Genomic DNA, 144,179 nt, shown 5'->3' with positions numbered 1-144,179 from the left:
ATTAACTCATTCTGCTTCATAAAGTCGAATGAAACCTGCTGAATAATCTTACATTAACATATTGAATTACTTACAGCTTTGTAGTTTTCCATATACTTGATCAAAATCAAACATGAAATACTGTACTACTGTTAGGGCTTCCGGTAGACTTTTGCAACATGATTTTGTAGTTTCTTTGATGACATGATGTTAAATAAAAGATCTAAATTATGTTCCTATCGTTGTTTTTGTTTTTTTAAATGATGTCTCAATTCTAAAATTGCTAATATGCAAAACTTGTGGTCATAGCTGTACACCGGAAAAACTAAAAACAAAGGTTTGCTAACAGTAGTGTTTTCTTTTAGTGTCTGTGTCGAGTGTCATGGTTGACTCGACTTCTATCCAGGTGGTCTTTGGGAGGGATCAGTGATGGAAACTATAACATAAACCACTTCCATATATATATATATATATATATATATATATATATATATATATATATATATATATATATATATATATATCATATCCTGTATATATTGATATAAATGGTTTATATGGTAAGTAAAGCACCATCAGGTGACTGAATGAATGCAGCAGGGGCGGATCAGAGGCAATAGAGTGACAGAAGCTCATTACAGTCCTGTGATATTCTCATCAGACCTTTTGAATTTGGCTTCTGAGCTGAGACCTTTTAGGTTTTATGGCTTTGGCCAGGTCACTCGCAAATGACTGCCGAGCTGTAAAGTTAGTCAACTCCGTTTTACTGAGCACAGGCAGGAGCACAGCTCTAACCAATTAAAATGACCTGGCTAATGAACAGTTTGTATTCTGAATAAACACTTTCAGGTTGTATTCATGGAATTCCTATTATATCGTCTTCGGATTCAGAACTAATTGTCACTTGAAGTTTCCCAGCAATAAGAGCTTGGCTCTGTTTACAACTGCATTTGCCCTCAGTGCTGTGTTAGGGAATAGGCCCTTTAAATCTGCATCATAAAAACAGCCAAGCGTAGATTACTGCACTTGCAACGCTCACTGTTGTTTGGTTATACAAACAGTTTCCACTAGATCTAGGTTGACTGTGAGGTCATTATGAAGAATACTGTGTTAATGGTTTTCCTTAAAAAAGATGTACAGCTGTAGCAATAAGTAAATAAAACAATAACAATGAAACAAAATACCTTTGAATCTAATCTAACATGATCATAATAAAAAGGCGTGCTTGTTTAGCACACGGGAACATTTTGTGAAGATTGCCCTGTGTGCTTTAAGCCTGTGTCAGACTTTTAAGAGCCTTATTTATGGGATGTGTTTCTTTCTTGCAAGCAGTCAGTGCTTTTAGTCGCTGACTGTAGGCAGACCCTAAAGCTGTTATTCATCATTTAATGCCAGGGTTTTGTAGCTTTAAGAACTGATCTCAATTCTGTCTTTAATGGAGAAATCAAATGTACAGCTATGGAGTTTAAGCGGCACTTCACAGAAAAGCTTGAATCGGCTGTGTTTTGGCTTAATGTAATGCTAACACATGACGGATTTACCTGTAAGGGCACATAATGAAGGATGTTACTGAGGTGGCGCATGTAGTCTTTTGTTATGCTTGGGAATAACATCTGATGCCAATTTTACTCGTTACCTGCAGGTGTGATGTTTCTCCCTGTACCATTGTTCCTTTTGGTTTAATGAAACACAACCGCTCAGTACAGAGCTGGTAAAGGTGATGTAAGTGAAGAATAAGCACAGCTGGGTTTCAACCCTCTACTCTAGGGTAATAACTTTGTTTTTCTTTCAGAACGTTTCATTTATTGTACATCTTGTAGAGCAGTAGAGATTATCAGGGTACAGTTTTCTGTACTTAACCAATTACACCACAATTTATTCAAGAAGGAAGAGTTAGCTGAGTAGGATTTATTGGTTTAATAATAGAGCCAACCCCATGGTCACGTCCCACTGCCTGAACCCCAAAGCCAGAGAGGAATATCTTGTTCCTTTTTAATTAGAAGAGCATTTTTCTGCTGTTGTATTTGTCGTTTTCTAAAATAACAACCAACGTGTTGTATTAATCAGTTTGGAATTCCACTCGTGTATGTGAAAGTTCTGAGAAATCAGGGAGAATAGAGACAGACGGCAATAACATGTTTCTTCCTAAGCTGCAAATCCTCCTAATATGATCTTTAATCACTGCCAGTTCTGAAGGAAATTGGCGAGAGGATTTGGGTGCTCCAGTTTCATGGCCGTAAACCTCCACTCTTTTGAATAATAGGTATCGGTTTTCAAGAAATCTAAGATTCCAATTCATGAATCTTAAACAACTCCCAAAGCCTTTCAGACAAAAGCCAGATTATACAGAGGAGATCTCTCTAATTAAAGAATATGTACCAATGCCAAGTGAAACAAACAAACAACCCCCCCCCGCCCCCCGCCCCCCCCAAAAAAACAGTTTCTCTTTGAATACTTTGGTAACAATGCCGGTAATTCATGGTCTTGTCCGACTAGTAAATGAAAATAACCGATGTTAAATAACGACACAGAGAGAAATCCACTGCTGAAGAAATAAAAAGGGGTTAAGATAGTAACTGAAGATATAATGACAAGTAATTGCAGCAGTTATCTGCAAGGTATGATGAACAGCTCACAATGTCTGCTCGAGTACAGTACCAACATGTCTGTGAGGGGGCGGGGGGAGGCAATAGAAAACCATGAAGCACAAGAAACACAGACTGCAAGACGCTGGTCTACATGCATTCCTTCCTCAATATTGTCTTTCTCTGACAGCTAATGACAGTGGGCAAGACAACGCACAACATAGACCACCCTTGACTAGTAAGATTAGGCGTCTCTATATAGCAATGCTAGCACATTGTGTAAAACCCAAAAGATCATTTGCAACATAAATCACAATGTAAAATAATGCAATGCACACATGCCAATGTGTTTGCCAAACTTTTTTTTTTTTTTTTTACCAGCTTTGGCATTGTGAAGCCGTTCAAACACAAGAATTACAGTGAGCTCAGGTGAAGTTCCAAGCTGTTTTCAATTGAGTTTGACCTGCATTCATAAGGTTACAGGACTAAATCGCAAGGCTGTAAACTGAGCTTGGAGATCAGGCGGATTAAAGCTTGGCAGGTATGCGATATCACCGGTGTTATTTATATGTATGTTAACTAGAGCTAGCAAGAGACGCATAAACAATCTACTGTAGTTTGCACACTCCCATGGCTCAGGTGCTGTGGAGAGCACAAGTCAATGGCAGTCACACCATTCTGATCAAAGACACAATTCAAAGCAAGCAAACTCAGTAGTGGCTTTAACTTTGCATTTCTTCCAGCAGGTAAACGTACGGTCACCCTTCATTCATACTTGCTATATATGTCATGGAGTTGCTGGTGATTTCCGGTCCATTAAAGAGCAGCTCAGCTTCCACTAGGTGAAGAGGTAAGGGAATCAAATTGTACTTAATAGTAATGGTAACAGTAACTCATGTAATAATAATAGTGACATAACAGAACTTGAGCTCACAGACAAGGGGATATACAAAATCTACATGGGACATTAAGAGAGACACTGACATTATCTTATTAAATGAGAGGATCATTCCAATGGCACCGAGCGATTCCACTCAAGGTAAACAATAAAACCTTAAAAGGAGAAAAGATTCTGAGAAATAATATTCATGTAATTCAGGGTGTGTCTTGCGCTGGGCTAGCTACACACGCCTGTATATTTACATTCACCATTAAAAGCACTTGTCTTGCATTTATACAGCAGGTGAATTGGGGAACCATCAACCCCCACCCTATATGGAAGGTTACGGTAACTTCATCCAAAAAGCCATTTCCAAACTGTGATAGAAGCTGTGTCAGATTTTTCTGACGAGGTCACACACAGACAGAATCTCAGGTAGCACTGTTATTGTAACCTTGACCCCTGCACACAAAGGGAAACGGGATACCTTTGATAGCAAATAGAATTGTGTAAGGGTAAAGGGTAAAGAAACTCCTAAAAGGATAGCTGCGTGTAAAAGGGTTATTGTTTGAGAGCTTTGTCTGCAGTTAGTAGTCCTTGATGCTAATTCAATTTCCTAGTAATATCCCGACCCCCCAGTTTCTGTCAAAAAGTGTTGAATTTATCAGAAAGAAAAAAAAGTTCACAAATAAATCTGATGTGAAATAGCACATTTGAATTACCAAGCCTAATTTACAAAACCTGAAGGACTTTTTAAATCGTTGCTTCAAAGACTGATTTTTGAAGAGTGTTTATAAACATTCTCTTTAAGGCTAAATGGCACTTTTAAAAATGAGAATAAACTTATAAGCCTCTCTAAAACAGTTGAAAAAGATTTCATGACCTTCAAACTTGATTTAAGTTATCAAAACTCACCTTGAGAACAGTTCTGTGAATAGAATAGGAATGGTTGACACTAGTAACAAATCAACAAGTCATATTGTGTTTTATCTTAATGTTAGCAAGGCATTAATTACCAGTCATCCTTCTTGTTATTAGATAACCCATTTACTCTAATCAATGTTAACAAATCACTGTTGCTGGGCAAGTCTACCAAACAGTGTGCTGTTCAAAACTGAGAAGCATGAATGATATAGCCATAACTGACAAACAAAAAACAACATGTCAGTGATTTTTTCAAACAGAAAATGTAAGTAGTACAGTATAAGCAACATTTCATAAAGGTTTCCATTTGAACAGTCGAATTAGAGGTTCTACAGTGACAGAATTCATTCCAGCCATACAATTCTCAGGGGTTTGTGATACGCCAATTGCAGATAATTTGATTATTATTCCATTATAATTTCTGGTTAATAGAAAGTGTAGGTGTCTGAGGTTCAAAAGTAGCCCAAAGTTTATTAACATCTTGCCCAAAAGTAGCCCAACATTTTTCACTTACTCCAACCCAAAAGAAGCCAAATAATTTTTTTAAACGCACACACAAACTGCTTGACAATTAAAACAAAGGAAAGACTCTCAACAGGCACCAATGAAAATCCCACAGTTAGGTCGAGAACCGGTTGCCATGGAAAACAGAACACGACTTTGCTAAGAATTCCAGTAGAAATGATGAAAAGATCAACAACTGAACACATTAAACTTCTAACCACTGCCATTGCTGCGTGAATCAACATCATGTAAATACAGGCTCTCAAATAAAGTAAGACGCCCTTTTCCACAACATTGTTTCACATCGAGGAATGCGTCATTGTTATTTCAAAGGGGACTCCACCAGCAAGTGGTTCATAATTATTAACTTATTATGTTATTACACTTTAAAAAAACGTTTCAACAACACACCACAAATGATTTTGATTAACTGCATGTGTAATTATGCTGTTCAAAGTATGTTTCAAGAGCACGAGCAATTAATAAAATATGATTCACGAATGACTTCATAATAAAAACAATGCTGGCAGCTATGAAGTGGCTACAAACAAGCTTGTGACTACATTCATAACAGAAGCTGAAGCAACATCAACATTGCAGAACAAAAGGAAGCACGTAATAGCAAAAGGATACTGATTACAAACGATTTAGTTTATGTCTGTGCAATTAGCTAATGAGATGGATAACAAAGCGTGCAATGAAAGCAAGTGGCTTTTATGCAAGCCTCTTAGTCTGACTTGACACATGGCTTTGTTCAGCAAAACAACTAATTACAAAATATCACCTATTACTGTAGAACTGGCAGACGTTTCAAATGCCTGAGTTCAAACAGGCATACCAATGTGAGGTAGTGGCTCTATAGTCTGTTTCAGTGAAAGTTCCTTGTACTGAAGTCCCCATGTCTACGTGAATTACTGAAACTCATCACAGTGATACATTTGAACGGTAATTTTGCAGTTTAATGTGCTTTCCCCATGTTTTTATCATACTTTACCATAGTCACCCTTTTTTTTTTTTTCCATACCAATTCTTTACCATTCCTATATATGATTTATCCTGCTTCAAATTTCAAACCAGGAAAAGTTATCAAAGTTCTCATCCTACTACTATCAATTCACTGTTACGTTTTGTAGAAACACTGTTTATCTCATAAAAGTGATTAATATTACTTCATCGAACCGAACGTGCAGCCTTAGCCAAGAAGCTCGCTTCTGGAGTGTGTGGTGGCTGGTTCACGCCCACCCAGCTACCTAAAACATCCTGAGATTAGATGCATTGTTCCTCGTTACGCTGAGTATCATGTCCGAACACGGAGGTCTTGTATTCAAGGCATTATGAGATATTTATTTAACCTCAGTTAAAAACGGTGGCAACGTGGCCTCCACTCACAAAGCGTGTCAATTGAAATGGAAGCTGACTGTTTGCCTCAGTTATGAAGATGTCAAGGACCCTTCAATTATTGTGCAGAGTAAGACAACAAGCTGGGCTCATAAATCATCCTGCTAGCCCCATAATGACTTAGACACAATGTGCAACTTCAGCCACTAGATATCCTAGACACACTGAAGAGAAATACGTTGTTGTTTTTTCATTTTATTGTTAGGTGTTTTGCATGCTTGGAAGCCATCCCATGTCCAACATAGCAAGCTCACCTCTCAAAACTCAGCTCCAGGGATTTGGCGGGTGAAGACCATTTACGCTTGCTTTCAAGTTCAGTTGTCAAACTGACAGCTTCTGTTTTGTCTGCCGGTCAGGAAGACAAAGTTAAACCTTTGCGTTTTCCAAAGCATCCATGGAATGCGGTACTGGAATAGTGGAATAGAAGTCCTATGGGACAGCTATTAGGTGTGCTTCAGATTCACCTCAGACAGCAGCTTGAGCAATAAAGGAATGAAAGAATGGCTCTACAGTCAAAACAAAGGAAATGCTAACAGTGATACATGTGTTGGCATGTGTCATAATCATTTATTTTTGTAATATATTTAAATTATATTTAGTATAGATATACTGTATATACTGACCAGCCAGTACCAGATTTTTTTTTTTTTTTTTGTCAGCTGTATTTTCATATTGGAGTTGCATGAAGATTATAACAGTAATAGAGACCATGGGATAAACTATTCCGAGCAACACCCATTTCCTTGTGCTGTATCTATAACAGAGAGGTGCTTCCTCTTGCTCTTAGCTCCTCCTATATCTTTAGATGTCAAGGTGCAGCCAGCTGCCCTCCCTGAACTCAGTGACCAGATGCTTCCACTGTTTGTTTTTTTCCGTAACCTTTTCCATAATGTCTCATTGCTTCAACACCCTCTGCTGTTATCGTCCTGAGACGTGTCTCAGTCTCAGCCCGCTCTCTCATCATTCTTTCATTATGTGTTCCTCTGAGGCCGCTGTCAGAGGAGCTTCTTTTCTGAATTCCTTAAAGGGATCCTTTAGAAAAATCCACCTTCTTCTTACTATTCCCTTTCTCTCCCTGTTTAATATAATAGGATATTAGTCAGGTAAGAAATTTCTATTGGATGTAACTGTAGAAAAATGTAACACGTTGCATTAAGTGTATCTAATTACTGTGTATTTACAGAATAGTTACTTAGTAAATACATAAGTACTTACACAGAATGACAATGCTATTATGCATAGTTACACTGTACTTAATGTGTGAATATTTCTGCACTATATAACTCTATCCCTAACCCTAACACTGACTCTAACCCTAACTCTAACCCTAACCCACTAACCCTAACTCTTTTCTGATACAATTGTGTACTTACAAATATCATGCAAAAAGATTTACACATGCAGTACATTGTAACTATGCACAATAACATCATAATTATGTCTAAATACACAGAAATTAGAGACACTTAATGTAAAGTGTTACTGAAAAACCGAACATTCAGTAAACACTTACTCCAGTGCTGTGCTTCCAGAACAAACTACTACAGAGCTAGCAAAAATAAACAAAAACAATGAAGATGTAACATCGGGACCCTTAACCTAGTACCAGGGCACCCAGCTTTACACAACCATGCCAGTGTGCTTTCCATTTAGCAAAGCTGCAAGCACTTCATGAAATGAGTAATAATGGGTTTTCATATTTGTTAAGCTTACATGGAGAATCCTAAATCTCATTTCATTCAAATCAGGTGACAATATTGAACTCTGATGGCTCCGGTAGAGAGGATCTGGTAGAGAGGGGTTGTATTGAACTCTGATGGCTCTGGTAGAGAGGGGTTGTATTGAACTCTGATGGCTCTGGTAGAGAGGGGTTGTATTGAACTCTGGGCTCTGGTAGAGAGGGGTTGTATTGAACTCTGATGGCTCTGGTAGAGAGGGGTTGTATTGTCACATGATTTGAATGGAACTAGGAAGGCTGTTCAGTCCCGGAACATAGGATTCTCCAGACAAACTCAAAGCCCAGTAAGGGCAGATGTAGAGAAAAATGATGATAACTCAGTATTGGAGCTGAACCCCGAACCACTCGAAATACTGTCAAATATTAAGGGAAATGTAAAAAAAAAAAGAAAACAAGGAAGACTTATAATTTGCATAGTATTGCAAGGTATTACAATAAGAGAAATGACCACAAGTGTTTGGTAAAATGATTCCTCTAGGTGCATTTACAATGTGAAAAATAATAACCTTGCACTACCTTCCAAAAGTAACAAATATGTATTTATTGTGGCTTTGATCATACACTGAAGGGGTGGGTGATAAAAAGACCATGAATTTGTTCCATATTATCTGACACTAAAAGATATCTGGAGAAGAAAAGATGACGACACTGGTGTAGTGAAATGAAATGCTACATGTTCCAGTATTCAGTCAGACCAGCATTATTTTTGGCAAGGCCCACCAGTAAAGCACGCCGGGGCCCAAGCCATGTGGATTAGAGAGTGAGACCTGCAGGTGTCAGTTTAACTCCCCCAGTCGTACAAACCCATGAAACTGAATCCTGATCTGTCTGGATCCACATCTGAATCAAATTGAAATTTCCAGCATTGAATTCATTCTACATAATGCGTGGTATAGTCTCACATAAAAGCAAATGCAGACAAGCGCTTGGAATAATTGCATTTGGCTTTTCAATCAGTGGTTTTCGGTATTACACTACCATGTCCTCCCACTTCTTTAGAGTAATTATACACTGTATGGCAGTGCATGTGATGAAGTCTAGTCATAGCTGCAAATAGAGTTTAGAGTGAGGTAATGTGGGGTTTGACCTCCAGTTCAGTCAGTGACACAGTAGGGTTGTTCATTGAATCAGATATGTAGAATAGGATTTAGAGTGATGCTTTGTTCTGATTCTTCCTCCAGACCACTTCTTTGTTTAGTCAATGTTGAAGCAATTATTATTTTCTGTTAAAAAAAAAAAACTCTCCCAAGACATTAAACATTCTTCTGGTTTGGATTGAAACTCCAAATTAAGGATTCAGGTTCTGGCTCCATGGACATCCCATTCTGTGCTCAAGTCAAATTGCGTTGTATAATCCCATAATATGTATTTATTAAAACCGGTTATTAAAACTTTTCATTTCTCTAAGAAAAGGTCCATTGACAATTAAACGCCCTTTTCAAGTTTCAATCCCACATGGCAGAGTCATACGATCCATCACTTCATCATTATTACAAATTTGTTTAAAAACCTTTGCATCAATTTGATTGTCCAGAAACTAGAGAAAACCATGTATTAGAATTGTATAATAAGGATGGAAAAGGACGCAGAAAGGATTGATATGTGCATCAGTCAATGTAGACCCCCAATCCTTGGGTGATGTTGAGACTTTGTAGGGAATTGCATTGCCCCCAGACCTGGTAGGGGAGGGAGTTGCTGTTTTGTTTCCCAGCCCTTCTGTGCTGTAGTGTCGCCAGCACTGGGAAAAGGTGGGGATTTACTAGCGGATTAAGACACCATTTATGTCCCACAAGTTGGGGTTCTGTGACCCCAGGTCATTTTTTAATACCCCACTACTCCCAAGGTTCGAGGCCGAGTTTACTTTGAGATCTGCATTACAGTACATCAGAATGCATTTTAACTTCAATTACAGTATCTGCCGACCTGATATCTGTTGACATGAGACCGGGTGTATCTGATCTCCCGACATAAAGCAAGCCCCTGTGATGCTCACACACATCTCCACTGTTGCAGGCACCAGGAAGACCTTTGGTTGCACAGATGCAGTAGGAAAGTTAAGGTGCTGCTTCAGGAGCCCATACAAAGGCACCGAGCAGGGTTGCAGTAGCCGGCCGCGTTCTGGCGGTTGGCATGGGAACAGAGGAAAGGAGATAAGTTTCCAGCGACTCTGACTTGACAGAATTAAGTTTTCTACTAAAGACACCTTCTTGAGGATCAATCAAATCAATGAATGCAGGTCCAGACAGTGCTGTCTCCCCTAGAAGATTGAGTAGCTCTTCAATCTGAACTGACTCTCATAAATCAGTGAGGCTTGTGTTCAGGGTCAGAAATCCAGGGATGTGGTTTCCAATCCTAGTCTTCAGGGACCAATAGAGGTACAGCTTTTGTTTTCAAGCTGCTCTTCAAAGTGTAATTTATGTTCATGTGTTTTGCAGTCCTGGATAATTGCTTACCAGCACCAATATCAAGCATCATGGGCTGTATGTTCATTAAAGCAGCACAGATTTAAATACAAATATGTAGGTCCTGCTAATACAAAGACCTGGAGCTGGCATCCATTCAGTTTGGCACAAACTGAGGACTTGTACATTAAACTGTCTGCATGAGTGAGATTCAGATGTAAGCTGAGCCCGTAATACATGGGCTACACAGTGATAAAGCTTATAATGAAGGTTAAATAACAATTCAAATACTAATTTGATATAATATCCCATCCCTTTCCCAGTGATTACTCCAGTCTTTTATAATGAACATTGCATCTGCAGGCAGAATTGTAAACTAACTGCTTGATGATTGTACAAAAGCATGCTGTGTATAACTACTTCCATAACCTGCACGGTCCAGTGTGAGCAAGCTGTATTCTTTTCAATCTGCATGTGCTCATAATAAATGCTTGCCAGCAGAGATCTGGTATTATCATCAATATAATAATGGTGTTGCATAAATGTACTAGGCATTCCCTCCTTGTTTTGTGCATTCGCATGGTGTTTTATTGCCTCTGGTTCTTATCGCTGCACAGGGCACCATTAAGGTCCATACAGTGCAGTTACAGCTCTGCTATAAGCATCAAGGTAAAGATTTTGGTGTAACGTTTCCCCAGGTCTTTGCCTTGACGTTGTACAGCATGCTGGTGATTTCATGCAGGGGCGGTTGTTATAGGTGAAAGGGCTGCTGTTAAATATTCTTCCACTACCAACAGAGATCTGCTCTGATCATCAACAGGATTATTGTGATTGGTGCCCATGGGCTACAACTTTGAAGCCACACAATTACCAGTGTGTAAAACTATTTCAATTTTACATTTTTTTCTTTTCTTTTTAAGCGGTGCATGATTTATACAAAAGAAACGAGCCCGTAGATGAGAGAACCTAGATGAAACGTTTGTGATCCGTGGACCTTGTTAAAAGAGTGGCATTTACATTATCAGCAAAGAGGCACCTGCATTTTGCGTGCTTTAACAGAACAGTGCCATGCATTGGGCAGCTCGCTTGGTATAAAAAGAGTCCCTTTATCTTTCTACAAGGGACATTAATCATTAGATATGCTGCATGCGGGTGGAAGTTTAGGCAGGTTAACAGGTCAGATGGTAAAAGTTATTATTATATTATTATTAAATCATTTATCAGATGCTTTTATCCAAAGCAACTTACAGAGACTAGGGGGTGAACTATACAACAACTGCTGCAAAGTCACTTCCAATAAGACCTTGTTTGTTTTACGTCTCATCCAAAGGACAGAGCACAAGGAGGTTAAGTGACTCCCTCAGGATCACACACAGGGAGTCAGTGGCTGAGCTGGGAACCTCCTGGTATCAAACCCCTTTCTTTAACCACTGGACCACCAAGCCTCTTGAAGTATGCCAGTTGTAAGTTTTAAATAGACAATAAATCACATGCTGATCAACACAATACCCAATGACTAGGAATGAATGATAGCAGGTCAGTTGACAGGGCATGCGTACCCATGTGATTGCATTGCAATGACTCGATGGTTACTACACAGGGTCACTACTGTGTGATTACATGGAAAAGCCCTTGTGAACAATGTCTTTTCCATACGTGCAATTACAATGTAATAACATAGTTCTACACATCCTATAACATACAGGGCTACAGAATGCCTTGATATACAAACCTAGCTGGCCTGTAGCTGATTAATGCCTAATTTCACAAAATCTCAAATGGGAAAAGAACAAAACAAGTTTTCTTGAAACAGCCCTGACTCGTTCTCTGTTGCTGAACTCTGCATGTGGTTGCTGCCTGGCTGTGCAGTCAGATCTCAGCTGTGCACATTAGGACATAAGCCAAACCACTTAACACTTGAACGTAATCATTGATAAATTAAATAGCGTGCAGTATGATTAGCGTATACACAGCAGGGTGCAAACAGCTTTTATGATCCCTGCTTAAAGACACAGCTGTCCTCTGCTCTGTAGTGTATATAGTGCACTGTATGCTTATTGTGCCCTTGCGTTGTTTATATGTTAAGCTCCACACACCTGTGCATATTTTGGGTATGTCTTTAGCAGCCAGCTGGCTCAGCGGTTAGCATAGGCATCCCTGAGCTGATAAGATATGGATGTGAGTCTCATCTGATGTTGATTCAGTCAACCAAAAATAAACATTCTGTTTGTTTTGTGGGTACTAGATGTCTTCTGAAAGTAGGCATGTGAACTTGAGTTAGCCTCTCGGAAACTCAGCAATCCTAGTCCTACACAGGCAGACACAAGCTGAACAATGAGAAGCTCTTTCCTGAGGGAGGCAGCGGTGGCTCATCCTCTGATCAGATTGCTTTGGGCTCAGTTTTAGAATAGAACTCACAGCTTACTTTTTGTAAAATATGTAGGTGGCAGACATGGCAAATAATTTGTTGAAACACAAATAAATAATCATTAGAAAATGTAATTGTATGCAGATTTCACGTCTGTCACGGTACAGTAAGATAATGCTTTTTGTTTTTGTTTACATAAGGCTGATTTTTCAGAACCTGTCCGTTCTCATATCAGGCTGCATGGGAATGGCATCTTAAATTGTGTTTATTCTGGAGAAAAGTGTCAAGCTGCCCGAAGACAATCAATCCTACTTTGTTAAAAGCAAATGCTCAAATAGATGCTTCTGCTGAGAAAACGCAGTACTGCAAACCTGTGTGAGAAGACGCATTGCTGTTTTGAAAGACTTATCTGTCAGTGATTCAGAGGCTCACTATTAAAGCTGAAGAAATCCCTGCGATATTTTTCATTTTGAACCCTGTACCAAAGGACGCCTAAAACAAAACAAAAAAATCCTGAGTGTTATGAAAGCCAGCCTAGTATGTGTCTGCTAAATGAAATTAAAAAGGAACAGTCTGCCTTTTGTTCATGTCACACAGTATTTTTTTTCACACAGTGACAGCTAATTTAAGTTTCTATCTAATATTTTTTTTATTACAAAAACCTATATAAAAAAATACATAATTTAAACTGTCTGCTTTGAAAATGTTATCATTGCCTGCCTCAAAATGAATAAAATGGTAATGCTTATTCCTCATATTCTATTGCCCTGGGGCTGCGTGTACATTACCAGTACAGAAGACAATGAGGTTGTACTACGTGAGCCCTGATAGACACTGGAACACCACATCCCAGAACCACATGTTCATATCACATACTCAATAAAGACCAGCTAGATGGCTTTGGAACGCTTCTCCTTAATTTGACTTGCTTTCAGGTTTTCTTTGACTCTACCCTTGTAAAAGTTTACCAGTTCATTTTGCACAGTAGTGTTCCAGCTTCCCTATGATTGTCCTTACAGTCATACAATGAATTTAACATAGTTTACAGTGGTTTGCCAAGTTTGTTTAATATGCTTTATCAAACATCTCTGAGCTTTATTAGACTTTGCTGTGCTTTTACTTGGGGGAGCTTTTATAAGGGCAATTCTGACTTTAATTCTGTTCTGAAACATACCTTCTTTTTTTTTTTGTCAAGACATCTGCTGTTTTCCTGTTGAGCACGGCATTGAAATCGGACCTTATTGGAATATAATGTAACCAGCCAGGAGTGGGCTATTCTCTCTAATTCAGGAGAGAGCGTTTTCATTCTGGGAATTAAATTGTCCTCTCACAGCAGGGTGAAGAAAAAGGGACAGCGATCAGGTTCCATCAAGGAAGTAATCATTAAATTAATCCCTTTGTGCAAAACAGTCAGCAGGTGTTCAGCACTGGAAATGAAAAGGTGTGCTAAATTAATCCTGATTTTTTTTTTTCTTCTATTTTCAGAGGTGTTGCAAGACAAGGCTGATCCATCCTTCCTCTCCACTGAAATTTAAAACCTGAGTGGGTTTACTGCTTATTAGTTGCAAAAAAAAATAAATATTGGGGGCTATTTCTTTTCTTCTCTGGGGTGTAATATATGGGATAAACTATATTCTGTGATTTTATAATTTAAGCAAATAAAGACTACCTTTAGCAAAGGAAGATGTAATGGGTGTTCATTTTCTTATCATTAATAATAAGGCATCATTATTTTTGCTATCTGGTCCCTTATCCTGTACATTAGAAATATACAGCATGTACAAATTAACGTCAGCATGGACACACGGTGAATTAATTATCGGATCATGAGATATAGCTGGAGTGCTGTATCATAAAAACAATGCTACATCATCTTAAGCCACATCTCAATATAAATGCTACACAGTGTAATATGCAAAGAGTTGATTCTGTGGGGCCGACAACCCAGCAAAATCAGTTTAAATCCTCTTCCACACATCACAATGGAACAGCACCACCAAGCTGCTAGGACAGGGCAGACTACTCAGCCTGTCAGTGATGCTGTCTGTGAAAAATCCTGTTACTTTACTTTTTACAGGCGGAACCCGCCCTGTACAATAAGTCAGCAGCCTGCATGCTTTTTTCAGGGCTGATCAACAGGTTTGCCATATCGTTTCACCATGATGTACCATGTTTTACCACAGCAGCCCATTCTTCACCACGCTGTCACCATTGCTTACTACACTCTGCAGTGCTTTACATCACAGTAACCCTTTAGGGCTCTAAGACCCTGTTCACACTACTGTGCTGGCCCAGGGCCCGCCTCAGGGACGCCGCATATTTAGACCTGCAACCCCCTTCACATTTGCAGTTTAAGGCGCATTTACGCGTTCACATATGTGACTGAAAAGCAGGCTTAAAATGTGGCGAATTTTTTTTTTTTTTTTTTTATGGAAGGATAGCGTGCACTCAGAATAGAAGTGCTACCAGGATATACAGTAATCCTTGATTTGTAGATGTTTTGTATTCATTTTTTTTTTCTAATGCAGCACAGTAGCAATTTTATGGTATATATTTAAAAAAAACCATATATGTTATTGAATATTTTGACTTAATGTTATGGTGCATCAACAATCTTAATATTTGTGGATGAGAACAGTATTTTATGTGTGTGTAAAAGCAAGCAGCTAAAAGAAATGATCAGCATTTTAATGTAAAGACGCACACTTCTGTAGCTGTGTATATCGTTGCGTGCAAAATAAACAATGGTGGCTGAATATGCCAAGTCGCTGCATTATTGATCATTATTGAGATCCACAATCCTGCAGTTTTTATATTTAACACTTAGTTACTAAATAACAGGAAGAAAAGGTAATTGTGACAAATGAAGCTTAATTATGAATGCACTGCAGCTCGTATATTATGTGAAAGAAACAACCTGAACGTTAACCCGCTAGATCTTTTTAAATTTAATATATTTATAATTAAAGTTGTACGATGTAGAAATAATTACCATTCAATACTGATCCACTGTCGTCTTGGCTAGCAGAGCATTCACCTTTCTATTTACCTTTCGCGTGCGTGGGAGTACGGGAGTTCTGAGCGACGTAACCACATTGGTCATGTGAGATGAAAAGGCGGCCCTAAGTCTGCTTTGCGTTCATATATATGTAAAGGCCGGCCCTGGTCCTGCCTTTTCTTTTTTGGAGACGGCCCTGAGGCAGCCCTGGGACGTCTTAAATCTCAAGTGTGAATGCGGTCTAAGCAGCTGTCTAGCTGAGCCGAGACAGCCCGGGGTCAGTCAGTAGGTCTGTGGGTTGACTGTGATTTGGCCCCAGTATCTTGTGTCCCAGTGCTCCGCATCCACACAGATTATGCATTGGTTGCTGCTGTCATTAATAAGATGAGTATGAACTGTTTGGGTAAGGGTTGCTGATCAGCAAACATGTCTGTGTGGGACAAACTCACTGTACAGTAGTTGCACAAACACAGTATGGATGGATCCAGGAATATTTCAGCAGTTTTCAAAGCTTGATTTTTTGTTGTTTTTCTTTTCTCCATTCGTTACACTACAGGACTGCAACAAATCTGGAGCACAGTTCCGTCCTGTTAATTAGAGAATCACTTAATTGAGAATCACAAATCTGGAGCACAGTTCCGTCCTGTTAATTAGAGAATCACTTAATTGAGAATCACAAATCTGGAGCACAGTTCCGTCCTGTTAATTAGAGAATCACTTAATTGAGAATCACAAATCTGGAGCACAGTTCTGTCCTGTTAATTAGAGAATCACTTAATTGAGAATCACAAATCTGGAGCACAGTTCCGTCCTGTTAATTAGAGAATCACTTAATTGAGAATCACAAATCTGGAGCACAGTTCCGTCCTGTTAATTAGAGAATCACTTAATTGAGAATCACAAATCTGGAGCACAGTTCCGTCCTGTTAATTAGAGAATCACTTAATTGAGAATCACAAATCTGGAGCACAGTTCCGTCCTGTTAATTAGAGAATCACTTAATTGAGAATCACAAATCTGGAGCACAGTTCCGTCCTGTTAATTAGAGAATCACTTAATTGAGAATCACAAATCTGGAGCACAGTTCTGTCCTGTTAATTAGAGAGTCACTTAATTGAGAATCACAAATCTGGAGCACAGTTCTGTCCTGTTAATTAGAGAATCACTTAATTGAGAATCACCTGATTTTGCTTAATATCACCATTTAAAAAAAAAAAAAAGTTTTTCCAGACAGTTTAAAAAGATGGATAACCCACAAAATGTGTATTCGTTTTGGTAACATGGATAGCGAAAGAAAATTCAGTTGTGGGTTATCAAGTTATTTCAGGACACCCCTCTGCTGTTGCTTGATGTGAGAAGCACACAGCTGTCTTTAACCAGGGTCACCCAGAAGCTGCAACCTTTATGAAAGTACAGCTTGTTTAAGGAGTTTTCAATTTCTTTATTAAAAAAAAACATGTCAGATAACCCACATGAAGGTTTTCTGTGGGTTCCAGTCCATTAGAGCCCTCATCTTTTAGTCGCAACAGTAGGTGCATGTTCTGGTGAATGAACTGCATTAATTTACTTCAGACTAGAAGCGAATGCACGGAAGCAGAATGTATGCGAGCCCTGGGTCATGGCAAACGCTTCCTCAAAGGTGGTCCAAACCTCGGATGAGAAACAGCGTGGTTGAGATTCCTGGTGCGCTCTGAGTAATAGAGCTATTCCGATAACAGCAATGGTTTGGTACACTTTCCCACAAACAGCACTGCTGGTTCAGATGGGGATGTGGTTTGACATGCCATGGAGAAAGGCATTTTTTAGCAGGTTCCCAATAGCAATTCTACCCTTTCATTGAAAGCACCTGCGTGTTTGGTGTTGAAAGCATATGAGAGATCAATGTGTTTCCCATTTCAATACAGAGCAGTAGCAGACCTCTGGCGGCACACACAGCTGCTGACACACATCTGCTAACCCATAGCTTGCTCATGTTTCGAGGCATTTTTCTTGTCTTTCAAGGCTCTGGCAGTGGGCGCAGCGCTGGCTGAAAGTTGAGGGGCATTTGCAAGCTGGCTTGCGCTTCTCTGATCAAAATGTTTCTGCCATAGCTCCAGGGCTAGCTGCAGAATGAAGTCCCTCTGGGAGATTGTGTTCCCAGTGCACTCCTTGTACAAAACAAAAGCCAGGTCCAAAACATTATAAAAAACAGCCACAGGCCACCTGCAAGGACCACCTTTGACAGAATACTGCTGCGCGAAAAATTCACAAACTCAGAATCTTTTTTATTTTAATTGCTAAAATTGTTCAAAAGACTGTCATGGCAGTTCTAGTGTTAATTACCTATAAGCAGAAGTACAAGTACAGCTTCTGCCAACATCAAAACCAGATACCCAGCCTCCAATAATTCAGTGCTGTATCTGTTAAATCATAAACCAGATACCCACCCTCCAATAATTCAGTGCTGTATCTGTTAAATCATAAACCAGATACCCACCCTCCAATAATTCAATGCTGTATCTGTTAAATCATAAACCAGATGCCCACCCTCCAATAATTCAATGCTGTATCTGTTAAATCATAAACCAGATACCCACCCTCCAATAATTCAATGCTGTATCTGTTAAATCATAAACCAGATACCCACCCTCCAATAATTCAATGCTGTATCTGTTAAATCATAAACCAGATACCCACCCTCCAATAATTCAATGCTGTATCAGTTAAATCATAAACCAGATACCCACCCTCCAATAATTCAATGCTGTATCTGTTAAATCATAAACCAGATACCCACCCTCCAATAATTCAATGCTGTATCTGTTATATCATAAACCAGATACCCACCCTCCAATAATTCAATGCTGTATCTGTTAAATCATAAACCAGATACCCACCCTCCAATAATTCAATGCTGTATCTGTTAAATCATAAACCAGATACCCACCCTCCAATAATTCAATGCTGTATCTGTTATATCATAAACCAGATACCCAGCCTCCAATAATTCAATGCTGTATCTGTTCTATCATAAGGAAAAGGGTTTTAAATCTTCTCAACCTGTTTTTGATGTATGTTCCTTATGATTATTACCCTGGACCTCAGAATGTAAAGCATATAGGTCTGCTGTTATAAGGTGGGTTTTGACAATGACACACAGCCAAAGTAAAATGAGCAATTATTAAAAGCTGCAACATGCTGCACTGTGTATAATGTAAACAGAATAATAGGAGCTGCTATTCTGAAAATAAAACCCATGTTTCATGTGTCACAGCCCCCCTGGGGTGCTTGGATTATGCTGTCTGATGTGAAACACTCGGGTTGTTTTCCGGAATGCCTTACATATGCAGACATCTGCCTGGGACAGGAGGGGTGAGGAAGGTGTTGTCTGCAAATTCAGACACCAGTTGTTGTTTCTCTGGGATTCTTTGGGGGTGGGCTGTTACGAGAGGCCAGGAGATTTAAACAGTCTTCTTGATCATCAAAGCCTTTCTCTGAGTGCTCCTCGGAGAACATGTTTGAATAATTGGCCAGGCACTGAGAGATCTGCTTGCATATTAGCCCAGAGGCTGACTCCAGTAAATGAAGATCACCTGGGAATGAGACATGCCCGTGAAGTACACAGGATATTCCTCGCTTGATTAGATATAGCGACTGACAGCCCTGTAAACAACTTCCGTGGGGGATGATGAAGTACCCCCAGCAGCAGCATTAACTTCTTTCCCACACGACCTCAGCAAAGCCCTCCACCTTGACCTGGAGAGATTACCATTCTACTGGGAGAGATACAAATAACACAGGTTTCATTTGGCTTGTCGGTTGCAATTGCTGCAAAACATATGGTGCTTTCTCAGCATGACCACCAGGGACTTGCCTGAGACCATCACGCTCATTTTAAACAAGACCCCATGTCAGGCTTGAACTGCAGTCTCAAGGTGAAAGACCACAGCTTTATCCGCTAAGCCCCACAGCTTTATCCATTAAGATAGTCAGCCCAAACTCAAAAAAGCGTTGGACTATTTTTATTTTGTCAAAGTATTGCAATCGCTGTTGATTCTTTACTACTTACAACCAGCTGGTTATCAGTGCCAGACAATTTACAATTAGCTAGATTTTGACAATGTAGTTCCCATTTTTGACATCTGCACATAATACTGATAAACTACCAGACAAATACACTGGAGCAGCATCCTTAGCTTAGTATAAAAGCAGAGACCAAGAAAGACTAAGGTAGCACTCTCCAGTTTCAAAGACTATCCAGCTGCCCGCTATGCCAAAAGATCCAAGCTCTGTCTAGCAAAGCAGACAGACGTCTGGCAGAATCGCTCTCCTCAGCCAGCAACCAGAAAGAGTTCATTCCAAACTGAAGAGCCGTTCCTAAAGGAATGATTGACTCTGCTGTTATTCACATACTGGATAAACTCGCAGTCCTGATACAGTACAGGAACCTTGTCTACAGAGACCTCCTGTCAGGAACAGCAAACACACTGAAACTAAAGGACAAACAGCACCAAACAGCAAACACTCTGCAACTAAAGGACACACAGCACCAAACAGCAAACACTCTGCAACTAAAGGACACACAGCACCAAACAGCAAACACTCTGCAACTAAAGGACAAACAGCACCATACAGCAAACACTCTGCAACTAAAGGACACACAGCACCAAACAGCAAACACTCTGCAACTAAAGGACACACAGCACCAAACAGCAAACACTCTGCAACTAAAGGACAAACAGCACCATACAGCAAACACTCTGCAACTAAAGGACACACAGCACCAAACAGCAAACACTGCAACTAAAGGACAAACAGCACCATACAGCAAACACTCTGCAACTAAAGGACACACAGCACCAAACAGCAAACACTGCAACTAAAGGACAAACAGCACCAAACAGCAAAAACACTGAAACTAAAGGACAAACAGCACCAAACAGCAAACACAGTGAAACTAAAGGACACACAGCACCAAACAGCAAACACTCTGCAACTAAAGGAAAACAGCACCAAAGTCTTTTTTAATGAAAGCTCTTAATATTTGTGGTCAAAGTCAAGTAGGCAGTGAATGCTTGTGACTTAATTACAGCACATGGATGAAGGTATTGCCGGAACGCTTGTCCATGGATAAAGCAGTTCATCTACTTGACTTGACTGTACACCACTTCCCATGTTCCTGTTTCAACACAAAGAAACGTGACAATTTGCAAACCCGTCTGACAGCAAACAAAACAAACAAAAAACAAGCACTTGATGCAAGCAGAGGCCGATAAAAAAAACAAAAACAGGTTGTAATAAAAGGGGTAACAAGTCTGAGATATAAACAAACCTGTTTATCTAATAGAACATGAAATCTTTCAATATTATCTTGAGCCCTTACTTTCTGAAAATCCACTGGAAGGGTTGGTTTTCCCTCTCTGTTCTGTGATGACAGCAGCTTCTTACACTGGCAAGGAAGTCACATGTCCTCAGTCCTTGGGTCAGTCATCTCTTCTTTATAAATCTGCTAACAGTTCTCAATAAAGCTAAATCCCCAGTGACAGAACAGGAGCTCTCTTTGTACACGGTTCCCATCAGGAGATTTCCTTAAGATGCCACCCTCCACCCAAAAAAGAAGCCCCATCTGTAAATAACAATAATTAGAGTGTGCTTGAATCTGTTACTATATTTAACTGACTTAAAACATGACCTGTTTTTGTTTTTTGTTTTTTTTGCTGTTAGGTCAGCTTTGTAAGGAAGCATGGTTTTGGTGGTCTACACTGCCTGGCAGCTAGCATCTGATACCTTGCCTGAAGACAACTTCCCCTGCTACAGCAGCCTCATTACTGTCAACGATGGGCTGCCTGCAACCCCTTTTAATTATCCCTGTTTAGGAAAAGTGTGGTGTGGGGTTTTATACAGGCTGTACCAGGGGAACAAAAAAAATTGGCAACAAAAATACAAATATGATTTACTGCTGTATGTTGCTGGCAGCGCCCATGTTGCTTGATCTAAGGCATATTGTCTGCAGCTTTACCTGCTATATTTGGACCATGCAGCCACAATGTGCTGTTTTGATCACAGTGCAAGCTGAACAATATGTAATTTTCTCCATTCAGGGCTATATAAGCATTCTTGTGCAACGCTTGGGGAGGAAGGAGTCCTGGATGACGTGCTGACTTTGACGTCAGGTAGCGGTGGTTAGAATGATGCTTTAGCTAGGAGCGTGAAAGAGGATTGCTGTTATTCATTTCTTAGACGAGAATCCTTTGCAAATGTCACAGTCTTGAATGTTCAGTGAACTTTATTTAATGGTGAACTTTATTTAAAAACTTTGTAAAGAAAGATGCAAAATCTAGGGTGGCACGCAACATTATTAGTGTGTCAAAGTGTTTTTTGCTAAATGTTCTTTTTATAGGGTTCGATTGGGGAGGAGGGTTCAGGAGAAAGTGGTTGGAAGAATGGTATTTTGTTCATTCATGAATTTGTGGCCATTATTTTAAAGTGTTACCGGATTTATTTAGTTAGTTCAATATTTGAATGCTTGTGAATTAAGTGTGTGTGAAATGTGCTGGATAATGGGATCATGCACAGTGCTGACACACTCCATGCAAGCTTCACCTTACAGCTCTGCAAAAACACCTCAATCCCAACCTGAATGCGTCCTACCTCCAGGATCCTCTCTCAAGACTGCCAGTTGGGGCCCAGGTTGTATTGTGGGTTTGTAATGTGGACTGGGGCCTCCAGAGGTGAGAGAAATTGATACAGCCTACTTTACCACCTACTGTCACTCCCACTTGGCAGAACGTTCTGTTTGACAGGCTTTCAAAATCATTTATTCATTTATTTGATTGTTTTATTTTGTATTATTTCTACCTGTCACAAGTATCGAAACCCTAGTTGCATCACCCTATAGAATTAACTCATTTTAAAATGGAATGACACCTGCTGAACTGGTATGTTAACATATAGAATTACACACCGCTTTGTAGTTTTCCATATACTTAACAAACAACTGACAAAAAACGGAAAAATTTGACATTTTGAAATCTAACATGAAATAGTGTACTACTATTATGGCTTCCAGTAGACCTTTGCAGTGTAATTTTGTAGTTTATTTGATTAAATGTTGTTAAATAAAATATCTAAATTATGTTCATGTAGTTTTTTTTTTTTTTTTTAAATTATGTGTCAATCCTTAAATTCTAGGTGAAAACTTTTGGCAAGAGCTGTAGGTCTATTTTGCAACATAATATTTCCTGGCTCTCATAAAATTTCTTCTGGGAATCCCAGACTTTCAGCCATGACTAATTTGTAGAAGGTGTTTAGCAGTGTTTTTTTTATGTTATTTCTTTTTTATGAATACACCAAGAGAAATTTAACCCTTTAAGGACCGGGATCGTGTTAGCACTTTGATTTGATGACTTACAGAGTCAACTGTACTTTGCAGTACAGGAGAAACACATATCGAGACAAAAGCCGAAAACAAAACATCACAGGAACTTGTTTAGAGCTAATACAAAAAAGGGGAAACGCCGTAAACCTGATGTATTTGACTTCTAATTATATTAGAACATTTATTCTGTTTCAGGTGATGTGTTTTTACAACATTTATAAATATCGAGTTGATATAAGCAGATACTATTTCATGAACTAAATGTATCAGGTACGTTTGTTTTCCATATTACTGATAATAATGGAATGAATAGCTATTATTTTATTTATAAATATTTATTTTGAGAAAATAAATCAAGAGTAGTGCCCATTATTGCTTATAAAGATCACTCAGGTGAAATAATGTCTTGCAATTTGCACAAACATCAATATTGTAAGGTTGTTTTTATGTATCTCTAAGCAGAGTACATAATAAAAAATACTTAACTTAAAAAAAAACAAAAAAAGAAATATTGTGTTAAAAAAAAGCAAAAAGATATTATGGTTTCTGAAGTGCTATATAATGTTCCCCAGAGTGTTCTGAAAGAAAGAACACCATTTCCAAGATGATACTGTAAAAAATAGATTTTAAGTGAATTTTTATAGGAAGAGAGTCAACTACAGCCAAAAAATGCCTGGTCCTGGAGGAGCATCCCACTGAAAAATGCTTGGTCATGAAAGGGTTAAGCCTGAAAAAACCATCGCTTTTATTCATATTGTCAGCAGGTTAGAGGTAAGTGTTACTTGTTGAGACCACTGTGCACCATGGAGTAATGTGATCCCGTTATTCTTCAGAGACAAAAGAAGATAACAGCATTTCAGAAACAGGAGGACCAGCAATGCTTGTCCAGTTCCTTGTAGCTGACTGATCCCAGGTCTTCAAGTCAGGTCTTCAGCAATTCAGCATCAGCAACATAGCTAGATGACCTGTTCCATAGCCTCACCACTGTGTAAAGAAGCGTCTCCCACCATCTGTCCTACAGTATGTCTGTCTCCGTTTCCAGCTGTGTCCTCTAGTCCTGCGCTTAGAGTGTTGTCAGCTGCTTTTAAGATTTTGAAAGCCTCACGTTTCCCCTAATCTTTCTTTGTTCTAGCCTAAATGTACTCATAAACCTATCTAAAAGATAGCAAATCAATCAAAAACAATGTCTAAAAGTCTGTGTTCTAAAGCTGAAAACTGCTGATCTGCAGTTCTTCTTCAGTCTATGCATCAGCAGCTGATTTCAATAGAACAAGTCAGGGCTCCTGCTTAAAACGTCCAGATTAGTGAATCACGTGTCCAGTTGAATGATATAGCTAAAGTCAAAAAATCCATTTTAGGTTGTTAATAACCGCCCTGTTAATAACCAAGGATTTAGAGAAAAAAAATGTTCCTCTAGTTAGCTCATCTTTTTCATTGAGGCTGAAGTCCCATGTGCAGAATGTGGGGGATCGTTCTAGTACCTGCACTCTACAGGTGTGAGGTCGGAGGACAAGTCATAAACATCTCTCCACACACTGTAGATTGAAATGCACAAGCCTGTTCTACACAGGGGAGCTGTATCCATTCAGAATAGCTTAAGGAAGCACCAGCTGAGTGAGCAGACCTGCCCTGCAGTGCAATCCCATCCCTTTAAAAACCACACATTCATTGATAACTTATTTTAAAATAATAACAATAAGCAAAGCATGTCAAGCGCTGTTATAGTTAACAGAGGGCTTTGGCATTTTAGCATTGCCGTGGACAACTACATTTAAAATACAGCAGTACTTAAGGCTACATGAGCTCTTTGAAATCTTGACATAGTTAACGCAAACAAATATTTTAAGCGGCACAGAAACCAAGGGCTGAGTTGTGTGGTGGTTTTGTGATATAGACTGGTATTCACTGAGGGCTGAGTTGTGTGGTGGTTTTGTGATATAGACTGGTATTCACTGAGGGCTGAGTTGTGTGGTGGTTTTGTGATATAGACTGGTATTCACTGAGGGCTGAGTTGTGTGGTGGTTTTGTGATATAGACTGGTATTCACTGAGGGCTGAGTTGTGTGGTGGTTTTGTGATATAGACTGGTATTCACTGAGGGCTGAGTTGTGTGGTGGTTTTGTGATATAGACTGGTATTCACTGAGGGCTGAGTTGTGTGGTGGTTTTGTGATATAGACTGGTATTCACTGAGGGCTGAGTTGTGTGGTGGTTTTGTGATATAGACTAGTATTCACCAAACGTATTAGTCCAATTTGAACCTTGGCTTTCAGAGTTGAAAATCTAGGACATTAACCCACTGCAACAACCCCTGAAACAGCTTAAAACAAAAGTTGAGTATTTTTTAAAACATGGTTGCCCTTGTTAATTACCTGCAATTGAGAAAGGCTGTGTTATGCAAATTGTGGTGTATTTTGTCTATACAAGAAACGGTGTGTCCTTGAGAAACAGCTGACTCAGTGAGACATTTCAAATGACCATAGATACAGTATATAAATGATACAGCAGCTGCAGATCACTCGCTATTAATTACTGGCCAACACTTCATTTCAGTGGTAATTATTGCACTTCATAAACATTTAATTGCACAGTTAAGTGATCCTTTGTTTTGCAGTCTAGTATATGAGGAAGTAAACATTGTGAATTCTAATGAATCTATTTTAGATTTTGGAATGTTTGCGTCCCAGTTTACTCGCTGTTATACACCGTTGCGTTCTATAAAATATACCTTACATCGTGTTTGGTTCTCTTTCTTTTGCTTTTTCTTCTCAGATATTATTCTCGGATGGTTCACACAGACATGGAATGTGTTTTTGTTTTCAGCTTAAACTTGTTCCATTACATACACTACAGAAATCAAAAGCTGTAGTGTATCGTGACATATCCTACTGCAACACAGCAATCTGATTGGCTGTAAAGGTTGTGATGATGCATAATAAGTAGTAACCTGCAGCTTAATGTCAATAATAAATACAATGTCACAATAGCCCTCATTCTGAGCACATGACAGCCTGCTGCTGGATTTGGTTGCAGTCAGACTCAGTAAGAGCAGACACGGATAATAGCTGATTTTTTATTAAAACCGAAGACCTTGAAAAAGGAAAGTCCACAGCACTTGTTACGTAAGAGCTGTGACTAAAGGACACATTGAGTGGACTTGGAACAATCGTGGGATGTGCCACTGGAGAAAGACACACATCAAGTCAAGAGCAAAACTGCAAACAGGTTCCAGGACAGACTGATACAATCCCGGTGTGTATTGAGGTCCTAGAGCTGAACCCAGGTTTGAATCACAGCTCGGTACAGCCTTTGATGTACAGCAATAACAAGGGCAATCCAACGGTAACCTGTTATTTTTTAAACAGTTCAGTGTTAGAAGTGTCCTAACATTAAAATAAATATTTGGGTGGGTTGAGATTCTTCTGTTGTTATTGGAAGGGAGCTCTTGGCCAAAATAAAGCTACAGATATGTTTGGGCAAATACTTTCCGAACTTCAGAGGAACGATCAAAATATCTGTCTGCAGCGCTTAGTACCTGTGAAGAGCAAAGCAGAAGATAAGTCAGGATTAATTTGACTTAACGGGAAAACGCCTTCAGCTATTTTTAGTACATACTTGCAGCATGTTGTCATCATATTGCCATGGTGTTATCATGGCAAAAGCCTTGAGGACTGTCCCTGGAATGCAGAAACAGTCCTGTTCTCAGCTTGTGTTTTAAACTTGGGTACAGGTCTATTTAATCCTGGGTACAGGTCTGTTTAAACCTGGGTACAGGTCTGTTTAAACCTGGGTACAGGTCTAGTTCAACCTGGGTACAGGTCTATTTAAACCTGGGTACAGGTCCATTTAAACCTGGGTACAGGTCCATTTAAACCTGGGTACAGGTCTGTTTAAACCTGGGTACAGGTCCATTTAAACCTGGGTACAGGTCCGTTTAAACCTGGGTACAGGTCTGTTTAAACCTGGGTACAGGTCTAGTTCAACCTGGGTACAGGTCCATTCAAGATTTATACATTAAGTACATTAACCATGCATAATACCATTGTAATGATGTGTGTAAGCACACCTGTATTTACTAAGTGACTACTATGAAAATACACAGTAATTAGAGGCACCTCATGGAAAGTGTTACCAGTTTTTTATTATTATTATTATCCACCAAGGAAGTTTATTTTAAGGAGGAAAATGCCAAATGCTGCACAATATACAGTGTGATGTAGAAATGCCTTTATTGTAATAAAGAAACACAATAGATTTGTCTAATGTATCATTTCATTCCTTTCCTCTCCCATGTAATCGGTTTTCTTTCATGTACACTGTGTATGCAGTCAAAGCATTTTGATTTATTTATGTATACTTAGTGCTTTCTCCGGTTTACGGTTTTATGTTTGCATTCAAGCATTTAGTCTTGATTTGATGCTTGTAATCTATACAGGCGTTTTATGCCAGAGCTGCAGCCTGACACAATACCACAGTTTAAGTACACTGCTTAGCCTGTCTGTCTTTTTTTTATGAGAACATTTTTGACATTTATGAACCACCCTGAAATACCTGGAGCCTTCTATTGAAACTTGCGCTGCTTTGAGTTACTTGTCCAAACCCAAGTTTAGACAAAAATAAATACAAATTGTGGCCGATGTTTTGTCCTGCTTAAGAATATTAAAATGAGTGCCCTCGTAAGGGTAAAAGGATCCCGGGGGAAGTGAGTCTGGCTTCAGCTAATGCTGTCTGCTGACTCACTGCAGCATGTCACAAGCTTCTAGAATCGGAGAGAGTGAACCGATCCACTGTCTGGCACAGAGGAAGATGAGTCAGCAAGCAGCTTCTCAGGCAGGCACTCAGATGCAGCCACTGTCATCGACTTTCAACTCAAAGGCAGAGCTTGAATTAGCTTACAAAGGACACTTCAGAAGAACTCCTTGTGTCGCCTACCGTTATATTAATGAAAAGGGATCGGATAAGCCATTCTCCAGTTCAGATGACCATTTTGTTGCAGCTAACAATAAAAGTGTGCTAAACCACTGGACTCTGTTTCTTGTTTCTTTAGTTAGTGTGCAGGTTCCCTGCCTGTATTCCTGACCACTGATTGCCCTGTCACAGTGACCAATTCAATGGACCATTAATGTGGAGGGAATCGTTGAGGGAAATGCTCTTGCAATGAGAAAGTAGAATAGATATATATATCTATTCATGTAATAAAGCCATCACACAATGCTAGCTGATTCCAGAGTGCAAATCCTGTTGTTAATATTCACGCTACCTATATAATGCATTATCATCACGCATTAGAAAACCTGATTGTGAATGAAGGGAGTGTCAGTCACATGGCTGACTTGTGTGATGTCTGTGTGTTGTTTAGGTGCTGCGGATATTGTTTAGTTTTCAGGAAAGGCACTGCCCTTGTTACTCAGGCTATGCCAGTGGACTGTGAGCACCTGTAATTAGCAGAGAGTACTGTGTGCTAACCCGTACCCCAGTAAAGAAGCAGTCTGAATAATAACTGCTCAGCCTAAACACAGCCTCCTGAGGAGCTGAGAAAGGAAGCGGGGAATTAATCAGCTGTGAAAGGTGGCTCAACAGCATCCCCGGGCTGCCGGCTAATTTGGTGAGGCCAGGTAGAACAAACATTGTCTTGAAAGCCGACCCCCAAAATCAAAGAGTGCGACAAAAAAGAACAATGAGCAATGCAGGGCTGGATATAAAAAGATAAAGGTATTTAGAGGAGAAGACGATCTAACTGTAAGAACAATACTAATTAGAAGAGGCAAAATCTGCAAGCGGTTTCCTGATCGGATATCGAGCCTGTAATAATCGATTATGCATTGAGAACTGACCCACACACACATTGTTCACACAATCACAGTATCTATCATTCAGTTGGTTTTCCATTCTTCTAAGACGATTTTTCAGTTATGATCATCTCTATACTGGGGGGGAGGGCACTGAATCTAGTCATTGTTTTAAATGTGCCCATTGTTTTAGATCCTACTACATCACATGGTAGGCTATTCCATGCATTTATAACTCTCTGTGTGAAAAAGTGCTTCCTCCTTTCTGTTCTAAACATACTATTACTCAGCTTCCATTTTTGCCCCCTTGGTCTACTCTCTGTGCTAACTTTGAAGTAGTGTCTTGGGTTAACTTTATCTACACCATTTACAATTATATAAACTTTGATCAAGTCCAGTAGGGGAGAATGGTGCGCTTACAAGGGACGAGCCTTGATGGGCCCAATGGCCTTTTCTAGTTCCCAAACTTTTCTTCTGTTCTCATGTTCCCCTGTTCTCATGTTCTCATGTTCTTACACATGAAAATGAAAACAGAGGGAGGGGCTGTACTGCCTATCTTTCCATGTCCACCCAGGCGGATTATCGTTACAATAACAAGATCAGCCTTGTGTCCATCCTAGTACTTGTTGACAGTGGTAGTTTATAGTGCTTTACGTTTGCCAAAGCATTCTGTTATTTATTTGAACTGCAAAGGCTGAACAGGTTGCAATAAGGAAGCAGTAGTACATAGTCCATTCTCATGCCGTTTTGTTTGCATTTTATTAACACATTGTTAGACGGTTTGCTTTTTTTTTTACAGAATCATTTTTTCAACTACATTCGGAGGTACTCTATTAAGAAACAAACTACAATTAAAAAAAAAAAAAAAGAAAATCATTTGAAAGACATGCTTCTACTGAATCATGAGTGTCTGGAGAAAGATTAGGCAAATATAAAGTTTAACTGATAGGAGTTTTCTTTTCCTGCACTTTATCTGCGCTATGTGCTGGCTGTATTTACCCATTGGGCTTGCATTTCCGTAAGTGTCTGTACACACACTGAGAGAGCCAACCCACTTGGAATGGCTTTTTTTTTTTTTTACTGCTTGTCGGTATACATTCTTGCCTAATAGAAGTCATACTGAGACCTTCAGCATGCTTCTGGTTTTCAGCATAATTACCTAGTCATTTTGCTGTGATTGAGTTGTCTTGTAAAACATTGCAGCTCGAACCAGCTGCCCACATGTGATTTCAGACCCATATAGTCCTACCAGCTCGTTTAAGTGAGTCAGTTCTGCCAGCTGCAAATGTACGGCTGCATTGCACTGTCGTTTTTAATGCCATACCCAAGGCGGTGAGAGCAATATAACGAGGAGGGCTGGGCTGTGCAGTGATGTAGCACACTTCACCCTCATGGAGTCCACCTCACTAAAGCTGGACATAAAGTGGAGACACTTAGAGGGTCGGAGACACTTCTTAACACAGAGAGTGGTGAGGGCATGGAATGGGCTGTCTAGCCTCGGTGCGATACTGAATCATAGTGATCCTTTAAGATCCGACTTGACAGCGTTTTGAGATCAACCAGCTACTCTGTGTTAAGAAGTGTCTCCAACGCTCTATGGGGCAGCAGTGTGGAGTAGTGGTTAGGGCTCTGGACTCTTGACCGTAGGGTCATGGGTTCAATCCCTGGTTGGGGACACTGTTGCTGTACCCTTGAGCAAGGTACTTTACCTAGATTGCTCCAGTAAAAACCCAACTGTATAAATGGGCAATTGTATGTAAAAAATAATGTGTAAAAAAAATAAATAATGTAATTGTATGTAAAAATAATGTGATATCTTGTAACAATTGTAAGTCGCCCTGGATAAGGGTGTCTGCTAAGAAATAAATAATAATAATAATAATCAAGCACTGATGGGCTGACTGGCCCCCTCACTTCCGTAGATTTTCTTATGCTCTTAGGTTCCAAAAGCCACCACACAACTCCTAACGATTAGCAGTGCATGCTTGAGAGAGGCCCAGGTTTGGATAGCGCATGGTGGTCGTTCTGGTCAGGATTGTTGTGCCTCACATAGAGCCCACCCACACTGTACTCCTATATAGTCAGTCACTGCCCCTCGCCCTTCTCAGCATGAATGATAATACCGAGCTCGTCCTCCTTATTTCCCTGCCTGACTTGGGACAGTTTGCTGTCAACATGGTCAAACTGAAAATGCAGAGGATTTGCGAATGATCAGATCTTGCACTAACGAGGCAGACAGGCAGGCAGCACACCTAATAAGAACATGATGCTCACATTCTTTCATTCAAACGAATGTGTTTAGTCTTAGCCAGGTAGCTACTCCAGTCAGAATGACACCTTCAGGGGAGCGTTCTCCTGCAGCTAGCAGCGCTGGTATATGTCTGTTTTGTTCATGCAGTTTTACACGGGAAGATTGAACTTGTGGCTTTACTGTGATATGAAGGTCTACTTGTGTGGCTTGATCCCAGGGATGTTGATAACAAGCAGCAGCATTTAAATCACCTTGTGGGAATTCGTCCTGTGGGTATATCATGTTTTTGTCTTTAATGAAATGGTCGAAGGGAAATTGTCAATTCAGTACCTCTTTTTTTAAATACAATATGTGCTGCTAAATCACAAGGGGGGAGATTGCTACAATGCATTGAAGCCAATACGAAGCCTATCGATCCTGCCCTAAAGAAGTGCTTCCTGGCAGTGATAAGGCAAGGCTGTCTGGGAGGTTGCCAGCAATGACATCTCCCTCAGCACAGCAGGAAGAAAAGGTTGTTGGGTTCGTGACTCACTCTGAATGTGAAAAGACGCCGGGTGCAGAGCTGTTCTGCAATCGACACAGCAAGGTTATTCTAAAGGGGTTACCATGCAGTACTTGTTAAATTGGTTTGGTTAGAGGATTGAGATATACAGTATATATATATATATATATATATATATATATATATATATATATATATATATATATATATATAGTATGTATGTGTGAGTGTGTGTATATATATATATATATATATATATATATATATATATATATATAATCCAAAAGTGGCTCTTTGTCTAGAGCATAATGTGTCAACAATTGTCATATCACTGTAAAAGTCTCAAATATTGGTATTGTATTGTTTAGTTTTCCTCTTAGGAGAAAAGCCATTCAAAAAAGCCATTCAACATTCAACATAAAAAAACAATGAGGGACTTGTATGGATGTTGCCATGCTACTGAAAGGGAAGAATATGTTTGAAAAAGTTTGGTTATTATCACCCCTTACAGTGGTTCTGTCGTAAATCAAGTGCTTGCACTGCAAAGTATATAAGCATGTTGCTAGGTAATAAACTGTTGTTAAAGCACTTTCTTGGACTCCTGACTGTCGTTTAACAAACAGAATGACCATTTTAGTGGCATATAAATGGATGTGTAATGATACGTAATGATCAGGTAATCTCATTTTAGAGTCAAGCTTGTTATTATGTAATCAGATATGAATTGTTTTTACATGGTTACCATAATGATGTTTTTTAGTCAATACTCTCAGATAATAATTAACCTTGTATACCAATGCTCTGTGTGTGCATGGGTGTGTGTGTGTGGGGGGGGGGGGGGTTGTGTGTGTGTGTTTGGGGGGGGGGTGTGTGGGTGTGTGTGTGCGTGTGTGTGTGCGTGTGTGTGTGGGTGTGTGTCTATGGGTGGGTGGGTTTGTGTGTGTGTGTGTGTGTGTGTGTGTGTGTGTGTGTGTGTGTGTACTTTTTTACAGAGTTATAAGTCCATGGAACAGCCTACCAAGTGACATTGTAGGATCTAAAACACTGAGAACTGAGAAAAATAAAAAAAGAGGATTAGATTCTGTGCTTTTAAATTAGACCCCCCCCCCCCCCTCTTCTCCCCCCACAGTATAGAGATTGTTGATCATCACTGACATGTAGTCTTACAAGAGTAGAAACCAACTGAATGACAGATACTGTGCTTCTATGAAGAATATGATGGGCTGGATGGCTGGTTCTTATGCTCTTAGATAAAAGAGGATACTTATGCTAAGGATTTAAAACATGTCATCGCTGTAACAACTTTGTAGCAGGTTGGTTTACCACACACAGTAGTTTGTTTCTTCTCTGTACCAACCTGAGATATATTAAGAGGTAGGTATAAAACAAAGATTTGGACCTGGGTTTTCATACAAGAATCCAGACCATCAAACTGAACCCCGACCAATTATTAAACTTCATAGCAAGACCGAGCCCCTTCCAAAATGACTGTGATATTAAACTTCATAGCAAGACCGAACCCCTTCCAAAACGACTGTGATATTAAACTTCATAGCAAGACAGAACCACTTCCAAAACGACTGTGATATTAAACTTCATAGCAAGACTGATCTGTGTTTCATATCCACACTACATTTAAAAGCATTTATCACATCATTGTATCTTACGCATGTGGGTTATGCAGAATTGCTGAAGCTCAATTAGAAAGTCTGTTTTAAGGAGCCTATTTTCCTTCCCCACTCCCTTGTTGACGTTGCTTATATCCATGGGGTGCAGGTCCATCAAATGAACCCCTAAGCTATGCTGCCTCATAGCAAGATTGACTCCCATAGACATTACTTATTTAAATAATGTCCAAAGCAAATGTGATGGTGGCTCCCTCATATACGTTACCTCTATTGCACAGTTATGGCCACACGTTTTGCATCACCTAGAATTTTAGGATTGAGACATAATAAAAATAAAGAAACCAATATGAACATAATTTAGATCTTTTATTTAACATCATGTAATCAAAGAAACTACAAAATGATATCGCAAAAGTCTACTGGAAGCCATAATAGTAGTACAGTATTTCACGTTAGATTTCGAAATGTCACATTTTTCAATTTGTCCGTTTTTCTTAAAGCACATGGAAAACTACAAAACGGTATGTATTTCGATATGTTAATGTAACATTATTCAGCAGGTTTCATGCGACTTTATGAAGCAAAATGAGATAATTCTATAGGATGATGCAAAACCTTTGGCCATGGCTGTATATATGAACCCCTTTTATCTGTGACAGGCATAAATGATGAAAGACACGGAGTAAAGAAATGGTAAGACCCAGCTTTATCTTTAATCCTCTGGGGGAAAGCCATGTAACAAGCAGTCAGCAGAGTGAATTCTCAAGTGTCATGAGTGGTGAGCATATTATTACAATAATATGGGCAAAAAACAGATTGTCACCTTCAGTACAAGGGTCCCTAGAGTTTCTCGTGTGGGTGTGCGTCTTTGATTTCTTCCTTGCATGCACATACAGATTGTCACCTTCAGTACAAGGGTCCCTAGAGTTTCTCGTGTGGGTGCGTGTCTTTGATTTCTTCCTTGCATGCACATACAGATTGTCACCTTCAGTACAAGGGTCCCTAGAGTTTCTCGTGTGGGTGCGTGTCTTTGTTTTCTTCCTTGCATGCACATACAGATTGTCACCTTCAGTACAAGGGTCCCTAGAGTTTCTCGTGTGGGTGTGCGTCTTTGTTTTCTTCCTTGCATGGACATACAGATTGTCACCTTCAGTACAAGGGTCCCTAGAGTGGGTGGGTGCGTGTCTTTGATTTCTTCCTTGCATGGACATATAGATTGTCACCTTCAGTACAAGGGTCCCTAGAGTTTCTCGTGTGGGTGTGCGTCTTTGTTTTCTTCCTTGCATGGACATACAGTAACACAGGCTTCTAGTGTCCTCTGGCATCCAAAATGCTTACAGAACCTCAAGCTTTCCAGAAATGCCTTGATCTTGGTCTATACATATTTCATTAAAAATAAACTCTATATAATAAATAAATATATAAAATAAATATAATGTTGCCTTTGAAAGTTTTCTATAAATAAATGTAAGTTTGTTATTTTTTCTCGTTTTTTTCTTTTCTTTTTCTAAGAGGTCTTTGCTTTACGCTCCACGGTGAGCCATTATTAACTGAATGGCTCTTGCTTTATCTTTATTCTTTTAAGACTGCATCCTACATGCCAATATAATTACAGCATAGGTTTCAGTGGGCCACCAGCCCTGCATCCGGATGAATCAAAAGTTATGGCAGCTATGCTGATACAAGATGAAGTAGAACTGATAAAAAACAAAAATTTACAGCATATGCCCATCTCCCAGCATGCACCAGTCCCCTTCTCTCTCTCTCTCTCTCTCTCTCTCTCTCTCTCTCTCTCTCTCTCTCTATCTCTTTTTCTTCCTCTTTCTCTCATAACAAAATCAAGCAGGTGGGCGAGTTTGGTTCTCCTCTAACAGGACAGTCCGTTTGTTTAAGTGCAGAACAAATCCAGCATGTCTCTTGTAATCCTCCCTCGTACATTATGCATGCGAAAAAAGTTTGGCAACAGTGGAGCGGATGTGATGACGCAGCTAATCAATAGGAACCCAATAGGAACCCAATAGGAACCCAATAGGAACCCACCGCATGGAATCTCTATAGTGGTTTTGTTTGGTTTCTGGTTTGTTGTTGTTGTTGTTGTTTCTTCTTCTTTTTTTTCTCTAAACAGAAGGACCTCCTGTTATCAGCTTTGGTTTATAATATCTTTATATAGTTCAGGGACTTTGTCTGGGTCCACAGGCCTTGGTAAAAAATGTGTAAATCTTTGATGGCGTTTAGTCCTAGTCCCCTCTCTTGGAGTCCCGTCTTTATTTAGCCCCACGTAATACCGGCGTCCTGTGTCTGCGTGTTTGAACAGGTTCGAGGAGTAGGTGTTGTACCAGTTCTCTTCAAACTGCTCCCGGAATACACACTCCGGCGTGAGCTTTTCCTGCAAAAAAATAATAAAATAAAATGAATAAATAAATATACATATTATTTTTCTCAAATTCATAAGAGGAGTTATGAACGAGAGGAGGGCATTCGGCCCATTAATACTAGTCTGGTTCCTAGTAGCTGATTGATCTCAAAACTTTGTCAAGTCAGGGCTTAAATAACCCCAATGATTCAGCATCAACAGCATGACTAGGTAACCCATTCTATATCCTCGCCACTCTGTGTGTGAAGAAGTGTCTCCTTCAGCAACATGACTAGGTAACCCATTCCATCCCCTCACAACTCCCTCTGTGAAGAACTGTCTCCTATGGAACCCATTCCATCCCCCCACCACTCTGTGTGTGAAGAACTGTCTCCTTCAGCAACATGACTAGGTAGCCCATTCCATCCCCTCACCACTCTCTGTGTGAAGGACTGTCTTCTTCAGCAACATGACTAGGTAGCCCATTCCATCCCCTCACCACTCTCTGTGTGAAGAACTGTCTCCTTCAGCAACATGACTAGGTAACCCATTCCATCCCCTCACCACTCTCTGTGTGAAGAACTGTCTTCTTCAGCAACATGACTAGGTAGCCCATTCCATCCCCTCACTACTCTCTGTGTGAAGAACTGTCTCCTTCAGCAACATGACTAGGTAACCCATTCCGTCCCCTCACCACTCTCTGTGTGAAGAAGTGACTCCTTCAGCAACATGACTTGGTAACCCATTCCATCCCCTCACCACTCTCTGTGTGAAGAAGTGACTCCTTCAGCAACATGCCTAGGTAACCCATTCCATCCCCTCACCACTCTCTGTGTGAAGAACTGTCTCCTTCAGCAACATGACTAGGTAACCCATTCCATCCCCTCACCACTCTCTGTGTGAAGAACTGTCTCCTTCAACAACATGCCTAGGTAACCCATTCCATCCCCTCACCACTCTCTGTGTGAAGAACTGTCTCCCACCCCCTGTCCCGTTATGTCAACAGTTTGTCAACATTCACAGGATTTGTCCTGCATTTGTGAAAGTGTGATCAAACTATATGTATTTGTGTGTGTATGTGTGCATACGTATCACCGTTCATGCATTGCTGTGTATACGTAGAACCCTATGGTTTGTTTTCTCGTATTCTCATTTTTTCACACAATAATAAAATCAAATCAAATAATAACCCTATGAACTGGAATACACTGTAGTAAGGTTCCCTGTGGAGCAGGGGGTTATGGGAGAGCTTTATTTGTCTTGTTTTGTGTTTGATAGAAAGAAACAAAAAGAATGGAACATTATAAATGAACACAATTGATACTGATCCACAGAAGAGTGTGTAAAAACAAATGCAGGATGTTTTTAATACGCACAGGTAACTGAATGTGTACATGACTGTATGGGAGAAGAAGAATACTGCCTATGGCTTCACTCGCAGCTACAAACTGCACTGGGGAGAAATGTGATTGCCTGACTCTGCAGAAGTATTTCTGAACGCATGCACAAGCAAAATGACACAGCAGGTCACTTGAGGGGCTTGCAGTGTGAATAAACAGAGCAGTGTGAAGATGAGGAAGAAGAAAGATAGCAGAACGCACTTAAAAAAGAGGGGGGCGTAGTTAGAAACCCCATCAATACAATAATAATATCACCTCTATCACCTCTATCTGTCTTATGTATGTTGTTCTTTTTTGTATTTATTGTGTTGTTTGTGTTGTAATAGTTTTATTGTCTGACAGGACCCCCTTGTAAATGAGGCATCGGTCTCAATGGGTAGATCTTCTGTATAAATAAATAAATACATTGTAACAGTTTACCCATGCTTTTCCCATGTGTATACTATGCATTTATCAGAGTTTACCCTGGTTTGCCATGTTTACTAATGTGCTTTACCATAGCTTGCTATTCTTTACAATGCTTATCTATGCTGATCCATGATTTCAGTATGCTATATCACATTTTGCAATGCTTTTACTTTGATAAACTCTTATAAGGTAGTATACTGTAGCTGTATAAAACGTTTACCACACTACACCATGGTGAAAGCACAGAAAAGTGTAGTGAAGCACAGCGATGCACAGTGAGAGCCTGGTCAAGCACAAACAGGCATTGCAAAGCATTGCCAGAACCACAGTGTAAGCTATGGGATACGTACGTATGTGGTAAGTTTTTATAATGGTCATCCTTGGGTAACTGCCCACAGCATTGTAGGGGGAATGGTCTAGTGTCCATGCCTGAGTATAATGGAACCTGGTGGAATCTATACCTGCATGTAAATCAATGTTACACTGCACTGACACATTATACAGAATGGATGTGCCAGGCAGAAATGTTCCTGTAAACGATGACTGTAAAGACATGCAGCGAGAGGAAGGATTTATTGCACGTCTGCAGTCCTTTACAACTGCAAACACTAGGCATGTGATTACAGGCATTCAGTAATCAGAATGCTCCTTTCCTTTCTGGAAATGCCATTTAAAGAAACACAACATGCCTGTTATATTGCTTTGAGTCAGCCCAGTTACGACAACTCGTAACTGGGCACAATGTCAATTCATTACAAAATGTCAATTCATTACAAACTTGGACTATTGTAGGCTTTGGCAGAAGCCACTGCAAGACAATGATTTGTGTGCATTATTATTATTATTATTATTATTATTATTATTATTATTATTATTATTATTATTATTATTATTATTATTATTATTATTTCCAATGTAGGATCTATACAGTGTAAATCGTCTGTTGCAGGTGTCTACAAAATCACAGAACACTTCTGGATACCATTCTGCTTGTGAGAGGTCTTGCTCATTAAAATATGTCACTTATTTTTAAAGTGGAGACGATTATCTATTCAGAGATAAGTAAGAGGAGAAATAGGCAATACAATCCCCAGCCCGTCTTGCTGTAAATCATTTGTTGTTTCCATACTTTGTGCCAGTACTATGTGTGTGTGTGTGTGTGTGTGTGTGTGTGTGTGTGTGTGTGTGTGTGTGTGTGTGTGCATGTGCGTGTGCGTGTGCGTGTGTGTGTATATATATATACACTGTTGGTATATTTAAAGAGAAGCAGTTTGATGAATTTAAAACAATACTTGCAGCACAACTTTATCTTCAAGGACAGCGTTGAGGATCCAGGAGCTCTCATTTACAAAGACTGCAGCATTACATCACTGGATATGAGGATGACTAAGCATCCAGAGAAGCAACATTAACAGAAAGCTTCAGCACTTGAAAAGCCAGTCCCCAGCTTTCAGTGGCTTCTTTACACTTCCCTTCACCACTGCAGAGCTGGTTTTCACTATGTTTAAATGAACGCGTAGACTCTTCTAACCTGTGCATGGCTTTTTGCAATGATCTGAAATCTCTATAATAATCTCTATAATAAAACACCTTTATAATGGTGGGGAAGCAGCGTGTGCTAGTTGAAGATTGTGAATATTAATAGATCTATGATCAAATTCACTTGTGATTTACCGTGTCAGCAAACACCCTCCTACAGTAGTTAGCTGTCGTGTCACATGTCCTTGCCTTTATTTGTTTCTGTTATTGTGATCTATGTGTGTACTGTATGTGTCTAGCAACATACACAAAGCAGGGACAATTTTAATTATAAAATAAAGATCATTGATTTAATGCAACAGAAAACCCATCCACTGTCATTTTGGTGGCCGCCCTGTTTGCAGTGCTTAGCGCCTACGCACGAGAGGGACTGTATACATGTCAATGGAAACAAGTGGTCTTCAGGTCTTTCTATACGCTGGTACCCACTTGGCTGTTGTAAGGACTATGATAAAAAGAACTATGCAATTCCATTGTGTTTCCATTGAAACTGCAATACGATGCAGAGAGTCCATTTATACCATTCCATGCTGGGACCAGTTGGCCACCAGAGAACCCCCTATAACACGAGTTAGACCAGGTGCCTACAACACTGACATTGTATGAAAAAAAAAAGGTCATGGATTTGTTTTAAAAAAAAAAAATTCTGTTTAACATTTTATCTTTCCTCCAGCGTGGCTCCATGTATCAGGAATCTCCTGTATAACAATACAAACAGGGTGCTTTAAAAATGACCCGACACAAACAGTTCAGTCCAGTACACAGCTTGGTATCCGCAGCAGGCTGTGCACACTGATGCCCCCTGGTTCGGAGGTGAAAACACATTTAAAGCCTAATGTAATGTAATTTAAAGCTTAATGTAAAGCATTTTCTTCTGTCAAACATCACTTTCTGAGTTGTTGCTCTGTTGTTGCTCTAGGATGATGTTGTTTCCGTGTTTCATGCATGAATGAACACTTCTCACAATCCCCTGGTGGGCGAGTAAGAGGGTGTGAATGCATGCCTTATACATGTGATCAACATCATTTGTTACAAAGGAACATGGAATGAATACGGGTAATTCAATCCACATGAATTAACAGGGGGCTGAATTCAACATGAATGACTTCAGAACTCCGAGGAAGTGCAGAAGATATTCATGTGGTATTCCTGTGGGATTCAGACGGAATTCATTACGAATTTGCAGCCATTACTTTAAAAAGTGTTAGCGACTTTGCTATGCTTCTAAAGGTAGTTTGTTATTCACGAAACGGCTGCTGCTGTTTTCTTTAAGAAGGATCTAGAACAGTTTGATGAACAATATCAAACTTTTCTTTTCTTCTTAAACATAGAATTTGTGGGTTTAAACTTTGCAGATCGTGATTGTGCAAATGCTTTTGATTCTGCTTGCCACCCCAAATGAATATGCTCTACAGCAGTGGATTTCAACCAGAGGTATGCTTACCAGTACTGGTACGGGACGGGCTTGCCACTGGTATGCACCCGCAGGTGTTCTTTATGACGATATGATTCCTCAACCACAACACCACTCCCTCAATCACACCATCGTAATGTATCAATCTGTGTGCCCCCCTGAATCAGAGAGACATGAGATTCCTCAACCACAATACTCCCTCAATCACACCATCATAATGTATCAATCTGTGTGCCCCCCTGAATCAGAGAGACATGAGATTCCTCAACCACAATACTCCCTCAATCCCACCATCGTAATGTATCAATCTGCACCACTGGTGCTTATGTAAAGCAGAACGAAGGTATGCACACGTATGAACTGTATATGTGGTACACTGGTGCTTATGTAAGGTCTTGTTTTTCTGTTTTTATTCCAGTGTTTCTTAGGCTTGTAAAAAGTATACAGCTTTAACAGTGTGGGTCTGCTGCAACACCCCAATGGAAGAAAATCTACAACCACGGAAAAACCTTTTGATTTTTTGTGGGAAAAATCCAAAATTAGAACTTCAAACATTTCAAGGTCACCATTAAAGGAGAGGCCAATTTAATAAATCAGAAAGATCCCACAGTGACGGTTTAGCTCAATTATCTGAAACACATTCCTGCTGAGCTGCTAACTTTAAACTCGCTGGAAAAAAAGAAAAAAATGGCAAAACCCATATGGGCATTAATTCTGCACTGGCCATACTCACAGGGCTATCTTACAAGCAGTCCCTCTTTCAGTTTACCTAGTTACAGACAGTGGTTTGTGTCTTTTCTGTCCTGAACAGGATAATACATTTTCACTGGTGCTCCGGTACTCTGTGCTAACAGAGACAGTATGTTGCTATCCAACTCCCCTGAAAGGTTTTACTGATTAGCTTTGACTCTAACTGACAGCCCCATTGAAGGGTATGGCAGGTAGGATCTACCAAATGACCTTATCAGCTATCCAGTGTACAGTATATGCTACTCCATATATAACCCTAACCCTATACAGTGTACAGTATATCCTACTCCATATATAACCCTAACCCTAACCCTATCCAGTGTACAATATATCCTACTCCATATATAACCCTAACCCTAACCCTATCCAGTGTACAATATATCCTACTCCATATATAACCCTAACCCTATACAGTGTACAGTATATCCTACTCCATATATAACCCTAACCCTAACCCTATACAGTGTACAGTATAGCCTACTCCATATATAACCCTAACCCTAACCCTATACAGTGTACAGTATATCCTACTCCATATATAACCCTAACCCTATACAGTGTACAGTATATCCTACTCCATATATAACCCTAACCCTAACACTATCCAGTGTACAGTATATCCTACTCCATATATAACCCTAACCCTAACACTATCCAGTGTACAGTATAGCCTACTCCATATATAACCCTAACCCTAACCCTATACAGTGTACAGTATATCCTACTCCATATATAACCCTAACCTTATCCAGTGTACAGTATATCCTACTCCATATATAACCCTAACCCTAACCCTATACAGTGTACAGTATAGCCTACTCCGTATATAACCCTAACCCTAACCCTATACAGTGTACAGTATATCCTACTCCATATATAACCCTAACCCTATACAGTGTACAGTATATCCTACTCCATATATAACCCTAACCCTAACACTATCCAGTGTACAGTATATCCTACTCCATATATAACCCTAACCCTAACCCTATACAGTGTACAGTATATCCTACTCCATATATAACCCTAACACTAACCTTATCCAGTGTACAGTAACCTACAGGGTTTCTCTTTTTATTTTCAATTTGTATTTTGCTTTGAACCACAAAGCCTCCATCTACTACAGCAGATATAACTTAGACTGCCCATTATAATTAACCCTACGTTTTTTTTTTTCCTTTACAAATGATGATTCCTCCTCCAGAGTAGTTTAAAAAAAAAAAAAAAAGATTTACATTACATTGAGCTCTCTCTTGGACAAGGTACAATCCCAACGTCCCAACACACACTACGGGTCTTAACCTTTCCACAGCATGCCAGCTGACAGCGAGCGAGACTGTGAGGGTGAATGATGACATGTGGCTTCTGAACCTGTCACCCAACGCATAACACCAGCTGTATGGTATGTGAACTTCAGTCCACTAGAAACAGAAGTCACGCTTTTCTCTCATTTGAGACAGACCTTTATCTGCTTTGACACTGTACAGTAGCTAGACCTCCGTAAATTGGACTAGGAAGGTCATTCCAGCTCAAGTGGACCAAAACGAGATATTTCCTCCACTTGTGACTGATAAAAAAAGACAAGGATTCCAGGGTAGGTGTCGTGGACATGCGCAAGAAGAACTGTGGAACTCATGTCCTTGTGGTGACAATGTGTGTGAAGTTTAAATAGGAAATGCCTGTTTTGAGGGTCTTTGAACTATTTTGTATCCAGACATTTGGAAGCATGCAGTACAGTAGTCTACAGTAGCTTGTCCACCCTGTATATGGTAAAAAGGGAATGGGATAATGAAGACTGGCACACAACTGCAGCATTTGTATTGCAAAGTGAGAATGCACAGTAGAGCAGGGATGGAAATAAGACTCTCATTGCATAGCAGTTTGATCCATTCCTGGTTTTACTCTGTGTTTGCAGCAAACTCTTCGTTATTTTTACCTCTGCTGCTTAGATCAACATTATTGTTCTTGTGTAAACATTCCTCAGGTAAACTTAAAGCAGGCATGCTTTGTAAGATGAAGTACTAGGTGAATGTATAGCCTTAGTGCGCAATAGATATTGTGCCTTTAAGGACTAGTGTACAGCTCTGTAGACAGACATTATGGTTTATGATGGGGGCCTACTGAAGGAGCCAACACAGATGCTCGGACAGGATAAGCAGTTCACTGAAGCTGGGATGGCTCCTATAGCTAGACTTCTGACTACAGTGTCCCTTCCAGTTTGTATGGAGTGCTTCTGACTACAGTGTCCCTTCCATTTTGTATGGAGTGCTTCTGACTACAGTGTCCCTTCCAGTTTGTATGGAGTGCTTCTGACTACAGTGTCCCTTCCAGTTTGTATGGTGTGCTTCTGACTACAGTGTCCCTTCCAGTTTGTATGGAGTGCTTCTGACTACAGTGTCCCTTCCATTTTGTATGGAGTGCTTCTGACTACAGTGTCCCTTCCAGTTTGTATGGAGTGCTTCTGACTACAGTGTCCCTTCCAGTTTGTATGGAGTGCTTCTGTATGGTGTTCTGAGTGGCTCCGGGTTCTGCTGCTCCACTATTATGATGCTTTGCTCTGTCTGCCTTTACCTGCTTTGAGCTGCTTCCAGCTTGTCTGGAGAATCCTGAGTGCCGGAACTGAGCAGCCTTCCTCATCCTTTCAAATCATGTGACAATGTGACCTTTCAACTTACTAGCCCCGCATCTACTCTCTCTCTCTCTCTCTCTCTCTCTCTCTCTCTCTCTCTCTCTCTCTCTCTCTCTCTCTCTCTCTCTCTCTCTCTCTCTCTCTCTCTCTCTCTCTCTCTCTCTCTCTCTCTCTCTCTCTCTCTCTCTCTCTCTTATACATGTAGAGTAGGTAGGTCTTTGTGTCCTTACTAGATAAAATAACCCATGCCTTATCAATCCAAATAAATAAATACAAATAAATAGGTGCCGCTATATTATGATTGAGAGCTATGTTTAAACTACAACTGTCAGAGTTTAATATACAGAGAAATGGGAGAATTGGCTAAGCCCTACTTAAGTGACTGCATGGTGAAAACAGTGAGACATGCTCTAATATTATGAACTTACCGACCCATACAGCTCTCCCTTCTCATTCATGCCGAGGTAGAGTCCGCTGTCCACACCACGAATGCTGACAAGGCCCACTGCTATACTAATGAACTCCAGTATACCTGGGGAACGAAAGGAAACGCACGTTTATGAAGTGGAATACCAACATGACCTGGAGATTACATAGATACTGTATATATATATATATATATATATATATATACACACACACCATGTCCTCGCTGGTCTTTACAGTGCTTACCTATGCTTTACCATGCTTTCACTATGCTTTATTATACTTTGCTATGCTTTTACGATGGAAAACTTCTAAAACGGAAAGCTGTATAGTAACAATCACTGTTGCATTACAGCAATAATCTGCCTCTAATTACTGTACATGCGTCATTGCAGGTTACATGACAATATATAAGATATTTGTAGATTAATGATAGCTCCACTGTGAGGGATGTTCAGTCTCTATAGATCAGGGTTGCACTGGGGGTAGTTGTGTCATTGCAGGTTACATGACAATATATAAGATATTTGTAGATTAATGATAGCTCCACTGTGAGGGATGTTCAGTCTCTATTGATCGGGGTTGCACTGGGGGTAGTTGTTGTTCTTTTACCGGTTCATGGAATTTGGCCACTGGTATTCCACTCCAGATACTCTTTAAAAATAATGCCACGGGATCTTTACTGTTCACATAGTTGACAGAACAACCTTGGAACATCTGGTCCGAAGCTTGTAACAGGACAGGGTAGACCACTGATTAGAAACAGAATCTCAGCTCTGTCCCTGCCTCTCCGTGTGACTTTGAGCCAGTCATGTAACTGCGCTCAGCTGCCAGTCTGGCTAGAAGCAGAACTCTACACAGCATTGAGGATTCACCCCGACTGGGACTGTCTGTACACCCTGACATGCACAACACCACGCCCCTGTTGTCAAGCTATGTGAATCAGGATTTAACAGCACCCAAAATCAAATGAGACAGGTTAACAAGTGAACAGGAGAGGGTGGGTGGATGGATGACACAGAAAAAGGAGTCTGTCTGCCGCATGAAGCTTTCGGAATACACAGGTTTGTATTCATAAAGCAGAAGTGTGTCAATAAATGCAGTTCTCATAAATTAATTTATTACCATGCTAATGCTATATAGATTCTCTAAAGCAAGAGCTAAAAGACTGCACCTGCAAACCTAGCATTAACTAAGGAGGTCTGATTGTTCCTTTTCCTTCGATAGAAGTCTGCTCACACAGGCGGGTCCTTACTGGCAACTATGAGAGTCTCATATGCTAAGCAGGCTGAAATGATGCATTGCAGGACTAAACTGACTCAAACATAATGTACAGGACTGGCTGCAAGTGACCATTAGCACACACAGCTGGTGTATACGGAATGTTAACAGATGTAATGCATGCACAGCACAGATACATGTTATACACTCCAGAATCCCAGAACAGTGTTCTTCAGCAGTCAGAATGCATTGTCAGCCTGTGTTACTATTGTGACCTGAAACTATCTCAGCTGCAGTATCTGATTCATGCCATCTCACCTCACAGGGGCTGCAATTTTCAGTGCTGATAGAGAGAAACGCAGCTCGCACCTTTGATTTGGTATTTTTTTAACAGCGCAACTTGTTAAAACTGGAAACGCAGTGAAATGAAGACAATAACAGCTGCATTCGTCATGCTGCAGTGCAACAGTATCAATAAAACACTTTAAACTCAATTCTGGATAACTACATTCTATTTGTAACGCAAGCCAATAACATCAATAAACTGCATCGATTGGTCAGATTAAAGGGGGGTAGCCCTCTAGAGACCAAAGCTATAAACAACACATTGTTATTTATTAATGTATGAAAAAAAGCAGAAGCTTCCAGGATGTTATCTGAACACAATCAATCTTGCTGGACGGGCTGGCCATATATTATAATGCAATGAGATTAAACAATGTTATTCTCGTCTGTAGAATGTAGCGTTTAGAGAAATATTTACAATATAGTATTTTCAGTCATGCGACACAAATTCAATTAGTACTTCAGATGTGTCATTCATCCAATTCCCCAGGCAGGCAATGTAACGCACCAGATGGGGCTGTGTGCTTGGTCAGTACCCGGTACCTGCATTCTGCAGCACTGCTGCATGAATAGTCAGAGCTCCAGCAAGCATTGGAACAGGCAGGTGGCTGAACATTTCTCAAAGAAATACATACTGTATGCATACATGGAAAACATAAGGAACTCCATACATACCAGCAATGAACCTTCTTCAGATGCTATTTATTGTTCTGGGGAAATGATTGGCATGCCTCTGGGAGTATCTGGCTTGGGATTTTCTCCAGGGTGTGTTTTTAGCTGACCTCTAGGGCACATGACTGGATCTGAGATACTGTCTGCTAATGTCATACTGTTACCACACGTTAGGGTTTTTTTTTTTTTTTTAAATACACACTTTATACCCAGTGTTTGTTTTTAAAAACGCAATCCTGTTACCTTCGAAGTTTGCCCATTCACACAGAACCCCACACACGTTTCCCCAATGCTTTCTCTTCATACTGTCAAAGCACTTTATTTTCCCATGCACAGCGTCGGAATTGCATCCAAAGAACTGTGCATGTCACTGACCTTCTTATGAGGTGACTATGAATAAACGGAACTAAGTAAAACCAACATGGGTGTATTGCTTTATTCTTCTAATTTAAGAATATAACAACCTTAGTAGGTCTCCATACTAAAAGAAAAAAAAGAAACGTAAACCTGCTGAAAAACCTAATCGTATAGAGCTATATACGAACTTTCCATTGTCAGTCTGCCAAACAGAAAGTAGAGTATTTACTGGTCATAGTGTAACCTTATTTAACCCTGCCCATTTCTGTATCCCCAATGATACAATGCTTAGCCAGCCTCACAAGACATCATTTTTCATATGCAGGACATTAAGTGTTGCCAGACAGGGTTTTGCATAATAAATGGAATCTAGTTACATAAATTCAGTAGCTTTTCTCATTTTAAAACTGATTGTGCACTACATGGTTAATGTTCAATGCATTTCAGTGTGTTTCTGTATTGTTATTCACATTCAGTGTGCTGGATCTCATTGCTGTTCTTCACATTTGTATTGCTGTGGTGTTGTCTTGCAGCTCCTGCAGTTTCAATGCCATAACCTGCCTGCAGCACTGCTGTCGCTGCTGCAACAGACACGCCTCCCCTACCCCGAGTTATTGAATTTACAATGACACTTTGGTCTGGAAAGTCAAAAGAGACGCAGCGTTAATTCTGCAGCCACTAAAGCTAAGAGCAGGAGTGTTTAAATGAAGGGCAATGCATTACACTGTAAGGACATGTGTGGTGTTAGGCTTGTTTCTGTGTGTCTCTGAACAGAACATTAAAACAATTTGCTAATAGGAGGATCAGATGAAGGAAGTTTAGAGACCCGGTGCTCTTAATAAGGAATCGTACTTTGCTTTGTGCCCCGGTGTGTGCAGTCGCAGCACTTATTTTTGCACAGGTGCTTCTCAGCTTCACTTCAGTGAACTTGTGTTTCAAAACGTCTATGTTGCATTATATGACACTGAAATTACCACTGACTCCATCCTATTCTTTACCTTGTGGTGCAATGAAACCACCTACAGTACATGTAAAGAGACCAGGAACCACTATAACCATTTAAACACTGGTCTAGTTTCTACTATAATACACAAAACGTATGGGTTATTACAGAAAAAAAGGAATGGACAATTTAATATTATACATAAACATAAATATAACTCATTAATTATATATATATATATATATATATATATATATATATATATATATATATATATATATATATAGGTTGTGCATGCTTTGGGTCTGCGTCAATATTTAACCCATGGAGGTTAATTCGGCGCATTCTAGGACCCAGCGCGTTCTAAACGCACGCCCCTCGGGTCCGGTGCAAGTGAAGCAGTGCGGCCGCCGTACACCTGCGAGTGGAGCGAGCCCGCAGCGTACTGTACACAACCTGCGAGCTCTCATCATATCAGTGCCTCCTCATCTGATCTTTGGCGTAGTGTTGTTTCCTAATTTAACCCAAACGCTGTCAGCTAAGCTGTTTCCCACGCCTCATGCCGCAGCGCACCACTGATTCTGCAGCGCAGACATACTGCCGTTGTGCACAAGGAGACACAGCGTTGGCCATCACAGTAAGAACTGCCTATTCAGAGCACTCGGGGGCTTTGCAGACACGTGGTCCTCATATCCAGGTGGGATATTTAAGGTGAGGCATACAATATGCACAGGGTTTGATCGGAGTGGTCGCAACACAAAGCGGGCAGGCGTTGCCTGTGTACAGGTGGGTCTGCCCTTATAAAGAACCTTCTATCCTCAGCGCTCACCTTCCACGGAAGGAAGAACTTGACATGTCCTAAGTAATACCTTGTTATGCGTGATATACGTGCAGTATGACCTGTGCACCGATGTAAACTCACAGGTACATGTTTCTTACTGTATGGTACATGCCCGGCGCGCGCATGCATGCCAAGCTGAGTGTTTGCAGCACAGCTATTTATTGCACGTACAATATCTACGTTGCTTTCATTACAGGCTATTCTAATAAATAAAATATCGTCTATGTGCTGTTTGCATTATTTAATGCATTGTTTAAATAAACCACAAGGTCCTGTGCTCTTATTTTCTACCTTGCAGTGATGATGAGCTACAACGGCGTTAAAAAAAAAATACAGAACACATGTCTCCTGGTCGAACATCTGGCATTTAAACATGAAGAAGAAAAACCACCATAGGACTTCTTTTTTACGACCTAGTTAAAGTGCATTCAGGTGGGTGCAGGCAGCAGCCTGCAATTAACTATATGCAGCAATAGCAGAACTACAGTAGCCGAAGAGCTCATCTTTTTGCGCCTGCTGCTGTCCAAGCGTGAATTGCCACAGCACACGAGACAACCTCCTCGTACGACATCTCTGAAACGTAATGAAACATTCATTGTTAACTTTGACTCTATCACGTCGTGCGTTCTGCCGAGTACTGCTGGATGCTAAAATTAACCACAAGGATACTCTCCAGGGACCCCGGGATGCTGGCAAAGGATTGCTTCCTATTTGAGAGATACATGCCCGTTGGGTTTAATATTCCCACTAGACACGCCTTCCCTAACAAAACAATAAAACACCTCTTTAAATAAAAAGAATTCACGTGCAGCGCATAACATCACAGCATCAAACACATTACTCATCCGAAAACTGCAAAAGTAGCCAACGTCTTAACCTACATATGTTTATAGTGTCTTGCAAAATAAATTAATAGATATAATAAAAACAAACATAATACAGTAATAGATACAAATAAAAAGCATTTGGGGGTATACACTATTAAAATAAAATGTCCAAATACAGTCAGGTGCTATACAGAGTTAATGCAATGTTAGAAATGCGTGCCGCCCCTTTTTGAACACCTTCTGCAGTTGTAGCAGAAGCACCCAAATGAGAACCCTGTCCCGTCTCATGGGTAAAATACAGTACCACTGCAGTAGAACACATTGCCGTTAACACTCGCCCCCACTCCAAAAAGAACCCCAAAACGTTTTTACTTCATCGTGTTGACACTTACAGGGTTAATATACCTACCAAATCTGCTGTGGTCTTGCCTTGTTCCCTGGATGGTACCATTGGGGAAAATCTCTAAGTGATATCCAGTCCTACAGTAGAGCTGCCTCCTTCTCAGAATCCCCTTTAAATGATCCAAGTCCGTTACTGCAGCCCCCCTGGGTAGACCCCCAGCTTCCGACTGGCCCAGGTGATCGCTTAAGAAAACCGGATTATCCGCCGGTAAAACAGGCACATTCCCAAAAGGAACCGCATCCTGAACAGCGAAATAGTTCCCAACTTCACCTAAAGGAGCCATCAGAAGATTCTGCTTTTAGAGAACAAGAATAAACAACAATAATAATGGTGTCAACCCGAGAGATCTTATTACTAGGTATCTGCACCACTCCCTCCCTGCAGCAGCAGCAGCAGCTACTGGCGAAGCGGGGCTGCCTTTAATCCATTAAACACACACATTAGGAAAAGTAAGATTTTGTTTGGGCTGGTACACAGGTTCAAGGTCAAACCACAGTTAGTGTAAGAAACCACCACTCAATACTCACACACTAGCATAATGTATAATATACTGTATATCCCGCAGGTCTTAACTGGCAAGCTCGCCAACCCGTCCGGCTGTGATCACAATACAAATCCGTAGCTCCTCCATTTGGGTTAAGGTAGGAATGACCATGCCAACTTCAAATAAAAGCCGACGTTACACGATTTTTTTTAAAGATATACAGACTACGTCAGAATTATGGATCCTTACTCCAAAAAGGCATGCGCTGTCTCTTTACACTATTGGACTGCATGCATCAGCGTGTATCCTTGATGCAAATATATGTATATATATATATATATGTAGAATATACATATGTAGAATATATAGTAGGTTGGGTATATACACATGTATACATGTATATATATATACCGCACGTTGCCTGCAGAAGAAAACATACAAATCAAATCCCCGCATGAAACTTTGATCTTCTATATGATGATATGATGAGTAGATTTATTATCCAAAAGCTTTTTTTTTTTTTTTTTTTTTTTAATGATGAGCAGAGGTGTCCAGTGGGTTTGAATGGGAGGCGCTGACCCAGCAGACAAAATAATGTAGAAGTCTTGCCTTTTTTTATTTTTGCTTGGGTGGATTGAAACAGGTGTTCCTTCTGCAGAGCTGCTTGCAAAATGTTGTACTCCAGCAGTGATCCGCAGCCCTTGACTCTCTACACATCCAGCACGCAGTGGCGCAGGGAAAGCAACTAGGGCTGGGTTTAAGGTAGTCTCCGGGGGTAGTCATGACATCCAGGCGTCTCCATGGTCCTAGCGCGCACAATGTATGTGTCTGACACAGCTAGGTGCTCCAAGCGCTTCAGCTGCAAGGTGGTAAACGCGCAAGAGATGGTACACCTGCCGGTATTTCTTTTATATGTATATATATATATATATATATATATATATATATATATATATATATATATATATATATTGTTATTATTACGTTCGGGAATCCAGAGTAAGTATTGGTCAGAGTCTTGTATTTTAGAATTTAAAACTACACAAATAATAGTGTGTGTGTCTGTGTGTGTATATATATATATATATATATATATATATATATATATATATATATATATATATATATATATATATAATATGATGTATCATTTTCATTACTGTATCGGCGGTTCCTCGCTTAAGGTGCGTCTTTCAACCTCGACAGTATGATACATCCTTTTTACGTAGCTCACTATGATTCCTTTATTGAAATAAGTAATATTATTTTTTACTTTTGTATCGAAAATAAATATTTTGTTGGTTTTTTCCCCCTAAAAAGAAAATATAATGTATTAGCAATGTTAAAATAAAAATGTTACTAATTGCGATTCTATTTAGTTAGAAAACTCTGATAAAAATGGCCCTCCTGTAATTTTAACGCAGATGCAGTCCATTGTTCTGTCTATTATAAACTGTGCTGAAAGCACCACACAGGGTGCAGGCTTACGTTTACTAGGGCGACAGTCAGCCTTCAGTCCAATCCAGAGTTACCGTTTATTACAATGTACGTATTTTTCAACAGTGAACTCCTACGAACTTTTAAATTAGTAAAGTACAAATTATTGAAACGGTAATCATCGGGGGAATCTGTAAACTCAGTGACAGTGAGATTATCTGATGCAAGTGATAGCCACACGAACACAATCTTGAACCAGATTTTTTTTTTTTTTTTTTAAACTTTCAGTAGAAGTCGCTGTAGAGTTTACCTTCTTCAAAGTGTGACGCGGATTGGGATTCCTGCGTTGTGTATTGATAATAGACCTCTTTGTTAATAACCGTTTTCAGCCATGTTCAGAAACATGCTTACACTGTTTGATATCTAAGCAGTAAGAGTTTCACCGTTAGCAGATCATTTAACCATTAAAGGGCTTTAAATAAAGTATTTGATAACAACAGAATAATCCAGAACGATGCTAAGATGTGTACTAAAGTATACAAATAAAATAAAAAAAAACCCCTTAAAAACTAAAAGCCCTTCTCATGACCATGTTTTCAATGCAGTCTTTCCACTGACTGGTAGAAACGTTGGTGATGCTTTGGGATGCAGTACAGTGTGTCATTTGTATGACCATCCAATGTAAAAATAACTGTAATTACCCTCAGCCAAGGTAACTGCAGCAAAAGCACAGCACCAGACCCAATAACAGGGCTGCTGTCCTCCAGTGCACTTCAGCCACTCTGACATTGCATTGTACTGGACCTGCCACTGGAGATAACCATCATAACATTCGGACTGCAATTCAGTCTGCAATCAAGCGTGCACAACAGCAGCACTGGGTCTAATTGCACTCTGCTGGTGTTGCGTGTGCTCATTTAGTGTTACTTGCAGTTTGAACATGTGGACATACATAGGGGGTTGGGTACCATTTGTTTGCAATGGGTTTTCTGCTAAGCTTGATACAACCTTGACTGGTTTCTTATCAGTTCATCTGCTGTACTCAGTCTGTTCCATCAATGTGTCATCGATGTCTGGTGGTGAAAAAAGAAACGGAGTGGTGGCTTTATTAGTTAATAGCATGATTGATTATTGATTAGCAATACTACCCCACTCCCTCTCCTCAAACAGACTGGGACCCTACAGAGGGCCTCAGCTTCAATACTCATTTCAGTCCTCACAGCCAAGAGTTTTGTATGATAGAATAGGGGGTGCAAATAATCCTGCTGTATAGCAGTTTCACCCATTCCAGGTTTTACTACGAGCTTGATTAGCCACAGCGTATAGGTAACAAGCTGTGTCTGATCAAACTCCTAGTAAAACCAGGAATGATTCAAGCTGCTGTGTAATGGGAGTCTTATTCCCATCCCTGGAATACAAACAACAAGCATAATTCAACTAACACATATACTAAAGAAATATAAGAAATGCATCTCACCACACATATGAACGAGGATCTGGGTTTTTAAATGACAGGTTTCCAGAAAGGAAGACACAGCGCTCCTTGTGCTGTAGTTATTCACCCGTGGTATAAAAGCTGTATTTGCTGTAAAGGAAGAAATAGCTCCCACTCAAGTGTTTATACTGTATTTATCGTCCACACTATAATTTAAAGGGGCAGTGCCACCTTTGCAATGCTCATCAGCAGTGTCTCGCTAACATTGTTGGTGGTGCTGTTCAGCAAACTGTTCTTATACATGATGCTTGTGATTGTACTTGTTTTTATATATCACTGGGTTCAAACTTGAATCCCTTAAAGGGCTACTTTGTATAACCTACCCTGACCTTACCTGGTACATTTCCAAGGATGTGTGTGTGTGTGTGTGTGTTCTGTATAATTCTCAATTGTTATGTTTGTGTGGAGCTTATTATCTGCCATCACTTCCTAAAAAGACATTTCTAGGGCAGGTCTTTTTGAAGTGAGGTGTGGAAGCAGACCAGTGCTGGAGATGCCTTACCGATTAGCTTCAGCAGTGTGGAGTAGTGGTTAGGGCTCTGGACTCTTGACCGGAGGGTTGTGGGTTCAATCCCCGGTGGGGGACACTGCTGCTGTACCCTTGAGCAATTTATATATATATATAAATGGTTAATTGTATGTAAAAATAATGTGGTATCTTGTAAAAAAAAAATTGTAAGTCGCACTGGATAAGGGCGTCAGCTAAGAAATAAATAATAAATAAATAATAGCTTCAGTGCAAAGTGCAACGCTGCTGTAATATACTGAGCATTGCACTTCAGAAAATCAGATGCAATTTCTGAGAGAATAGTTAGTAAGCCTGGCAAATACCGATCGAAGGAGAAACAACGAGAGATAATCATACAGAGCACACACAGTAAGATATCAAACAGGTAAGAAATACATGTGATTGATATAATACTATATAAGTACCTCTATAACCTCTGACTGCTGTATTTCCCAGCCCTTTGCATCCACACACCTCGTTCTGTACACATGATGGATTGGTTACGGAGATGCATCCAGAGTGCCTGCATTATCGGAAGCAGGTCATTCCCTAAGCAGGGAGGGAGACGACTCCAGAGGTAGACGGGTTCAAATAAGCACAATAAAACACGTTGCTAATCTGTGGCTGCAACTGTCACCTGTTGAGCCCTTTGCAGAACATTGTAAGACACGACGTTTTATAAATTGCTGTGTAGCATCTGAGCAGCTGTCACTCAATTGATCCCTTGGTGTCCGTGGAAACAAATGAATACACAAGCCCATTAGCTGCCCGGTCTCTGTGGAAACATCACTCACAGGAAAGGGACACAGGGATTTGAAGTGCAAAGAAATACATGAATTAAAATGTGTTGCCTTGAGTCCCGCAGACTGGGTTATTAGAGGGAAATTACAATCAAATGCTTTGGTTGAGGGTTTGTTTTTATTATGGATCATTGTTTTGAGCTCGCAGCATACCCCATAGGGTTGAAGTGAAAAGGGGGCTGTTGTATTAAATAATCATAAGTTTATTTTTTCTTTTGTGTTATTACATAACTTCTCTCTTCACAGCTTTATAATCACCTCATCAAAATGTAATCTATTTGTGTTAAATCCAGTAGTTTCATTATCATATTCATAGTATCAAGTGTGTATATATATATATATATATATATATATGACCAGGTCAGAATTATGAGAATTACAATAAAAACAGCAAGGAAGGCCAAGGACAGCAGATGCTTGATTTGAAATCTCCCCTGATTCAAATATTCACTTGGCTGAAATAAACCTTTTTTAACAAACCACAGTGAAAGTGTATGAATGCAGTAGTACCGACCGCATCAGGCTGGATGTAACTGTAAATGATCAAGGGATATTGAAAGAGAAATGGATATGTGGTTGTGCAACTAATCCAGAACTCAAATCTAATCATGCAGTCAGTTCTGCAGCAAACCTGCAGTGCAGTTTAAATACTGACATGTGAATCAATTTAGTTATATTTAATATTCTCGTAAAAATATGATTCATATGTAAAGAAAATGGAATACTTTTTAATTTTTGTTCAAACTAGATTCAAAGCATGTCAGAAGTCTCCATTGACACACATATATATATATATATATATATATATATATATATATATATATATATATATATATTGTGTTAAATTCATAATAGCACAGAAAACTATATAAAAACTCACATAACAAAACATTTCTTAGAACAGTCCTTAAAAGGATGCAAGCTTATTCTTTGATACTTTCGTATTTCAGATTTCCAGCACTGACTGACTTCAGTGGTGAAATGATGTTGCAGAAGTTCTGAGATGCTCTTGGAATGTTCTGGCAGGAATTCTGAGAATCATTCCTGGAACAAACTCAACACTTATTCCACAGCCCCTTGCAATCCATGGAAGAAATCACCATCAAAGCACTGAGGTTATCTGGGCTAACACGTGTACACAGAATATCTAAACCTATTCCCCACAAAGAAAAAACAAGCCCCCAATATTTTAAGAGATGCCAAATGCACCACACCGAACAGTAGATATCAGCTTTTATTGGGCTGCTGATTTTGTTGGCATAGGCCAAGAATACTGCTAATAAATCAACTCTAACAATGATGGCAAGGTTCCACCCACTGTCATATATATATATATATATATATATATATATATATATATATATATATATATATATATATATATATATATATATATAAAATCTGGAACAGATTGAAACAATAAAACAATCTAAACACGCTGGTGGAAAAGGAGAGCAGTGAGCTCTAGCTGTCAGACATATTATGCAAGCTGACTGAAAACAGTTTGTAAAAGGCCAGTTATTGTACTTTATAAATCTCAAATGCATGCCCGTTTTCATTTTTCTGCAGTGTTAATGTTCACAGCACTAATTCAGCTTGGAAGAATGGCTTCAGTATAAACACCATGTACAATAAAATATTCCTGCCTAAAATTAAAGCTGTGATAATCTTTACAGATACTGTTCTAATGTTATTGGCACGCTCTCTCATTTATTGCTCTGGAACACACAGTGTTTTTGTAATGCCCCAGAATCATATTCTCCAATAAACATGTGTACAACTCGGTTTAACCCTTTCATGCACGGGGACAAACGGAATGCATGACAGCCTCATACAAAGATGCCGTTTTTCGTCATGTAAAGCAATGCAAAAAAAAAAAGGCTGTATTCATAGTGACAGATAGGGAAGAAGACGGCTGCAGAGGACTGTAAAATACCCCAGGCACTGAATGCAACTCATCTGTATCCCACAGATCGTATGCCGTACGGATTGTCGTAATGCTGTACAGTAAGACCTGTCAATGGAGTCGGAGGCATGTCTTTTCAATCTGAAACACACAATAATGAAATACATTGATAAATATATGCAGAAAAATAGTTTTAAGTACTTCAATATCTAAACTACATTCCTGTACATTGCAACAGTACGTTTTATTAGACCTGCTATGTGGATCGGTTCCATGCCAAATAAATCTAAGACCACTAGGATTAGTGCGCTGTATTAGCCTTATATTGAGACGTGAATTGGACTGCAAAAAAAAAAAAAAAATGCATCTAAATATGTAGCTGTAATGTGCAAAGTGTCTGTTATATCATACATGTACCTTGGCAAAGGTCAGAAATGTTCTACCCTACCTACTATCCTTAGACGCAAGTTCTGGGCCAAACCAACTCACGGAACGGGTGTTAATTTTTTTTTTCTTTCAAACTCACATTCTCGCGAGAAGACGGTTTGACACTTCCGCGAAGATGGCTACCTGGGGAAGAGTTTGCATGAGTTTGAGGAGAGGTTTTGGTAGATTTACAGGTTTTAAACGCGCTGGGGTCCGCCGAGCAGTCGGACCTGGGTTGCTGGGGTCTCTGGTGTTCGGGAGCGGCTTGGCATATTATCGGTACGGGTCATGGGCCGGTCCCAGCCACTACACCGTGCATGCTGCACAGGAGGAAAAGGTAGGACAACACATCTCCCAAACTATCTGTGGATTCTCGCTTACAAAACAACCACGTTGAGTATACTTTCTAGGTACTTTGGCTGTCAGATTGAACTATCTGTCATTGTTGGATGCTGCTCCCTGACCTGAGCTACCCGACCAGGTACCCGGTATGGTACCTTGGCATCAGTACAGACAGGAGCAAGCCTACACTGTGTTTGCCTGGCATAAATAATACTACTTTATTAAACTAGTGCTATCATTCAAAAGCTTTATAATTGTATTAATACGGTGCTGTGTATTTGTTGTGACGCTGCCAAGGTAGGAGAGAAAGTCGTACACAGGTGCTAGTGAAACCTCGTACTGTATTAATGATACATCATTATTTTAAGAGAACTTCTCGTTTGCAAAGACACACCTCGTCGACTGGTGGAACTTGCTGTTTCACTGTTGAGACAACAGCAACTGGATACTCGCACTGTTGAGAAACGTCAGCTTTCTTTAGCTAGCTCGGGACGCTGTAAAGAAAGGCTCCTCCCATTCCTGCAGTCGCCAGGGTGAGTAAACAGTCAATCAGACGTCGTGTTGGGTGTGGAGCTCTAACGTGTTTAGTGTTGTGACGTGGGAGCAGTCGTGTTTTGATAAACATTTAATCGCATTCATTTATCTGATATGCAAATCTGCAGTCTTTGTTATGTTATTTAGTTATTTATGCGGTTAGCTGTTTTCCAGTAAATAAGACAATGTGACAGTCGACTCGGTGTTCTAGCATATTCTGCCCTACTGTATGGTCAAACCGCATGCAAATTGACCCCCCCTCCACAGTGTTACACGGGATGATTGCCCACAGTGGGAAATCGAACCCAAAGGTACTGTAACCTCAGTGGCTGAAACATGTGTAACTAGAGCCTTCCCTAATGGGCTACCTGGACAGTTACCTTTCTGTTTAGTTGTCATACACACACTATTCTACATTTATTATTATTATTATTATTATTATTATTATTATTATTATTATTATTATTTATTAGCAGACGGCCTTATCCATGGCGACTTACAATTGTTACAAGATCTCACATTATTTTTACATACAATTACATTATTTTTTTTTACACATTATTTTTACATACAATTACTGGAGCAGTCTAGGTAAAGTACCTTGCTCAAGGGTAAAGCAGCAGTGTCCTCCATCTGGGATTGAACCCACAACCCATCGGTCAAGGTCATTTGAAGTAGGTGAGCAGTGGCATGTTACTGTTGTTCACAGTTGGCAGCTGTTTTGATAAGGTAATTTGCTCCAATTATCTGGTGCCAGGTTATCAAAGCAGATCTCCCATACTGCAGCCTCTTTGCTGCCTTGCTACCCCAGGGTTCAGAGTTCCAGAGGAGCAGAGTTCAAGTTACATTTTACACTTCTATACAAGCAGCGCTGGTTAAGCTGTGTTCTAAATATACACATTTATTATTATTATTATTATTATTATTATTATTATTATTATTATTATTATTATTATTATTATTATTATTATCAGTCATTTAGCAGATGCTTTTATCCAAAGCGACTTACAGAGACTAGGGGGTGAACTACAGTATGCATCACAACTGCTGCTGCAGAGTCACTTGCAATACCTTGATCTCATCCGATAAACACTTAGGTCTCCGTGTCACGATATGATATGTATCACAATAGGCTATGCTGATGGGAAAAGTATGTGTCCACCAATACAGAAAACATATTCTCTTTATCATTTAGGAACAATCAGGTTCACTGCAGGTAGGGCAGGCTGAATCATCAAGGATGCCTCCTCCTCACAGCACTACAGCAGACCCTAATGGCCAGGCACAAGTCAGCTCAAAGCGGACACCTGCAGGGCTAGCCTGGGTCTTCCAGGGGAGGCTAATGTGCCCACACCCACAAAATATAAAAAAAAAAGAAAAAAAAAAACACACCAGCAATGAAAAGCTTTGTCTGCAGTAGGAGCCCAGTAAAGTTTGACCACCAGCTCTAGGAATAGCATTTAACATAATAAAAATTACAAAAACCTTTAGACTGTTTTACACGTAATGGTTTAGCAATGTTATGCTACCTTCTCTGAATTCTGACTCGACTCTTCGCAGAGTACCCTCGGTCTCCCACTGAAACGCCCACAAAACAAAATGATTTCTCTTTATCCAATGGCCATATAGGAAACTAAAACGTATTCAACAAGCGTCATCGCTGTGCTTCTGGGTAATGTAGTTTAGAAAGCAATCCTTTAACCCATTCCACCTGTTTAGCATAACATGACCTTCAGGTACTGAAGGTTATTATCAATAACGTTTTCACTCTATGGTGAAATATACTCTACCATTTCTTAGTTTGAATGTAAAAAAGTATGTTTTAAAATGTACTCAAGTTCATTTTTCTTCAGAATTGTCTCCATAAGTGTAATTTAATGATCTCCTACCTAAAAGTCTGACGTAGTTTGAATCATTTTAGTTTAATTAATATTTTTGTTTGTGTCATGCACAAAAAGTAGATGGGCTCGGTTTTGTTTGGACTGAATTACGTTTTCTTTAATAGTCATTTTTCATTCAGGAAATCAAATAATCACTAATTGATTGTGTTCAATCTTTAATAAAAGCAAAATCCTCAAAGTGATTTTCTATTTGTGCGTGTGTTGTGTGTTGTGGGATGGTGAGGGAGCAAGTAGATTTTTCAGGGCAAGTGGATTTTGCTAGCATTTTGTCCCATGGACAATAATTCTTTATTTATTTATTTATTTTTTTTAAATAAATTGCACACCCCTGTTTATCGACTTCAAGTGAACTGTGTTTGGCCTACATATTTTAACTATCTTATTTTTTTGCAAGTCGTTTGTTCCCGAGTGCTGATGAGATTTTTCTCTGGATATGTGAATGTATCACTGAGTAGCAAGCTTTGTGATGATATCTATTATTCTTATATAGAGTACAAGCAGTCCACATGCAGTGGTAAACAGATGTAATCTAACTTGGGAAAGCATCGGCAGTTTGTTATTTATATATGACATGATTACTGGAAGCCATAAATAAAAAATAAGTTTGTCTTTTAAAATAGCTACAGAACCAGAGAGAGCTGCTGCTGCAGCGTTTCCTCAGAGAAAACAAAGTTAAAACATTCAACAGCTTTTAGTGGTTTGATGCTGATTTTACTGAGATATCACTGTAAGGTGCATGCCTATACAATATAGTATGCATAGCTGTCCAGCCTTTTCGACCAATCAAATAAAATGTGAGCATTTCAGTTTTTATCACTATGCACAGTACAACTTAAAAAAAAAAAAAAAAAAACTGTGTTTGTGCTGAACATGTTTTGTTGCATTTTGACTGTACCTTTTAACCTAACACCCAGCCCTTTGTCCTTGTATTCAGAGTTCATTGAAAGCTTGTGTGTGTGTGTGTGTATATAAATAAATAAAAAAATAAATAATAATACAAATAAGTATTTATTTTGTTTAGTTGTCTATGAGATGCCTTAGACCAGCTGGGCAGCTGTACCCACTCTGCTTTGGCTATTAAATGGGTCACAGCTATCATACTCAATGCTGTTGGCATTTTAAGACTGACACGCTGGAGGCCTAAAATAGGGTAGAGTAAAGCAACTATGGAATCCTTGATGCTATGTTGTTGGAATTAATATAGACATGCTGTCTCTTAAGGGGATACAAAACCATATAAAGAAAAAATATTATCTATCTATATATATATATATATATATATATATATATATGTATATATGTATGTGTGTGTGTGTGTGTGTGTGTGTGTGTATATATATATATGTATATGTGTGTATATATATATGTATATGTGTATATATATATATATTTTGGGTTGTTGCTGCAATGCTGTGCATCTCCACGTTTCTCTGTCATGAGAAGTACTTCTCATTGTTAATTATAAAATTATTTTATAATGGCGTTTGGTACAGTCAAATAAAAGGAGTCAACTTCAACATTGTTTCAACTTTTTAAATCTCTGGACCAGTACTGGGATGGAAATGAGACCCATTGCAGAGCAGTTTGATCCATTCCTGGTTTTACTATGAGTTTAATAAGACACATCCAAGCCTGTTACTATACACTGTGGCTAATCAAGCTTGCAGTAAAACCTGGAATGGGTGAACCTGCTATGCAATAGGAGTCTTATTTCCATCCTTGCACTAAGGATAACATAAGAATTTTCAGGTTTAATTAAAAACACGTCTGGTAAAAGTCTGAATAACCTTTTCATGTCAGTGCATCAGCACTTTAACCACATTCTCTTAACTCAGCTTTATTTGTGTTTCCATGAGCACTATGTATAATATTCTAAGAAAAAATCTCCAGGCTGGGAATAGAAATACAGCAGCTACTGTATGCCTCAAGAAGAATCACAAGGACTTGCACAGTTATTTATTTAGTGGGTGCTTCAGACTCGCCGCTTTCAAAATGCTGCAGTGTTACAGAGGGGTTTATATTTGAACCCTGTCTCATACAGCATGTTCTGGCTGATTCGTTCATTTGTATTGATTTATTTATGTATGTGTGTTTCTTTTTCTTTCGGGTGCATGTACTGTAAGAAGCTTGGATGTTTTTAGAATTCACAACGTCCATACTGGCACATGTGCTAGATGTGCTAAAAGAAACTATGAGAATGTTAATTATAAATTGTGTTCTCTTCACAAGCCAATTGCAATATAAAGAGGGAGAGTAAAGGGAACTAAACGAAATATTGCATGCAGAGCCAATTTAAATCTACATTCCACAACTACATGTTCACTCAACTAAAAATACAGAGATCACCACTGTAGATTATGAGATCTGTAATATATAGACCATGACTTTGTATAACCTTCCTAATATAGTGTCGAACGAAACTGGGTTAAGTGGGGCACGCTCTGTCAATAACCAAAGGTTTCCTGTAAATCTCCCTTCTATCGTTGTGGCTGGTCATTTTTTATTTTTATTTATTTTTTGCTTTCATTCAAACCCAGACCTACAGTTGATGTGGAAGCATCTGTCTTTCATTCGTAAATTGCTTTAATGGAATAAATAAGGACATGAAAAGGGAATCATCGTGATTAGACTCCTTAAGAAGTTTAGAGCTTGCTTAATTTTGATTGGAACCACATGCAGTTCAAATGAAGATACCTTCACTCTGAGCAGATGGAATGTTGTGCAATCTGGTCCTTTTGTAAATGAGGTTTATAAGACGACAAAAAGTAAGTTCTCCAGCCCTCTGCTGAGCCCCTGGAGAAACCTGATGCTCCCAACACAGGGAGATGAAAGACCTTGCTTACAGCCTTGCATCTGTGTGGTACTGTACCATGACAGGCAACTTCTTTTGATAGCACCACCCTCAGTGTAAGAATAGCTGCAACTGCATTTGCAGTGCTCATACTCTATGCAGTAAGCCTCCTACTCTATCAACATACAATTGTATTCAGCAATAAAATGTTCTTCTGCAAAGTGTGCATTTCATCAGAAAACCCAATGTCTTCCCAAGGTGTCTAGGCTATAAGCACAGGTGTTGAAAAGTGGAGGGGAAGAAAACATTTTGATTTTCATAAAATCTTAGAATAGCTAAGACTCTAATATGAGTATATTAGAGTATGATCCCAACATGTTTATTTTGTGTGGAAAATGTAAAACGAAAGTATTGTGCGATTCCACTTCAAACTGATTTTTAAGAAATATTATGAAAAAAAAATTGAGGTTAACGAGGTTCGTATGAAACCAGCTAATCTCGGGAAATCTAGTTCTCTAGGTGAGCTAGGTCCTGAGGTTTGACCTTGGAAAATTGGGGGTCAGCCTGCAAATTGTAGTTCAAGTATGTAGGAAACCTCTTTATGTGCAGAATCTGAAGAGCGCTCCACAGCATTTTCAATTACCCACATCTGGAGGGTAATATCAGATTAAAGTGGGGATGCACAGTACAGTAATCTTTGAATTGTGGAAACCATAAGCTTCACAAGTAACTGTTTAAAATGTGCATGTCTAATAGCGATAACTCGAGGCCCGAGGTCATCGTAATCAGAAAAGTACAGGTTTTTGTTCGGGTAGGGTTGATGGGAACAGGCTGTTAATACACACAGTAGGAATGCATTTTGGGAGGCCTATGGAAGACCCAAGCTGGTTTTTGTGTTCCAAGCTTATCTACTAAAAGAAACCAATATTTGACAAATCATAAACCCCCCCCAATGGAGATGATTAATTGTACATTTGTCAATGAATTCTACACTCCAAGAAGTTTCCAGTAACCTTGGTTTGAACTCGATGTGGTAGTTCCTGAGAGAGCCCTTTTGACCCACATTTTCACATGGTCGTATCTCAGGACATGATTGACCCAGAGACCTATCGTTTGAGATTAGAGAGCTTCTAATGTACCTCATTAATCAACACTTTGTTTTCTATATATAGACATAACAAATCATATCTTATTTACAGTACGATTCTAGGTGTTGTTTCTAGAGTAAAGCACCAGAATTGGAATCCATTCATTCTGATAGCTCAAAAGCTGTGTTTCATTTTAAAAACAAATCCATTACTGTGAAGAAAAAAAAAAGCAGCTCAAAGGTCACCACCAAGTTTGAGTTGTTTTGCTTCCACACATTTTGAAAACAAATGCTTTTCTTTCAGGTCTTGCGTAATTTTATTGTTTAGATTAGAACTATAAAACCTTTAGTTTCATTACTTTTTTTAGACTGCAAACTATAAAAACTATAAAAGTTTTATTTTTTCAGTTGGGTAATTTCAGATTCATATACAGTAATAGTTCTTACCATAATTGAAAAGTTTTGAGAACTATTTTCATTTATAATAGTACAGATAAAAATGTTGATGCATTTTGGGCAGCGTTATATATTTTGTAAGAAGAAAAATACATGTTCTTGTTACAGACAAACAAACCACTTGAGAGTGCTTAAGAGACAGTGGATCGTTTGGATCTTGCATTTTAACATTACCACGTATTTTTCTCCTTTTAAAAAAAAAAAGCAGGAGGTTATAAAAGACTGGAGTAAACAGTTTGAAACACAACCACACTGTTCCCTTTGACTGCTGTTTTTTCTTCTTCTTTTTTGTTAGTCTCTTCAGTGATTTAAACCCCGTTTGACATTCGCAAAGTGAATTGTTCTACTCTGATGCTGGTTTGTTTTTTTAACCATGTCATGCATATCAAACTTTATTAGGTTTTAATTCATTAAAAATAGTCATTAAATGGCTTAAAAAGCTTTGTGCTTCGGGCCACAGTGTTTCAAGTCCGCTGTTAAAAGTATGTGGGTTATTTGTGTCTGGGTGAACTAAGGGTTGGTGACACACAAACTAAATGAGCTCTTCATGATTTGCATTCACAAAGTGTATCGGTGCAATACCATGTAATGAAATAGCTGCCGCTTGGTATTCCAGTTACAACATGGACTTGACGTTTATATTAAACAACAAGGATTGCGTTTCACCGAATTCCCTTAAACTGCGGCACCATCGTACTAAACATAAGCAGTATTGTAAACTAAGTCAATCAGTACAATCTGGAAGTCTTATTAAAGTGTGCGTCTGGCATTGCTCTCGTATTAAACGATGCCTTATAGTTGTATCAGATGGTGCATGTTGAGCTTCAAGGTTAATTAACTTTGGCTCAGCAGGAATTGTGACTTGATCTTAGCAAGCGATATGATCCCCGAGTTCTAAACAAATTGTCACTTCTCTTCCAGCGTATCTGTGCGTGAAGTGGGATTGGTGTAGAATGCAGACTGATAGAGAGATCAGTTCTGGAAAGCTGTGGTGCAGATTCCAGCAATGTCAGTGTTCAGTTTTGCTCTAAAATATAAGCTTACGGCATTCTCCCATAGCTTTCAGACAGTCCTGATTGTTTACCTTTCCCAACATGCTCATGCTAGTGCTTTGGGCATTAATGGGGTTGTAAATGACATGATGCATATTACAGCTCTGAAACATTTCTCAGAAAACACCTAGAAAGCTAATATAATATGGGCCTGCTATATATGGTAGCAGTAACCACTTTCTTAAATAGGTCTCATTTTCACTGGTGTCCTGTGAATGTGCCCAGCCTAACTTTAATTATATGAACAAACAAACAAAAAAGATGACTAGGCATGACAGAACACTTTTCATGTATTGACCAATCAGTGGGGAAAAGGTCTGTATCATAATTATGAACTATTGTGAAACTTGGTAACAACAATTGTCTGATTTTAAACCTCTAGGCAGCCTGTGCGTTCTACTGTATACAGCACTATATGGTTCCCTGAGAATTTTTTTTCTAGAACCCTGGTTATGATAAGGTTCTGTATAGAGTCATTCTTATTGAGGGTTCTAAAAAGAACCGTTTGATCCAGTCCATCCCTATTTAGGTGTTCCAAATCCGATGATTACTATGTGGAACCCCTAAATCCAGGTTCCAAATATGAAGCATCTGATTATGGACCAACCCCCCCAATTGTTCTGTTTAGAACCCTTTGGTTTAATATTCAGCCCATGGCGTTCTTTTGCTTTTTGTAGAACCTAAACAAAACAAAGGGTTCCAAAAAAAGCCAGAACGCTATACAGATCTATACGGAACGACCACGGACCATTTTTTTCAGACTAACCTCAAAAACAGGCCGATTTCTTTTGGAAGGCAGGTGTCTCTCAGTCATGAGAAGAAAAGAGAGGGCTGTTGGCTGGACATCCCCATTGTGTTTGTAGGACCACCTTTTAGATTGCTTTGATCATCAGCTGAATCCTGCCATTATACAAATGTAATGTCTTCCACCTATCATTGGAACCGCTCGTACCAATCCAGCTTTAAATAAGAAATAAATGATTGCAGTGCAAGCTGTGGTTAGGTACGGTAATTCAGAAAGTAGATAAAAACACTATCGCACAAGCCTAAATTGTGTGGAGTCATGGCTAACTAAAATGTGTTGCTTTAGAGCTTGCAGAGTAAAAAGACCTTTTTAAGGAACAGTATTATCAATAGAACAAGCTGACACTTGCAAAATGCCAAGCCTATGCGTCCATTGCCTGACGACACCAACCTGCTCCAGATAAGCATGTGAGCGTCGGCATAAAAGCACTCTTTGTTCAAGATGTGTGTGCTAAAGCAAAAAATGTACCTACAGTACAGAAAGGTTTGCTACAGTAAGGTTTGCAATAAGTTCATTGTTCTCATTTGTCCAACATCCTGATACTAACCTCCATTTAAAAAGATTGCATTTAGCACCCTACTTTTTCTCCAATCATTTTGTGCCAGACGTTCGTAACCTTCTACTGCTGCAGTTTTGGGATTGCCAGCTTTCATGTTAAACTGTTAAGAAGTCCTGCTCACACACGACATTATCACTTGTTCATTTGTAACAAAAGTAAAAAGCGTTTATATCGGGCTGAGAACTTGCATTAAACTTTGGCTATACCCACCAATTGGACTCTCCTCACTTATCATCAGAGCCTTACATGGGGTCAGGGGTGACGAATCACACACAGCTTTGCAAGGAAAACATATATACTTACCCAAGTGAGCTCTGTCATTAGAGGAACGATTCTGCGCTAGAACAGGAGGTACAGCACATTGCCTCAGTGCAAGCTGATAATTACGAGCCAGCAGATGAAGGCTGATATTTACCAGCAGATCATCTCTTGGCCATCCTTAAAGGATATTTCAAAACTTTTAATACATAGTTTAAAGCCGGGTTGCTTGTGTTCTTTTAAAATAACAGACTGACTTGAGATTGAGGTCACTTCAAAGTTGCACATTCAGATAGCTTGCTTGTAAAAAGAAAAAAAAAAAGAAAAAAGTCTCAGGTGTGGTTTCAAAATGATTTACTGTATGAACCATTATTCAGTATGTTTCCTGTTGTAATGTTTTAATGTAATTTTAAAAGCTTTTGGTCACTGTGGTGAGGAGGTACATGTAAAGCAATGAAACGCAAGTACAGCTATAATCCTTGAATGGCTTAATAACCAAACACTGTCTAAATCACTGTCAATTACATCTTATTTCCATGCAACTTTTGGCAACCCCAAATCCCTATCCCTGGCTCAGTATTGTTGCCACTCTGATCTGGCTTTCTGGTTTGACTCCCAGCAGCTGACAAAGTGGTCCACTAATATGGCTACTGATGATTGTTTGCAGTCATAGCTGGACACAGCTGGCCTGTGTGTGTGTGTGTGTTTGACGGTGTGTTTTCGGTTCCAGTGGAAATGTCTGTGTGTGTCTTTGTCTGTATGTGTCTGTGTCTGTGTCTGATGGTGTGTTTTCAGTTCCAGTGGAAATGTCTGTGTGTGTCTTTGTCTGTATGTGTCTGTGTCTGTGTCTGACGGTGTGTTTTCAGTTCCAGTGGAAATGTCTGTGTGTGTCTTTGTCTGTTTGTGTCTGTGTCTGACGGTGTGTTTTCGGTTCCAGTGGAAAGTGGAAGGGATACAATCTAGAGATCACAATCTACTTTGCAAGGGGCAGTCGAAAGTCGTCACACAAGATTTGCGGTGTGCTGTGTTTTGATCTTATTTTTACCATTGGTTCCACCTGTGTTGAGATGATCAAACAGCAGGAATTAAACAAGCCTGGAAAGTGAAGTACAGACTTTAAAAAGATGGAGGTTTTTTCCCCCCAGTTGATGATTTTGCAGCTACATTTTTAGCTCGGTGCTATAGAGATTTCTGCAATTAGTTCTGAAAACGCAGTAAAAAATAATAAAGAAGTCTGTGTGCCGATGTGATTAAGAATGTCCTTAGTTTAGAAACACTAACAGAAACTGACAGTTGAAATTTGCCTTTAATATTTCTAAAGGTAACATTATTGAATGTTTAATACTCTGGGTGATAAAAGAATATCCTTAGCAAGTTTCTTCCCAATTGGATCGGCGGTTCGCTATGTAAAAGTCGAAGTGACGTTACTGTACGTCCCTGTCCCTGGATGCATACATCACTGTCGCCTGGGATAATGAGAAGACAAAGCAAGGGATACATTATATTGTCGGTATATTTTGTGGCTCTTAATTGCAGCAGTTAAATGGTTAATGGTCCTGGTTTTTTTTGTGTGTTTTTTTTCTTTCGCAATCGGACTGAGACAGCGTCTAGTGTGAAGAATGGCAGGATTGACAGCTGCTGCAGTTTCTTGGTGATGAAGCTTCCAGTGCTTCACAGCCTCCCGAGATTAAGAAATGAAATTCTGCTGACGAACCTGTCGTGCATTAAAGAAGGGTCTGGACTTTCTGATGGAGAGAAACAAATAGGACCACAGGGGATATTAATGTCTTAAACCACTTGCACTCAGTTCCTGTTTTGATTTAGTTTTCATTTACTCCACATGTCGCCCTAATGACGAAAGCATCTCCAATACAATGCAATATGCAGGTAGTCCTTTGGCGGCACATGATGAGCCGATAATATAATACTGCTGATCAGAGCCGTACAAACTGTTATGGATAATGCCAATGATCAGGGAGTTCTTATTATTATTATTGATTTCTTAGCAGACTCCCTTATCCAGGGCGACTTACAATTGTTGCAAGATATCTTAAACAGCCAAAAGAAAAAGACTGTCACCTAAAAATACTCTTGGTTTGCAAACAGAAGAGTAAGGAAAATAGAAGAGCAAAAACAAAATCTGGTCCTTCAGTCTTTTCAAAGCCATTTAAACCCTTGAGTGGAGCATAACCTTACTGTGACGCTCCATGAGCCGTATATGACTGCACGACTGTATATATACTGCCTTGGTGTGCAGTAGATGGGCAGAAAGATGCTGTCTGTCTCTAATGTAGTTTGCATTGAACAGAAACGTGGGGGAGGACATTTTTGTATATATCTAAAGTAAAGTTTTGTATTTACTCAATATATTTGACAATGAAATAGTTATGGATCTAAACAGATCTTAATACAGCTGCCTTTTAACTCTATAATAATACTTCTGGGGTTTTCCCCCTTGATGTACTGGCTGCCTTAAAACGAATGTGCATGCAGTGGAGAGAGGTCTGCAAAATACCAGCTTTATACCACAACATGTAGCGCGGTGGTATCGTGCAGCTAAATAAATGGACCCCATTGACAAAAGATGCCTCAAGGTCCTGCATGTGTAAGTAGAGATTAGTTTACTGGAGCTTCCGTGTTGGAAAATTGTCAAAAACAAAAATGTTGAAAAGTGTTTCCATTTTAGTAGCAATTTCAGAGAGTTGGAATTTTAATGCATAGGGATTTCTAATAAAGAATGTGGGCATCTTTGAGTTGCCAACCTCTTTTAAAATGATTTATTTATTTATATAATATAAAACCCTCACTAAATTCACAGTGGGCCCTCTATAACGGTAAAGGAGGAGGGAGGGGAGGGGAGGGGGGCAGCACAGAGGGATAATTGCTATGAAATATGTCAGACTTATCATTGCTATGCTGTTATCCTAATGCATAGTTTTGCTTGCTGATTTTGAAATGGGCTTACTCTGCAAACGGAGCCCTGGCCCGTGGGACTGACTGTCAAACTCCGGTCCCTGTGGACTTGCTTTCTAATCAAGTGTGATTTACCAGCACGTCTCAGACAGGACTCGGAGATAGCAGACCTCCTCTTAATCGATAGGTGCCTGCTGTTACTGTTCATTTTGCCTTTGGTTATGGCAAACTCCCACAAGACATTTCGACAAAGTTTTTAATATCGTTGCACGCTTCTAATGAAAAAATGCAATGTGGGGTAGTATATTGACCAAACTGGCTGTGGGGAATGGACATTGGCTGCAATAGTGTTTATAGTAATACTAAAATAAACTTCATTTATTTTAGTATTGCTACTATTTCACTATTTTGAGTGTTTGTTTTTCTTTGTATTATTATTATACATGAAATACAACATTCTTTACCACAACATATTGGGAATATCTGAAATGGGACCTAGACGCCTGTCCAAATGTCACTCTTGCATTTTGAAATGCACATGTAGTGGATGTATGTTACGAACATCCTTTTTTTTTCTTCTCCTACTGTACGATCACTCGGAGTATTACTGTATAGGGCAGCGTTATTCTTTTTTCTAGAAGCACAATGGGGCTGTGGTGCATGTGAAGAATGCAGCGTGTCTGTCAAGCAGGGCTTTCTCTTTGTGGAGATGTACAGTCCCATTCACTAAGTGTATGTCTGCCTGAGTCTTGTCTCCAGTGTGAAGTCAGCAGTTCCATGCAGGTGCCTCTCAGGAGGCTGCCTTTGATCCAGCCGTCCTGCCTCCTCGGCCTGCAGCCCAGGTAACGCGCTCCACTGATGCTGAAGTTGAGGGAAGCTGATAACATGTATATCGGCTCTGAGCCTAAAGCATTACAAATAATAATGAACGTGTGTGGCACAGACAAGGAAGCTGACCCTGGGGATTAGAAGAGTCCCGTCCTCAGTCTATTTTATTTTTCATTTGAAATTTTTAGTTTCTTTGTTCTTATTGAACAATAAACATAGCACAACAACAAAAAAACAATAAGCAACCAAGTGAAAATTATATTGCATAACATAATTTATATCAGTTCAGCCATTGTAGCTGGAACAGAAGACCAAGCCATTACTGTTAATGCCAATCTGTGCTTCACCTAAACACAGATATCTCTGAAAGATCCCTTTTGCTCTGCTTTTTATACAGTATGGGAAACTTTTTCTAAGGGATTCTAACCAAAGAAAAGAGAAGTAAAATAGGTTGATCTGGAGGACAGAATCCGCTTATTTAGCTGCAGTGAGACCTGCCGGGTAGTATTCTGCAAGTGGAGATTGATGGCTGTAACCGCACAATAGAAAAGGGAAGGAAATGCAGATACATTCATCCCCTGCAGAGCAGAGAGAGAACAGAGCCCACCTGGGCCCCCCAGCAATTTATTATATTAATTTAGAGGAGACTCCCAGTGCTGGGGAGGTGGGGGTGGCATTCCAGAATAAACCAATGAATTGTTTAGCCTTGTACCCCAGACGCCCGATCTCTAAGATTGAGGGGGGGGTGACATTGATTTAAAGTTTGTAATTGAAAATATTGATTGTTGAGTGTGTAGGTACTGTAACAGTAGGTCACCTTGTGCAGATGGGACCGTGTTTATTCCTGCTGCTGTTATTGTTGTCTTGCAACAACACCTTCATGTCTGTTCCCGTCTCGAGTATAAACACATGCTTTAGTATGTCATGCATTGTACCAGATGTGTTTCCCAGTGTGTGCCAGTGGAGTTTGAAGTTATGCATGATGTACTATACATTCCACCCTCATTGAAAAGATCATTGCTGCAACACTAAAGGGCATGAACTGTTTCAGCTGTGGCTTGTTAATAATAACGGAGACTGTGGCACATTGTCTGTGTGGCTGGCATAGGAAATTCAGCGAGGCAAAACGTTTGGCCACAGCTGTACATGATGCAGAGTTCTGCTATGGATGGGTCCTGTGTGCGTGTCCTGCAAAGCGTCCCTCCCAGAGCTTGTGAAAACCCTTGCTGTAGATGGGAGGAGCGCAGGCAGCTGAACGCTTGGTTCTCAGGGCGGCAGTGCAGTCGATCGTACTGTACGGTGTGTTGGGCGCTGCCTTTGCCATTGGTGGAGCTCAGCTGTGAAAGACACCTGCTTGGAGCTTGAGCAGTCGGAGGTGGTCCGGGATTGACAGTGCTTTCCCTGTGGTGAGCTTGCACAGGCTCCGGGAACTTTAGAATGCAAACTCCCGACCCCATTCCTGTCTGCATTGCTGTTGGCCATGTGGATTAGCCAGAGTGTCTCTGGCATGTCTCTGCACATGCCACCCACTTAGTGCTAGCATGGTCTGAAACACTTGTAAGCTACACTACCTGCCAGTTAACAATGCCTCACAAAATATTCTTTGAGGGAATTTCCTTCTCTCTGATCGCTCTTTGAAGGGACTTGGAAGTTTAAACATTTTAAACGATACACTGCAGAAAATAAAATAAATACTCTTGTCTACTATCCTGATACATTGTAAACCGCTGTACTTGAATACTTTATGTGAAAATCGATGTACAATTTGAAATTAATTCAAAAGTAAAATACTTTTGAAAATAAACGACCCTCTCCCCAAAAGATTGAAACGTTAAGTAATTAAACACAGATTTAAAGCTCTTGTCCTGTGCTTTTCAGTAGAATAGTTTTGCAAGTTACATTTGGACTGAATTGCACCATTTGTTTGGTTTCACTTTATTCTGCGCTGATCTGGCTGTTGATGTCTATAACGGCCCAGTTTATTATTTGCTTGTCCCCAGTGCTAAATACATGCGGTTCTAAGCCCAAAATGACAAATTACCTTTATCTGGCTTTCGGTCCAGTCTGACCACTTCATCGAGACACGTGCCTGTTCAAGAACATTTCAATGAGTTTGCATGTCTCGGATCCATGCCTGCTCTGCACGTCCTTGTAAACCACCCTGGATATTAAGCACGTATTGAAGTGTTTTTTATTATTAATACAACTTGGGACCTTGGCCTCTCGGTGCAACACCCCAGTAAATGCCTTAAACAGTAGTCAAGTCAATGGATTGATCTCAGTTAGGATCGATGATATCTCTTCTTCCATAATGTCTTCACAGAGGGAATGTGTTTGAATGGTACAGCAATGGAGGTATCTTAACTGAAGCATTCTTCTTGTTCTTTAGATTCACTTTGTATGAGTTTTCTGTTTCAATCATCACATCACCTGTTGACTTCCATGCAGCTTGAGGCCACAGTACATCAGGTACACCATTTCCCTGTTACCCTGCAACACTGGTGTCTCTTACAGTACGTCCACTATGGAGTCAGAGTGTTTTCTGGGGGCAGGTGAATTTGATGACTGAAACAGGAACTGATACAAAGTGAATAATTATTATTATTATTATTATTATTATTATTATTATTATTTATTTCTTAGCAGACGCCCTTATCCATGGCGACTTACAATTGTTACAAGATTACACATTATTTTTACATACATTTACCCATTTATACAGTTGGGTTTTTACTGGAGCAATCTAGGTAAAGTACCTTGCTCAAGGGTACAGCAGCAGTGTCCCCCACCTGGGATTGAACCCACGATCCTCCGGTCAAGAGTCCAGAGCCCTGACCACTACTCCACACTGCTGCCACAGAAGAATACATTAGTTCAGATAACTCTGCTTACTCAGAACGTTGCTCTTTAAGCCAGGAATAGAAATGCATGTTGTATTGCCACTGCATGGATTTTAAACTGGGTAATAGGATCACAGCTTTTATGAGACAAGACAGGTTTCCAATTAAGTTTAAAAAAAAACAAAACAAAAAAAAACAAATAATTACTACAAACTCCAGATGTCTTACTACTTCTTGGTTACTGAACAAAAAAAAACAAAAAACAAAACGTTCTTGTAAAAAGAAAAACAGGTCTTGAACGAAGCAGCCCTCTCTTCTACTTTTAGGATCCTATGCTATAACTTGTTTTTATTAAATTCCCTTGTTTATTGTGTGTTCCAGCAGAGTGAAGGTTGGAAACCACACAGTTCAGGTCTTAAAGGCAAGTGTTTGTGAGGTCCTGGGAGGCAAGGTGTTGTGTATTATCTGCCCCCCCTTTCAAAGTCGCTCGCTGGCACGCAATCTCAACAGAAGGGATAAATAGAAAAAACAAATGGCACGGCTAATGAAATAATAGCGGTGCACAACTCTGTATTTCTTCCGTGAAAAAAGTTACCTGATCTGTTGCTGGCACGGAGTTCAAATGCTTCTATCCCCTGTGTCTGTGATTTGATTGCGGTCGTGCATAGGCTTGTTGACAGCAGTTTACTGTTGGCTTGAAGACATGCAACAAATACCCTGCAGTACCTGTATCAAAGCTACAATAAGGCGCCAGCATGGGGTGGGGGGGTTTCTATATTGTAAATGTAGTGAGTCCTATAGCAAACACAGGCATTGCTCTTCAAAGAGGATACATGCTTATCACCAGAGCATTGGCATCATGTCCTGATGTGCATGAGAATATAATGTGAAGCGAACTAGAGAAGGCATTGAATCTGGATCTTGATAGCTAGCACAGATTCATTTCAAATGTATCCTGTGCTCAGATCCCAATCAAGTCAGCTGAAGAGGAATTGGTCATTTTTATGAGTTGCCATTGCCCCCCAATGAACATACAGTTCAGCAGAAAACAAGATAAAATGGAACGTCCTCATAAAGAATATGCAGGTGTCTACCTGGATCAAGAATGGGCCTCCTAAAGCTTATCCCTTTCCCTGGTAACGATTAGGAAGCCAGCAGGTGATTGCTAAGTGTTCAGGTAAAGCAGTTTGCACATGCCAGTTTGTACAGTTGCTGGAAATAGCAGGCTAATAATAATAATGATTATAGTCATTATTATTGGTCTGGAGCGTGCTCTGATTTGCCGTGGTGGGAGGTAAAGGCTCAGCGAGGTTGAATAATCAAATCACCAACCCTCCTGCAGTGAACACTTACAAACATACAAGCAACAGAAAGTATTATTGTAACCCCCTTTCCTCTGGAAACCAATCCTCTGTTTCTAAAAACCTGTCTGTATCAGGACTCTTTCTGACCTTGCGCAGTGTTGCACACTAACCCCTTTGCTGCCCCCACGCACTGTAACCAACCTGAGAACAGTTAGCAGGTTAAGGGGTTTACAAATCAAGAAACCTTTTCTTCTGAGCTATTTTAAGGGTAATGCATTGATAGCCAGCAGGATATTCACTCGCTTTCAGCAGGTATGCTGTTGCTTTCAGCAGACTACAGTATCGCACGTTTCGCGGCTTGTCCTGTCCTGATACCGTATTGCTCATGTACGGGAATACTGAAAGGAGCTGTCTATATACAGGAATACTGAAAGGAGCTGTCTATATACAGGAATACTGAAAGGAGCTGTCTATATACAGGAATACTGAAAGGAGCTGTCTATATACAGGAATACTGAAAGGAGCTGTCTATATACAGGAATACTGAAAGGAGCTGTCTATATACAGGAATACTGAAAGGTGCTGTCTATATACAGGAATACTGAAAGGAGCTGTCTATATACAGGAATACTGAAAGGAGCTGTCTATATACAGGAATACTGAAAGGAGCTGTCTATATACAGGAATACTGAAAGGAGCTGTCTATGTACAGGAATACTGAAAGGAGCTGTCTATATATTTGTGCCAGAGCAGCAAGAAGTGTTTCTGCATATCCATGCTTGAGCAGATTGCAGTGCTAATTGTGTGTGTGTTTCTTTTTTTATTTATTTATTTTTAATAATTATTTCTTTCTTTCTTTATTTTTTATCATTTATTTATTTATTTATTTATTTATTTATTTATTTATTTATTTTGCAGCCTCACAAAGAGTAGCACTGTTAATCCACTGTGGTACAAACTTGGATCTTAGTTGGATCTAGAAGCAAACCTGTGAAACGCAGTAAGGTCATGACCTGCTGTTCTTTAAGTCCATGTTCTCACCTTTCTCAAAGTAGACGGTTTAGGAAATGGTCCGGTTCGGATAGAGTTTTGTACAGCTACACAGTGGGATACAAACTTAGTTCCTTTTAGTTTTCTAAGAAACCCTTTCTAAGGGAGTAAGCCATGCCTAGCATCTGCAGCAAGGTGCTGATGTTTGTCTGTATTAAAGAAATGGCTTCAATTACAGCAGATATCAAGTCATGTCTAGGAATGTCTAGCTTTGAATGCATTCTCTATAAATCAATTAAAAAATGTCTAATTTACAAATTTGCAGGACAGTGTATTGAAAAATCCAATGTTTTGTTTTTAGTTTAATCTATATATAAAATGGTACCCAATTTGCAGAACACTTCTTAATTATACCACTTTGTCAGGCTGCCTATAAATATGTGTGTGAGGTATAAATGCACATTGACAGCTGAATGAATTACATAGCACACACAGGGTTGGCATGCCGAGGGCAGAACCCTGTACAACAGCATTCAGAATTATAAGAAACGTGAAACATAACAAGCACAATGCAGACCAAAGCTTTCCTACAGCAAAAGGGCAGGAATGTAAGGAAGTCTTACCTCCCTATTGCCTCAGGTTAAAAAACAAAACGTTTTCAAGAGGAGATAGGAGATGTCATTGCTTTGATCTTGATAAACCAGCATGGAAGTCAAAAATCAAAGTGCAGCGTGTTTAAATGGTAGGGTTTGGAAAAGAAAAAGGGCAGCGTTGTGCTCTGTAATTGGATGTAATTTGTGCTTTTGAGGTTGATATTTGTCCAAGGTAGACATGGGAGATTGTTATGTGTGTGTGTTTTTTTTTTTTTCTGTCAAGTCTTGCTTGATAGAATTGCAACGCTGTGATCTTTTTCTAAAGGCGGGGGTGGGGGGGAAAGATGTATAAAATGATAAAGAAGCGACAGGGGAGTTTATATATATATAAAATTACTCTTTCTTCTTTCTACTCCCAGAGTTTGCTGTCTGTCTAGCCAGTTGGCACAAAATAACATTGGAATCCAAACACCTGCTCTTGCTGCTTCCAAAAAACAAAAACAAAAAATAGATGATGCAGTGGTGGGACCCTTTGTTGTGGCAGGTTTCCCAACGATGTCCGGAAAACCACAAATACAGCAACTTGTACCTGAAGAGCAATTACCTGCCGTCCAGCTCAGTGAACACGTTCTTATGATCTGCCTTCCGGGTCTAAAGAGCTGAGAGTAGTGTTTACCCATCAGCAAGGAGCACAGCGATTAACTTTTGGAGAAAGTTTTATTGCTGTCGTATTACACTGCCAAATCGTTTGCTGTTTGGTGTTGTTGACTTCTGGGGGGGTCAGAGGTTCAAATCCTGTTTAAGGTAATCTGGACCTAATCCATCTGCCAACACCCCAGCATCCTCTGCTGTGTGGTGTTTGAAGCAGACGAGGTCCCATCTATCTGCTTGTGCAATGAAAGAGCTCTCTGAATTTGTTTGAGGTGCTGGGCTTTGACCCTGATGCATAGAGCCAACGTGTTTCCTGTTACGAATGCGCTTGGTTCCCTAACCTCAGAATCAGGACAAGGACCCCTTTGTTAAATTTGTAAAGGAGGATACAGACATTAAACAAAAGCTTAACCTATTCATAGTCTTATTAGAGTTACTGACTCGAAATGCATCACAGATTTAAATAAGTGAAACTCTGTTTGGTCAATAGAAGATGTATGGAAGTTTTCATTATGCTACAAATACTGTACAGGAAAGATGTATAATGTATTTTTTTTACATACAGGTATGGCTAAAAGTTTTGCATCACCCTATAGAATTAACTAATTTTGCTTCATAATGTCGAATGAAACCTACTGAATAATGTGATGTTAACATATTGAATTACATACCGTTTTGTAGTTTTCCAAAACTGGAAAAAAAAAAAATATATATATATATATATATATATATATATATATATATATATATATATATATATACATACATACATACAGTCACCTCCAAAATTATTGGCACCCTTGATAAAGATGAGCAAAAAAGGCTGTATAAAATAAACAATACAGGTAATGAGCTATATTTTATGCTCAAATATATGGGAAACCATATTCTTTTATTCTAATACAATTACTCAGAGAAAGTTTTTTATTAACAAGTAATAAAAAATTCTCTCAAAGATAGGTGTCAGAATTATTGGCACCCCTAAAGATTCTTATAAATAAAATCAAACAAAATTAAATCTGCATTAACATTCTACTTCTTTAAATTCATCTCAGTCTTAAGGAACTGTATTGTGGCCTTCCATGGCTTCCTGTTTCACTGGGGTATAAAAATGAGGTAACATGCATATGAAATCCATTTGTCATCCATCACCATGGGGAAAGGCAAATAACTCACAAATGAAAAGATACAAATGGTTGTTGACCTTCATAAATCAGGCAATGGGTACAAAACAATAGCTAAAAAACTAAATATACCACTTACCACTATTAGGGCAATAATTAAGAAGTTCAAAACCACTGGAACAGTGGTAAACTTGCCTGGTAGAGGACACAAGTGTATCTTGCCCCCACGCACAGTGAGGCAGATGGTTCAGGAGGCAAAGGGAAATCCAAGGACCACAGTTGGAGAATTACAGAACTTGGTTGCATCTTGCGGTCACCAATTCTCCAAATCTACAATTAGGCGCCACCTCCATGCCAATAGGCTATTTGGAAGGGTTGCCAGAAAAAAGCCTTTATTGAGAGCAACCAACAAACGTAAGTGCCTGGAGTTTGCTAAATGGCATTGGCACTTTGATTGGAACCGGGTGCTATGGTCAGATGAGATGAAAATAGAGCTCTTTGGCCACGCACACCAACGGTTGGTTTGGCGCCGAAAGAAGGATGTGTGCAGAAAAGAACCCCATACCTACTGTAAAATATGGTGGTGGATCTTTGATGTTATGGGGCTGTTCCACTGGTCCTGGGGCCCTTGTTAAGGTCAGCCGCATCATGAACTCTACCCAGTACCAGGACATTTTAGCCAAAAACCTGGTTGCCTCTTCCAGGAGGCTGAAACTTGGCCACAAGTGGATCTTCTAGCAAGACAATGACCCCAAGCACACATCAAAATCCACAAAGAAATGGTTAATTGACCACAAAATCAACATTTTGCAATGGCCATCTCAGTCTCCAGACTTGAACCCCATTGAAAACCTGTGGTTTCAATTGAAGAGGACAGTCCATACGCACAGACCGAAGGATAGCAAGGATCTGGAAAGATTCTGTATGGAGGAATGGTCTAAGATCCCTCCCAATGTGTTCTCCAATCTCATTAAACATTATAGAAAAAGACTCGGTGCCATTATCTTTGCAAGGGGAGGGTGCACAAAGTACTGAAAATAAGGCTGCCAATAATTGTGACACTTCATTCTTTTTGGAAATAAATTCATAATTTGAGAAATGTGTAATTTTGGTTGATTCCATTGAATCATTAATAAAGTCAAATATATTCCACATGTTGGAAAATTACAATATAGCTCAGTACTGGTATTGTTTATTTTATACAGTCTTTTTTGCCAATAATTTTGGAGGTGACTGTGTGTATGTATGTATGTGTGTGTGTGTGTGTGTGTGTGTGTGTGTGTGTATATATATATATATATATATATATATATATATATATATAATGTGTTTTTGTCTCAATCCAAAAATTCTAGGTGATGCAAAACTTGGCCATAGCTGTACAGTCCAACTTTTAGCCACTTAGCTGGGGAAGGCTAATCAGGGGCAATGTATGAGGAATATCCCCACTGACAGGTGCCAGTGTGACCTGCTCCAGCACAGAAGATTCTGTTACGTTGTGAGACACGACAAAGACATTTTAAAAATGCACAATAACATGGTTTAATGAAAACAACATTAAAGTTTACAAGACTGCAAAATGTAGTCATAATAAAGGAGTAGCTTTTCAAATGGAAACGGTCCCAGGATCAAGTCCAAAGGGGAAAGAAAAAGAGGCTTTCCAGATTGAATAATTAGGGGGATGTTTGTTTTGACAAAGCCACATCATTAATGCTGCAGCTGTTGCTTTGCGGTACCAAAAACGAAGTGATTTGCTCTCTTTTTTTATCTTCCATTGTGCTTTTGTTGTCAGCATTCATTTTTATGTCTGGGTGCAGAGCTTTTAGCTGGTGGATGGATATCTGGCGTTGACTTTTTTTGCGAAAAGCAAACCTCTTGTAAAAGTCTTCTGTACATGGCAACATATTTCATGTAGCTATTTTGTGAAAGATTTCTTTGATCTAGTAATGTGGTATAAACACTATGCAATGCTTTTATTATTTGGGGCTTTCCATTAAAGTCAGAAGCCCTGGGGCAGGATATAAGACAGGTTTGCGTGGGAAATACTGAGCCGAAGTTCTTAATGGCACAGGGAGCTTTAAACTTTGCAGAACAGTTACACTGGGGTCTCTTGTACTGTACAGTGATTTCTGATGGATAATAATGTAACAAACCCTTTCTTATCTCATCAAACAGCGTTTATTAAAAAGCAGGTTGCGGTATTAAAAAGGAACTAGCATGTGCAGTACAGTGGGTGTGAAAGAGTTTGAGATGGACATAAAAAATGCGTTTTCTCAGAAACCCAGTAATGATAATGATAATGGAACTACTGCTACTAATAATAATGATGATAATAACAGAACAGCTTGCCTGGACCTGTGTGAACAGGGACATGGGGGTGTAGGCCTAATGCATGCTGATATTTATTTATTTTTATTTATTTATTTATTTATATATGTATTTATTTATGTATTTATTTTACAAATAAAACAACAAAGTTGGGCCAATTTCAACATTAGTCACAAAAAAAACAAATTTCTTGCAAAACTAGAGGGTTTCAATGAAAATACAAAATAAAAAATAAAATGTGTTAGTATTTTCAGGTAGCTGTACATGCAGTAACACTTAAAACTCCACTCAGCCAAACGACCCAGCGGTCTAGTGCTATAGTTGTGAAATTGCTAACTAGATGAGCAAATCATAAAACATTTAGGCAGATTTACTGCAGAGGAGACAGTCTGCTTTTACTATTGGCATAGATGCACTTTTGAATGTCTATTACACTTATGGTTAAAACAATTAAAAGCACACTTGTGGGTTCAGCAGGGCCACTGAATAATGTGCCGGGGACCCGGACGAGAGAGCACTGACAGTGCAAACCATGCGCCAGTGTCAGAAGGATTCGGGATCTCACCTGTGTCTATTACTAAGAGTATTAAACTAGCATTCCTTTGTGTACAGTACGTGCCTGTGGGGGTTGGGATTGATTGCTCCCACCAGTGTGGTGTTACAATAATCCATTATTATTCCTTTACAGTGATATGAGTTGCATAGAAAACATACCTCTGTGTATGCAGTGTATATATTGCTAGGCGCTGTGGGGTCACACAGCATGTCTAAGCTGACTTCAAATCTGCTTTGATATTGATAGATAAGGGTTCAATAATTTCAGTAGGAATGCAATTAAAATACAAACTTTAAAGACTTTCATTTCTGCAAATACAATTCCTACATGCATTGTATCCCTTTTAACTTAAGTGTTAAAGGATAAAACTGTGTAATTCCTGTTTTCTTGAAACTAACTTTAATTGAAGTCCCTTTCTGAACTTGTTATAACAGGGTCATTTCCACACTCTCCGCCCAATATCAAAGAGCACAAAGTTCCTTTCCGGTACTGTGCTTGTACCTTTCATTATAGTAACGTACCGTGATGAACCACAATCGATTAATCATGTTAGAAATCATGAGAAACAATATATGGGCAAGCATTTTTGTGTTTTATGGTCCTGACGTTTTTTGTTGTGAGTCACACGTCTCACTAAGACCTTCGCTGCTCCATTTTAATTGCAGCAGTCACAGTCCTGAAGTAAATCCTGTACAGGACACACAATAATTGGGGCAGAAGAAGACAAACAATTTGGCAGGGAAAAAGAGCTTGCTTTGTAATAACCATCCCTACAGCGTTATGTTCTTTCTTCTCCCCTTTAAGCTAAGAAAACACTGCACAATATTATTACATACACTATCTTCTATATAAACAACATATTTCTGTTTTGTAGCCTGTAGCTACATACTGTGTCTGGGGTAGTAAGCCATGTTACATGGGGGTAGTGCTTTTTAGATCTAACCTACCTATAATGCCAAAACAAATGCACTCACAGTACATTACATTACATTTTGAAAACATGCGTGGCGCAGGTTATGTGGGGTCTGTTTAACCTTTCACATCATGTTTGCAATAATACAATACAGTACACCATACAACACCGGCAGAACCATGGACCTGTAGCTCAAAAATCCATCAGATCAGAGGAAACTGACCCCCTTATCCCTCCACAATCTTTGATCTATTTTTGATCTTCAACGTATTTCCAAGCCTGACTGCGATCAATGAACATACGTTTCCTTTCATAAATAATTCTGTTCATTCCTTTTGGTGCTGACAAACGAAATGCTTCATATTCCTTTATTTGAAAGGTTTCCAAGGTATTTCTGTTCATACTGCAGTGTAGCAAACTTGGAACAGTGGCTGGGATCCATGTAACCACAAAGTGGTACGTTCTGTCAGTCAGAAAAAAAACAAGAAGAAAAGCAGAACGATCGAATTGCAATTAACACAGTGTTGATTGGTATTGATTATAGCACCATCTGTCTTGCCTTTCGTTGATTGTGTCAATATGTCGAACACTTTGCTGAGTAATAAAGGCACAGCAGTGAGCAATACACGGTACCCACGTGTCAGTCAGTCAGTCCCTTTAAAACCTCTAAGGGATGCTCTAACATTGGAGGTATGAAGCGCTGCATGCACAGCATCTACTTCTCAATAACTTGATTTTAGGTAATTGCTGAGAAGGGTGTCATTAAAATGAACCAATCCTGCTTATCTATTCCAACTAAAGCGCCTCCCCAGGGACAGTGTAGTAAATTACAAATGTTGAAACCATGTGGGGTGGGGTGGGGGCAAACAAAAAGTGACAAAGTGCTCGGCAGTTATTGGTTTCTGATACATCAAAGCTGGGCACATTTGTAAATGAGACAACCTCATCTGAAAGGTTTTCCCCTGATGAAGTGTTTTAAAGGTCAAGCAGATGGATCAGAGTTAGTTGTTCGTGAGACTGGAAGTTCTGAATCTCGGTCTCTGACCTGTTGGATATGCAGTTGTATTCAAGACTGCCTGCAGCTCTCTCAGTGGAACCACCTTGTGAAAAGATCAATATAATTGTGTCTGTTTTTGCATTGCTGCACACTGAATGTTATAGACGCTTGGCATGTTTCCAGTTCAAAGCAGTGCAGCTTTTGTGGTGCCGGATGAGGACTGCAGAGACTGCTGTTCTACATTGCAGTGCATTAAGATGTTGAAGTGCTGCCGGGTGATTGCACACCCCGATCAAGAGCACAGTGCAGCTCTCAATTCAATTTACTGTACACAAGCATAGAAGAGCCGAACATGCAACAAAGAGCTGTCTGAGGCTGTCAGAAGCATTCGGGACCACAAACCACGGTCACAGTAAGAGGAAATGGTTAAAAAGGACCAAAATTAAACTAATTACAGTACTGTTTGTCCCCAATGGATTTAGACATCAGTGCTAATCAATACAAGTCCCTCATCCTGAATTGCACGGAAAAACTACAAGAAAGCTAAATGCTAAACCCTGCATGCTTCACACAAATCAATAAGCAGCATAAAAAGATTCAGAAAACCGCAGTTCCGCTCATAATTACAGTGATTGTTTATTGCTATACTGGTAAATTCAAAAAAGAAATAAGCCTGTGTGACTTGCCCATTGTTTCCCATCGTAGTTTGGGGATTGACTAATGAGTGTCCTGTTCCCTGAAAAGGTTCATTACCTGCTGTTCTGCTCCAGGCCCTCTTGGTGTGCTCTCCTGAATCTGGCTGGAGCTCACTGCATGTGGGTAGATCTTCTGCAAAAATGGCAGTGGTTCAGTGCGGATTAGGAGTGATTTTTAAGTTTGATTGAGACAAATCTTAACAAGATTAAGAAGACATTCTCTTTTTATCGTATTTTATTTCTTTAACATACTTAGTTCTGATTAATTTAGCTTTAGAATATACTGTATGCTGTTGTAGATATGAGGGTACATATAATATCCACAAGGTGTGTGGGGTGGGTGGTGATTAAGGATTCCACATGCAAAGTCCACACTCCACAATGAATATAAGGAGCTGCACTGTAACAGACAGAGCAAGAGGAACAGGTCAGTGATGTCTTGTGTGCTAAACAAATTAAACCTGCATGTTTTTCCATACACAAAGGGTTAAGCAACACAAATGAAACAGCTTGCTACAGTTATACGGGTCAGTTTATGCATGCATGCCACCTGCGCTGCTTGTACCAGTGCTATAACCTGCACATTGAAACACACACCATTCAACTAAATCTTGCGACACCCTGTGGCGGTGTCAAGCCATTGCACGCAGCATTGAGTGGTGCTTTCCTGCTTCAGAAGCACTTTTAATGAGTCACAATGTTGTGTTTCTTAATGACTTGTATGCTGTCTAGGGCCAGGAGTGCTCAGCGTTGTCTCGGCACTGCTTCACACGCAGCCTGGTTTGCTAAATCATCTCTGCTGCTGTATCGTAGGAGACTGGGAGGGAGCTTTTCAAGGACCTGTTACAAAAGTATGTCTGCAGTGGAACTGTTTTTAGACAAAGCCAAATTCGAAGTGAATGTGTGCACTGCTTGGGCAGCTCGGATATAAAACAGAGAGGCTCAGCGAACAGTGTTATGCTTAGGCAATAAATACATGAGCTCACAAGAACACTAAGTGCCAACATCTGTGCATTACTACTGTATTTACTGGTGATTTAATGATCTGTGGGTCTGAGCTATGAGTGGTATGCAAGCTTTAGTACCTTGTTTTCTGAGCTTATCGTGTTTTGCCAGAGCAGGTTCAAACTGTTTATTATTTTTTGTCAGGTTTCAAGAAGAAAAATCGAAAGGGATTGCACCAGAAAGGTCAGGTCGGGGAAGGAAGATTTAAGCAAAAAATCAGACGGTACTGATAATACAGGCACATTGTATAAAAGAGAGCATTGGTAAGTTATGGGGAGCCTTCTGCAGTAAAGCACTTGTTTTATACAGCTGCTAACACCGAACAAGAAACGGCACAAGTCCTTCAATTCACCCCCTCCTCCGAGTTTGGTTAATTGTGTAAGGTGCTGCGTATATTTTGTGCGACCTGTCTCATTGTTATAGTGAGTAATCTCACTGATTTTAACCAGGATGACTCATTAACACAAGTACATTTTTTCTTCACGTCCTCATTTTCTGAACACATTTTTCCCTATGCTTCAGTATACTTTCGTATACAGTACACCTGCTATTGAAATTTGGTGATGGCAATAAAAAAATGATCCTTAGTGACAAAAGGTAATTCCAGTGTCGTCTTCTCTCTTTTTTTATGATTAAAATTAAATAAATAAAAACTGTTTTGTTACATAGAAAAAAACTTTCCAAACCAGCATTGTGGTGTTACGTGTTGGGTCTATTGGAGCTGTGGGTTGATTCATGAACTGTCAAAGAAGTACTTTAATGGCTAAGTGACATCTAAAGATAAGATAAATGTACTTCCATTCCTCACTGTTGTTATGACTCCTACGTTAAAACACCAGGTTTGACTAAAATATCTTATACATGACTCCCTGCTTCGATTATAAACAACAACAAATAAAATAAATAAATAAATAAATAAACAGGCAGTAGTTAATCCACTATAGTTTGGAATTGCATTGATTCTGTTGTGGTGTCTTTTTTGTAAAACCAATAAACAGAATTTGAAAAAAAAAAAAAAAACAACCTTGCCTTTTGATAAACGTGTCAAAATATTTGGGACATTTATTACATTGGCAGCTGCAGGCAGGATTCTCAGGGTGCCCCCGCTACACTGTGTAGTGGACACTGCCACTGCCTTCAAACACACGAGTGCACTCCCGACCAGGTCTTTAAGGCAGAAATCTGTGTAGTGGACACTGCCACTGCCTTCAAACACACGAGTGCACGCCTGACCAGGCCTTTAAGGCAGAAATCTGTGTAGTGGACACTGCCACTGCCTTCAAACACACGAGTGCACGCCTGACCAGGTCTTTAAGGCAGAAATCTGTGTAGAGGACACTGCCATTGCCTTCAAACACACAAGTGCACTCCCGACCAGGTCTTTAAGGCAGAAATAGTTTTTCCTTTTTATTTTAGTTTTTTTTTTAGGTTAATTCTCCTCCTGCCCCATAGTAACTGCATTGACCGAAGAACCTTACTCTGTTTAACAGTAGCACTACAACAACAAATGGGTCATCAGTTGTGTATTTGAGTGTTTTACCTGCTTGCTGTACAGAAGTGATATCAGGAGACCTGATAAGGGAGGAGGGGTTAAACACTCTCGGTGTGTGGACTGCTCTGATCGTGGTGGTTTTTCCTGACCACCTTGTTACAGGTGTCAAGTGTGTGATGGGGGCCCCTGCACCACCTTGTGTTAACAGAAGCCATGTTGCTGTAAGGAGTTGTTGATCCTGTTATCTTAAATAAACAAGACTCAAGCCCTGTCTCTCTTGATATGAATACATTCACCACTGACCAGTGTGAGGGAGAGAGAGAGAGAGAAGGGGGAGAATCGCAGGAAGAGCCGTGATGGATACTGGATCCAGATCCCGGGGCTATCTATCACAAAGGTTTGTCAAAATATTTATAGAGTTGTAGGTATTAGTTACTTAAGGCTGTTATCTAACCTTTGTGTTTTGCAGATACTGGAAATATTTCAATTAGCATGAAGTGTAATCTTGAGATGTACTCTAAGCAGTACTGAATGTGGATTGGAGGGAAAATTAAAAGTTGCCGCGTTTTGACCCTGGTTTCTACAAATGTCAAATCAACCCATTGTTACGACTACAAAACAACCTGCAGATAATCTATTCCATGTATCTCGCAGACTGCAGGCCTCTGTGTTTTCTGTTTTATCATCACTGATGCCGTCATTTTCACAATATAATTTGCGCTTTGGTTGAATTTGTGCGTGCTGTATACAGGTTGTGCATTATACAGTATGCATGAAGCACAGTATGCTTGCATTGTAGCATCTGTTTAATATGTAGTGTGTTTTGGTTAAGGTTATGATTGATATACAGGACATGTGGTATATACAGGGTGTAAGGCTGCTCAGTCAGTCCTGTTATAAGCTGCTTGAATGCTTTAATCTGAAAATGATGGTACTGTGTCCTGCATTGCAAACGATTAGGAAATAGGCTGCTTCACTAATATATTTACAGGTTTGTAAAATAAACCAATTATGACCAATTGTTTTACTTTATTTTAAGTGTTTACCCTGTTTCTGGTACCTGGTGCCATTTCTGGTTCTGCATCAGTCCTGGTCAGTGGGTGGTCTTAATTTCATTAATCACGATGTCTCCACGTAACGACTGCTAATGTGCTCAGTTTTGAGAAACATCTTTTTTTTTTAACGTTTCATATCAACTTGCATGACATGCTTAACTTTATGTATTTAATTTCCCAATCCCCAGAGCCCCTGTGTACAAATCCATTGCTTTGTCTTAATTTGGCATTTAGAAATCATTGCCCTCCAGTTTGTTTTGTTGTACTTGATGGTTAATGAGTCTATAGCCATTCGCTAATGGGCAGGTCAAGCATTGACTGCTACTGCTGCTACTACAAAATATTAATAATACAATAAAAAAAGACACGTTTTTAAGCTTGAATCCCACAAATCCTACAGATTTCAACTCAAACTTGCTGGTTTATTCAGAGAGGCCATTTAACTATTACAGCAACTTTACAAAAGGACAAGCATACTGTAACTAATTTAATATTCTCTGCGCCTTGTATTGGGGCATACCGAAGAGCGGGCAGGGTTAACTGTTCTGCTGTGATGAGTGGGGCTGTGGCTCCTCTTTCCAGGTCTAAAGGGTTAACACCCTGGATTAGTTATTCATACGTTGGTTTGTAATCCTGTTGTTCTTGTGAAGATGTTCACATGACACTTGCTGTGTTGACCTGGGTTCACCCTAAAAGATTTTTCAGTTTGCTCCCATAATGATGCAAATCTTAACAGGCTGCATGGCTGTGGGGATATCATTTCTAAGCTGTTTGATCCTTTTATTTGTATTTATTTATTATGCATTTTATTACAGAAATGTGTTTGTTGCTTCTGGTATAATATATGCTTTTTAAAAATTAAAAATAATAAAGGAATCAGTCATTTGATTAGCTGAAAGGGACTTCATTATTTCTATTTCAGGGATATGGACCATATGGTAACAATCGACCCCAGAATGGTTTTGTTTAAAATAGTGAAGGATTGTCCTGCTGTTCTGAGCATTCCAAGAATGTGTTGAACATTTCTGTGCAAAGAAGAAATAGGGGGCAAATGGATTGGTTTCCTAATGGACAGCATTGCAAACAGGTTTGTCACATCTGTCATGCACTGGGAAGTCAGTCCCCATTGCAAAGGGAAGTATATATACAGAGGTTTGACACATCTGTCAGGCACTGGGAAGTCAGTCCCCATTGCAAAGGGAAGTATATACAGAGGTTTGACACATCTGTCAGGCGCTGGGAAGTCAGTCCCCATTGCAAAGGGAAGTATATATACAGAGGTTTGACACATCTGTCAGGCGCTGGGAAGTCAGTCCCCATTGCAAAGGGAAGTATATACAGAGGTTTGACACATCTGTCAGGCGCTGGGAAGTCAGTCCCCATTGCAAAGGGAAGTATATACAGAGGTTTGACACATCTGTCAGGAGCTGGGAAGTCAGTCCCCATTGCAAAGGGAAGTGTATCAAGCTGGGTTGTTTCTTTCCTGCAGAGGACTTGTATTAACTTAGCTATAAAATATATCTGCTTAAGTTGGTTAGTAATGCAATATGTTATTTATTGGTCTTGCACATTTTTTAAATAAACGGGTAACCTGTCAGTCATTCAAACTTAAACTTTGAACCGCAGAGAAAAGGTTTTGGGATTTCAAAAAGACTGTAGCACAACGCATGCCAATAATGTACCATAAAAGGAAAGATTCCATCCATACACTGTGTTCTGTGTGCCTTTAGCGGATTTTGCTTACGCCATTGTTGTGCAACTCAAGCTAGAGTTTAGAGGGACACCAACATTTTTAGCCCTCCTTTCAATCCAGTACTTATGTCGACATCTGAGCACAATGCAAGCATTAAAGCACATGCTTTGATGTCTGCACTAAAAAAATACCAATTAAGGAGCTTGTCTTCAGCATGTCTGTAAGCATATCATACCAGGAGGGTCAGTCCGATTAAACCAGCTTCCTTTGAAAACCGCTTTGTTGCTGTAGGTTATTGAACAGAATGGAAGCTGTGGTGTATCTTCAGTAATTAGGGTGAGTTACGAAGGCAGCTCAGTTTTCTTTGCTTAAAGATTTGTCTGGTGAAATCCTGCTGTGTGTGGGCTCTCCCCTCTTTGCATTTGATTGTGAGATAAGCCTGGTTAAAATAAACAAACAGCCCCATACTGGCCGCTGACAGGTGAAATAGAAGATCACCATCACCTCACACCTGAACGGTTACAGCTCATAACTGGCTTCAGGAGGCTTGACTGTACTGACCCTTGCATAAAGCCTTGCATAGTTTGAAATGGTTTAATAGCTCAGGGCGGGCGGGCGCTTGGTAGAAGTGATCAAAGTGTTGCCTGAAGTGCTTGTTAAAGGAGCACTTCAGTGTCACTACTAACCATTAACTTGCTCCTGGTTTTGTTAGTTTTTCCTTCTTTTCTCCCCCTTTTATAGCGTGCTTGCACGGGGCAGCTGGACAGCGCAAGTTGTAAAAGGGTCTATCAGATTTATTGGTCGATCGTGTGATCCTGCGAAGAACTTCTATATTGTAAATCAGGGGTGTTTCTTGCAATTTGGAAGGGGCAAACTGCTCCCCATGCTGTGAGAATTGCTGAACAGAACCAGAACAGACCTACTGAACCTCGGTGCCCATTCGTTTTCCAGATTTGACCCTTTCATGCGTTACTTTATATCAAGGGAAAAAATGGCATCCTCATATGAGGCTGTCATGCATTTGCGTCTTCCACATGTCCCCGTATAAAGACTAGAAGAGTTGTTTTTTTTATCCTTCCCCATATGAGGTCGCTGTGTACAAAAAGGTTAATTGAGAGGGTTCCTTTTAAGAATGAGGGTAACCCATTCTTACATCACACATTTTATAAGGGGGTCCATGTACAGTAACCAACAGAAACAAATACACATTGTAAAAAAATAAATAAATAAATTAAAAAAAAATCCAGCTACAACAGAATATCACTATTACTGAGCAACTTTGGACCCCCTGTGTTTAAAAGAAAACACATCTCTTTAAAAATGGAACCCTTCGATTCTAGAGCCCTAACTGCAGTGCAGTGTGGCCCTTCCTCGTCTCGGTGTTCTGTTGCGCAGGATTTCCCCAGTTATACAGACTCCGCTGTCTTCAGGAGCTGTGGCTGTGTGTGGTGCTCCTGTTCCCATCTTGCTGACCTGACTGCCTGCTGTGGAAGCGCTGACGGGCCGCTTTCAGTGTTTTCTTTGTTCAAAGGGCTCGCATTTTTAGTTTTATTGGCCGGGGTTTGTGAGACAGCCTCGCTCACACCCTGTTGTCTTAGGTGGCATCAGGAACTCGTTTTTCAATTTTTAGAAATTTGGAGACAACTACAGTACAACCATGAAAATGAGCTGAGCTGCTAACCCACAAAGTCACAATCCAACCCCCAAAAAACATGTGAGGAAGCTGGCGTTATGGGTACAGTACTTTTTCCACTTTAGTCTGTGTTTGGTGCTGTGTAGCCTGATATTGGAACCTGAGATGGTGCTTTATCCCACAGAAGAAAAGCCAAATCAGTAATTAAAGAGAGGCTTTGTTAAAACACCTGATGATTACTTGCCGGTGTAAGTGTGTGTATGACATTGACCTTTCTAGAGTGTTCTGTTTCTTTGATTTGACAAAGGCAGGAGAAATGGGACTCTGTGTGTTGGGGTGGGGGTGCATTATTTAAAAAATACGTTAAACTGTGTTGAATTGTTTCGGGATTCCCTACACGTACCATATACGGTGCGGACATTTGATAATCCCTGTATTTATGAAGGTGGTTTGTTTTGAAATGTTCATAGTTTTTTGCGTGAAATTTGATTTGTTTATTCATTTATTTCTTTATTTATTTAGCCATTGAGACCGAGGCCTCATTTACAAGGGGGTCCTGGAAAACAATGAAAAAGAACAAACAACACAATAAAACATGTGCGGTTCAAACTCAATCAGCAGCACACGGGGATCAAAGAACAGAGTAAATGAGACGGGCATCTGTGTGTCAGTGTGGACTGAAGAAGGAGAGGCATTGGCAGGAGGTTCTAAGCAATGCCCTAATATGATCTTTAAAATAATAACAAGCTCCGGTGGAGGCAGTCTGTTTGACCCCAAAAAGGAACCGAAATGAATCAGTAAATGAGGGAAAGCGTACACTGCCGAAGTCCTCCGTTGTTTGCTGATACCGTCACTACACACACCCGGAGTTGGTTATGTCTGTACTCACCAATGGATCATTTTTGCAGTATCCACCCTTAGCTATTGTTATAAACAGAGTCTTTTTTTTCCCCTAAACTGCAGTCGTCAAAGGCATTAGTTGATGCTCTGTAATGTTTTGATTCGATTTTTCCCATTGAAACAGGTGACACTCCTCAGCTGGCCATGGTTTTATGCGGGGGAAAAATATAGTAATAATAATAATCTTGGCACGCCCAGGCTCGTTCTAGTTTCTTTCCAGACGGGTGGGGTCTACCAGTATGTCATCCCTTATCTTAAATGCTTTAATAATGAAAGTTAGATGAACTCATTTCAGTGCTTATTTGAAAAATATATATATATATATATATATATATATATATATATATTAATATTTGGTATTCCACCATGTTGCCATGGTAGGTTAATTCATATATATAACCACACATTTTATATACTGTATATATATTATTATTATTATTATTATTATTATTATTATTATTATTATTATTATTATTATTTATTTTTTTGTCTGTTACAGGGATAATCCTTACTGTCAACATAAATGCTGATAATTACTGTAGATGTTTAAAAAAAAAAAAAAGATTGATTTAACAATTATATATATATATATATATATATTTTGTTTTTTTTTAAAGGTGTTTTGACAGATGTAAATCTATGTGTAAGCACACCAGGACAAAAGGTGCACTGTTTCATTCAGGAACACCACCTGCGGGGGGGAAGGAGAATCTGCAATTGTTATGAAATAATATAAAGGGTACCCATTTAAAAAGGAGAGCTGCTTTGACAAGATGTAGCTGCAAGGCCTCATATGTGGTGCCAACTGCCTTTTGTAGAAAAAAGCGTGCGCTATTAACGTGTCATATTATTACTTCACTGATCTCCTTTTGACAGTCCTTGACTTATGCCTTATGGTCGTGATTCATTTCAGCAATACCATTCCTTCATAAACTTTCATTAAACTTGTGTTGAGTGTGTTTTAAGTTTTCTGAACTCAATTTGGTGCACACAAACCATATTACTGATCAGCACTTGTGCTGCATTATTTGCAGAGAAAGAAGTCCAGTTTGCTGCTCGTGCCAGGTAGCTGACCCAAGAGGAAGCTATTGATTAACACATTAATTAAAAGTGATTGCTTTACTTTGCAAGGTCTCTTCACACCTTACCTATTTCCTCATACTTACTATTGTCTTTAAAATGTTCTGGTTTACATGCAAGGTGTCTTGCCTATATTGAGAAAAAGTTTATGTAACACATGTTGATTACTGCACAAGGCACTCTTATGAAATAGATTCATACTTCAGTAACTTGGTTCAGCTGAGCAAACTGAATGGCATATGAGAGATCTGCGGTCTGTAAATCATTTCTGTAGAGACAGGTTCTTTACTATGACTTCCAAGATGAAAAGTAGAACTACTTTTCTACAATGTGCTAAAACACTTGAACTCAGCTTAAGCAGCCTGAAAAAAAAAAACAAATAAGATGAAACCCTTAGTGAAATGACTGTCTGAGGGCAAAGGGTCAATGGGCCGTCCATGCTAATCAAGGGGGAAAAAAACCTTGCAGATACAAACTTAAAAAGTCTTGTTTGCGTTCATTGGGAACTTCATCTTTTTAATGAAAAAGAATAATGGCGAAGACTTTGTACAGTGTCTTTATGTTGAATTTGTTAATTCTTCTCCACTGCACTGCGCAAGAGTGATCATGGGGCCCGTTTTGCTTTTAAATGTTATTACATGGATCATGGGTCAGAAAATATTATCGCACATGTGCCTTCCGTTGGTTCATGGGCAGTAATGAGAATATATTCTAACCCATACGTTGTTCTGTTTTTCTAAGGACACAGTCATGTGACATTGAAGTATGTTTCTTAGTTACAAAGTGTCTTTGAAGCTTTTATGAATTCCTCTTGCTCTAAAGCAAAGTGTAAAAAGACCCTGAAGGCATCTTCCTTGTGTGTGTCTCGGAGGTGCGAGCCAGCCAGGTGGAACTGTAAGAAGAGGCCCAGCTGTCTCAGTTTTCCCTTGTTTAGTGCTGTGCGTTAACAAAAAAAAGTATCTAGAGGTGTTAAGAAGCAGGTCATCCATGAAGTCAACTTGAAATCTATACAGTTAATTCTTTTTTTACATAGTGTGTAGCAGCTGGTATAATCCAGTTTTAATACCATTCTGTTTCTTCAGTTGCCATGGTTTCTTCCTCAACTGCGGTGAGGTCGAGTGCTTGTGTAAAAGGAGTATTGGCACCACCTGTCCATGAGATTTAGTAATTACCCCCCCCCACACACACACACACACACACACACACCCTTCCAGCTCAAAAGATTTGTCTCAGAAGTCTTTTCGGAGAAGCAGAAAGCTGTAGTTCTAGTGAACTCTTCAGCAGATAGAACCCTATCAGATATCAGAAAAAATGTGGTATTTTATAACTACTTTTTGTAACAGAGTGGGAATCAATTGACTGACTTTCATGCCATTGCAGAAACAGTGCATTGTCAGTATTCATTATAACAGTGCTGTGTGAATGAAGCAGGGCTTCCAGGGCTGGGTGCACATGGGAGCTGAACTGGCTTCGAGTTGCGTGTTTTTATTTCTAAGAGTAGCGGGTGGAAATAAAACTCTGGTTGCAGAGCAGCTTCACCCGTTCCGGGTTTTACTGCAAGCTTGATTAGCTACAGTGTACTTGTAACAGGCTTAGGTGTGCCCTGTCTATTAAAGTCATGGTAAAACTAGGAATGGATCCAACTGCCAATTTCCATCCGTGAACAAGGACCTGCAGGAGATTTAACCAGACCCAAGGATTTAAAAGGGTACTTTGCCCTGTAGGTTTTCTTGATTATTGATTGTACCACAGGCGTGGGATACATTTTTGATTCATGAGTGGACAACCTGAGTGGGATAACATGCTTACCAGGACCTGTTCTGAATGTGTCTTTGCTTCCGTCCTCCTCCTCGTTTGTAACCTTTCTTACGTTCTTGCATTCCAATCCAGTGGTGTGCTGCTGAAATTCAGAACGGAGCTGTGCTTCGGTAGTTCAAACAACACTGCCACCGATACATTTCATAACAACTTTAAAATGTCTGCCATCATTTCAGAGTTCAGTAGTTGTTTTGATTTGGACCCTGATTTCCTTGTGCACAAGTTTAAAAAGTGCCAGTTAGTGATGTGTCTGCTTCTGTAGCCCCTTCATTAACATCGGGAACGGTAGGAAACAACATTTCAGGCTTTTATTGAAGATAATTAAAGATAGTGCAAACTGTAATTGATGGTACAGCATCGCTTTAATTCTAATCAAGCAATTTACAGGCAGAATGCAGCTGTTCCATGCAGGCATACGTACCTAAACACATAGACAACCATTATCACTAACACAGCTATTCTTGGCATGAGCAGGTAGGAAAACCATTCTGCAGACTGATCCAAGAGAAGAATAAACAGTGCTGTGAGTGCAGTGTGCTGCCTGCTCTGCCCTGCCCAATCCAGGTCACTGTGGGATGAGAGGTGGGAACACAACGCTGCAGCACCTGTTATTTTCCAGACTATAAATCGGAGAAACATCTTAACACAACACTTAGAGCGCTGAAGAATTTCTTTCATCCCGCCTGCAGTACTTGTTACTGTTTACTTTAGACGTGCAAAGAGTTTCTTTATGTACACTGTGACACCCCAGGTAACCTTTGAGCCATGTAGGCAAATAGTTTTCCAGTGCTATCTTAGAGACACCTGTTTTTGAAACACTGTACATTGCACTACCCTACATTAAAGATCTTTGTGTCAATCTTTTTGCTTCTTGTTTTGTTCTGTTTTATTTATTTTTTTAAGCTAACTCAAACTAGTGAGATGATCTGAATTTAGTCCTTAGATGCCCCCCCTTTCTATAATTTACACTTCGTAGATTTAAAGCGTAATAAATGTCTGGCAACAGGGATTTAAACATTTCTTTCAAGTTGTAAATACCAGCCTTCAGCTGTTATCAGTGTCCACTTCAAAACAAGGAGCTGCAAGCTGAGACACGGCACAGTGGAGTAAAGTGTGTGTGTGTGTGTGAGACTTGAGACACAGCACAGAGGAGTAAAGTGTGTGTGAGAGCGGAGATAGCACAGTGGAGTAAAGCATAGAGGAGTGTATATGTAAGTAATACAGCCCTTTATATTAAACCGAAATGGCACGCTTCAAGAATAACAGGAAAGAAAAGTCTCGTCTCGAACCTGACGCAGAAAGCCTTCAGGTGCTCCTCCAGTGAGTTATTTTTCACCGAAGGCACTGAAAACATTTTTAAGCCGACAGCTTTCTTCCTCCTGTGAAGAGCACAGAGAATCAGGAACAGAAGTTTATGCCCGATTTGACTTTTTGTAGCAAGGTTAAAGTGTTCACACTTGTGTAGAAATGAAATGTATAATGTGTTGGGAGGTTTAACACATGTTGCCACTTAGGTCTAGAAATTGGTACTGAGGACCCAGTGAAGAGTTGTATTTAAGAGGGGACTGGCCCCCATATCCTTATAATTACATCACACATGCAGTTATGAGGATAAAACAGGATCGATGGGAGGCATGCTGTTAAATAACAATCAGCATAGGGCCAGAATTCATACTTAATTGAACCCTTTCAGTCTTTAATTGTTTTTGTCGAGCTGAAGAATAAACTCCTTTATTGAGTGTACATGAGAACTGGGAAAAAAAATAAAAAGTTTTTACATCTATTTCTCCACTACCTCAGACTGGGACCTAGGAGTCCCGCGAGGTTCCAATGTGATTACCGAAAACATAAATATAGATACAGGTTGATCGATAGATAGATAGATAAAAAAAAAGACACAATTTAAATGGCCTGCTTGTTGTTACTGCAGGTTTTGCTGGTGCCATGGTCCAAGCACACATAGCAGAGGTGCTGCTCAGTGCTGGTATGATCCTTGAAGCATGCTGCCTGCGTCCCAGTCTCTCCCTGGCACGCACTCCAGACAGGATGTTTGTTGACAGGGGGGTCAAGTTCCCCACTGATAGGGTTAGTGATCTCTCTCCTGCAGGGATCCCATATATCTTTCATCACCTCCAGTACCACAAGCATGATCACAAGTGTGCCCACTGCAGACCTCTGGGCTAGTGTCACCCCCACACCTGCCAGCAGGGGTCACTGTCGGGGTGTAGGGGGGGGCACACTTTAAATACAGTCTCGGTGAAATGGGGATATAAAAAGCACCAAGAATGCATCTGTTTCACCCCTCCCTCCCACATGCTATTAAGAGTGTTAAATATCAGTCTCAAAAGAATTGTGTCTGTTACAGATTTAAATCAGTGCATGCTGTCTTCATTTGACTGTGAGGTACTCGACGATGACGTTATGAAGCAAACACACGATAAATCATCTTCAGGAGTTTATCGTACCTTGACAGCTGTCATTGGGGGGGAGAATCTATATATCTAATAATAAATTGTCTGTTTTGCTGTGTGCTTTTACAATGGATAAAGCTTTAAATAGGAAAACTGTCAGCCTTTGTGTAAATGTGTTTTTTTTTTTTTTTTATTTGGACCGCACATGGTAATTCCGCTAGATTAACTATTACTGCACTAATAAGCATGGTTTAAACACAGGTAATAGTAGCCTTGGCTCAGCAGTTTCACAAGAGTTAATAGCTGCTATTTGTCAAGTGTGCTGGCAAAAGCCTCAATTGACATAATTAAACTGTGTTTCTACTCCTGTAGCATCCAGCTGCTTCTGTCCAGGCACCATTATCTGTCTTCAGTTAACAACAAAGCTTTTAAGCCATGCCGTGGCATGTTTGCTTTCTTGCTCTTCAGATAGGTCTGAAGTCTGTCTCTCTTTTGTGTGTGTGAATTCTTTGTCGTGCGTGGGGAGACCCATCTTCACCTTTCGTGATACGTTCAGTATTGGAGTGACTGTGTGGTCAGCTCACAGCAAATACATCAGCGATACCTCAAACCAGAGTCCTTATCCTTTTGCTTCACCTTTTGACTTTATAGCCCCTCTGCCCTCCCCCGAACTTGACTAAAGGGTGTCTCGCAGACAACCTGCTGTTTCCATTCTTCTGGGCAGCATCAGAGTGACAGATGACTGCCTAACATTCTTTATTAGACTAACTGCACACTTACCGATGGTGCAAGGTGAGAGTTCAGAAAGGCGCAAGGTTAAGCTCAGACTAAGGCAAACTAATAATTGAGGGAGTCAGATTTTCACCTGTTTGGATACTGCTGCTATTTCCAGGTTTGAGGAAGGAAGCCGAGTAGAGGGGAAAAACACTAGAACACGAAGCCCAGTGTTTCTGGCTTAGATGACCATGCATTAATTTTTTTTTTTTTAAATATGATTTAAGAACACAAGAATAGCCTGGAAAGATCGCACTAGAGAAATCTGAAAAAAGAGATTTAAACAGTAAGGGGTTGTTTTGTTCATGCTTCTTTGCAGTTGTTTTAATTGAATGTTCCTCCAGAACTTTAAACACTCAGTCGTGCAATGATCAGTAGTACAAAAACTTTAGAGAAAAAAATAAATTAAATCGAACAATATTCAAGTTAGTTGTTCTCAATTATAGGGGGGGGGAAATGTACAGAATTGAACCAGATCCTTATCAAACATCTGCTTTAATGTTACACACAAGTGGCTGTGTTTGTGATTAATTAAATGAAAATGTATGAAGACAAATGGGTTCTTTTGTTTCTTTAAGGTGGTGGAGTGCATTAAAGTTATTCAACTTGATTGAAATCTATATGCCGGAGGTCATTCTTGAGTGGAGAAGAAAGTAAAGCAGACCTTGCAACAAGTAGCATTTCCTCCTCCTAATGTTTTAGAGGCATATCCATCTTCATTTTTCATTTATTTTTTTTGTTCTTTACTAAATGTTGTGCTTTGCAACTGAGGTGAAGCATGGCAGTTGACATGGCTGGTTCCTAATGGCTTTCTATGATAGAAGGCAGGTATGGGACAAAAACACAACCTGGGGAGGCTTTGCCAGGGATTGTATTGGTATGCTTAAGCTTGTTTTATTTTAATATTTCTATTCTTGCAAATATATATATATATATATATATATATATAAATAAATATAAAATACACACAGTGGTTTGCAGAAGTATTCACCCCCTACCAATAATGTCACATTTTGTTGAATTACAAATAATGTATGCACAGTTTTTCAAACTTTTTTTTTATTCAAAGCTGTAGTGGTTAAACTGAACACTGTCATATGAGGAGGAGGTTAAATGTCAGCAAAACTTGCAAAAAAAATGTACAGTGTTCAGTGTGTAATCTCTCCCCATGTCAGTGCTCAGCTCACACTGCTGTCCCAGTATTGCAGTGTTCAGTGTGTAATCTCTCCCCATGTGAGTGCTCGGCTCACACTGCTGTCCCAGTATTGCAGTGTTCGGTGTTTAATCTCTCCCCATGTCAGTGCTCAGCTCACACTGCTGTCCCAGTATTGCAGTGTTCAGTGTGTAATCTCTCCCCGTGTGAGTGCTCGGCTCACACTGCTGTCCCAGTATTGCAGTGTTCAGTGTGTAATCTCTCCCCATGTCAGTGCTCAGCTCACACTCTCAGGGTTTAATCCCCACACTGACCGGCTTCCTTTGTACATTGCATACAGATAGATGGGCTGACTTGGTGGCAGAGCAATTTGTTATAAAGAAGCATTGAATTACTCATTTTTTTCCAGCTACATCATCCGTCATAAAGCACACCCATTCAGTACTACCTCCAACTCCTTTGAAATGCTGTTTACATAGCTTAAGGATTTACTAAAAGTATTATGGACAAATTTCTTGCATGCTGAGGTAATGTTGTTTTTGCACCTGTTTTGCCTTTAGCTGAAGGGGGGAAGAAAAAGGAAAGAAATATCTCTTTAATACCTATTAAAACAATTATAATAATAAGAAAGGTCTTATTTTTTTTTCTCTATACAAATAGAATTAATTCATGTCTTACAAAGTGTTGTAAAAACCATTTGCCAAACCAGACTTGAGAGCTGTGGATAAAGTGTTGCTTCATCAGATTGAAATGAACGAATGTTTTTTTTTTTTAAGTTCTCCCTGAGTATTTTGTCTAGCGCTAAATAAACATGTGATCACATCTGTTGAATATTCTTTCAATTTATTCAGGTTATCAACAAATGCAATCCCCACACAGCTGCTTTTATTGTTTTTATTTTACAAACAGGGGTTCCCAAACTGAAGCCACTTGAAGAACCGCTCAATTCCTCATGTACCTCAAGGCAGGTACATGAGGAATATATATATGAGAGAGAGATATAGATAATAACCAAAAGCAACAATAAAATACTAATGAAGAAAAAATAAGATTCAGATAAAAAAAGAACTATTTCGATTCCATTTATTTACAGTATTACATGTTTTAAGAAGGTTTTTAAGTTGTCATTTTTCTTCATAGTGCCAAATGCAGTTGAACAAAAAAGCAAAAAAGCATTGCAGTACATTTAAGATGTATCATTATTATCTTTTGCGGTTATTTTATTGTAGTAATTACCTTGACCACTGTGCAGTTTCTTAGCTACTGTCCTGTATACCAGATTCTTACCAACACATTAATAATCAGGCAAAGAAACACACACTAGTTTAATTTTAGAACTGTTTTAGAAATAAACTTACTATGAGATTAAACACTGCAAGTATGAGCTGAACTGCCATTGAATTTGTTGAGTATCTTTTTTGGCATTTCAAAATGTAGCTCTGTTGAGGCTGTGTATAGTTATGTACAGTATGAAATATCTAGGGCATCACACTGGATATACAGTATACTGTAAGAAGAAACTACAGATGCATGCAATACCTTGCAGACACTTGTCGTTGAAGGTTCTTTCAGTAGTTCTAAATTTAGCACTGTTGAGTGCTTTCTAGTTAAAGGAAGACATGATTTTAAACGTGTTAAAACCCGTAGGCTGTAATATAGCTTCCCTACCAGGGAAGGGCCCATAGTAATTAAGTGTTGCTGCTTCACTTGAGCAAGTAAATTCACAACAGCAATTCACACTGCTTGCTTTTACATCCCCACGCAGTCTGCACAGTGCAACCTTCTGTTAATCATTTATGAAATATGACATTTGAAAACTGACTGAGAAATGATCATGTTATCTAAATATCCCTTTTATCAGCAGCTTGGAATGCTTAGACCCCTAGCTTTTAAGAGACTGTGTGCTATTCTCTTAGCAGCGAGGAATTCTGTACTGTACCTTGCTCCGGTATTGTAAATTCTTTCGTCTGAGAGACAAATAAACACTGATGCCAATTTAGTTAACCCTTTGAAACTAAATGGATTGATATTTCGCTTGATTCCGATAAGGGGTTGTTATTGTAAAGGTATAGTTTGACGCACACTGGGGAAAAAAAAACAAAAAAAAAAACAGCATACATTTTTCTAAGTGCAGCGAGCTGTCAGTCATTGGCGAGGCTCTCTTTGTAGTTCCTGTATGGTATGTGGAGATTTCCAGAAAGCAAGACTGCTGTGATAGTTGTGTCTAATTAACTGCTTTGTAATGGCTCGTTAATGGCTGTCTTACTTTTGTGGAGCCTGAAAGTACGGCTGCATTATTTTAAGCAGTTGCTTCACGATTCAGAAAGAAAAACATTCCACATGGTGTTGAGTTGCTGTTTTTCCATTGAAACAGGCCAATGCTTGCAGGAACATTCTCTCAGTATTGACAGTTTAAAATCTGTACAGCAGCGCAAATCCAGTGTTTAAAAGTGAAGAGACAAGATATTATTTATTTATTTTTGTTTAAACTGGTATACCGGTAGCTTTGCATGTACTGCCCTTTTATACTGTGCATAACTTAATTCAAAGACAATCGATGTGCACAGCTCACAGTTAAAACAAACAGAGAATAATCTGGATACGACAGCAGTGTAAACATAGAATTGCAATATTGGTGCATTTGCTGAAAGGTAAAAACACTGTTAAAAAAAAGCAATTGCATAATTAGAAGGTGCTGTGTTTATTGAAGTGATTAGAACTACTGCAGTGGGTTTTATTGAATGAATGTACGTGCTGTTCAGACCACTCCAGAGTGTTTTATTACAGGGAGATTGGCCTCAAGGTGCTAAGTGCTTCTTATATTAGAGAACGCATTTGACTGGGACTCTTCATTGGAGCCCCATGAAAGCTGCTGATTATACGACATTCTAAATATTGCGCAAGTAGCACAGCCACCACCACTTGCATTCCCCAGCTCATCTTTCTTTTACGTCTGTGTGTCAAGACCCCCAGTACTGTATGTTGGTAGTAAACGCAGGTCTTTTAGCATGGCTTGTGAGGTATATGGTCAGGATTGTTGGTTGTGTCTATTTAGATTATTTGCCCCAGAATGATCAGATCCTAATTTGTAAGCACGTCTTAAATGCATTGTTTATTTCTTCATTTGTACAGAGAATTTTGTGCGTCAATAAAAGGGGTGGGTGGGGGGGGGATCTGTAATAAAGTAATAAAGGCAGTTGTAACGATGTATGGCTGTGTTATCAAGCTGGGTCACATGTGCCCTTACGTAATCATGTTTTATAGCAGCAGTAAAGCACTGAATTCTGTGTGAGGTGTAAACGCAGTTCAGCAGATTGCTACCCTGTTGCTGTGCCATATACATCAGCAGGGTTTGAAGCTACGCAGTGTAAACTAAATAACTGCTTACTCTTCACCTTGGGAATCCCCAAAGCCTCAAGGCACTGTTCTTCTGCTATGTTCTGCAATTGAAATACTGCAGTAAAACAGAACTGGGGCATTCCTAGTTCCCCATTCCAAGTTTATGGTGAACAGGTCTAAAACCATTGAACCAGAAAGCACACAAGTTACTGAGCCTATCGGAGTCTGGGGGTAAATGGGGCACTCTTGCCTATCTGTCACAGTTAAATTTGTAGATATTTGCTTAGTCAATTGTGGTGAAACTTGGTAGGGACATTCCTCAGCACATGTGATTTGAGAGTATCAGAATCTGAGGTAGCATGTTTGTGTGTCGCATGTAGATGATGGTGTCTGTAGGTCCTGACCTACCTTTTCATGGTACTGAAAGCTCTTCTAAGACATGTTGTTCCAAAGCATACCGCTCTCTGCATTGTGAAACATGCTTCCATCTTTCAGAGAGCCCAGGTTTCTGCGTACCTCTGACTGGGGGCTTCTTGCTAAACTCCGTTCCTTGGCAGTGGGCCTCCACTTGTGCTTCCACTGGATGCTGTACCATTCAGTCCCAGCTAGTTTAATCAGCTCAGCGTACATGCCAAGCTGTCTTTCAGAGGGTTTATCCTATGCTTAAGTAACCACGCTAATGCCCTACACGCTGCGATATCTGAAGAATTAACTTTGTACTCAGTAGGTTACAGTCTGCAAGGAGCTGAACGGTTAGAAAATATTATTGCAAAGCAGATTAAATTAATTGTTGTTGTTGTTGTTTTTTTCAAACAATATAACAAACTGGTGGTTGCAAAGAAAGAGGAATGCTGTACATTATGGTCAATTTGTGTTTCATGTTGTACTGTATAAATCGTGACCATAGGTACTGACATCTCTGAGCAAGTGGTTAAGGGGTTGACTTGATATAACCTGCTGGGATAAAACACAGCTGGATTTTGTAGAGCATTTTACAGCACTGGTAATCCCCTGGATTGAAGATGGATTCCCTGGTGCTTTTAAAATACTCAAGTTCTGTAGAATCCTGCGGTCTTACCCTGGCCGGGTATAAGTTGATAAAATCAACCCCATAGTGCGGATTCAATTACATGGCATGTGTAAGGAGAGTCCTGAAGAGTCCTTGTTTTATACAGTATTACATGGCATTTGTAGAGAGAGTCCTGAAGAGTCCTTGTTTTATACAGTATTACTTGCTTGATTGGGTCTAATTGTGTAAAAGGAACAAGGTCCATTCCACATTACGTGTGTTACAACAACACTGTGGACTCTGGAAAGCCGATCTGAGTTTGTAAACATTTGAATCAAGAGCATGTTGCTTTAGGAAGCTTTTGGGTGTGTAACTTTTAAAGATATGTGTTGCACCAAGTTTTCAGCCTACATTACAATGCAGGAGGGTGTCTGTGTGTGTGTGTCTGTCTCTGTGTGTGTCTGTGTGTGTGCGTGCGTGCGTTTGTGTCTGTGTGTGTGTCTGTGTGTGTGTGTGTGTGCGTGCGTGCGTGTGTGTGTGCGTGCGTGCGTGTGTGTGTGCGTGCTTGCGTGCGTGTGTCTGCGTGTGCGTGTGTCTGTGTGTGCGTGCGTGCGTGTCTGTGTGTGTGTGTTCCAGACTGTGATAGACTGGAGTAAAGGCTTTCCAATGTGCCCCAGTGTTTTGAATGTGATCATCAGAGTAGTCAGGCTGGGCAGGGGAGTTGTTGTTTACACTTGTACTGTTCCTCAGCGCCGTCATACTTGCACGGGTATTCGTAACGTGCCTGGTACAGTAGTGGGTGGACCTAAAACAGAACTGCTGTGAATAACGACTTTCTCGCACAGTCACTCCAAACCATGATTGTGTCGGCAGGTTTTGTTGTCTTCGACATACTCTGCCTGTACAGTATCCTGCGTTACGAGGGAGCGATTCCACTGAAGCATTGAACATGAGGTTTGGAGACATCAGCTGTAATTGTCTAGCCTTCTAAATGTAGTGGTATTCTTCCCGGCACTTGTCATGTCACCCTGTATGACCTTTCTGATTTTCCCACGTACAGCAGATTACATTTATATATTCTCAGATGGTGCCTAGACATCTGTGATTGAGCTGGGCTGTATGAAAAAAAAAAAAAAAGGTTTTAATGAAACCAAGTCCTTTTGTTTAGGGTGTACCCGTGTCATCAGCACCAGTTGCATTAAGCGTGATAGCGTAATCTAATTCTTGCCTGGTTTATTTAACTGTAGCAGTTACAGAATGTGTTTTTTTATATTTTTACAGGAAAGTGAACTTTCCTTTACCTCTTTGTTGATGCGCATTCCAGATGTTTGCTTGAGAGGTAGTACTGAGATCATATTTTGAAGAGCTATGTTGAAAACCTAACAGTTACCACAGATGGAAACGCTTGCTCGCTTTGCAGCCCTTTTCTTTTGAAAACACCCTGTTTTAATGCAGATTACAGGGGGACATACTTTTGAAGAAAGACATGATTTACAGTACAGGAACCTTTTTAAATAGATTGGTTTGCAGTAGGAGTTAGCTGCAGTTATATATCTCGTCTGCAGTTATGTCACAGCCAGGTCCCAAATTAAAGCCACACACTATACCGTAGACAGGGAGACACGATTTCATGTCCATAATAGAAACCTAAAAAAAGAAACTGCTTTTTTTATCTTTTTTTTTTGGGGCGGTTCTGTATGTAGGTTATTTTAGAGCTGGGTTTGCAGTCTTCCGCCCTTCACATCGTGTTGTAGGGAATTCGAATGGAAAGCCAGGCGAGGATTCTAATTTGAAGAAGGACTACACCTATCCCTGCTGTCTGCATTCCAGCAGCTGTTCTAATTGTGTGTGTCTGTGTATCTGGCTCTCTCTGTGGAGTGTGCACAGGGCTGTAGACCATATGAATGTCAGTGCTGATCTGATGTAGTGCTGTATCACAGCTGCTTTCGGTTCTATTTCCAAGACAGGGTGTTCCAGTTGGGCAAAGACCTTCCCAATCAAACCAAGTCTATCAGTGGAATTACTTCTTATACATTTTCACTTGCAATGTTGGCCCTGTGTCTAGCAGCTGAGTATCTGTTAAATGAGCATGCCAAGGCTCTTCTTGATCTGACCCAGTTACCCCAGACTGCCTCCCTTATTTCTGCTTTGTACCATATTATTATTATTATTATTATTATTTGTTTATTTAGCAGACGCCTTTATCCAAGGCGACTTACAGAGACTAGGGTGTGTGAACTATGCATCAGCTGCAGAGTCACTTATAGTTACGTCTCACCCGAAAGATGGAGCACAAGGAGGTTAAGTGACTTGCTCAGGGTCACACAATGAGTCAGTTGCTGAGGTGGGATTTGAACCGGGGACCTCCAGGTTACAAGCCCTTTTCTTTAACCACTGGACCACACAGCCTCCTCATGTCGGGAGGTATGTCAGGAGGAACGGGGCGGAGTAAAGGATTAGCAAACAAAACGAGCATGTTCAGTATTTTCACAGTGGCGTGATTTCAGTGATTTTGAACCCCGAGGAAGATGTCGTCGTTGCTGTCCTTCTGTAGCTGTTGATTTCCACTTGTATGTTTCGTTTCTCATGGTTTTTCATTGTTGTTTGCACAGAGCGCAGGGGAGGAGGGGATCTCTCCCAGGAAGCGTCGCTTCCAGCAGTTTGCCACCATGGAGTATGAAGAGGAGTCCTACATGACACCGAGAGATTTCCTCTACTCCATCATGCTGGAGAACGAGGACCGTAAGTGAACCTTCACACCTGGGAGTCTTCCTCACACCCCTCCCTCAACATGTCTTATGAGCTACAAACTGAACTTCACTTAACAAGTGTTTTCTTTAGATGTAAGGCTGATCTTGACAAATAACATATGAATATGTTCTTCATAGCAATAATTTACAGGGATGGAAATAAGATTCCTATTGCATAGCATCCATTCCAGGTTTTACTAAGAGCCTGATTAACCACAGTGTATAGGTAACAAGCTCAGGTATGTCTTGTTAAACTCACAGGGAAACCAGGAATGGGTCAAATTTATTTCCATCCCTGATTAAGTCTGATTTTTAATCAAAAAATGTAATGCTCATATTCTACCAGCTTCCCCATATTAATAAAGCTGGCTGGGAAATGTGGGTATCTTCTCAGCTGACAATTGCAGAACAATATGATGCATGGGAATTCTCTTAAATAGCACAGTCCTGCATGGAGACTGTATGCATGGTCATTGAACTGGGTAATGTTTGTATACGTCTGTGTATATACATCTTGTATCCTAGGAATACATTGACATATGTTTTTGAACCCAGTTCTAGTCCGGTCACTGTGTTGCTTTTATAATAATGATTGTTTTACTCAATCGTGACGACATCAGCAGTAATCTGAATCTCTGCTCAGTAACTGACCTGACCGTGTTGGTATTAATTAGTAATTAAATCATTTTACAGTAAATTCAAAGAGTGGCACGCCAGTTTACAAAGCAGTTTAACTGCTCCTCAGAGTAAACAAATCTGCATTTGAATGTGCTTTTGTTTCTTTAGGGCCAGGGTGGTTTTGAGGTTCAGTTATTTCCGAGTTGTTGTAGTAAAAGTTCATGGAAGCACTTCAGTGTCGAAACGTACAGTAAGTCTTCCCATCAGCATTGTCCCTTCCGATCTTCTTTTCGTTTTCAGTTTGATTTCTTGCAACTCGCAACAGTTGTGCTGATTTTGCTAAATTTCACAGAAGCACCAAAACTATAATTTGAATAGATCTTGACATGGGAATTATTCATTTATTTATACTGTATATGGATTTGTAATCCAGGGCTGGCAATGAGACGTGAAACAAGCAATGTGATTGGTCGAGCAAGGTTCCAGCTGTCTGTCTATTGGATGAATATGGACAGTTGGAGCCTTGTCACACATTTGAAATCAATGTCCTGCCTCACAGAATTTAAAATATCGGTAAGCATCTTGTTTACAAGTACAGATGTACAGCTGTAACTATGAAACTGAGTGACCAATTACCTGCAAAAAAAAAAAAACCTAAAGTAGTAAGTAAAAAATAATTTAAAAAAAAGAAAACTCTGTCTTTGTACTCACTCACCCTGACTTTGTCACTTCAAATAACTCAACAGAAAAATGCAAAAAGCCAGTTCTGCACATTATCCACCCCTCTCCTCCCGTCTGTTCTGCTCAAACAGTGTCTGCACTGACGGGAAACAAACCGTGCCGTCTCAGCGCTGCCCCCTGGTATATCTTTTTTCAATGGCAATGTACACAATACCAAGATATACTTTCTTTTGCACGTTTCAATTAAATTAATTTACTCAAATCCCTTATTTGCCTTGAACATGATTGATACTTTTTTTTTTCTTCAAATCCACTGTGACCTGGATTATAAATGCAATAAGGCCCTTTGGGGTGTCTTGTAATGCATGTGGCCCTGTCGTCTACTCTGGACACAAACAACAATATCTACTCGAGCCACCTACTAGACCAAGGTGTGTTGCGTGTATATTCGTTCCAGTAGTTATTGAAGCAGCAGATCAGTGATTTAGAGGGACAGAGCCTTCATAACCGCTCACTGGTCCAGACAGAGCCTGTTAAAAGCCTTCATTAATGTGGATTGATGAATTCCAAGTCCCTTTACATGTAGTGGTAGGACAGGGTTAAAGAAATCTCAACATGAACAGCATTGTTGAGTGTGAGGTTTAGTGCTGTTGTTACACTTCCATAAAAACAAATTGAACCAGACAGTGTTACAAACGCTGAAGTCTGTCGGACATGCTGGCGATTATTTTTTTCTCTCATAATATATAGCACTCTGTGCCCTGCCCACGAACACATTTAGAGAATGTTGTGGGTTTTTATTTTTTTAACTCTTAAGCCTAGCATTTCCTGTTGCAAAACCATCATTATGACAGAGCTAGCGTGCCTTATCAACAAGCATTCTCCTTCCAAAATGTTTTGCCTGGGATACGTGATGTTTTCATAGAATATTATGTAACTACTATTATGTAACACCTATATTTGAAGCTTGTGCCTGTGGTTAAGTGACATCATTTAGAATGCACCGCCTAACACCCATACCTTATTATGTAGTGAACAGAGTTTATAAGGTGCACTGAGAAGCCACGATATGTGATTAATGCTCATCAAGTTCAGTTTAGTGCAGATACATTTCAGCATGCATTCATTTAAATGGGAGTATACCAGAAGAGTTGATGCAGGCCAAGTTGTGTGCTTCCACCTGCCACTGAAACAAAATGACATTTTTTGCATGGCGTCTGTTGCTTTCAGATTTGGTATCGTCTGCAACGAGGCCCTAGTGTTTAATTGCTTGAGTGCTCATCAAAATGTTGTTTTTTTTTGTAATCAAAATAACATTTAAAACCTTGTTATTGGTGCATCCGACTTCCGTTTTCAACATGCAATGTTTATTTAATGGCATATTGTTTGTGATTTCCTAGTTGCCACATATTTTGCTAAGCGTGTTAGTGCGTGTTTGCATGCTGCCCTTTTGAAAATAAGATGTCAATCTTAAAGTGTTTATTTATTTTTGTATTTGATGTTAGAACTGTATCTTATTTTGCTTTGGTTGATTTGTCTGACTGATACAGAAACGTGTGTAATCTGTGTTATGATACACATACAATGCAGACCCCTTGGGTGTTATCAGTGTATGCAGATTGCAGCGCGGAGTACAGCATTTCCTAACCACTGCTTCTCTCTTAACTCTTTAAGGTACAAGGGACATGTGTGTCTCACAAATAACATGATGTTAACTTGCTTATATTTGCAATGAGGTGCACGAAACAGGCTTTACATTTTCCTGGCAGGTTGGTGATACTTGAGTCATCCTCCAAATGTATTTTAAGAAGATATGCCTTGTGTACCTCAGGGGGTTAAAGATTAGAAACCCAGATTTGTAAATATTGCACACTGAGGAAGGCACTAGCCGAAACAGTTCCTCATACTTCTAAAGTTTATGGATAATAATGGCCCCTTAAACTCTTCACTATGACGGAAGTGAAACGTGTGCTGGAAGGTTCGTGACCCGTCCCAGCAGGGGTACAATCTTGTGTACAGTATCGCTTGACTACAGGTACGGTTAGGAATGTGTTGGATCACTGCATTCTCTGCTGATCACATCACACCTGTGAGGCTGTTTATTGCTCAGAAGATAGCTCTGAAAATATTTACAGCCGTCTCGAGTAAACAGAGCCAGCTGATAAGAAACAAGGCAAGCCGTATAACTCAGGTATGAGTTTGAAGAGGGAGCGTTGCAGTGAAAGTCCAGTGTGGGGACTGCGCTGTAGGCTTAGTCATTCCAGTGCCTTTCACAAGAGATCGGCTTGTCGTCGTTCCACTGCCCCTCCTACTGGAGCAGGGACGAGAGGGCTGCGCATCAAAGAAGGTTGTGATGGTGCAGTGTTTTTAAAGAACACACAAAGTCCCGTTTTATCACGTTCGAGTAATCGATTTAGAAGTGTTCGGAGAACCGTTTAATTAATCAGACTCATTAATCATCTAAAGACCTGTTCCGTGCACAGTAGCTGCAGATCATGAGGCATGTAAACCCAGTTATGCATCTTTAATGTGCTGACAGTTGTTCAGACCCGCAGGTATTGTGACGGCATTATTAATAAATAGGAGTGGCACTGCTGTGTTCAGTGAGACTAACTGAAGGATTAACTCAGTTTTAATCAGCATTAGCTTGGAGAAAGACCTGAATAGATTTTTAATAGTGATAGTACTGTCTTGATTTTCAACACAGAGGACCACACTGTGTTATTTATTCTTGAAATAGGACACATTCAGTAATGTTATCTCTGTGCCATCAGACTTGCAGGTTAACTTGCCATCTCTGACGAGGCGGGGTCAGATGTTCTAACCAGGTAGTGGTGGTTACCTGGAACACAACCTCATAATATTTGCATTATGATATTCTATCTGCAGTAAGTACACATTACTCACTTATCCAGGAAGTGGGAAATGGCTTGGCAAACAAGCTTGAGGGAAAAAAAAGAGGTAGATAGAGTTATTTAACTTCTGCAGCTCCCATGTTAAAAGGTGAGAGGTTGATTTTAACCACCCCACCAGTGACCTGATATACCATCCAGTACGGTGCAAGCAAGGCAACGTGTGTGGAGAACAGCTTTTGTCACTATTTTGCCTCGTAACTGGTACCAGAAAAATGACATCATGTGTTCAGTAGTGTCAGTGTGAAAGCATTGGCTTCTGAGATTAAAAGTGGTGTTGAAACAGAAGAGGTGGACGCTCTTGATAGAGAGGAAAGGAGAGCAAGCTTTCATCGAAAAAGGTCCATAATTCTTCATAAAGTAAATTGAGGTGGATGAAGTACGACAAGCACCAGAAAAATGCCCTAATTAGCTGCATGGTCCAATTTGCCTTGGCTTTCCCACTCTTCTTTCTATCTGATAATCCCAACATGATGAATGAAGGTTTGAAGTGCAGACTTGCAAAAAAAAACCCAAACACACACTTTTGATGCAAGTTAAACAGTAATATTTAACTATTTAACCAGGTATTTCTAATGAGCTGCTGAGATAATGAAGTAATATACACCTTATAAAAAGTGTTTTTATATTTTAACACACAAAGTAACCCAGTCTCTGTGTATTTGGCAAACAAACATTGCACGAGTTAACAAAGGGGTTTGCTTACCAGTAAATTACAGCATTCCCAACACGATGCAGCGTGATTTACAATCAAGTTCATTTATTTCTGTTAATGGTGGTTCATGCTAATCAGAAGCGTATCTGCTTGGGTCGTGTAAGCAATAGGATGCTAGCTGTTAATGGCTGTGCAAGAACTGGGATAACAATGTGCTTGAGATAAGACCGCATTGCCCAGCTGCAAATAATAAGGTAATGCAGGTGATCTGATCCGTGTAATTGCTGAGTATACTGTAACAAACTGTGCAAGCCAAGAAAAGAATGAGTGGGCCAGACCATCGCATTAATTCCAGAGTGCTCTGGGCTGTTTTAACAGGGAGATTCACAAGTTTGATTTTCCACAGTCCCCTCCCGCTGGAAGCAGGCCACCCAAAACCTATGCAGCAGTCGAGCTACAGCTGTCTGTTCCAGCTGAGCTGTGTATTAAATACATGTATTTAAAATAATTTGATCAGGTACTGTGAGACCTCTGGGAGGTCAAACGTCTGCAAAAGTGACCTGCGGTGCATTTAGTCCAACTAAATCTAGGCAGATGATGGATATCAAAATCTTTAGGATATAACATGCACCCTTTACACATTTTTGCATGTTATGTATAGGTTGTGTGTTTTTGTACTATGTTATGGTGCTTTTTACAGGGCAGTATACATAGGGTGCGTGTTATACAAGAGATGCGTGTTATACTCTACAAAGAGTTTAACCCAAGAAGTCATGTGCAATAGATGCAGTCTGTGTGTTCTATTTCGAAAATTACTGTCCATGAAAAGGCATGTATATACTCTACATTTTCAACAAGACCAGCCACAGTGTTCCTCAGATTGAGAGGGGCAATGGGAACTAATAACAAAACAGTAAAGATAGGACAAAGATAGACAGAAACAAGCCTGGCAAAATAAGTTGTCATCGTGAAGACTTTCGCTGTCATTGCAAAGAGACATGTGTGTGCATTGTGTGTTGAGTATTGAAGGGATTCCCCAGTAGTAAATTAACATGAGAGTCAGGCATCTGAAATGTGGTCTGTGTGGCTAACCTTTTCTTTTTTTTACTGTGCATACAGCACCTCACCTGGTCTGCGTGCCAGTTCGATGAAGGGGCGATCGAGGTAGGCACTTGTACATGTAACTCTAAATGTCCTCATCCAGACCACTGATATCGTCAGATACAATGCAGACGCTTTGGATGAAAGCAAGTGGTATCCAAAATAAACAGCCTATGATTCTACAGATTCACCTTCTCTTGTGCTGGCTTGTGAAACGGAGCTGTGTTTAGAGAGAATAACAAAAATCAAGTGGATTTGCTGAGTGGTGGTGTACACCTATTATCCTATTCAGAAGCTGTGAAACAAAAAGAGAAAGAATAATACAGAAGGCAAATGGGATAAGCGAACAGCAGAGTGTAAATATACAGCTGGCTTTTACCAAGTTTGCTGGTAGGAGCCTAAATCCTTTATTATTATTTGTTTTTATTTAGCAGACGCCTTTATCCAAGGCCACTTACAGAGACTAGGGTGTGTGAACTATGCATCAGCTGCAGAGTCACTTACAATTACGTCTCACCCGAAAGACGGAGCACAAGGAGGTTAAGTGACTTGCTCAGGGTCACACAATGAGTCAGTGGCTGAGGTGGGCTTTGAACTGGGGACCTCCTGGTTACAAGCCCTTTTCTTTAACCACTGAACCACACAGCCTCCTTTAATAACTCAAACATTACAGTCATTATGTACATACATATTTAAGCACAAACGCCACCCTTGTTTTTTCTGCCAGGCATTAGCTTGGAAAGGAAAAGTGTTTCTCAGTAATGGGGAGTAAATTCAGATGATGCAACTAGTTATTTCGGAGAAGTTCAAACATGGGTCGGTTTAGGGTACAATTTCATCAAGTCTAAGGGTGGCCGAGTTAAATGTTTTTTTTTTCTCTCTCCTACAGTATTAAGCCTTTTAATGGGATCATTTTTGCATGAACAGAAACACGCGTTCTAGACGTTTACCGACCATCTGTAACAATCCTTTTAGACACGACTGGCTTGATGTGGACTCCAGTTCAAGACAGCTGTACTGGGAGTGTGGATGCTGAAAGAATGGCTCCTAGTTCTCCCAACATCGGCTGGTTCAGAGTATTTTGGCAAAGTACCATATGAAAATGAAATACAAAACATCACCTGTATGGTAATCAACCTGGATTAAAAAAAAAAAAAAAAAAAAAGTATTGAAAAAGATTGCATAAAAATATAAAAAGTGATGAATAGCCTGTTTATTCAATTAATCAAGATGGTTTGTTTTCAATGAGCAGAAAGCACAGCTGATGCCACAGGGGACCTCCTGCATATCCGAGCATGAATTGACTGCAGTTACAAGTAAAATAAATAAATACTGAGCAGCGAAGAGCAAATTTTAAGCTATGAAAAGGTGTGACCTGCTTAGCAATTCACAGACTGCTCCATATGTTTATGCTTTAGGTAATCCTCTGTTTAAGAGACTCGACTTCCACAGAAGCGATTCCCAGCACCCGACCGCTCTGCTTTTCATGTGGTTTAGCCCCAACTTGTACCCAGTTTTTCGTGCAACCCAAAGCATGGTCAGATAGCATCAAATATCAGATAAACAAACACCCGTTCATTTCTGGTGTGAACGTACTTTACAAGGAACCCTCAGAGTCAGTGTGGCTGCTGATGACTTGTGCAGTGATTGTGTTGCAGATTGCTGCAGTTCTGTGTTACACGTACAATGAAAATAGAACTACAGCAGGATTCCCATCACTATGCAGGAAACACCAGAGAGAAGGTGAAGAACAACTCCTGAACGCTCACTGAGCTTTTGCAGTTTTTTCATTTTCAGCAGCAGGCTGGTGCGATGGTAGAGTGTGAGAGGAGCCAGGAGCTCATGGGTTTGAATCCCAGCTCCACCACTGCTGCTCCATCCGACCTCAGCAAGCCACTCACACTTTCAGCTGTTCTGTGTAGCTATTAGATTTTCTACATTTAAACACATTAGTAGTAGTAGTGGTAGTGGTCGTAGTGGTAGTGCCAGCCCAAAGTCATTTTAAAAGGGGGGGGGGGGGGGGGGGGGCTATATATTATGTGATTCAGGCAGCAGGGACTCCTCTTACAACTGGTTCTGACTTCAAAGATGCATCTTCTGTGGCTGTAGAGACGGCTGTGCAAATATTTGCAATGCATTTTGAAATAAGCAAGCTAACATATTGTTATGTGGAGGGTTTCCAATATTTCCTTCCTGGGTTTTTTTTTTTTGTTTCATTTTTTCAGTCAGTTAGGCTTATTGATTTATCATTTTTAAGTCGTTTGCATGAACAGAGATTTTCTTTGGCATTCCTCAGTACTTTGTGTGTTTCAGAAAAGCATTTTTGTTTTGTTTTTTTTTACACAGATGATTAAATGATCAGATCTGACACTTTTCTCGTTGAGATTCGCATGTTTATTTTGTTCATGTCTTGTATTAGAAAGCTGCAATCAAGCCCCCCTGTCATTCCCTTGAAAGCCTTGGATAGAAGAGATAGCGATCAGGATTTGCAAACTTGTGCACACATGTGTTAAACTTGCAGCTGTTTTATTTCTGTGTTTTCCCCTTGGAAACCACTGGAACAAAAGACTCCGTGCTCGCTAGAGATAAAAAAATAAAATAAGTAAAAAAAAAAAAACAGGGTGAACACTGACAGATGAAAAAAAACAGGCATAGGCCATACACTGAACGTTTTAAATAGAGACACTCTCAGACAATCGAGACGGCAAAATATTCCAGTACATTTAGTTGTGTCAGAGGGTCAAATCCTTAACAGAAAATTGATTTACCCACCACCTCCCCCCCCCAAACAAAGTAACAAAATGTGCAAACCTTCCCTTCTAAAAATTTATTATAGTAAAAGCACAGCAAAGTGTAATAAAGCGTAGTGAAAGCACGGTAAACATAGGGAAGCGCTGTAAAGCCCAGAGAGGGTTTAGTAAATGTGGCAAACTGCGGTAGCCAGTCTGGCTAGTCCTCCTGAACAGTAGGGGCCGCTGCAGTGAGATGAGGAGAGCTCTCCCTAGCCGCTGTTCCTCCCTGTCCCTGCGGGAGTCTGATGCAGCGCTCCCTGTGAGTCTCCATCGGGATGTGAACCGGCACTCCTGCTCGCTTGATCCACTCTGCCCAACAGGCAGGAGTGTCTTTACACACCTCTCTATCAGTTTTACTAACTGATAGTACAATTAGACTTCATGCTGTTTGTATTCATTTCTAAGCAGTTCTGCCTCTCGTTTCCATGGGGCTCTTAAAGAGGCATCTTGGAGCTGTTGAGCGCGGAAGGCCCTTGCTGAGGAAGGGAAGCAGTAACAGTAGAGCTCCCCACACTGAGAGTCTGTTGTTTGAGCCTCCTGAATAAGAAATGAGTTGGTTGTAAAGGAGCCACAGCCAAAGAGGCTGGATGACTGCAGCAAAAAAAAACAAAATTGCTATGCGGGCAAGCGACTTCCAGCTGTCCTGACACCCACTTCTCAAGCTGGAGACAAGGCGCTGTATGGAGTTTCACTGCATGTCTGTGTGAAACGCAGTATTCCTGTCATTCGGGAAGAGAAGGGATCTGGAAACACAGCTGCAACACACATTTAACATTCTTTCCTATCACTCGGCATGACATTGAAACATTTTTCAAATGCCTATTTATGAAGTTGTCATGGTGTGTGCGTGTGTGTAAATTTTTTACTTACTGTTTCATTTATTGAATGTGAATGTGTAACTTTTTTTAGGACGTACCAAACAGTCTTTGTGATATCCAGTACCCCACAACTGATATAACCTTATTGTTACACACTTTATTCATTCTAAATGTGAGACTTGTTTTTTCGACTCTTGTTAAGTGCTGTAACAAATGTATCCTATTTATAAATACTGCAGGAATACCTCCGTTTTTTTTAATTTTTTTGTAGCACCGCCACTATATTGTAAGACATTCACTGTAGTTTATCTCACACTGGGCTGTGCAAAGCATACCAGGAATGCACCTATTTTCTCTGGGATTATTTCCTCTTAAATAACATTAAATGGAAACCTATAGTACTCCTATGTAATTCGAACTGACACAGAAATGGAGACGATGCCCACCTGCCCCCAGTTCACATTCCCATGGGAAAGCGGGGCGACAGCATTCTGGACTAGTCTTAGAGTTTTCTCTTGTGATTTGAAGCGCTTTGTGTTCGGGGACAGGACCCAGGTCTGCCTGCACCGCTGCACACCTGCGTGTGGGCGGCAGTCAGGCCAGCTTGACTTTTTAGAAAACACAGTGGTTGGTTTTACAATATCTCAGGTCTGCTAGAGCACAGTTTATTAAAGTGAGATTTTCATTATTGTTAGTTCTGTACACATGTAATAAGCAAAGAAAACCGTGGGCAGTGTGTGTTTTATAGTACAGAAGAAGATAACATGTACAGCACTACCGAAGAGAAAGCAAGCTGGGGTTGGTATTGATCTGAAGCAGGAACGCAGGCTTGATGTGCTGCTGTAGTTACCAGTCACTGGTGTCTCTCCCGCCCATACATTAGGACTTTCTGGTTTCCTTTTCTATTTATACATTCGTAATTGAGGCTCACTTAACTCTGTACATAACAATACGCTGCTGCCAAAAGGGGTTTGGCATTTTGCATTAGCAGAGATAGGATAAGCATTCAGCAAGGCGTAGAAAACACACACATTCATTTCATCCAGATGCCAATGGGGCATAAAACGGCAGTGTGGTGGGTGGTGGTAAGAATAATCGTGTGCAGTGTTAGCTTCCAAGGATTTCACCATCTTATTGGCGGTCCACTGAACGTTTTAAAAAAAAAAAAAAAAAAAAAAAAAAACCTACATTGTGAGACAATTCTACATTAATGCTACAATATCCCAAACCTGTGATCTACAATGGGGTGAAATAAAGCTGAAAGGAAAGTATGAAATGGGTGTAATTAAAGAAGGTATGGTTATAGCATCCTAATGTTTTTAATGAAGCCGTGCCTCGTTGTCATGCCACAGTGGAAGATACTAATAGAGTCTTGCAGAGTAAATGCTTCAAGGAATTCTTTTGAACATTCCAGCACCTGTATAAATATTTCACTTGTGCTGTAATAAAAAACATATATTCACAAAGCATGGCTCTAGTAGCTCTATATTTAGCACAGCACTCGGTGGGGTACGCCGCTTAAAATATCTGTTCATTACAGTATATTTAACCCCAGTTAGTTTCATTTCCACTGGCCCTGCAGCACCTCCCTTATCTCGGCCGTGTATCCTTGACATGCCATTAGGCTCATTACACTCTGAATAACATTTTGAAAGTGAACCATTGCGAGGTGAAATGTTAGGCTTGCAACTGCTTGAGCTGTTGCTGAAAAGCTGGAGGACTGTGGACTCGCGTGTGTGCGTGCGTGCATGCGTGTGTGCGCTCAGCTTGGCATGGCTGCAACGAAAGCTCCCTGTCATGCAAATCTCACACTGCAGCTCAACAGCCTTTGCTGCAATGCCATTCCTTATGTAATGGTCATATTGCTTTTTATGTGTAATAAAACAGCATGACAAGGTAGCCCTTTGCATACCCTCACCACTTGTGATGATGTGATCACGTTTTTTAAATCTTGTTCTGTTCTCAGTGACTGGCCCCTAATTATGTCATTAGCTGTAGCAAACAGTGAGATGGGTAAGTGAGCAGGGAATAGAAAGTCATCTGTTTACCTTGTTAATTACTGTACCAGTACTGTGCATTTATATGGAAGTGTCAGAGTCTGCCCCATCAGTACTGAAAACAGGTCTAATACTTCCAAGTATCTGGGGCTGTGAACTAATATATATATATATATATATATATATATAGGCACACACACACACAGTATGTCTGTCTGTCTATCTATCTATCTATCTACCTATCTATCTAACCCGCCATTACCTTTTCAAGGTCGCTCTAGCTGCTGATGAAATGAGTTCACATCAATAGAAGACCTGGCTATCTGATGCTTTGACAAGCCAGGATCCAGTGAGCTCCACTGAGACTACAGCCAACGCTCATACAGATGCTGCATTACTGTTTAATGTTCACGTGCCAATCAAAAGCAAGGTCATCTACGTTTGTCACGCACTGTGTCACTTAGATTTAGATTTTCAGCTGAAATGCCAGGGTGGCTCAAACCACTACCCTCTACAGTGCCATGCCCTCTAGTGGTATTGAGTCTTACTATGAACCAGAAACGTGTGATGTTCTACACATCAGCACAGTGCAAAGCATTGTAAAAACAGCTTGTGAGATTCGCGGATGCAGTGAGCAGAGCATTGTGCTGGATTCCCCTGTGCACTGGTTTGTATTGGTTCAGTGTTATTTGTGCAGATTTTTCTATCTGGTCTGGATCTGGATCTGGATCTGGATCTGGAGACCATGTGATCGTTAATGAAGGTACACTAACTACCTTGGGATTGCGATAGTCTTTTATTCGATTTTACGAATCCGTTCCAGAAGCACACTTCCTTCAGTAAAAGAGTCTCAGAGGTACTTTTAACCTCACTGCATCCGTGAATATCACAAGCTGTTTTTACAAACAGTAGTAACCTACCAAAATATCGCCGGGTTTTGTTGCATTGACTGCAGGCTTTTTCTGCAGTGACCCTTGTGTTCAGTGCCAGTGTTCAGATGTGTCTGGAGCACACTCGCCCTCGTCTCCACACAGCACTCGCAGTACTGTATAGGACTGTCTGACACCTAGCAGCATCGCTTTGCAATGCCACGGCTGCAGCATGGACTGAATTTCAAAGCACTGCATTGCAACAAGGGATCTGACGACTTAAGGATGCAGGTTCTGTATGATGTCATTATAGAACAGTGCTAAAAGAACCACACCCAACCCACCTAAACCACGATCATCTATATCTGGCAAACTACAACAAACAGGAAAAAACAGTTGATGTTAGTTTTCTTGAATGTGTGTTTAATTTCCAGAGGCAGAGATATTGTTAAACATTTAATAAGCTATCAATGGGCTCATCCAGTTGATATGTCCTGTAATAACACGCGCTTGTTAACCCCAGCCAGCGCGAGCTAATAACTCACTGACACAGACCAAGCAGAGTAAGCCCCCACAACAAGCAACACAGAACTTCAGAACGCGGGCAGAGGTAACATGCTCACCAGAGATTATAAAGATACTGCATGGGGTAGTGTGTGATCAATGAGGATTTAACACCCCCCCTCGGGGGAGATGCGTGGATTTATGTAGCATCCCACCCCTCGGGGGTGCATTAAATTCTCATATCACACGCTACCCCATGCACTATTGTCTATGTGAGTATTCTTGTAAGTATTCATATGGAGTACCCCTTTCTGATATTTCTACCAAAATTGAATTCACTTTGTAATTTGTGCACAGAAACTTCCAGTGAACCAACAGAGTCCAGATCAACCCTTTCATGCACGGCGACCTCATATGTAGACGGATTAAAAATAAATAAATAAATAAAAAATAAAAATCTCTTCCAGTCTTTTATATCAGAACTGTATATGAGAAATGTAAATGCATGATAGCCTCACATGAGGATGCCTATTTCCACATATAAAGCCATGGGAAATAAAATGACAAATATATTTATTATGTGTCCAAAGCTACTACTTTTTTTAGCATTTTTTTTGTATATATTTCATACATGAAAGGGTTAAAAAGCAAGTACGGTATATAGAAAATGCATTTAGTTTTTCTCATGCTAATTACCGGTGGTATATCCTATAAATGCTTTATGTTTAAGTTATATGAAAGTGGATAGAAAACAACATTAATTATGCAGTTATTTATTACAGTTACAATTACACGACACCCATTTGTACAGGTACAAGCTACAACATACCTGTCAAGAAAGGGAAGATGAAAAATAACTAATGCTTGGAAAGTTTGAAATGGAAGCATTTTTTGGAAACTGCTTTGATAAAGCAGCCTGTCAGGTTGAGAGGCTTACCTCCAAAGCAAACACTGCACTGGGCTTGAATCATGAAAAGACTGATCTTTGATAAAACAAAACACAGTTTGTGTTTTCCTTTCAGAATTAGGCCTTCCCATATAATCATTTTTTGTGTGTGTGTGTGTGTTTTTAGATTATAGAATTATTTTCTGCTAGCTTCAGTTTACATATCTTATTCTGTATAAGTATGTATTTACCTTGCTGTACTGTAGTTCACATGACATTGCATGTAACCCTAATCCTAAAACTGGTTAAGTGAATCAGACTGAAAACAATGCATTGAATATGCCGATACTTGGAAAGGCCAATGAGCTTGGGTTGAAACACAGACAGAGTCGGGGTCTGTTTAAACAGGTTGGTCTTAATATCACACAGCCTTTGGCAGACTGTATTTCCGAAGGTATTGTTTTCTATTTATGGATGTTATTCAAAGGATCAATAAATCATCCCTGAAGGAATGCATCGGCACGTTTTAATATAGAATTAAACTGCAGCTGTGTTAAGATCCGCCATGGTTTAGATCATTAAAACAGAACCACCAGAATCTTCTATAACTTAGACCTGTGTTTTAAATGTAGATGAAAGCATTACTAACCATTACTTGCAGCTTGTCAGAGATTTGCACAGGTGGAAGTCTGTTTGCCTCATGCAGTGATTTTATTAACTGCTTCTTTTTGTTGTTTGTGTGTGTATGTTTGAATATGTCTGCAGCAAGCACTAACATGTAACTGTGCACAAATTCATAATATTATGGATGCTCCCGAGTGGCGCATCCAGTAAAGGATGTGCCCGATAGCCTGGAGATCGCCGGTTCGGGTCCAGGCTCTTCCACTGCCGGACGTGGGTGGGAGTTACCAGGGGGCGGCGCACAATTGGCCGAGTGACGCCCGTGGTTGGGGAGGGCTTGGGTTGGCCAGGGTGTCCTCGGCTCACCACGCACCAGCGACCCCTGTAGACTGGCCGGGCTGCCTGCAAGCTGCCCAGAGATGCGTGGTACCCCTACGCTGTAGCTCTGAGGCAGCTGCATGGCGGGCCTGCAGAGTGAAAAGAAGTGGACGGCTGACGGCACACGTTTCGGAGGGCACGTGTGCTCGTCTTCATCCCTCCCTAGTCAGCACGGGGGTTGCAGCGGTGAGCCATGCTTAAAATTGGGTATTTCAAACTGGGGAGAAAATGGGGTAAAAAACAATTGCCGATTCTAAATTTAAAAAATAAATAAATAAATAAATTCATAAGAAGTCCCGTGCCCATTGGAACCTGTTGGCATCAGCTACACTTATAATTCCGTTGAGAGTGTAGCTCTCGCACTCACAATGTCAACGGCAAAGCATTCACAACAGATTAGGTGCGTTAATATCAGGTTACGTCTGTTTTTTATTTAGATTTAATGACTTATGTTTCTAAGTATTTGGTGGCTCCCTCTAATCAAGTTGAGAGTGTACTATCTCTTGCGCTCTTTGTATAACAGAGAAAAGAGTGTGTGAGAAATCGAGCACTTAGACACACACAGAATCAGAAGTCGATATGTGAAGATCAAGGGCATCTCATTCCAGCAGCCCCCCTCCTCTGAACTCTTGAATGCAAGACCGCGTTACATTGTCTTCAACTGTCTCTCCAAGCTCTCTTTAATCAGTGTCAACTGATTGTGGAAAAGGACCATCAGTTGTTTTTTCCTTTGACTGTGGTGGGACTAATTCAAAAAGTATTTGATGTGATGTAATGTATGACTTAAGAAATGATAGAATGCCAATCATAATAGGTGGGGCATCTCCTGTCTGATCCCCTTATGGGAAACAAAACCAAACTTCTTTTTTATTGTATTTTTTTCCCCCTCAATGTTTTGCCTTGAAAATCCTACTTACACATGTGTGACGTTTCATTTACTCACATATTAGCAACAGACAATCTTAGAAAGTTCAGTCCAAGACAACCATTCCATCTTGGAATCTTGGATGTATTACTTTCTTATGAACGTTATAATTGTTGTGGGTTTTTTTTAAGCCACCAACATTGAAATGCACTGGAAAAACAACAGCCCAATTACTGAATCTTGTTATGGATGTGAACTATTATCATCATTGAAGCATAACACACCTCTGTGACCTCAATAGAGCTCTCAGAATCATGTCTGTCTTCCAAGTACATCTGGTACACCACAGTGTAACCATAAACCTGTCCCTGTGCAACTCTCAGCCTCCAGTGAATGTAGGGAACACATCAGTAGGAAATACTACATAAAGCAAATAAGTCATCCACTAGAAACTAGAGTGTAGGGGGACAGGTGCACTCTAGTGTACCACATGTACTTGGAGGTTTGACGATAAGAGAGCTCTATTGATGCCACGTTGGTGCTTTCAACTTTTTTTGCTTATTTACAGTAAAGTAGGTGTCTGCCTGAGGCAAAGCCAGGCTTGCTGCTGATACAGAATCACCACAGCTACAGCACTGCCTCTGCAAACAGTGCCCTAAATATAATTGCAATTGTCTCGTTTTTTTTTTTTTTTTTCCTCAGATGAGTGCAGCGGGATATTGCATCACAGTAAGAAGAACATGGGCAAAGTTATGTTGCATTATTTCTTTAAGCTAAGATGAAGTCATGATATATATTTTTTTCTTTAAACAGAGAACATGTTCTGATGTGGAAGGCACATCCTGTCAGCTTTCACCAGCACTGTGACTGTCTTGCAATGCAGAACATGCACAGCTCCCTGGTTTGTGGAAAATGCAACTTTTACATTATTACATATTTGACCACCATTAAAAAAAATCAAAGGTAAACAGTAATAGCTTAAGGGAGTTTTTGAACATGCCTGCCTTCCATAGGAGAACTGTCTCTGTGTGTGTTTGGGACGTAATCAAAATGCCGAAAATACAGTACAGTGTCCCTAAAATGATTTACTTATTGACATTTTTTAATATCCATACTTCTAGTTCCAAGAACCTTACCTGAAGTGAATTGCATTCACGCATCGTCATTCCCTATTTAGATATCATATTCATTCATTCATATATATATATATATATATATATATATATATATATATATATATATATATATATATATATATATATATATATATATATATATATATATATGTATGTATTTTTTTTTTTTTTTTTTTGCATATTAAGGATTGAGTAACTAAGCAGTTGAGCATGCTCAGTTGGGCAGTTGCATTATCTGAGTGATGTCATCATTGTGCACGAGCAGTTGTGCTGTACCGACTAACCCACCCGTTGAATGTTGCGATGATTAAATCGTGGTGCATGTGCTGTGGTGTTGTCTCTGTCAATCGAGTGCCGTGTTTCTGTAGTGCATGCACAGTTTAACACACCTGCATTGTGGTCTGTCTGTCTGTCTGTCTGTCTGTCTGTCTGTCTGCGATCTGTTTCCGTCTGTCTTTTGTATCTGTTATTTTATCGGTTTAGCCTGTCTTGCTGAGTAATCAACAGAACTGCAATGAAGTGCTTATTAATGGACGCCTTTTTTAATTGAAGTTTTAACAGCATTAACATATTTCCGAAATGTATTTCATACATAATAAATAAATAAATGCATACATCAATGCAAGGTTCAACAGAATCACTCATTTTAATTTCAGACCACACAAAATTGTTTCTTTATATACTGGTATTTTATATATATATATATATATATATATATATATATATATATATATATATATATATATATATATATATATATATATATATATATATATATATATATATACCGGTAAATGTTTTTTATTTTTCTTCTGAATAAATGTTCTGCATTATACACTGATCATCATCAGAAAAATGTGAGTTCTTTCAGGCCTAGAAAAGTATGACAGTGCCTCTTTGTCAGTCTGCAGTCACTACTGTGAATGCACAATCAAGTGCAAAGAGAGAATCCTTCAAAGAAAAGATAAAGCCATTAATTTCAGGAAGCCAGGTACAATGCAGTGCTGCTCTAAAGACGAGATGATGATCTGCTCAGTAATTAATATACTCCTGCATAAAACATGGGACACCTCCAAAGAGCCTTGTTTAGCATGTGGAAGTATAGAGATTGCAATCGCTCCCGCTGGCCAGACCTGGCTTCATAGATAAGGTGCATTGCAGGACGTGTGGGTCTCCAATAGACCCTTCAAAAGAAAAGGTCTCTGATTTATCTTGATGTACTATTGGAAGTGAAGCTTTTGCTGCCCCCGCGGACTTGAATAAACTACCCACAGAACTCAGGTCCACAGTGTCACTTTCTCATTGAAAGAGATTGCTGTTTGATCATTTGAACCAGCCTTGTGATTGCATGCGATGTGAAGAAGTGAATACAAGAACACATGGATTCTGAAACTGTGTGCTTACTGCCGTTTGTAGCTCATATGGCTTTTCCAGCGAATAACATTTTAAATAAATAAGTAAATAGGACAAACCTTTTTGACTAAAACAGCCAGACCGAAGATTCGAGAGTTCTTAAAGAGTAAAAAAAAACAAAAACAACAAAAAAAAAAAACACAAAAATCACAAGCAAAAGCGGGCTGTTTAACCAGGCAGCTTCTGTGCTTTCGTGCTTGTTAAACATGTTGCATGTTTATACACATATGCGTCCTTTCTATTTGGCATTCTGGCTTCCACCTGAAACTACAGATTGTCCATCCATCCTTTCTAAATCAAATGAACTGTATTGTGGAGCTCAGTGAACCGTCTGTTGTACAGCCCTGCTCTAGAAACCCTGGAGCTGGCAGCCTGAGCTCCTGTATGTCTTTCACCTGAGTGGGGACAGACGGCCCTGAGGTCTTACCTTACATTATCTCGCACTTGAGATCAATGTGTTTTTAAAAAGTTGTTTTATATAAAAAAGCAACAAGTGTTTTACAGAGAAAACCACACTTAATTAACCAAATACAATGCTCTTTCCCATGATCAAAATCCCTGCTTCAAAAGTGAACATCGTTGGGTTATAATTAAAAGCCGCTGCCAGTCTATCTGCCTTCCCGCTCCCTTCTGGTGCATTTTTCCCATTGGAAAGCCAGGTCCTGTGAGAAACGGAATAAGAATGGGCTGTAGTGGGGGTAGTGAAAGCAATTCCTGCAGACCATTCCTGATGCTCTGTCCCTCGCTGTGATAAGTCTGCCTCTCCTGTTTGAGTCTGTTTCCTTGCGTGAGAGAAGTGGCAGTGAGTGGGACACCTGTGAATGTAGATCTATTTGAATCCCGGTAAGCCAGGCTCACACTGTGGGCTGCTTCTCTTTGGGGGAGTCCTGTAGTCGCTCTTCTTAGGATAAAACAATGAGAACAGACGCTAACAATATAGCCGAGTGAAGGCTCATTTTTTTTTTTTTTTTTTTAATTTTCTCCTTCACAGACAAACTGAAAAAAAAGATCCTGACCAAAAAGGTGAGACAAATCGTATCTGTTCTGTTAAAAAAAAAAAAAGAAAAAAATTCACTTTTAAGATGATGCTCAAAATGAGGATTTCCTCTAACTTGTTTGATAATTGTAAGCGTTCAATAAAACCTTTTTTGTTTTATTTGTTCTTAGGAAATTGATGCGATGTTGATAACGGCCTCGAAAGCAAAAGCCGGTTCCAGCCTCTTCAGGAGCATGGGGGATCATGGTAAGCACTTCAATTCAAACATTTCCATTAGTAACTACAAAACACCGTCTCTTCCTTTTATATCCAGTGGATCTTCTGATGCCATAGGCATTTCATCCATAGCTATATAATAACACTCAGTAGCAGTAGATTTTATTATCAACATCTGACATAGAGAAAGACTTAGTCAAAAGGTTTGTCATTGAATTTGAGTTTCTTTTACTGTCTCTAAAATAATAACAGTAAATATGATGTAACCGTTAAACACTATTTGAAAAATCTTTAAGTAAATATTTTCATATCTGTAAAAGCAAAGGAAAGTGTGTGTGTGTGAGGTGCAGTAAACACAGACAGTTTCTCTTCAGCTGCAGTTCAGTTTCTCTCTTGCTGTCCAGCTTAACCCAGCCCCTGTGATGCCAATCCCCATTGAAAACAAAGACTTCAACCTTGAGAAATATGCAACAAGACAACTGTGTGTAAGCTGAGGTCATCAGCTGCATCCGCTTTGCATCAGGATACTTAATTGTGTACCTCGTACCTCCAAAAATATCCAGGCTCCAGTAATTCCCATCGTTCTTGAACACGTCCTGCCATTGGTACTGTGGAGTTGGATCTCTAGTCGTACCATTGAGGTGGTCCAAATGCAGATGCTGGGATCCACAGGGAGTGGCAACCCCCATACACTGGCAGCAACTCGGGTGCAAACCGGCACCTTGCCCCTCTCAATGCAGCTGCTTAACCACAGTACAGAAGAGCCAGGCTCCTGTGCACAAGCAGTGATGGAGCTGGAGCCTTGCTGTACTAATCCACCAGTTCCACTGCAGGATTCAGTCTTGTGCAGACTTGCACTGCTCTGTCTTGTGTCCTGCCTCCCCCTGGCACTCTACATACAATACATTTGACTCAATGGCATTCTCAAAGTACTAGTGGTGTGTAGCTGTGAGACAAACACACTAACGAGGGGGGTCAGCACTAAGTAACCAATCCCCTGTTGTGCTTGTTTGTATATGTGTTTAATTAGACAGATTACACTCGCAGTACTCCTAGTTTTAAGCGTCATGTGTTTAATGTTGTGAACTGTTAGCAAGTGCTGTTGGGCTGTTTTATAGCTGTGCATGTCTGCTAGTTGCATGTACAGTGTATCTGCTCAGCGTTTCAAAGAAATTACTGTATAAATATAAACAAAACCTGTCCCAATGATATCAGGCAGATGGTGTTGTTTGTCTGGTTTAAATACAGCGGGGTGACTTCCCTGTCCTTGGTATTTAGTCATGTCATATAAAGCAATTCCCTCTGGCAGCAAGGAAAAAAAAGCATTGTATGCCCTCTAGTGGTGTACAAAATGATTGACACTATTTTGCTATTGAATGGGAGGTTGTTGTTTGTTGTAAAATTGCAAGGTACTGTAAGTGTCTTAATGTGTTCTCAGACTGGTCAAAGCAAACAGACAAACTTCAGCTGATGGAGCCCAAAAAACATTCTTAACAAGAGTTTCTCAAAACTGCCTGCAAAGCAGTTTATTTGTTTGGCAGGTCTTGGCAGTGACCTGGCTGAAAAGGCCTGCGTGTGGGAGCTGATCATTCTGAAGGGAGGGGAGAAGGGTTCAAGAAAAGCTCATGAAACCTTTATGAAAACTTCTTGTACAGCATGTTAGCAATGTTAAACCCGTGAACAGTTCCTAATGCAGTTCTTAAAATATAAATAAAAAGTGAGAGGAGGCCCTGCTCTTAAAATAGAGCAGAACTAAATGACTTCCACACTGCCCTTCCGTGCTCCAAGGCCCTGGCACCCAGTGATTATACTGGGCTGGGACTCACGGGAAACCAGTTGGGCTGTGGTTTCTGTTCTTTATTCTCCTGTCCTTCTCAACACCACAATCCTACACTCTTCATAACGCTGTGGCCAGGCTCAGCCCACTGGTACTGTGTACAAGTTAAAGATGTAATCATGAAGGTTAACAAGATGCACAATGGGGTAGAGTGGATTTATTTATGTGCCTGTGTATGTATTGTAAGTGTAATCATTTGATTGCTGAAGTGGCTGAGTAGTTACGCAAGCATTGCCCTGCTTACAGTAGAGCAGGGCTCAGATAGCTCTTCTGTTTACAGCTGCTGATGCTAGTGAAAGCAGTCTCAGGCATGATTGGAACTGAAGCATCCAAACTTTTCCAGGCCAGTTTCACAGACCGGACTGGCACTTCTCTGAGACTAAGGTGGTCCAGGATTAGCGCTAATCAGGGTTTATGAAACCAGCCGCTAGTGTTTTTATAAGTCATGTGCTGGCATATCTCCCCGTCTGGGAGGCCACCAGGCAAGCAAAGAGAGCGCGAAATCATAGACTGTGTTGATAGCAGTGGGAACTGCCACACCAGCTGCAATGTGAAGCGAGTGACACAAGATAACGGATTTGGGATTGTTATTTTTTCACTCGCATGCCCTAGTCACCTTAGAAATGACGGCCATGGCTGAGGAGTTCATTATTATTGCATTTGGTAGCACTGCTTGAGCAAAGGGGATCTGCGTGCCACGTGTCTGGTGTTAGGATTGCTTAAAACATTAAAACACTAAATAAAAGTGTTACTCCTGTGTCCTATAATATTGCAATACTTTTCACCTTGTGGAAATGACATGTTCCTATCATAATAAAGCAAAGCCCCCTTTCTGGCAGTGGGCCTAGCTGCACTATCAGTACAATCTAACAGCCTGCCAGCTTCGAGTGTTGCCTTCTCTCAGGAGAATCAGAAGCATACTATCCCTCGCATTGGTTTTTTTGCTGCCAGATTTGGTACAAAGATGAAATTCTTTGATCCTTTTGAGTAGCAGCCTAACAGTTTCTCCCTTGCTCGGCACTAAAGTATGACAAAGGGGAATGTCGATTTATGAACCCATTAAAATACACATGCAATCCGCTCGACCCAAGTGGAAACGCATTACTACTGCAAACCCTGTATCTCTGTGCATAGCTGTATTGAGAGCTGCTGGCTGTGCTCCTGCTCTAAGTGAGAGCCTCCTGAAAGTAACTTGCGAGTGCCGGGGTTCTGCTAGCGCTATTCTCTATGGGACGCTAATCAGATAAGATAGCAGTCTTGAGGAAGTGTACTTACAACCAAAAATATATCAAATGACTTGAGTCAATAGACTTTCATCCTGCCGTGGCAGTGACGGACTGAAAACAAACAGTCGCTGGGGGGATTACAATTATGATTAACCCCGAACTTATGATGATATTGGAAATGTCAGTGTTTACAGCACAACAGTTTCTAACTTTAACTATACTACCAATTTTATTTGGGTCTGATTTTGTTTGCGTTTTTTTGGGGGGGGTTTTTTGCTCTTCCTTCAAAATTAGCAACGCTGTTCACCCTGCACAAGATGCGAATGTCTAATACAGTGTGATGTATATCTGTACAACAGTAAAGAAACATGATTTTTAAATACCCATCCCAACATTTCGCCTAATACCTTCATATATATGTGTGTGTGTGATCGGGTATGTGAAGATATTCATGTTTTGCTGTTTTTTGTCTCTTTTTTTAAAGGATTGATATCCTACACAGAATACCTATTCCTGTTGACTATTCTTACAAGTAAGTAGCATTCTATTGGAACAATGTCTTTTTAATTAACCTGTTTGGAATATGAAAGTGTCCCGCCTTTAGTGCTTGTTTGCTTATTAAAAGAAAAGGGGGTGGGGGGACTAATTAATTAAACATCCTCATCACCCCCCCCTTAGCCCTTAAAAGGTTTGGTGTTTTTTGCCATTGCGCTTACTCCTGTCTTTGATTTAACTGCTGCAAAATGTCCATGTTAATGTTACAAAACGAGAAAGAAAGAATAACTACAGACCATGAATCACTTTAAAAGCAGAGAACGTTATCATTAGGGCACTTTATTGGCACCCTTGTCTGTATAAAGTTGGACAGCTGGGAATGGGGGTTCCAGTAACTCGGCTAGAAAATGCAGTCTAGCTGAGTGCGGGGCCGTGCTGTCTGGCAGTCTGTGTGCTCAGGTGGGAGTAACTGTCCGAGGTGTAAGAGCAGCTTTATCTGCAGCTTCAGTGCCCTGGTGACATCATTATAAAGCAGGTGCCCTGGACACCATGGCAACAACACACCCCCGCTCTCCCCTCCGCTGCGGGTTGGTGTTCTGAACATGTGTGCAAGACAAGCTGCTGTCAGTGATCACTCTGTGTGACTGCAGGAAGAGCAAGGATACATGCTTTAAAAACCAAGCATTGCTTCAGCTTGAAACCGGCTGCCCAGGAGAGAGTTAACCCTGCAGACTGCAGACTGTCCCTGCAGTGCCTGGGAACCGTGGTGCGAAGGATTCCAAACGAGAGAATCATTCATTCATTCATTCATTCATTCATTCATTCATACATAGAAAGTCACGGTTATTAGGGCAGACTGCTGATTCTTACTCGTTTTGTAACTTTAATATGTTGATTTTATTGTATAGCTCATTAGGGATGAAGACCCTATGCTGTAGGTTTTCCTTACTGTAGACATCAAGCTTAGCATTGCACAATTGTCTGCAAGTTGTTATACTGTGTGTATTCTGTAAAAGTCTAAAATGCATGTATGTTACAATGAAAGTCTGAAGCACATTCCTTGACAATCCTGTGTAGTCCTATCCTGAATGTATGGTATGTGTCTGTGTGTGTGTGTGTGTGTGTGTGTGTGTTATATAGTGTCACACATGCATGTAATCGATGGAATGTATTGTTTCAGAGCCATGCACTGGATTTCATATCGCTTTCAAAATGCTTGATGTAGATGGCAATGAGCAGGTGGACAAAAAGGAATTTTTGAAGGTATGGCATGAATATAAAGCATTGTGGAAGGTTGGGTTACAATGACAGCCTCAGGTGGATGGATGTCTGGGTGGGTGGATGTGGTTCTGTATTTGGTCATTTATATTTTGAAAGCACTACACTACATGTGTTTTTTTTTTTTTTTTTTTTTTTAAACTTCAGGTGTCTGAATCTGTAAAATGTAACCTGCTGTAAACTAGAGAGCTATCACAGATATGTGGATGTTACTGACATACTTGTGTGGGGCTCAAATATATGAGTTTAAGTTCAAGAGTCTGCCATGCAACGCTGCCCTTACCAGTCAATGGATTTCATTCCAATTGAGGAACTGTTGGCTGACCAAATAAACCGCTGGAGATACCTCCAACACCTTGCAGACTCGATGGGCCGGTTTCAAGCTGTCTGAGCTGGAAGAGGTCTCCAGACCAGTCCCATGTATACAAGGGGATTCTGACAGCAGCAGACTCGATGGGCCGGTTTCAAAGCTGTCTGAGCTGGAAGAGGTCTCCAGACCAGTCCCCTGTATACGAGGGGATTCTGAGCAGCAGCTAGCTAGCTTGTCAGTGGAGCTCTCCAGAGCCGTCCTGGAGGAACTCAAGCATCTGTTATGACTTGCTGTGTGGAATCGAAAGGTGTGCATGCATTCCAGTGTGCAGCATCAACATTCCCATGCCTGAGCCCCTGGTATGTCACAATGAGGAGTCCATGTGGAAATGCTTAACATTACTGCTGATTACTTGGTTTTCTATATAAACACTGTCTCGATTCATTCACAGCAGGTTAGGTTACTGGGATTTCATGGTCTGCTCTCTGTGTTTAGAACGTTACATTTAAGTTCTAGCCCAGGTCCTAGCTGACCGGTTGAACAGAATTTGTGAAAAGCGGAATTTTAAAGAAAACCTTTTTTTGAATGTTTTGGAACCCTCCCACTCTCCAATTCAGGTATTTTTAAGAAAGACAATATAAAGGAGAAGTTCAGATGTTACTTTTAGAAAGAAAGAAAAATGTCTAGCTAGTACACCTTTAAGAAGAAACTTTTCCATCCTCAAATGTTTTTATTCAGTGATGCATGGCATATCAAGTATTTTGTTAAAATATTACAATTTTTATTCGTTTAGACACAATGGGGTTTGTTCAAAGTGTTTTGCTTAACTAGGAAAATATGGGCAATTTGTTTCCAACTGTTTTCAATATAAAGCAATACAGTATAACCAGGCTTTGCCTCATTCTTCATATCCCACCTGGAAGACACATAAAGGTTATACCTATCGTTCTATAACTGGGTGGAGTGGCGCATATGCTATTTCACTGTTTAAAAGATATTGACCAGCTGTAACAGTCCATTGAGTCTGTGTTCACTGTTACCTGCTACTGTATATTAAAAGAGGGGTAACTGTCATAAAATTACCACAGCGGGGTGTCCATATGTAAGTGTTTTATCACAGAGCATATGTTCACAGCAGGATCATTTCATAGCTTGCTTTCCCGGGATAGGCTTTTTTTCTGCCCTCCCAAGATCAAAGGGCTTGCCAGGTGAGCCCAGCCCAGTGTTTAACCTTTCCTTGGGTGTCCCTTTAGCCCCAGACAAGCGGAATGAACTGTCTCTGTGGTTCAAGCACCAGGAAAGGATTAGAAACCCACCCTCTTGAAAATGTTCCTTTCATAGCATTACACACACTGCTGGCAGTCTGCTTTCGAATCCCCTTTTGTCAACACGTTCATTCTTAAGAATGTGTAAACCCATTGTTTTTTTTAAGATAGAAATGTTTTCAAAAACGTTTATGGTTCATTTTTTATTGAATTAAAAGCCGAGATGAAGATCTGTAAGTAGTTTAGTTTTGAAACGTGAACAAAACTGCTTTGGTTTGTTTTGAAAAAAAATAAAAACAAGGTTAAAATTGAACATGATTGTTTTAAGCATGTGAGAATTTGGTCTTGTTTCGGAATCTCTAAACACATAAGATTCTAAAACTGAATGTTCTGAATTCTGGTGGCTTTGCAAACCTGTGTTGGCAGCGGTCCGCTGTGCTAACATGTCAGGATCTCCCAGTTAGTTGCACGTGGTGCTCAATATTTAGCTACATGTGGGAGTGGGGAGACAAGCTGGAACGAACAGCATAATTTAACAAGATTTTGAAGTGTCATTTCTGGTTTTGCCCAGTTGTGAGCTGCTGTGTAGGGCTTAATTAATGATACGTTCCTTGTTTTTGTTAATGCTGCCTTCTTCAAAAAAGGGAATGAATCTAACAGGTATGTACTGTGTTGCTGACTTCATTACAATAGTCATCTCTGTAATAGAAGCAGGAACAGTCTCCTGATAAGAATCTTTTGGGTTTGAAGTTCTCACGTGGATTATATTCTGTATAAATGCGGTTTAGCCGTATACATGACTTATCCATAGCAGGAACTAGTCTGCAAGGCTGAGTTACTGTTTTTTGAGCTGTCTGCAATTGCATCCCATAGATTTGATATACAAGCTGAATATTTAACATTCACAGAACGCATTGAGTTACCCCGTGCAAGCCTCTTTCAAAGGTTCTTCTGTTGCGCTTGTAAAAATGACAAAATCAGATGCATGTAATCTGAGTGTGAGTTGTATGTTTAGAATTGCATTTGTGTCTTACTTTGTTTTAGTTTTACGATGCAAATGAAACCCAGGAGTATACACAATGTCTTAATAATAGTCATTAATAAATGCTGTCATTTACATTTTTAATGTGCATCAGTTCTGAATTGCTGTTGGTCACAGTCTTCACACTACAGAGCATTGAGGTATACAGGGATTCTGAAGTTACTGTGCTGGTTTAACTGTTCTATGTTTGGCCTTTAGCTGAAAAACATCATTGGGAAGACAAAAGAGGTGAAAATGTTTAAAGACGACATGGAGGTAAGTAGCCTTTCTGTTGCACCCTACCCATTAAATACCCTCGGGAAAGATTTGATCTGGCAGTGAAACATGTGAAGCTCCCCTCCCCTCCAAATGTCAGGACAGGTTGGAAGGTAATTTGTCTGCATTCATCACTTTGATTAGAGCCTGCTTTTAAGTCCTCCTTTATAATAGAAAGCAGGGCAGAAGCTGAATCCGGGGGGGGCGACTCAGTTTTCAGTTTGGTTCCTCTCTCTCCCCAGTAATCGGGGGATGTGGCACCGCATACATCTGAGGAATGCTGCCTTTCATTTTACAATAAGAAATGCTTTGCATGTCACATGGCCAAGGAGCATGAAGCTATGCCAGGGCTAATGGGGCTTGTTACCGATGATGCTGAAAGCTAAATAACCATTAGCGGTGTGTTTCATGAAAAGAGGCTTGTCTTTCACCTTGCCTCTTCAGCAGGATAAAAGGGACAGGGGCTCTTTAGATGTCATGAGAACAGTTCTGTTGAAATTATTCTGGATGCCTCCATAGGAAAGCCTGGGCCCTCTTTGTTCCCTAAATGTTTCTGTCATGTCTAAAGAATGTTACTTTAGTAGCAGTCAGTGGTATTGAAAGAACAGCGCAGCTCAGCACGCTGTTCTATTTTAAAAGTCTTTGTGCAGGACTCAGAACGACCCGCTTAGACTGAAGTCTCCTTGGGTAAGGGGAAGAATACGGAAAAGTTCACATAATGCCATTTTATCACTGCAATTGATGCAAGGTGATTGAGTGTGTACTTGCTAACAAAACAGAGCACAACATTTATATAGAGTGAGAGGTCCGTCTAGTACCAGGTGACTACAGATATGTAAATTATTAAAACAAATAAAACATAACAAATATATAACAGTATTGGTAAACTTAAAACTCACTTTTGTAATAATTAGCTACAACGTTTCAGCTCCCGACGCCTTCAGATAGCATGGTAGAAATAACCAGGCAGACTGATGTTGCTGTTTCAGTTGGAACGCTGCACAGGGGCTTAGAGAAGAATGTTCTAGAACACTGAGACCCAGACAGTTCTGCGGTGGAGTTCCAATCCGGAAAGGATGCATTGTCTTCCAGGTGCAGTCCATGGGGGAAATAAGGCCTTCTATACTGTATATGAAAGGGTTAAACAGATACAAAGCTGAATTTATCTGTCAAGCCATTTGTCATGTTTTGTACATGATCCCAGAGGGGAAAGCCTGTTGTTTGGTTTGCTTATCACAAGGGGGGCGGTAGGTGGCACAGCATTGCTTCAGCATGTACGTGCCCTGCATGTGTTTGTAGTTAAATCAAATAAGTGAAACCTGTCACAGGTTGTGCTGCTCCAACATACTCCAGTGCCTGCTACAAACACATGGCACGTTTAATGCTGAGGTACAGCAGCATCGGGGTCTGAATGTGTAGATTGCTTAGATGCTTGTCAGGTTTCTTTATTTATTTATTTTTATTTTTTTTAAAACCAGCTGAAAAAAGTCAAATCCACATTGAACTCAAAAACTGCAACACCACAAAATACATTCCACAAAACTGACAGGCTTGAGTCCTGAAAAAAAAAAAAAAAAAGGAAAAGTCCATTCATTGTGGGTGTTTGCCAAAATAAATTGTAGTTCTTTTTAAAAGCTGTCTCTCTTGTCCAGCTGTGTGCAATCCTGCACTCCTAACGATATTGGCAGCTCATCTAATTAGAAAAGATTACACCTCATAGATCCTATTAAAATATTTTCTTTTGGCATCTGCAGCTTGTCAGGATCAGAAACAACACAATGAAAGAAGAAAGCCCTTAAAGAAGAAATCTGGTCCCTTCAGAGCCCTGGCATTTGATAGGGGGGGGGGGGGGGGGTGTTGCTGTTTGCTTCATGCAGAGCATGCCTCTCCCAAAGCACAGCTGCACTTCTTTACAATGTGGACGCTATGCTCACATTTCTCTGCCACAACAATGCATAGGTCACTTCTCTTTGCATTTGTTTTCACTTAAATGCATTTTTATGATTCAGCTTTGGAATGTTGTGTGTGTTTTTTTGTTTTTTTTTCCTGTTCTGGAATGATCTGGTACCATCTGGTGGCATACTTCACAAAGTGTACGTGTAATTAGAACAGTTCACCTGTCCACTGAGTGCGGTTATTATTCCTGCATGTTGAAATAAGTTCATACCAGGGTACTACTTCAGAACCCCATGTATACAGGTAGTTTTTCCATATGTGTTTTGTTTTGTTTTTCAGGACTCTGTGAATGAAAGCCCTGAGCAGATTAACACAACACTGCTGGTGTATCTGTTTGGCCGGGCTGGGAATCAGAAGCTCCAGTACCAGGAGTTTCAAAGGTAAAATGCTTTCTTTTTCTTCTGTGCTGCGTGGATTGAATCAGCTGGAAAACGCAAGAAGATACTGCCAGAGAAGAACTGACAAGGGTCTTATTTGCAGGCAGCAATGGCTTGGCTGCACTTAGTTAGAGTAGTCCAGAATGCTGCTGCTGCTGCCCCCCATATCTTACCTAGACCAAGTCATGCATCCCTGCTGCCCAATTCACGGCTTCACTGCACTCAGTAGGGTAGACTTGTAATAATCTGCTAGCTGACTAATAAGACTGGCAGTAGCCTTGTCTCTGTGATCTCTGCGACCTGCTTTATAAGTTAATGTGCACGGTTAACCCTGTCTCCTGTGGTGTCTCTGCTTGGGCAAATCGTTCCTTTCTTATTGGAAGGGTACAAGCCTGGTGGAGATCAGGATTATTTTTGAAATGCTGTATTAACACAAGGAGAATAATGCATGTAGGCAGGGTTTGTCTGCCCCTCTTACTGTCCTCCCTTCCCACACGCGCACACACACACACACACACACACACACACACAGTAAGCCCTGCTCATGTCAGGTGTGTCTGTTGAAGGTTAGTTTGTTTTGTTCTGTTTTTTTTTTTTTTTTAATCTGGATGTATGCACGCTCCATTTAAGTCGCTGCTTGATAGTAAAGTTTGTTTAGCATCTGTTGCACAGCGTGAATGGTCTGGTGACTTTGTAACCCCGGTGCAGGCAGGCAGGCAGGTATCACTTTTCTCTTGGTTTTTATTTGTTAGTAAATCAAGCACATCATTTCTTGCTCTCCATTGTTGGCTGGAGAAGGTGATTTGTATCGGCTGAGCTCTGACAGCAGTGCACTGGGACAGGAAAGGCATTGTGACTGATTACAGGACCGTGCTGCTGTTTGTACAAGAGATGAGTGACTGGTGGGAGCTACAGGCATCGATCATTGTCAAGGGGAGGGGGCGGAGGTGATGATATTTTAACACTGTGCCTGCCTTGTTCTCTTTTTACAAAAATGGGCTACTACGTGTATTCTATTCATTATCCTTTTTTACCGCAAGAGCGGGTTAAAAAAAATTGTAGGAGGCAGTGCGGTCCAGTGGTTAAAGTCCAGGGCTTGTAACCAGAATCCCACCACTGCCACTGACTCACTGTGTGATCCTGAGCAAGTCACTTAACCTTGTGCTCCATGTAAGTGACTCTGCATGTAATGCACAGTTCACAGCCTACCTCTGTAAAGCGCTTTGTGGTGGTGGTCCACTATGAAAGGCGCTATATAAAAAAAATAAAGAAGAAATACAATATCATTCAATAAAAAGGCCCCCTCTTTTTGTTGTTGTTATTAACGATCTCTGCAGACATTGCCAAGACATTAATGTATACGTACGTTCTTTATTTTAACTATAAACATTTCCTTTAAGAGTATTATAAATTAGTAAGACGCAAGTTCTGAGATCATTCAGCTACTAGGAACTGGATGAGCTTAAACGGGCCGAATAGCCCTATATACTCCTGTTACCAACATCAACTGGAATCCACGTTACAAAGAGAATGAAAACACAGCGTTGAGGAGAAACGGGCAAAAAACACCTGTGTGTTCTGCTCAACATCTTGTGCATCTGTTTCCTGGTACGTGCCCAGTGATTTCATCTTGTTTTATCCGAGGAACAAATAGTGTGGGTGCAGCCGTGTACACAAACTTCTTAACAATCCAGATGTTCTGCGTCCGCTCGAGCTGGCAGAGTTCAGCACCACATCTGTTATTAAGATTGAGCCGAGGGAGTATTACTTCATACAGTCTGGCAGAATGTGACCTGGCAGCAGCGGTACAAACACGCTTGTGCGATCACTTTCAGTCTGATTGCCCCTGCCTTATTGCATCAGCATCGCTTAGGTAATCTAATTACTTTCACAAAGCTGGGATTTTTTTTTTTTTGTAACTTTTATTTTTTGTTTTAAATTACAAAACTAATACAATAAAACAATACCAGCTCTGTATAAAAAATATCCTTATATGTGTCCTTCGGTGGAATTTTGGCGCCCCCTGCCCCTAAATAAGGGAGAAACAGCAGAGGGATTACAGTAGATCCCTGCCTTTATTTTGTAATGCACACTAATTCATTATAACTCTTTAATTATTGTATAAAGTACACAACAGGCATTGGTTGAAGTAAGAAAGCATATTTTGGTATCCCAGAAGGGTATTTTGTATGTGGTTGCTTGTCTGTCTGCAACACTGCACTGCAGTTAATTCCCTGTAAAGTGTACTGTAGTAAAAACACTGTACAGCTCTTATTTAGTATTTATTTTTACCCCTGGCTAGAGAATGAAGCAGCAAAGCAGATAACTAAACAAATTAAATAAAATGCATGTTCAAAATGTTTTAGATTGCACTCCCAGTGAAGAGGATTAAATATAGATCTATTTCTTTAATTCTAGGAGAATACGCCTTGCGTGTTGAGATTCTGTCTTATTCTTTCAATCACAATGTCAGTTTATTACATGACATCGTTAGTGCAATTGGAATGCAGCTTACCCGTGCCATCGGGCGCTGAAGCATTTCTCTGCTCATCTGCGTTTGGCGGTCCGGTGTTTGAAGGAGACGTGTGTGCTTATTTCTGCCAGGTTCATGGAGGATCTGCAAGCTGAAATGCAGGAGATGGAGTTCATGCAGTTTTCCAAAGGCATGGACACCATGAGGAGAGAGGACTTTGCAGAGTGGCTGCTCCACTACACTAACGAAGAGGACAACGAGGCCTACTGGGAGAACATGAGGAAGAGGATTCCGCCAGGCCAGGTGGGAGACCTGGGGACCAGCTCATGCACTCCCAGCTTGGAAAATAGAAACTCACGCAGTAAACCAAGCCCCGGTGGAGCCGTTTGTTTATGAACCCGATTCGCACATTGTCCAGGATGTGTGGAAATGGAAATGGGTGCCACCGGGGGAGCTAACGTGTTTCTCGATTTCTCTTTTTTTTTTTCTCCAGAGCATCAGTTTTGAAGAGTTTAAATCGTTCTGTCTGTTCACCAACAACATGGATGATTTTGCCTTCACTATGAAAATGATCAGTGAAGCCAACCGGCCCATTAAAATGGGTAAGTGGTATTGCCTGAGAATCGACCCCACCCCCTTGCATTCTGGATTCCTAGTTTCTTCATCGTTTTGTGTTTTTAATTTGGTTTATTCTCAAAACAATTGTATACAAAACTTTGCAAACCTTAAGGTTCGCGCTGGCGGCCCCTTTAAGTGACAGTTTACCGTATGCAGATGTATGTATCGGTCTCTGTGAGCCCTACTGTGCCATTCTGTCTCATTGGTGCCTTGGTAAACAGTTCTGCAGACTGCAGGCCAGAAACAAGGTTTGATGTTTTTTTTTTGTTTGTTGTTTTTTTTTCCCCCTCCCTTAGCTGAATTCAAAAGGGCAGTGATGATCGCGACGGGACATGAGCTGTCTGAGAGCGTTCTGGACACTGTCTTCAAGATATTCGACCTGGACGGAGACAACTGCCTCAGCCACAAGGAGTTCCTGGGAGTGATGAATGACCGAATTCGGCGCGGGTTGAAGGTAAAAGCGGTGAATATAAGTGCATTCACCAAACCAGAGTTATCAAACGTGTGATGCATGAATGTCATAGCAGCTGTACATCGCTTCTGTCTGCACCCTTTGTCTGGCTCTGTTAGACTGGAGGGTGTAGAGTACATGATGACACCCAAGTTGGGGCCAATGGTGTTGATTGTGCTACTTTTCCATTCCTGTCAATACAATTGAAGAAACTGCTGCTCTCCACAAATCTGTCAGTTTTTCTTTGCCTCTGTGGAGAACATGTTTTAGTGGTTGCCTTGGACCTCTTCGAACAAGCTGGCAAAAGACGTACACGTATTGTAAGCTGCATGCTAATTGAGGTTTTGCGATGTGGTGTTTGATTAACCAGTCCCACTAGAGGACGCTATCTGATGAAAAAACTGGACCTGCAGAAATGAATACAGCCTCACACCCTCAGGTGTTGAATTCCAAAGCTCATGCTTTGCTGATGTTGTTAGATTGTCCAGTTAGAGTGATTGCTGGAATATGCAAAGGGAGAAAGCTTCAGCGCTCCTCAGTGCCTGCGTACAGTAACCATACTTCATTTTTATAACAGGTGCAACCCCAGCAGGGAATCCAGGGCTACTGGAAGTGTGTGAAGAGAGAGACTCTGAAAGGGGCACAGGAAGCGCTGCGGCAGACTGGGAGAAGCCCCTTCTGATTCCTGCCCGATCTGCACCTTCTTTCACTCACTGATTCTTTATACTTGCACGCTGGGGTTGCCGTTTCTACACAATGATATCATATTACTTTGCTTGGTTGTTTGGGTTCCACAGATGTTTTTGGTATCGCTCTCAATTATTCTTTAAAGTGACTCTAGTTTTTTTCTAATTGGTTTCTAATAAGATCCCCTATAAACAGGCAATAATGGGGTTTTTTTTGGTTTTCTTTTTTATATATTTTGATAACAAAATGAATGATTCAGAATGTTTTTCTAGTATTTTTTTTTATTATTGAATGTGTTGCAAATTATGAAAAATAAAATGCCACAAATATGTGCTGTTAAACAGCCTGTATTCCCTTCTGGCTCTTCTTATTCTAACACTACTCTGTTACAAGTGGCCAGATTCACAAAGCATTCATGCTGTATGTCACGCAGAATCACGCTATACTTCTTTGTTTGATTATGTCATCATCACTGGAGAAAACAAGCGTTTAAATTGTGAAATCGTGGCATTAAAGCAACTCTTCGTGGGTAAAGTGCAGTGCACAGAAACAGGGCACTGATTTAGTGATGCACCCTGCTCACTTTAACAGGACCGATTTGGAAAAACGTCTGCATGTTGTTTGCATGCGTTTGCTGTGTTTGCTCAGCTCGTGGAGTGCCTGTGTTTTTGCATGTAAACGGTCACATGGGTTAAGGGAGGGGATGCTCTCAAACTGAATGTGTTTCAAAACGTACTCTCTCTGTTGGGTGAGTTTTAATCTCTGTTTGTTTCTAAACATGATTTTGTCAGTGGTGTTGGACGAATACTACAGGTTTTGTCTTTTTGTTTTTGGTTTTTATTAAACAGATGTATAGCATATATAATAAAGCTTGTACTTTTTGCAGACTTGGCTGCTTTTGTCTGGTTTATATTTGCATTTTATGGAACAGACTTTGAAATATATATATATGACATGTACTTTAAAAAATAAATAAAACTAGCCACCAGTTAATTAATCTGACATAATTACTGGTGACCAGAATTAACACTCTTTCGCATTATAAATTGTAATAGGTGATGCATAATTTAAAAAATTATAATAATCTTACTTATTTTACGATCTACAAAGCTCTTGTGATTTAGGTTTTGATAATCCTTATACAACATAATAATACAACACTCAAATCCTTATATTTTATTTTAACAAATTGAGTCAGGTGGCTAAGTGGATATAGATGAGGACTAAGAACCAGAACAAGGTTACTCTTCCCCGATGCACGACTACATTATAGAACTACAAGCTGTATATAGAGTGAACGCTGAGCTGCATTGCACACTTCAAAAAAAATGAATAGAACTGAGCACTGTGCAGAGCTGATCACAGGACATCTACTTCAAGAAAACTCAATTAAATCATCTGTGTTTACATATTAAGGGAAAACACAGTACAGTACATTTGGGTAGGACCCCGGTCTCATTGCTAAATGCCTTTACTCTGCCTTCATAGAGGCTGATTTGGTGACTGAACAAAGCAAGCAATTCCTATGCTGTATTACACTGGCTTACCCTCCTGCCGGCTGTGCACCTACAGCATGCAATATTGCACTGTGTGTCTGCACAGCCAGTCATGCTTTCCACACATCCGCTACCCTCCTCATTGCAGGTCATCCAAACTAGAACCCTTACCCTCAGCTCGCAGTGAATGTGAACCCAAATGCCCTCTTAACCAGTACGGCTGTACACATTCTTTGTGTCTGGTTTTTCATTCGCGATACAGGATTGCTTTGTAGTCTAGATGGTGGTGCTGCGGCTGTGTGTCTGATTGCCTGTCAGCCTTGACGGAACCCAGTCAGTTTAATAGCTGACACTGCTTTGTTTTACACCAGCTTCCAGTTGCAGCCTGCAGCATTGCTGAAGCTCCTCTCCTCCTGTGATGGACAGGCGCAGGCAGTGGCACAGCTAGCGATGTGGAACGGGACAGAGCTTGTCTGGGCATTCAGCCACACTAGTTTGAGCCTGAGACAGCTCATTACTTTTCCCATAGCCAGGCGCCACACAGCATCCCAACATCCCAACACAACAGAAAGTACATTAAAGTAGCTAATAGATAAATGTAAAAGTGTAAGAACCAGAGTCATGTTTTTAGGTAAACTTGACTTAGTTTCTTATCGTTTTCACCTTACAATTATGATCGAATTCTGAAGGAGCCTGTAGATGAAAACAACTTTTTTGGATTTTCCATTGGAATGGTATTGTAAGATCTTTAAACAGGATAGTCTTTCAAGGAATTGGGTATTGAGCCCTTGCTTTTTGTTTGAATTTGTGACTCTTAAGAAAAGAACGCAGAGACTGCCCAGAATTAACCGGCTCGCTAATATCACTATGGACTTGGCAAGATGGGGAGGATAAAAAGAAATGGGATCTGAAGGTTGTGCAGCTGGCAGGAAACACCTGCTCTTATTCAGTCTTCAGCACCCTAACTAGAAACAGCGCAGTGATGTAACGGGCGCAGACACAATGCGATTCCGTCTGCTTCTCATTGCTCCAGATCACACAGGACAGCTTCGAGGATGCAGAAACACAACTGAAAATCAGAGTGACTTCACCGTTTTTAAATGCCAGGCAAAAACATACAGCACAAGCTTGTATTACACCTCATGTTAAGATATCTGAGACTTTATCCCTCTGTGGAACCAAGTAAAAAAAAAAAATTAGTTTATTTGTTGAAGAAGGAACTTTGCTGAGTAACAGCCAGGTTTAGACATCGCAATCAATAAAACATCACACATTCCAGTTTTTAGTTTTTGTATTCTAGATCTATCGGCATGTGGAACATCTTGCCACAATACAGCTTTTTTTTTTTCCAACCCAATGCGTTACTGCGACACATCAAGATGTTCCTGTTTTAGATCTATATTCAATCAATCAATCAATCTTTATTTTATATAGCGCCTTTCATAGTGGACCACCATCACAAAGCGCTTTACAAGATGCAGTAACAAGAAGAAAATCCATAATACTTGAAATACAAAGAAATGCATAAAACATGATATACAGTATTAATCACTTAATCAAAACGCTGTGCTTAGTTTGGTTGTGTTTGTTTTGCATTTAGCCTCTCATAATCAAGATCTGCTGTTAATTTCATTGGCTTACCACAATCTGTCAAATCTCGACAACAGATTTGTGGTTTTTTAACCCTTTCATGCATGACACAGTGAAAATAGCCCCAAAAAAGTAATTTTGGACACATAATAAATATAGTTTTCATTGAAAATGTTTTCTTTTTTCATTGCTTTATATGGTGGAATAAATGGCATCCTCATATGAGACTGTCGTGCATTTGCGTCTTCCATACGCCCCCCTATAAAGAGTAGAAGACAGTTTTTCACCATGCATGAAATGGTTAAAAAGCAAGCGTTTCATTTCTCCGTCTATTTAATGGGATCTGAAAGCATTCTGTGTGGTCCTGGACCCTACTGATCCAATACTGACTTCTTATCATGTTTCTTCAGATCTACCTTTACCTTATTGTGAGCTTGTCTGGAGCATCCTAGGTGCCAGGACTGAACAGCCGTCCTCATTCCTTTCAAAGCACGACACAACATGCCCTTTAACTCTGCCAGCCCCACCTACGCTCTGTCTACATACATACAGAGCAGTTGGGACAGATTTGAATTGGAATCGAATGTGAAAAGCTAATCAGTCGTTGGCACCTGGGATTCTCCAGACAAAGTTCAAAGTTAGGTAAAGACAGGTTTGGAGGAAAGCGATTGCAACTCAATATTTGGAGCAACAGCAATGCTTGCAAACACAATAAATGGTATATAGAATTGGGGAAAAAAACACAATTAAAATGAATATGTTTAATATGATAAGGGATACAAGCACAGGTATCAGATATAATGTGAACCGCGTCTTGTGCAACAGCACCTTGCAGCACTGAACATTAAAAAAAAAAAAAACTATGAATGTGGTTAATATACGATCAGGCCATGTCAGCAATAAATTGTAATGTTTTTTACTGAAATAACAGCCCTTCATTCATTCACTGGCTTTAATGTGTAAAGGACTGTATTATAGATTACAATGTATTACTTGTATTGTAACTGTATTACTTGTATTGTAACGCTTGAAATGTTTTTGCTTACGATTGTAAGTCGCCCTGGATAAGGGCGTCTGCTAAGAAATAAATAATAATAATAATTGGGAAAGAATTGGTCACCTGTAATGTAATCATAAAAACACCACTGGCCCATTTAGACAGACTTTATTAATCAGCCCATGATGCAAGTGGCAGCAGTGCAGGGCTGAAGGGATGAGGATAGGTGTTGATCGCTTCTGGTGCAAGTTGGGAAGGTGGGCTGCAGAGTTTCGAACACGCTGCAGTCTGGAAAAGTGTTTGTTTATTTAGACAAGAGAACCCAGCTGATATGCAGCATATGGTTCCCAGTGGCTTCCTTTCGGCAGAGGAAGCACATGCTGACAATACATTACCAATGAAAAAAAACAGTAAAACAACAAGGAGCGGTCAGCATCATCCACCGGCTCGATCGGCTGTGGAATAGGGTCAATCCGGAGACACTCAATACAGAACTACCTGTCCACTCCAGCACTCATCACTGTAGGTGAATACCTTTCAACACTCAATACAGAACTACCTGTCCACTCCAGCACTCATCACTGTAGGTGAATACCTTTCAACACTCAATACAGAACTACCTGTCCACTCCAGCACTCATCACTGTAGGTGAATACCTTTCAACACTCAATACAGAACTACCTGTCCACTCCAGCACTCATCACTGTAGGTGAATACCTTTCAACACTCAATACAGAACTACCTGTCCACTCCAGCACTCATCACTGTAGGTGAATACCTTTCAACACTCAATACAGAACTACCTGTCCACTCCAGCACTCATCACTGTAGGTGAATACCTTTCAACACTCAA

General features: G+C 40.1%; 2 protein-coding genes across 4 annotated transcripts; one reads left to right on the top strand and one right to left on the bottom strand.

Annotated features, from left to right (window-relative positions):
* Nucleotides 1-33,994: 33,994 nt before the first annotated feature.
* Nucleotides 33,995-51,029, bottom strand: LOC117406602 (fibroblast growth factor 9). 2 transcript variants are annotated; one of them, XM_034010751.3, is made up of 4 exons: nt 50,357-51,029; nt 49,836-50,099; nt 44,223-44,326; nt 33,995-35,687 (listed from the first exon to the last, which is right to left on the bottom strand). In XM_034010751.3, exons 1-4 carry the CDS (start codon nt 50,364-50,366, stop codon nt 35,442-35,444), a joined length of 624 nt encoding a protein of 207 aa, XP_033866642.1. In that variant the 5' UTR covers nt 50,367-51,029; the 3' UTR covers nt 33,995-35,441. The 2 variants fall into 2 exon arrangements, with proteins under 2 accessions (XP_033866642.1, XP_058883943.1); XM_059027960.1 differs by having other exon boundaries at nt 49,836-51,029.
* A 5,898-nt stretch (nt 51,030-56,927) lies between these two features.
* LOC117407129 (calcium uptake protein 2, mitochondrial-like) lies at nt 56,928-140,130 on the top strand. Of its 2 annotated transcripts, XM_059027959.1 has the most exons (13): nt 56,928-57,222; nt 105,377-105,506; nt 121,914-121,961; nt 124,752-124,783; nt 124,928-125,003; nt 128,521-128,568; nt 129,712-129,794; nt 132,625-132,681; nt 134,917-135,017; nt 137,619-137,790; nt 137,981-138,089; nt 138,402-138,559; nt 139,134-140,130. In XM_059027959.1, exons 1-13 carry the CDS (start codon nt 57,022-57,024, stop codon nt 139,236-139,238), a joined length of 1,320 nt encoding a protein of 439 aa, XP_058883942.1. In that variant the 5' UTR covers nt 56,928-57,021; the 3' UTR covers nt 139,239-140,130. The 2 variants fall into 2 exon arrangements, with proteins under 2 accessions (XP_058883942.1, XP_034778585.1); XM_034922694.2 differs by lacking the exon at nt 121,914-121,961.
* Nucleotides 140,131-144,179: the final 4,049 nt, after the last annotated feature.

Source organism: Acipenser ruthenus, chromosome 8 (assembly GCF_902713425.1).
Source record: "Acipenser ruthenus chromosome 8, fAciRut3.2 maternal haplotype, whole genome shotgun sequence".
Classification (NCBI taxonomy): domain Eukaryota; kingdom Metazoa; phylum Chordata; class Actinopteri; order Acipenseriformes; family Acipenseridae; genus Acipenser; species Acipenser ruthenus.
Note: the sequence above shows the minus strand (reverse complement) of the source record. Positions and strands in the feature narration are given on the sequence as shown.

Excerpts from the sequence above, each read along its gene's own strand:
- LOC117406602 (XM_059027960.1), bottom strand. The coding sequence starts at position 50,112 with ATGGCTCCTTTAGGTGAAGTTGGGAACTATTTCGCTGTTCAGGATGCG. Across the intron at positions 44,327-49,835 it reads GCAAGACCACAGCAGATTTG|GTATACTGGAGTTCATTAGT; the intron begins GTAGGTATATTA and ends TTCGTTCCCCAG. Across the intron at positions 35,688-44,222 it reads AGGGAGAGCTGTATGGGTCG|GAAAAGCTCACGCCGGAGTG; the intron begins GTAAGTTCATAA and ends ATTTTTTTGCAG.
- LOC117407129 (XM_059027959.1), top strand. The coding sequence starts at position 57,022 with ATGGCTACCTGGGGAAGAGTTTGCATGAGTTTGAGGAGAGGTTTTGGT. Across the intron at positions 105,507-121,913 it reads CATGCTGGAGAACGAGGACC|ATGAGTGCAGCGGGATATTG; the intron begins GTAAGTGAACCT and ends TTTTTTCCTCAG. Across the intron at positions 137,791-137,980 it reads AGAGGATTCCGCCAGGCCAG|AGCATCAGTTTTGAAGAGTT; the intron begins GTGGGAGACCTG and ends TTTTTTCTCCAG.